Raw genomic sequence first — 121,896 nt, 5'->3', positions numbered from 1 at the left:
TATGTAATTTTCAGCTGAGTCCTTCAAGCTTAGTAACAGGGTAAAAAAGGATATGGACTTGGAACTGGAAGAGCTGTCTTTGTGTAACCTTTGATAATTAAATCAAAATGTCTAAGAATCAAGTTTATAATTTCTAAAGGTCGGCAACATTTCCTAACTATCAACTTCGCAGTGTTGCTGAAGCTCAAATGATATTCTATGTAGGAAAGTCTACGGTAGCAACGTCTATAGTTACTATGAGGCCGGGTAATTTAAACCGAACAAAAAATATGTTTCTAAGTCTTCCTAAAGACCTCAAATATGCTACTGTATCAATGAGCAGCTTTAAGACACAGGCAAACGAGATTGGAACAGAAACACGGCAGAAGAACCTTAAGTGGATGGAAAACATTCGTTCATTCATTCATCACGTTTATCCAGCATCTACATTTATAACACGCTGGGCGTGTGTGAAAAATAGTGATTAAATAAATTCAAGTCTTTCCTTCAGAGATTTAGTACTTTTGTGTATATTAATAAATAGCAAGCTGCCTCATTTCAGATCAAACTCTCTTCCGCATCAAAAAATAAGATGTCCTGGACCCGCTTCAAATTCGCGCGCGCTGTCTCTTTAACGCGTAATAGAATTCTGATTGCATCGATCACAGGTTCGTAACCCTCTCCCAACCATCGGTCTCCTACCTATCTCGGTTACTACCCTCCTTCAGGTTATCAAGCCGGGGGAAGCTCAGGTGTTAGCAAACGCTGGCTTTGCTGTGTGGCGACACCTGATGCCGGGGCGTCCGGCTTGCCAGGTGGCGGAGGTCCGGCTTTCCGCGGCGCGGGCGCAGCCTCGGAGCTCGGCTGGCCACGCCTGGAGCGCGGGGTTGGACTGGGGCGCCGTTGTTGTAGTGACCGGGAGGCGCTGCCGCTCCGGGCGGACAGTTCCGGGCACCGCACGGTCCCCCTTCCTACCCCGTCCCCTCCCTCCCCCCGGTTCCCCCTGCGGGCAGGAGCCGGGAGCTGAGCGCTCCCCCATGGCCTCCTCCCCGGTAAGGACTGGCTGCGGTGCGCCTCCCCGGAGCCGGTCCCGCGGGTCGGGGAGCCAGGTCGGGGCTACACCCGCACCTGGCGGGACATGGAGGCAGGAGTCCTCAGCCGAGTCCCGAGCCGAGAGCTCCGCGCCCCTCGCCCCGGGGCGCCCGCGACTCATCCCTTGCCTCCGGGGGGCACCGGCAGCGCCGAGCCCTGACGGAGCCCCGGGCGCTCCTCCCCGAGTCCCCGAGCTCCGACCGCCCCGGCGGCCCCATGGTCCCCCCAGAATTCTCTTAGGGTTTCCGTGGAGCGCCTGCGTCAGAATCACCTGGGAGGTTTTTGAAAAGTACAGAAGCCGGGGGGTCCCGCCTCGCACCTGTGACCGCAAGCCTGCGGGCGGGGCCCCGGAACGTGCATTTCAGTCGCTCTGCCCAGGTGGTCTGCGGCGGGCGCCCGCTTCTGGGCAGCGCTTGGCGGAGATTCCGCCGGCTCTGCGGGCGGAGGCTGGTGCTCGGCGTACACCCCAATATAGCTGCGGCCGCGCGTGCTTGCTCGGGGCGCTGCTGCTCCCCACAACCCTCCACCGATGTGGCGGTTCCCGGGCCGGCTCCCGCGGGCGGGGACCGAGCTCCTCTCCGACCCCCGCACATTCGAGGTCTGCACCTGCTTTCAAAACTTGACAACTTTCCTTCCCAGGAGGACCCGGTTCTGGAGCGTTACTTTAAGGGCCACAAAGCTGCGATCACCTCTGTGGACTTTAGCCCCAACGGCAAACAACTTGGTGAGTTTTCTCGTGTGTGTGTGTGTGTGTGTGTGTGTGTGTGTGTGTGTGTGTGTGTGATGAGACGCTCAATCGGTGGGAACCCTTGCCGCCCGTCCACGCTGGGTCCCCAGGAGAGCCACCTCTGAGGATCTATATGGGTGGAATCGTGTTGAGAACGGCCGAGATGCAGTCGGAGCCGGAGTGGACCCGAGCCCAGGGTCACCTTGGTGCTCCCGGGACCCCCAGGCCCCGCAGGGTCGCGCACAGGCCTGGGCCGGGCCCGGGCCTGGCCGGCCGCTGGCGCGAAGTCGCCGCCAGGGGGAGGAAGTGGGAAGGGGAGGGGTTTGCCCTCGGCCCGGGGAGGGTGGGGTGTTGCTGGCTGCAGAGTTTGTGAAAAGTTGTGAGGCAGGCGGGAGGAAGTGGGGAGAGAGGACTTGGGACTGCACCGGAGGCCGTGCCCCGCGGAGGTCCCAGGTGACCCCCAGGAAGCCCCCGCGGCTGCCGAGGAGCCGAACGCCTGCATGAAAGGAGGGACCTGCTCGGAAGTTCGCTGCTACCTGAGCCCGGAGCTCAAGCGTCGGGTCCCGCAGCCTTTCCCCGGCGCGCGGTGACTCTGGTGGCCGCGTCCGCGCCCCAGCCATGAGGATCCGGATGGCCGTGAGGTGGACGTGGGCAGGCAAAAGCTGCCTGCTGCTGGCGCTTCTCACAGGGGCCTACCTCCTAGTGGAACTCTCCGTCTCCACTTTCCATGTCTCCTTGCGAGTCGGCGGTGCCCGGGAGCCGGGGTCAAGACAGCTCTCCGAGCCGGGGAAGAAAGCAGTGGATTTGTCTCGGCCGCTATATGAGAAGCCCCCTGCAGATTCCCATGCCCTTGGGGAGTGGGGGAAAGCCAGCAAGCTCCAGCTCAGCGAGAGCGAGCTGAAGCAGCAAGAGGAACTCATTGAGAGATATGCCATTAACATTTACCTCAGTGACAGGATTTCCCTGCACCGCCACATAGAGGATAAGAGAATGTATGAGTGTAAGTCCAAGAAGTTTAACTATAGGAGACTTCCCACCACTTCTGTCATCATCGCTTTCTATAACGAAGCCTGGTCGACCTTACTTCGCACCATCCACAGTGTTTTGGAAACTTCTCCCGCAGTCCTTCTGAAGGAGATCATCTTAGTCGATGACTTGAGCGACAGAATCTATTTGAAGACACAGCTGGAGACTTATGTCAGCAATCTGGATAGAGTCCGCCTGATTAGAACAAACAAACGGGAAGGGCTGGTGAGGGCCCGTCTGATTGGGGCCACTTTTGCCACTGGCGACGTCCTCACTTTCCTGGATTGTCACTGTGAGTGCAATACTGGCTGGCTGGAGCCACTTTTGGAAAGGATTCATAAGGATGAAACAGTGATCATTTGTCCTGTTATAGACACCATCGACTGGAATACTTTTGAATTCTATATGCAGACTGGGGAGCCCATGATTGGTGGGTTCGACTGGCGTCTAACCTTCCAGTGGCATTCTGTCCCCAAACATGAGAAGGACAGGCGTAAATCGAGAATTGAACCATTCAGATCGCCCACCATGGCCGGAGGACTGTTTGCGGTCAGCAAGAAGTATTTCCAGTACCTCGGAACTTATGACACGGGGATGGAAGTGTGGGGAGGTGAAAACCTGGAGCTGTCTTTCAGGGTGTGGCAGTGTGGAGGTAAACTGGAGATCCACCCATGTTCCCACGTGGGCCACGTATTCCCTAAGCGGGCACCATATGCTCGGCCCAATTTCCTACAGAATACTGCTCGGGCAGCGGAAGTCTGGATGGACGAGTACAAGGAGCATTTCTACAATCGAAACCCTCCAGCAAGGAAAGAAGCTTATGGCGATATTTCTGAAAGAAAATTACTACGGGAAAGGCTGAGGTGCAAGAGCTTTGACTGGTATTTGAAAAATGTGTTTTCTACTTTGCACGTTCCAGAGGATAGGCCAGGCTGGCACGGAGCTATTCGCAGTATTGGGATCTCTTCTGAATGTTTAGATTATAATGCTCCTGACAACAACCCCACAAGTGCTAACCTTTCCCTATTTGGATGCCACGGTCAAGGAGGCAATCAATTCTTTGAATATACCTCCAACAAAGAAATAAGGTTTAATTCGGTGACGGAGTTATGTGCAGAAGTTGCCGAGCTAAGAAAGCATGTGGGAATGCAGAATTGTCCCAAAGATGGGTTTCCTATCCCAGCAAACATTATTTGGCATTTTAAAGAAGATGGAACTGTTTTTCATCCCCACTCAGGACTGTGTCTCAGTGCTTACCGGACACCCGAGGGCCGGCCCGATGTTCAGATGAGAACTTGTGATGCCCTAGATAAAAATCAAATCTGGAAGTTTGAGAAATAGATGAGCATAACAGCACTTTGGTCTGGAACTGACAATAGCTTCAGGGGAGTCAGCCTGCAGAGAGCCTCAGTGAAGATTTATTTCATCATCATTCACCCAGTGGTCATCTGCAAGAGCTCTGTAAAAGCGGTGGAGCGTTTTGGTTAAAACAAAACACGGAACCTGGGTGCGCAGAGAGCTGTTGTTTAATATTTCAAAGTGCCTTATTTGGGGTTGTTTTATTTAAGAGCTTTGTCAATATGTTCTCTTACTTCTTAAAGAAGTTGACTCGACTGTGACTTGAGATACACAAAACATTTAAGTGCCAGACTTAATATTAAAGAATATAAAAGTCCAAGCAAAATGAGGGATGATTTATGTTGATGGGTAAGTTCACTGCACATCTCATTAAAAAGAAAAAACAAAAAAACTCAGAAATGTGCAGTTCAAGCTGTTGCTATTTTTGTTGTACATAGAATTTGAATTTCCTTTAGTCAGCATGTGAAATTTTAGGTTTTGTTTAGTTTTTTAATTCTAATTTTCTGTTACTCAAATAGAAATCAAGGAAAGTTACTCTTCAGGAGAAAGGCCTGGTTTAGTTATATTGTCACTGGATGTGAATTGGAATTGAGTTTAAAGGTCTTCCTAACATACAGACATCTCAGAAAAATATACCCACATCTGAATGAAATGGAAGCCGTTTACATTCCACACTTTACCAGCTTGAGCTATTAGACTTAACTGCTCTTTGTTGATACCTCAAATCGCTCTGATTTCGTAAGCTGTCCTCCCTGTGAACTTGTGTGTGTGTATGGGGTATTTTCTGATTGCACTTCCTTCAACTTTGAATGTATCAGAGAGGGACTCATTCAGAATACTGTGCTTCTCTTTGTTAATGCTTAATCACTTTAAGTAAACGCTTAATAATCACTTAAAATAAACACAATAGAGGCCAACTGTGTTTACTGAAACGTGTGAAACTGAAAGTGGGCCCTGTTTGACAAAGTCAGTGCAACTCTCCTACAGAGTTCTTGCTGATGAGGACTTTTAAGGGTTGATCTTAAAGATTTTCCAAGGGGAAGGATAGCTCTCTGCAACGGTAGATGGGACCTTCCAGCTTCTTTTCTGCACGGAGCCCCAGGCCTGGTGCTTAGATAGCTGTCAGTAATTGTGGGTGAATGAATGACTGGCTGAATGAATGGCTTAGCCAAACAATGTGACTTTGGTAAGTCCTGTGATTAAATGACTCCTTTTGGGCCTCAGTTTCCTCATCTGTAGAATGTGGGTGCTGGAGCAGGTCTTGAAGATTCCCTCCAGCTCTGGAATGTCATGCTTGTACATTCAGCAACCTTGCAATCTCTACAACACATTTATCTCCTCCCTGCTAACGTAGATAATGTTGTTGAGCAATGGTCATTTCAGGTATGAAGCTGGAAAAAAGAAATGATTTTTGAAAATTAAGTGAGCTGAGCTCATTTGAAGTGGTTTATTTTGGATTGAGTGGAAAGTTGTGGCCAGTGTTTGTATTCATTTTATTTTGAGAATTGCTGAACCAATTTTGTTTTTTACTCTTTAATCTTTCAAACTCTGAAAGGAATCTTTTGGGTTAAGAATATTAATATTTTCCAAACTAATTTATGTGAGAAGTAAACATACTTTTAAAAAGTTACTTTTACTGTTTTTATTCCCATGTTATATCCAGAAATCAATCACAGGCTGAATTCAGAATTAAATCTTAATTAGTTCATTTTGGTGTAGATTTGTGAAAAAGACATGCTCCGTAAAGGTTCAGTCCACAGTACTCAGAAGTTGTTTTTGGTGTCTACTTGATTAGTTGGAGAGTAGGAACTTGGCAAAATCTAAATTTAAGAAAAGTTTTTAGAATAACCTTTTCAAACTGTAATATTGCTTTGTATATTTTGTTTCTCTTTTGTTTCTTAAAAATGTGTTAATAATTTTCATATGTTATGTAGCAAAGAATGGTTTAGATTCTATGTGCAATGTGCATGACCTTGGGTGTAATTTAGGAAGAATTAGTAATAGTGCTCTGAATTGGTTAATTGGCAGCAAATATTCTCCTAAACCCACCCTCACCCCTTACTCAATCTGCCTTTTGGTTTTTAAAAGTCACTTTTCTCTTTTTATTTATTTTTCTTGTTCTTCTTGCATGCTCAGTCGCTTAGTCATATCTGACTCTTTGTGACCCCATGGACTGTAGCCGTTCAGGCTCCTCTGCCCATGCGATTTCCCAGGCAAGAACACTGGAGTGGGTTGCCGTTTCCTTCTCCAGGGGATCTTCCCAACCCAGGGATCGAACCTGGATCTCCTGCATTGGCAGGTGGTTGTTCTTAGCCCCCTATCAGATGGGAGCGCTAAGATTGATATATTCTAGATGTATTTATTGGAATTATTTTTATCTTAGAATCTTTCTGCTCTCATCAAAAGAAAAAGGGAGCATTGAAAAGTAAAGCACTGAATTCTTTATTTACCTTTTGCCTAAATTGCAGGGTGTGACCCATTCATCTTTTTGGAAGAAATTTTAGGCTCGTGTTTTATTTATATCAGTAATTCAGAATAAGCGGGTGGTTCATTCTTCGTAATAATGTAGGTAATAGAAGAATGAGACTTTCACATTTTCATATGTTGACATTTCCAATTTAATTCCTAAAATACACTGTAAAACTACAAGGTATATATTGATTTCTTACTTCTAATTTATTGGTACCAAAGCTCTTTTGCTGTATATAATTAACAGATCTTTTAAGTTAATTTACATGCTTAAAAAGTTTTATAAAAATTTGGTAGACAAGAATTTCAACTTTAAATGGTCACTATGTTATTTAGTATTCAATTCTGTGAATAGGTTGACTCTAAATAGTCTTTTTTAGCAGCTGCTTAAAAACAATGATAATCTAGTCATCTACAGAGTCTGTATAACTCAAAATAACTTGTTTGTAAAAGAAAATTTGTCTGTGCACCCAGTAGTAGGCTCTTGAGTATTCATTATATGTTAGCAAATCAAATTTTTCTTGGTTGATGGAAGGTTATTTTTCAGTTGTGTAGTTGATTTAGGGTCTCAATTTTAGTTAATGAAATACTTAGTTTTGACTTGTTTGTCCTTTTGAATTGGTGTTTTAATAATGTTATGAAATGAGCACAAAGAATGTTGAAATTCAGATTAATCTCTTTTGAACAATGAATTTTTTGGTGTATGATGAGCAGTTTATGAGCTTTTTCCTTTTGTTAATGATATTTGCAATATCGATTAAGACATTTAAAATAAAACATATGCCTAACTATTTTTGCAAATGGATTCTGATGGTTTTAGTCTCTGGGATCACTCTTTCTATGTACACATTTATGGATGGTAATAGGAGTAAGTTAAACTTGTTATCATTTTACTTATTTGACAAATGCAGACAGTAGAATATTAAAAAAAGTTGAAATTCCATGTATTATTTTGCAAAGTGTCAATTAACCAGCAAGGATTCTGTAGTGGTTCTAACACCGTTCATGCATTAACTGTATAAACAAACTGGAAATGATCAGAAATCTCTGGCACAAATTGGGAGCACTGTAAAAGGAACCAAGTGGACACGTGTGCACATTAACACATCCGAAACCCTGGGCCGAAAAGAAATATGTCTGCCCTGTAAACTGCATAGCCTCACACCTCCCTCAACCTGTCTGTATTACCCCGTCCCTAAGCACAATTCCTGTCCACCAGTAGTATCTTTCTTCCTCTTTTAGTAATCCTTGCCAAACACCCTCCACTCCTGCTAATCCGTGGCATGACACGTTGCCTGAGCAGCACCAGTCTCAGGACTCTGCCTTATATTTCAGGTGTTTTGCAGCCTTATTTAAGGTATATGTAGTCAACTTGGCTTCCCAGGTGGCTCATGGTAAAGAGTTCACTCGTCAGCACAGGAGACGCAGTATACAAGGTTCAATCCCTGGGTCGGGAAGATCCCCTGGAGGAGGAAATGGCAACTTGCTCCAATATTCTTGCCTGGAGAATCCCATGGACCAAGGAGCCTGGTGGATTACAGTCCATAGGGTCACAAAGAATCAGACACAACTGAGCATGCATGCACGTAGTCAAGCTAAATATATTTTCACTGATCTTTTGGTTTTTTCTTTTATGTACAATTTAAAAACTTACCCTAAACATGTGTGTTGTGATCTTCCTAATAAGGAGTAATAATAATCTTGCTAGTAAGTTTCTAAGTGGCTGCAACCCGATGCAAATCATTTCATCTCTCTGTGTTTCAGTTTCATTAACATTAAAAAAAAAAAAAGACTGGAAAATCTTTAGAGTCAGAATATTAGTGGTTGCCAGGGCCTGGAGGAGGCAGGAATAGAGACTGATTACTCATGAAGGTGGATTTTTTGGAGAGTGTGATGATGGTGGTGAGAATGTTCTGCGATTAGATGGTGACCGTGGTTGTGCAACTTTGAACAAAACACTGCATTGGACACTTTAAAAGGATGAATTTGTGGTCTGTGAATTGTATCTCAGTTAGAAAAAAACCAAAAGGTTAGGGGAGAAAAAGTGGCTGGAGAATTTCACGTGTCTCAGAAAAGACTGCTCTTTTTCTCTGTTCTTCCGTGCATGGTGGTTTAGTTGCTAAATCGTGTCTGACTCTTGCAACCCCATGAACTGTAGCCTGCCAGGCTCCTCTGTCCATGGGATTCTCCAGGCAAGAATACTGGAGTGGGTTGCTATTTCCTTCTCCAGAGGATCTTCCTGACCCAGGAATCGAATCCAGGTCTCCTGCATTGCAGGCAGATTCTTTACCGACTGAGCTATGAGGGAAGCCCATCCATGCATACTAGACTTTAAACCAGCTCAGTGGTATTTGTTGTTAATGCTTGAGTCATGCTGTAATTCAGCATAATTAAGGAAGTTAGATAAATCTGTGCACCTCCTAGCTTAGAATTAGGCTAGAGGTAGAAATTAGTTTGTATTGGAGTTTTTCCCTAAACGTTCAGAAAAACCTCAGTCAATCGTTTTGAACAGGAGGTAGAGATTATTATAAAAAGTGAAATGAGTTCCAGAGAGACTATATAGCTGTCTGTGGCAGAACTGGAGACTAGAGAAGTCCTAACGCTATTAATCAGGTACAACTTTTCCTTTTGTTCCCAGCTTGAGCATTTCTAGGCTGTCTGGGCAAGGATGTCTCCTGCAGGCCAGCAGTGTCCTCCACTGCCTGATCATCATTCTAACTCATTTATTTATACTTATCTGATCCTCTTTCAAAAAGGAATAGGAGGTATTCTACTTACTTTTTTCTTTTTTCTTAATTTAGTTCTGCTGTTTGTCAGGTGCTCACCTGTGCTTGGGTGTACATGCTGAAGTGTACAAAACAGATGTGCTTCTTACAATGATGTGAAGAATTCATGATCCAGTGATAGACACAGATATTAACAAGTAAGCACAAATCATGTGCAGATACAACTTGTAGGAAGAAAAGGAACAGGGTTCTTTGAAGGATGGTAACTGGGGCAATATACGTAAGTTTATGGGGGTCAAAGAACACTTCTCTGCGTGTTAGATTCAACTCAAGACCTGAAGGAGGAGCTAGCTAGGCAAAGACTAGAGGCAGAATTATTTGTTGTTTAGTGATTAAGTTGTGTCCAACTCTTTTGCGACCCTGTGAACTGTAGCCTGCCCTCTACCCATAGGATTTCCCAGGCAAGAATACTGGAATGGGTTGCCATTTCCTTCTCCAGGGAATCTCCCCAACCCAGCTATCAAACCGGCATCTCCTGCATTGGCAGGCGGATTCTTTACCACTGAGCCACCAACGAAGCCTGGAGAGAGATTAGCATAAGCAAAAATTCAGAGTGGGAAAGAACTTGTGGTTGATCAAGGAGATAAAAGGCTTTGGGAGGTGAAGAAAGCTTTGGGAGGTGTAGTTGTGGGTGAGACAGAGGCAGCTCACTGAGTCTTTGGAGGCTGTAGCGGGTTAAATGGCAACCCTCCCAAAGATGTGTGTCCGTGTCTTAATGCCTGAAACCTGTAAGTGTGACTTCATTGGAAAGAAAAGGTCTTTGCAGGATTTGAACAGAGATCCTCCTGAGCTATCTGGGTGGGCCCTAAGTGAGACAAACAGAGATAAGAGGAGGTCACATGAAGCCAGAGGCAGAAATTGCAGTCATAGAGCCACCAGCCAAGGAGATCCTGAAGGCACCAGAGATTGGAAAATGAAATCTCTAGAGCCTTTAGAGGGAGTGTGGTCCTGCCAACACTTGAATTTTGGATTTCCGGCCTCCAGACCTGTGAGAATAAATATCTGTTGTTTGAAGGCTGCAAAGTTATGGTACTTGGTTACACCAGCCGCAGGAAACTAAGACAGAAGCAATGCTTTAGGCTTTTGTTCCGAGAGTCATGGAAATCTGCTGAAGGATTTTAAGGGAGAGAATGACACGTTCACACCTCAAAACGATCACTCTGGTTTCTATGTGGATTGAACTACTGTGAGTAGAAAAATCAGTTAGGAGCCATTATATTAATATCAGCAGATGATGGTGCTTCAAACTAGGATGGTGGTCTTCAAACTAGGGTTATAGCATATGAATGGTGTTTTAAGTCATGGAATAGATGAAGTCACCTGGGAAAAACAGAACAATGAGGGCAAATGGCCGGTTTCTAGGTGGCTCAGTGGTAAAGAATCTGCCTGCCACTGCAGGACTTGGTTGATTCCCTTCCCAGGAAGATCCCCTGCAGAAGGAAATGGCAACCTACTCCAGTATTCTTGTCTGGACAGAGGAGCCTGGCAGGTTATAGTCCATGGAGTCGCAAAGAGTCAGACACGATTTAGCGACTCAGTATGCACACATGCAAAGATCTCCAGCCTTTGGGTCAGAAGGGGAAATAGCAAAAGAATCCAAGAAGGAATGGTTAGAAAAATAGGAGGGAATGCCACTATAGCAGGGTATTGTGAAAGCCAAGGTGTAGATAGAGTAGGGTAAAAATGTTGGAAAGAGAGGATATGTTAGTCATTAGAGAGAGTGGGGGAGGGAATTATTGCAGAAGTAAGCACCATCGAGCAGTGGAGACAGGTCCCTATGAAATTAGCAGTCTTGAATTTATATTGTTCCTAGTCTTCCTTGGAGTGTGTCTAGCATTTCTGTCACAGATTCAGCCTCAGAAAAGGCAGAGTGACCGAGATTTTGCCAGAGGAATTTGAAGAGAGGAAGACAAGTCAAAGGACTGAATATATGTGCAAGAAAGGGTTTATAAACTGGGTAAGGAAAGAAACAAAGACTACAAATTGGATAGTGAAATGAAGACAGTGAAAGAGAGCCTCCGTGGAGAACGGAAGTCAGTGGATTGGTGTTCTGGATGAGATAGAAGCTGTGAGCAAGCCAGCTATAAGGAAAGCGTGTTGTTAAGGATGGTGGGTTTCGGTTAGTGATCAGAGAAATGTTGGTGCTGCTTGTGATAACATCCAGGGCGTGATCACCGGAACAGGATGCTGAGGACACATGGAAGAAAAGGTCTTCAGAGAGGCCTGGGTGAGCCCTTGATCAGAAATGTTCTTCACCACCTCCCTCTGCTTGGCTGGTTCCTCTGTGTCCTTCATGCCTCCACTTAAAATGCCACTGATCACTTCACCTGAATTAAGGATTCTGTGCCCACAAGAACTTCTCATATGACACCCTGCTTTATCTTTCATGCCTCTTAGCACAATTTAAATTTGATACGTTAGCCTGCTCCTTGACTTGTTGCTCTCTTCTCTGCTTAAACTAAAGCTCCCTGTTTAGAGATTTTTGTCTATCTTGTGACTCAGGACTCCCCCCGCCCCAGCCATCCTGCCCTTACATGTGGTAGGGCTGAGATATCTGTTGAGTGAACTTATAATACCAAGACTTGGAACAGAGAGAAAGACTGTGACCTCAGGTAGGTGAAGTGTGAAAATGCTTGCCGCTTGGGAGGGTTTCAGGGAGCTTGACGTCCCCAAGCGGAGTCAATGTGTAAGCAGGCAAGTAGGAGGAGGGACTTTCAGAGAGGAGGATGTGTGTGCAAGAGAGAGCCTGGAAATGGTGTTTCTCTGGCCAGGTGGTAGCTTTGGGGAAAGGACAGCAAGTGTGGGCACCAGGGTCAGCCCAGGGACCATCCCGAGCTTCATGGGAGCGAGAGTGAGGCATGACTGATGGCAGTGGGGCTGAAGGCATGACTGGAGAAACAGCAGGAGGTGTGGTGGATTTGTGTATACTCAGGAGGTATACGCTCTTGGGTTTCACAGGATGGGAGGCAATCAGAGAGGAGAGGATGGGAGCAAACGATAGCTTGTGAATGTCATCCCTGTTCATGGAGGTGGAAACGGGAAGCTGAGTAAGTTAGCTGAGGCGGTGTAGCTGGTAAGCAGCAGAGCCTGGCTGAGCCTGATCTCTCATCAGCTTCTGGAGCCACACTTTTCCCCCTCAACTCAATTTCCCAGAGGGCCGCACTCAAGTTTATACAAACATCAGAAGAGTTTCGGAGCATTTTCACATGACGTGCACAATCTAAGCCGCATGTTGGAAGTTTCCATTTAAAATGATGTATTTCAGCATTGACATTATCAGCCTTTCCTCTTTTTGTGTTCAGGGTTGCTCTGTCATCGACTCATTCCCTGTTTAATCCGTGGGATGTTTGTAGAATAAATGAGAGTGTAGAACAATTTTTTTTACCTCCTTTCTTACTGAATAGAGGCAGAATGAAATTGTGAATTTTTAAAGTTATTTTCCTGACCGTGAAACCATAATTGACGTTTGCCAAAAATTCTTCTTCTTTTCTGGTTCTTAGTTGCTGAGCTGTGTCTGACCCTGTGGAGACCTCATGGGTTGTAGCCACTAGGCTCCTCTGTCCATGGACTTCTCCAGGCAAGAACACTGGAGCAGGTTGCCACTTCCCACTCCAGGGTTTATTCCTGACCCGGGGATCAAACCCGTTTTCTCCAGCATTGGCAGGTGGCTTTTCTACCCCCGAGCCTCCAGGGAAGCCTGTTATTCTGGTTCCTGATGGCAGACCTGTGCAGCAGCTTTTACTGAAGCTCTTCCTCCTGTCACCGTTTCTAAACACCGCTCCCCAGTGCTAACGTGACCTCAGGTGTGCAGTGAGAGGCAGAAGCAGAGCGCGGTCTTTCTCGGATTTCCACGTCCGTCAGAATTAACTGAGGAGGTGGTCAAAAGTTCAGGTTCCTGGGTTTCACTCTGGAGAATGTAACTTCCTAGAAATACACGTCTTTAACAAGGTCCCCAGGAATTCCAGTGGGGACAGTCTGTAAATCCCCAGAGCCTGGGTTCTTGATGTGGAATGTGGAGTCTGATTGTTGTTGTTGTTGAGTCCCTAAGTTGTGTCCGACTCTTTTGAGACCCCAGTGGCTGGGCTGTAGACCACCAGGCTCCTCTGTCCATGGAATTTCCAAGACAAGGATACTGGAGTGGTTTGTCCTTTCCTTTTCCAGGAGATCTTCCCGCCCCAGGGATCGAACCCACATCTCATGCATCGGCAGGCAGATTCTCTACCACCTCACCACCGGGGAAGCCCTTGGAGTCTGATAGATATGGGTTAAACTCTGCTCCTTTCTACGTTTATGACCCTGGGCCAGTTACTTCACCTCACCAAGCTTCATTTCCTCATCCATACAAAAGGGATAATGATAGTCACCTGCCTCCTTGTGAGGATTAAGTAAAAGGATGTTTACCAAGTTCTGAAAACGATTTGGCCCTTAGTGACAACCCGGAAGGGTTTGTGTTGTTAAGCTCCTCAGCCCTCATAGAGAATTTGAATAAACTAAATTTCTCCACACTGTCATTACTAAAGATTATTTTTAAAGCAGCCACAGTTTCTTTGAGACTCTGCTTACACTACTAACAGGCTAATTACTTCATGTCAGCTAGCAGGAAAATTATTCCCTATTCATGGCAGAGGAATTTTGAGTTAGTGCCATCACTTAATTATATCAATACTATTACATAGTGCTTCGATTGGACAAGCTGATTCTGAAAGAATTAGATATTAAAGTTTATCTAGTTATGATTAGAATATTGCCTTTGTATTATGCAACCCTCTCTCTTACTTCTGTCTTGGTTTGTGGTGTGTTTGCCTGGGGATTACATTTTATTTTTCTTGTCTTGAAAAAAATATTTACAGTGAATTCCTCCTCTTGGATTTCCTTAGAAAATTTTCTTGTTTATATCTCCCTGAAGAAGGTGATCCAGTGTTTTCTGTTGTAACCCAAAACCAAAATGAACCTAGAAATGCAGCAGAAAGTACAAATCTTGGTGCCTTCACACCAGAGAGCTGAGTTTGGTCCCGGTAGGGAATTTTAAAGCAGACATGATGAAGGTAAGAAGTATACAGAGGAACTTCTGAAATAATTGAAAAATTCAAGTATTTCTGTATAGAGGTGATTGAGTTTTTCAGACCCTCTTGACTATGGAATGAAAAGGCCTGAGAGGAATATAATCCAAATTTTTTAAATTGTGAAGGATACTAGATGGTGAACATGGGCCTGCTAAAATATGTACTTTTTGACCCATCAATAATTATTCAGGGCATCTATCACAGTGATATTTTGTACATATCAGAAATGACACATGTTCATTACAATGCTGTTTGTAAACAACCTAAATATGGTCACCTGGTTGAAAAAATTAAGATATAGGTACATCATAGAGTGGCTTCCCTGGTGGTTCAGTGGCAAAGAATCTGTCTGCAATGCAGGAAATGTGGGTTCAGTCTCTGGGTTGGGAAGATCCCCTGGAGAAGGAAATGGCAGCCCATTCCAATATTCTTGCCTGGAGAATTCCATGGACATAGGAGCCTGGCGGGCTACAGTTCACGGGGTCGCAAAGAGTCAGACACGACTTAGCGACTAAACACCACCACCATAGAATACTATACAGCTATGAAAAAGACTGGGGCTGACTTCTTTCTCCAGTCAGGGTAGTTACCTAGGAACCAAACGTGCCCTCCAGCTGAAAGCAACTGTAAAACGAGACAGAATATACAAGGCAACTGTTTTCGGATGTTGAGCGACAGGGAACGTAAACCAGTGATCCTTGCAAGGGGGAGACACAAGGTGAGCCCCTCCCGTTTGCGCGTGGCCTTGGCTTTCTCGGGGGCGCACTCCCCGCTGCCCACGGGAGGGAGAGCCGAGCAGAGCGGGCCTGGCTGAGCCGGGCAGGAGAGGCCTTCACTCTGGCTGTGACCGGGGCAGGATTCCCGAGAAGCCGCTGCGGAGTGGGGTGGGCGGCCTCAGACTCCGTGGGGCTGCTGCATGCAGTTTTGGCTGAGGTGCACTTGAGAGAGTGTGAGGTCTCGGGGAGATCCCTTCCTGCCAGGCAGGAGGCGGGGGAGGATGAGGACGAGGCTGGTGATCCCTGGGATCATGCCGGTAGAGCTCGACCAAGCTGTGGCTCAGGCGGAGGGGAGATCTTTCCCAGGACCTCAGGCGAGACACCACGGAGGCCAGGCCGTAGGCATCAGGCCACATCTGAACTAAAGGGTATGCCCCAACACTCAGTTCACAACTGAAGGAGTCTCACTCTAACACAGAATAAAACCAAATCTGACAAGATCAAAAGGACTGAAACTGTACCCTGACTCTAGTTAGTAGGACTGCTTATGGCAGGGATGTGGCTTAGTGATTCTGAAACTGTTTGCATGCTCTAGACTTGAACAAAAATATATTGAGTGTAATGTGAGCCAGGTTTTTTTCTTTCTTTTTACTGTGGGAAAGGAGAGTTATAAATGTTAGAAGAGTAAGGACTGAAATGTACTCTATGCTGTTAGATTGAAATGGGAGTTACCAGTATATGAACACGTGGTTCTTAACACCTTTATCTTGATTTCTGCATATGGATAGATACTGCTTTCTATTTTCATCTGATTTCTTAGTTCTGACTTCTGAGATTTCTGTTTCTATCTCATTTCTTAGTTCTGTCAGCTGTCACAGCAGTTTGTGCATGGGTGCTAAGTCACTTCAGTCGTGTCTGACTCTTTCAGCCCTGTGGACTGGAGCCCTCCAGGCTCCTGTGTCCATGGGATTCTCCAGGCACGAATACTGGAGTGGGTTGGCATGCCCTCCTCCATGGGATCTTCCCGACCCAGGGATCAAACCCACATCTCTCGCATCTCCTGTGTTGGCAGGCGGGGTCTTTACCCCTAGCACCACCTGGTAAGCCCAGTAGCAGTGAGCAAACATAGTTGCCATATCTTGGTTTCTAAGTTTGCCATTCTCTATGAAAAGGAATCCGAACTTCCTGGGGGGAAAAAAAGACCTGCACCAGGGCTGGAGCAGGGAAAATACGTCTGCAATACCTTGTAAATATGGAAGTAAGGAAGTATTCAAAGAATGATGGACACATATCAGAAGGACACAGAGGCGAGCTTTAAGGGGCTTTATCCTAGCCAAATCTGGAACAGTATGAGAATCAGAATAATGATAAATCTGGATAATAGCCCATTGAGTAAAATAATCTGAGTCCATACTGATGTAAACGAGGTATTGAATAAGTAGATAGATGGAGAAAAAGAGAAGATTCATCCTTAAAATAGTAAATAGTTCATTAATTTAATTAATTAAACATTGATTAGTAAATTAAAGAGTAATGGGTTCAAAAATTATTGAAGGATGCTAAAATTAGTGGGTGACAGTTTATTGAGGAAGAGGATATTTACATAGTTTATCTCCCCCACAAAATACTTATTAATTACAAAGGGGAAAAATCACTGACTTTACAAGGCAAAAACTACCTACACCAAGTGATCATAGTTAGTCTCACCAATCCTGGGTCAAACAGATACCAAATGTACCCTAGTACAATGCACTGATAAGGGCACAGCATAACTTTTGTGGCATTCTTGTCAAAATATATGTATCCTAAATCTAATGACAAGGAAGCATCAGCAAAAATCAAACTCAAAAAAAAAAAAAAAAAAAAGACTGATTGGTGATTACCAGAGGCAGTGGTAGGAGAAGGAGGAATTGGATGAAAGTGGTCAAACGGTGCAAACCTCCAGTTGTAAGAGATGTACTACTAGGGATGTAGAAGTGTAATTAACACTGCTCTACGTCATATGTGGGCTTCCCAAGGGCGCAGTAGTAAAGAATCCACCTGCCGGTGTGGGAGAAGCAGGTTTGATCCGTGAATTGGGAAGATCCCCTAGAGGAGGAAAGGGCAACCCACTCCAGTTTTCTTGCCGGGAAACTCCCATGGACAGAAGAGCCTGATGTCCCAAAGGACAGGGTCGCAAAGAGACGGACATGACTGAGCAGCTGATCAACAAATCAACCAACCGACAATATAAATAAAAGTTAAGAGTAAATCCTAAGAGTTCTCATCATGGGGGAAATTATTTCCTTCCCTATTTCTTTGCTGTATCTTTATGAGATGATGGATGTTCACTAAACTTATCGTGGTAATCATTTGAGGTATGTAAGTCAAATCATTACGCTGTACACCTTAAACTTATACAGTGTAGTATGTCAGTTGTGTCTCAATAAAACTGGAGGGAAAAATTATAAATAATCTAGAAAGAAATGTGACTAGACACCCACATTTGTTTAAGCACAGAGGAGAGTATCTTCTCTCCGCTGTGCTTAAACAAATATGTTAAATATGCCTCCAGGAAGGGGAACCAGGTGGCCAAGGGCTGGAGGGAAATTCAGTAAATACTCCTGTAATATTGGAATTCTGTATCTTACACACTTACACAACAGAATAGATAAAGGAATTTAACAACAAATGTAGACAAGCAGAGGCAATACCATTCTTTCCAGAAAAGATATTCCTCACAAAGCAAGCCTCTAATTAACCGCAGTTGATTTTGGTTAAATCAGTGAGAGCGCTTGGGTTGATTAAAGAAAGTTATTGCTATTCAACACAACAACTGATGCCCTTTTGGACGTTATGGAGAGCAAACCATTAGTATGTTCTTTGTCGTCAGCTCCAGGGGAGTGTGAAGGATTTCTTGAAACAATGGACTACTGTTAAAGAATATAATTTAAAGATTTTTTTAATGGCTAGACTTATTAAACTTTTAGCTTCCTCCCTCTGATAGTTTATCTCAAACAGATGGCGATTAGGTACAAGCTTTGACATTTTAAATGACGGGGTAATGTTTATAGAGGGTGTGGTTCACTGGAAATGTATGAATACAAATTCCAAGTTGACACTCTACAGCACAGATGCCAATAATCAGATACCTTTTATTATGATGGTATTAGGGTTTGGTGGGCCAGGGTTAAGGAACTAAGGAGGGAAATTCAGGGTCGGTTTTCATAGTTTCCTGGAAGAATGCATTCATGAGTGTTTTGTAGATGGTTAGTCCTTTTTCTGTTTTCTTGAAATTTGGAAGACAATGTAGCATGTATCCTGAGCCACACAGTTGTAAGTGGGACATCTCTGCTGCCAGTGTTTCATAGTTAATAGGGCTCGGAAATGCCACCTGACTCTCAGGGTTAGCTGTCCACATCCTTTAAACTAAGCGTTCATCCAGCTTTCTGTCACTTCTTTTTAGCAGGCCTCATGCTGACAATAGCAAGTATTGCTGTAATATGGGTAAGTAGCCATCAACTCTAAAGCTAACAATTTTTGAGCATCCACTCTGGTTAAGGTAAGGGTTTCCATGGTGGCCCAGACAGTAAAGAATCTGCCTGCAATGCAGGAAATCCAGGTTCAGTCCCCGGGTCGGGAAGATCCCCTGGAGAAGGGAATGGCTACCCACTCCAGTGTTCTTGCCTGGAGATTCCCATGGACAGAGGAGCCTGGTGGGCTACCGTCCGTGGAATCACAAAGAGCTGGACACGACTGAGCAGCTAACACTAACTCTATTAAGGTGCCCTTTTCCTTTTCTGAGGAAATATGTAAAAGCTCAATTCCTATGTCCCCATCTCCGATGTGTCATATTCTTATACCTCTGGCTCTTTGTCTCTCCCACCCCGCCACCAGCCCTAATTAATTACCACTTCACACTGATCCTATAATAACATTTTTTCCTGGTCCTTGTCATATTGAATTTTAGGGACCCTGTAAACCTTCAATGAGTTCGTGGGTCAGTTGTGTATCTTAACTCTCTCTACTGCCTCCCTCCCATTTTCTCCTCAACCCACACCGTTCCAGCTTTGATCCCACCACTCCACTGAAACAATTCTGCTGCCAAAGCAGCCTTTGATCCTCAGGCCCACAGCTGGCTTCTTGGGCAATTGACCTGTATGGTCGCACAGGTCACACATTTAGTTTAAGGCCCTGCCATCCCAGTCTTGACATTTTCACTGATTTCCTACAAGAGACCCCACGTTTACATCTTATACTGGATCCCACAAATTATGCAGCTGGTCGTGTTCAGGCCTGATCTCACCAAGTCCCTTTGAAGCCTTTGACAACGGCTCCGTCACCCTCTGTGAGTACACACTCTGTTCCTGGACACCGCGGTCTCCTGGCCCTTCCTACTCCACCAATGGCTCCTTCCTTTGCCTTCCTTCTCTCCAGGGTAAGCACCTTCTTCCGCTTCTGTATCTAGACTTACTGCTTGAGTGACCCCGTCCGATTTCCAGTCTTTAATGTATTGTCTACACTGACGCTGCTGACAGTAGCAAAAACTAAAACTCCTGTAATAATAGCTACAGCTGAGTGTCTTCTGTGTGCCTGGCTTGGCTTATGAGTCTTATTTCACTTAATACTTTAAATGCCTTAATCTCATTAAGTATCTCTAGCATTCACCTGGGTGCCCAGGCCAGCAGCCAGGCACCTTTGTTTTCTTTTCTGTCTTTCCCCCTCACATCTAGTGCATTTGCAAACCTTGGTGGGCTCTGTCTTTACAATATACCTTGGTTTTGACTACTTCTCCCGCTTCCACAGTCTTCAGCCTGGTCCAGACCACCTCCTTCTGGCTGGACTACTGCAACAGCCTCCAGGCTGACTTCCTTCTTCCTTCTGTATGCACTCCAAACAACATCCAGACTGAAACTTTTTGTTTGTTTTGTCTAAATATTTTTTTGAAGTATAAGATATGTACCAACAGTGAACAGCTTGCTCAATCTCCACAATGTGACTTGCTTGTTTTTCCAGTACCCTTGATCTCCCTTCTAGCCACTGTCCTCCCTGCCTGCCACCCACATTATCTCTGTGCTGACTTCTAACTCCATAGATCAGTTTTGCGTCTTCTTGAACTTTGTAAATACATTTTGATTACACAGGTACACAGTATATATATACCACAATTTGTGTATCCGTTTTACTTCAATGGGCAGTGGGGTTTCTAGTTTTGGTCTTCTTTGAGTAGTAGTTCCATAAACATTACTGTATATATCTTCTGCTGAGCATGTGTAAGAATTTCTGTAGATATCTAACTACTAGAAGTCGAATTGCCGAGTCAAATGGTAAGTGTATATTCAGCTGCTTACTGTTGTTTAGTCGCTAAGTCGTGTCCGACTTTCCTGCTACCTCATGGACTGTAGCCCGCCAGGCTCCTCTGTCCATGGGATTTCCCAGGCAAGAAGACTGGAGTGGGTTGCCATTTCCTTCTCCAGGGGATCTTCCCAAACCAGAGATCAAACTCACTTCTCCTACATTGGCGGGAGGATTCTTTACCACGGAGCCACCAGGGAAGCCCAAATACAGTCATCTTGTGTGTGTGTGGGGGCATGTGTGTGTGCATGTGTGTGTGTGCATGTGTGTGTGCGTGTGCGTGTGTATGTGTGTGTGGTGTGTTTATGTGTTAGTCACTCAGTTGTGTCTGACTCTTTGAACACTATGGACTGTAGCCCTCTGGGTTTCTTTGTCCATGGAATTCTCCAGGCAAGAATACTGGAGTGGGTTGCCATTTCTTTCTCCTGGGGATCTTCCTGACCCAAAGATCCAACCCAGGTCTTCTGCACTGCAGGCGGATTCTGTACCATCTGAGTCACCAGGAAAGTCTTTCAGCTTAACGGATTTCAAAACAATTTTCCAAGGGTGCTTATAACCACCAACATTATCTGAGAGTTCCTTTGTTCCGCATACTCACCAAGATTTGGTGCTATTTATTTCTTCTGTTGTGTTTTTCATTCTGTCTGCCCTCTTTTAGAGAAGGATAAGAGGCTTATGGAAGCTTCCTAATGGGAAAGACTGACCGAGGGGGAAACTGAGTCTTGTTCCAGTGGGCGGGGCCATGCTCCGTAAATCTTTAATCCAGTTTTCTGTGGATGGGCAGGGCTGTGTTCCCTCCCTGTTGTCTGACCTGAGGCCAGACTGTGGTGGAGGTAATGAAGATAAGGTGACCTCCTTCCAAAGGTCCTGTGTGCGCACTGCCACACTCAGTGCCCCGGGCCCTGCAGCAGCCTCCGCCAGAGACTCCTGGACACTCTGGGACAAGTCTGGATTGGTCTCTTGTGGGGTCACTGCTCCTTTCTCCTAGGTCCTGGTGGGCACAAGGTTCTGTCTGTGCCCTCCACGAGTCTGTTTCCCCAGTCCTGTGTAAGTTCTGGAGGCTCTATGGTGGGGTTAGTGGCGACCTCCTCCAGGAGGGCTTATGCCACACCCAGGTCTGCTGCACCCAGAGCCCCTGCCCCTGCCGCAGATCACTGCTGACCCATACCTCTGCAGGAGACACTGAAACACTCAAAGGCAGGTCTGGCTCACCCTCTGATCACATGGAGCACAGCCTTGTCTAACTCAATGAAACTATGAGCCATGCCATGTAGGGCCACCCAAGGATAGGTCATGGTGGAGAGTTCTGACAAAACATGATCCACTGGAGAAGGGAATGGCAAAGCACTTCAGTATTCTTGCCTTGAGAACCCCATGAACAGTATGAAAAGGCAAAAAGATAGGACACCGAAAGATGAACCACCCAATATGGTACTGGAGATCAGTAGAGAAATAACTCCAGAAAGAATGAAGAGACAGAACCAAAGCAAAAACAACACCCAGTTGTGGATGTGACTGGTAATGGAAGTAAAGTCTGATGCTGTAAAGAACAATACTGCATAGGAACCTGGAACGTTAGGTCCAAACATCAAGGTAAATTGGAAGTGGTCAAACAGGAGACAGTGAGTGAATATCGACAGGAATCAGTAAACTAAAATGGATTGGAATGGGTGAATTTAACTCAGATGACCATTATATCTACTACCATGAGCAAGAATTCCTTAGAAGAAATGAAGTAGCCCTCGTAGGCAACAAAAGAGTCCGAAATGCAGTACTTGGATGCAATCTCAAAAACGACAAAATGATCTCTGTTCATTTCCAAGGCAAACCACTCAATATCACAGTAATCCAAGTCTATGCCCCAACCAGTAATGCTGAAGACGCTAAAGTTGAATGGTTCTATGAAGATCTACAAGACCTTCTAGAACCAACACCCAAAAAAATGTCATTTTCGTGTTAGGGGACTGGAATGCAAAAGTAGGAAGTCAAGAGATACCTGGAATAACAGGCAAATTTGGCCTTAGAGTACAAAATGAAGCAGGGCAAAGGCTAACAGAGTTTTGCCAGAGAACACACTGGTCATAGCAAACACCCTCTTCCAACAACACAAGAGAAAACTCTACACATGGACATCACCAGATGGTTGGACATTACCAAAGTCAGATTGATATATTCTTTGCAGCTGACGATGGAAAAGCTGTATATAGTCAGCAAAAACAACACCGGGAGTTTACTGTGGCTCAGATCATGAACTCCTTATTGCAAAATTCAGACTTAAGTTGAAGAAAGTACATTCAGGTATGACCTAAATCAAATCCCTTATGATTATACAATGGAAATGACAGATTGACCGGATTAGATCTGATAGAGTGCCTCAAGAACTATGGATGGAAGTTTGTAACGTTGTACAGAAGACAGGGATGAAGACCATCCCCAAGAAAAAGAAACACAAAAAGGCAAAATGGTTGTCTGAGGAGGCCTTACAAATAGCTGAGAAACGGAGTGAAGCTAAAGGCAAAGGAGAAAAGGAAAAATATACCCATTTGAATGCAGAGTTCCTAAGAATAGCAAGGAGAGATAAGAAAGCCTTCCTCAGTAATCAATGCAAAGAAGTAGAGGAAAACAATAGGATAGGAAAGACTAGAGATACTAAGAAATATTTCATGCAAATATGAGCTCCATAAAGGACAGAAATGGTATGGACCTAATAGAAGCACAAGATATTAAGAAGAGGTGGCAACAATACACAGAACTATACAAAAAACAATCTTAATGACCCAGATAACCACAATGGTGTGATCACTCAGCTAGAGCCAGACATCCTGGGATGCAAAGTCAATTGGACCGTAGGAAGTATCACTATGAACAAAGCCAGTGGAGGTGATGAATTCCAGTTGAGCTAGTTCAAATCCTCAAAGATGATGCTGCGAAAGTGCTGCACTCAATATGCCAACAAATTTGTAAAACTCAGTGGTGGCCACAGGACTGGAGAAGGTCAGTTTTCATTCCAATCCCAAAAGAAAGCCAATGCCAAAGAATGTTCTAGCTACTGCACAGTTGCACTTATCTCACACATTAGCAAAGTAATGCTCAAAATTCTCCAAGTGAGACTTCAACAGTACCTGAACTTCCAGATGTCCAAGCTGGTTTTAGAAAAGCCAGAGGAACCAGACATCAAATTGCCAACATCCATTGGATCATCGAAAAAAACAAGAGAGTTCCAGAAAAATTTCTACTTCTGCTTTATTGCCTTTGACTGTGTGGATCACAACAGATTGTGGAAAATCCTTAAAGAGATGGGAATACCAGACCACCTTACCTGCATCCTGAGAAATCTGTATACAGGTCAAGAAGCAACAGTTAGAACTGGACATGGAACAACAGACTGGTTCCAAATTGGGAAAGGAGTATGTCAAGGCTGTATATTGTCACCCTGCTTGTTTAACTTACAGGCAGAATACATCATGAGAAACACTAGACTGGATGAAGCACAAGCTGTAATTAAGATTGTTGGGAGAAATATCAATAACCTCAGATATGCAGATGACACCACCCTTATGGCAGAAAGTGAAGAACTAAAGAGCCTCTTATTGAAAGTGAAAGAGGAGAGTGAAAAAGTTGGCTTAAAGCTCAACATTCAGAAAACTAAGTTCATGGCATCTGGTCCCATCACTTCATGGCAAATAAATGGGGAAACAATGGAAACAGTGAGAAACTTTAATTTCTTGGGCTCCAAAATCACTGCAGATGGTGTCTTCAGCCATGAAATTAAAAGAAGCTTGCTCCTTGGAAGAAAAGTTATGACCAACCTAGGCAGCATATTAAAAAACAGAGACATTACTTTGCTGACAAAGGTCTGTCTAGTCAAAGCTATGGTTTTTCCCAGTAGTCATGTATGGATGTGAGAGTTGGACTACAAAGAAAGCTGAGCACTGACGAATTGATGCTTTTGAACTGTGGTGTTGGAGAGGACTCTTGGGAGTCCCTTGGACTGCATGGAGATCCAACCAGTCAATCCTGGAGGAAATCAGTCCTGAATATTCATTGAAAGGACTGATGCTGAAGCTGAAGCTCCAATACTTTGGCCACCTGATGTGAAGAACTGACTCATTAGAAAAACCCTGATGAATGGGAGGGATTGGGGGCAGGAGGAGAAGGGGGCAGCCTAGGATGAGATGGCTGGATGGCATCACCAACTCTATGGACTTGAGTTTGAGTAAGCCCAGGGAGTTGGTGATGGACAGGGAGGCCTGACATGCTGCAGTCCATGGGGTCGCAAAAAGTCGGACACGACTGAGCGGCTGAACTGAACAGATCTCTTCTATTGTAGCCATTCTAATGAGAGTGTAGTAATGTCTCGTTGTCGTTTTAATTTGCACTTTACTGGTGACTAATGGATTTGAGTACCTTTTTATACATTTATTAGCCATTTGTATATCTTCCCTTATGAAGTGCCTATTTAAGCCCTTTGCCTATTTGCCTACTGTGTTTTCTTGACTTTCCCTATTGATTTGTAGGGTTCTTTATATATTCTTTGTTATATGTTGGATAAATGTATTGTGAATATCTTTTTCCTCTCTGTGACTTGCCATTTTATTCTCTTAGTGGTGTCTTTCAGTGAATAAAATTTCTTAATTTTAGTGTAGTACAAATTATCATTCTTTTAGTATTTTAGTAATTTTCATGTGTTGTTTAAATAATCATGCCTACCCCAGTGGCCATGAATATATTCCCCCAAGTTCTCTTCTAAACGCTTATTGTTCTATCTATTGCATTTAGATCTGTAATCCATATGGAATTATTTTTGTGTATAGTATAAAATATAGGAGACATTGTTTTCCTCATTGTGAATACCCAGTTGATCCACCATTACTGTTGGCTAACCCATCCTTTTCTCACTGTCAAAATGGCAGTTTTCTTAAATCAGATCACAAGATACGCCTGTTCAGAATCCTTCAGTGGCTTAGGACTAAGTACACACCTCTCACACGGCTCCTTGCCGGCATCTGCTTCCTTCTGGACTGCCAGCCCTGGTTGTTTTTTCTGCCTGTCCTGGCGGACATGCTGGCCTCCTTGCTGTTCCTCAGGCTGCCAAGCTCACTGCTGTCTCAGGCCCTTCCAGGTGGCGTCCTTCTGCCTAAAGTGCTCTTTCTTCATGTCTTAGCCTGAATCACTCCTCATTTCACTCAAGTCTCCGCTCAGATGGGGATGTCCTTTCCTTAAACAGAGCCACTCACTACTCTGTATAACATTAAAAATGGGGGAAAAGGTATAAGCTTCCATTATAAGTACAAGAGACGTAATGTATAACATTAATTAACACTGCTGTATGCTATATTGCTGAGAGAGTAAGTCCTAAGAGTTCTTATCACATGGGAAAAGTTTTTTTTCTATTTCTTTAATAAGAATTATAAGATGATTGATGTTCGCTAAATCTATGGCATAATACCTTAGAACTCGAGTCCTAAATATAACATATATGATAATTCATGGTTTTCCCTGTTCTGTCACACTAGCCCCAAATAATTTGAACCTGATTTATTTAATAATTTGATGAATTGTGATGGAACATCAGTTTTTGTACTTTAAGGAAAAAAGGGGGGGTAGTATGCAGCTTATAAACTCTTAACTGTTTTACATGGAAACAATGCATAGATCAAGTTCAAATGAATTTTATCTATGGCTAAAAAACTTAGAAGCTTTTCAGAGCTTCAGAGACTTTATTTTTCTCTTCTAACAGTAATACTGTGTTTCAAGGTATTTTTTCCTAAACATTCTGTAATATAAGCTTAATGATTCTCACTGACCTGGTTTCTCTCACTGGGGTTATTTTGGGGGTACAGGCATATATAATGGGCTTCCTCGGTGGCTCAGTTGGTAAAGAATCCGCCTGCAAGGCAGGAGACCTGGGTTCAATCCCTGAGTTGGGAAGATTCCCCTGGAGAAGGGAATAGCTACCCACTCTAGTATTCTGAACTGGAGAATTCCATGGATTGTATAGTCCATGGGGTCGCAAAGAGTCAGGTATGACTGAGCAACTTTCACTTCACCTCATTTCAATGTGTATATAACATTTGGTTTTGTGGCAAGAGTTAGATCTGTCTTTCATTTGTTTACTTCTTGATCAAAGGCATTTATTTCCACTATTGATTGCATTTGTTTTCCTTTTCTTAAAGCTTTAAGGTAATGTCTGAAACATATGATTCTTTTATTAATTGTAGGATGTCATAGCAGAGCACAAAGTGGGTTTTAAGCTTACCTTATCTAGCTATAAAAGACATTACTGGTCAGCTAACAAAACTGGAAAACATTTGGTTGTTTAAAGTGCTGTCACTGATAAATTTTGTGAAGTTGATTGCAGTGTTATTGGTATGTAGAAGAAGAGCTTTATTGTTAGAAATATGCACTTAAGTATTTAGGAATACTTAGGTGCCATGGTGATGAATTTACTTACCCCAAAATGGCTTAAGAAAAAAATTGTGTGTTTGTGTGTGTGCATGCACATGCGTGCACATGCATGCTTGTGTACAGAAAAAGAGTGAGCACACAAGCAAATTATAAACCAAATGGGGCAAAATAGTAACAACAGGTGGATCTGGTAAAAAGTATATTAATGTTCGTTGTACTGTTAATATAACTGTTCTGCAACTGTGAAATTATCTCCACATGAACAGTTGAAAAAATCATCTTCTCCAGCCCTCTCGGGAGAAGCATGCAGTGCTTATGACACAGAGATTAAGTTACTTTCTCAGTAACTGACCCCCAGTCCTGTGTCTCTGTTGTACTGAGCTGCCTTCTTTTAATAAATAGTCATTGAGTTCTAACCAAATACAGGGGCCACTGATCCTGCTGTGTGGCTACATAGGACACAGCCACGCTTGCATACTAGTGACGTGGCTTTGGGTTTCTTTTTAAAATATTTTTGCCATTTCCCGGTCTGTCATGCCACCTCCGGCCTCTCTCTTACCTGAATGTCTTGTTATTAGACACCCCACCCATTATAATGAGACATGCCTATGTTTGCATTTTCACACACAATGGTTTTGTTCTTCTGTTTCTTAATAGCTACCGGTTCTTGGGATACATTTCTCATGCTGTGGAGTTTCAGGCCACAAGCTAGAGCTTTCAGATACGTGGGTCACAAGGACGTTGTCACCAGCGTGCAGTTTTCTCCACTTGGAAACTTACTGGCATCAGCTTCACGAGACAGGACCATTAGACTCTGGATCCCTGATAAGTAAGAGAAGAACACCTTCTTTGCTGTGGCTTTAGAAATGTAAACGGTAACTGGGGCTGAGCTGTGCGCTGTGCGCCTTGGATTGCCTCACCCCTCAGTTACCTGTACATCTTTAGTCTAAGTCACAGACGAGGCGTACTGCCTGGTAAAATTATTTCATGCCATTTTTTCCTCATCTTGAACTCATAATTTTTTCTTCTACTTGACAACTATTTCTAGCCATGGAAATATGCTTAATAATGTCTTAAGTGTTTTTGTGGGAGAGGCAGTTTGGGAGGGTGATGGTTATCAATCCCTTTATAAATCTCATGTAAGCTTTACATCATCTCTCCAGAGAGATACACATCAGACTGCCTAAGCAAGATTTTACAGCTTATTGTGACTCAGATGATAAAGAATCTGCCTGCAATACAGGAGACCCGGGTTCAATCCCTGGGTTGGGAAGATCCCCTGGAGAAGGGAATGGCTACCCGCTCCAGTATTCTTGCCTGGAGAATCCCATGGGCAGAGGAGCCTAGTGGGCTGCAGTCCACAGGGTTGTAAAGAATCTGACATGACTGAGCAATGAACACTTTCAGTTTCAACCTACTACCTTTTCAAACCCTAGTTGAAAGTCCATCTATTTTAAGCAGTTATTGAGCTTTGATTATTTTAAGTTTTTAAACTCTTAAATTATATAGATTTCAAACATACATGAAAGTAGAATAGATAGCATGACAGCTCCCCACCATAACCATCCACCACGTTCAGTAATTCTTCAGTGTTCTTATCAGTCTTGCTTCATCTGTCCACCCCCTTTTTTTCTGGAATATGTACATATCAGATCACTTCTCTTTAGATAATAAGAAATGTTTTCCATCACTCTGTAGGGGCGGGATTTGATCTGTGGTTCGTGCCTGAATGGGCTCAGGCATTCCCAAATAAATAAAGGTTCCTGAAGCATTTCCCTGTCAGTGGGCATTTTTTTCCCTGCCACGGCCCAAAGGAAACTCCAAACTGAGAAATCTGAACATTGTCCCAAGGCAGCAAACACTGCTGAGGAGAAGTAACGTGTTGACATGTTCTGACACTACAGATAGCAGTGTAAGAGGGAACTGTAAGGAAGAGAGACTGGCTCAGGGTCTAAAAGGGAGAACATTTTTAAAAGCCTTGACTTTGAGAATTTAGGACTAGTGGTTTGCTGTTTTTCAGCACAGCCTCCAACTCCCATTGCTACTTTGGGGAAAGCCCAGTGAGTAAACCACTGGGTAGATGAGCTAAAAGCACACAGAATCATTAATTTTCACGGCCTGATCTAAGCACCGCAATTAGGCTTGTGTAGATGTGTCTAGTTCCTCTTCCTAAATCATATCTCAGCAGGCCAGGGCAACAGTGGGTCATGGCAATGAGAAGGAAACTGATGAACCAGTTATCTGTTGCGGCATAACAGTCCCCAAACTTAGTAGCTTAAGACAGTAACTATCATTTCTCCCAGTTTGGGGGCTGTCTGGACGATCTTCCCACCGCCCCGTTAATGTGGGGGCAGCTTCATTGCGCTGGCAGCTGGGCTGGCAGGTCCAGTGCCTCCGTCAGAGGCCGGTGGCCTCGGTGTTGGCTCGAGGCTGGGCTCCTGTGTCCTCCACACGCCCTTTCTGCAGCAGCATAAAAGGACCTCCTTACAGCAAGGCCGCTGTAGGATCATCAGAGCCGAAGCTGCTAGGCTGCTTCGAGGCTGGCCTGGGACCTGCACGCTGTGCCTCCTGCCTCATCCTGTTGGCCACAGTCAGTCACAACAGTAGCCTGACTACGACTCGAGATTTGAAGGAGGAGAGATTGGTGGATTCTGCCACCGGTGGGGAAGAGGGGTGTGTGTGTGCACGGGGGAGAGAGGAGCTGTGGGCCGCCAGGTGAGCAGACCGAGCCCGCAGCTGGTGGTCGGAAGGCTGAGAAGGAATAGCAGGGGCGAGCTGGGAGGCGGGTCTGGCTGGCGTTGGTCGCGGTGGGCAGTCAGGAGAATTCGGGCAGAAAGGGCAGGTACCTGTGTGGGAGGTGGAAGGGCTCTTAAGGCAGGTGAGGAGCTGGAAACCAGCTAAGCACCAGCACAGCAAACACGAGGCACTCTTATCTCGGGTTCTCACAATACTTCTGTTGGGACCGGACCTGGATGCATCAGTTGGGCCTGCCTATTGCCAAGAGGAGGAGCTATTACAAAGAAGGCAGACAGGATAGACTTCCTGAAGCATGGTGGGCCCAATAAAGATCAAGGCAGATTCTGATGGTACCGACTATCCTTGGCTTTCTGGTCACATTAGATGCCGTCTCCGCTTTGCTTACTCTGGGCCTTATGCTGAGAATCAGCCCATGCTGTCCTCCTGACTTCTGCTCAGAACATTCCCTTGAAACCTCACTGGACTAGTCCCCGAATGCTCCCTCCTATGTTATTTTGATTATTCGTGGTGAAATACCACATATAAGGTGATGGAGATCTATGACAGAGTCACCTCTGCCTGCTACAGACCACTGGGAGGGAAAGCCAGGATGGATCTAAGAACCATTTAAGTATCGACTCCTCCCAGCAGAATTCAGCACAGCATACTGAGCTCTTTTTACATGACTGACGTTGTGCTCGATGCTGGTCTTTTTTACAGATAAGTAAGTCATGATTCCTGTCCTCAGAAAAATTACTGCCTAATAGAGAAGCAGGTCTATTTTATAACAAACATTACTGTATAATATGATAAGCAAAATAGACATGGCAGATAGGGAACAAGTAAGCCTATCTGGGTTGGTGAAAGGGGGGTGGTTAAGAGGAAGCAGTCAGGCTAAGAAAGCAGCTAGTACAAAGCCAGAGGCATATTTGAGGCAGTGTGGCTCTCTTAATGGTACAAAGGTCAGTGCAGTTGCAGGAGGTCTTGCCAAAGAGCTTGGGCATTGTACTTTTTCTTGGAGAGCAGCCTATGACAAATTTACACTGGGATTTATATGCCTAGAATCACACATTTAGCAAGTCTATAAACACAGTATGTAGGTGACTGGAGGGGGATAAAAGATTAGAGCAGGGAGACCAGTTAAGAGGCTTTTGCAGTAATCTAGGTGAAGGATACAGAGGGTGTGTATATCCACCTTAATATGAGCACAGCTGGGATGCAAAGAAGAGAAGGGATTCAGAAGATTTTTAGGAGGTGATGGCGATCTCACTGTCACTAAATAGGTCTGCTGACCCCTCTGATACTGGGGAAGAGGAGGAGCTGGGTGTAACTTCTAGGCTTCTGCCAGTTCTGCTGCCTAATCTTCTTAACACACTTGTGGCAGTTTTTCCCATAAGGCATCACCTGTATAAATGTGACTTTCTGAATGGAAAAACTTGCTAAGTCTAAACGTGGTATAAAGTGAAAGTACCTTGGGAAAGTGGAAACAATGACACAAAGTAGCATTTTTTGAATGTCACCGTTTAACTCCAGTTCCATCTACTAGCCTGCCTGAATCATTTCAATAGTTTTCCTGCTGCTGCTACTTAAATGCCACACATTATTTTCATCGTTTTTTTTTTCTTCCCTATTTTCTTTTCTGCACCCTAGCCAAGAAAAAGAAAGAAGGTATCTGAAATTTCAAGGTGTTGAGAATCGAAGTTTGTTATTACCATTTGTCTTTTGTTTTGCTTGTGAATGTAAGATTGGGCTCAGAGGTGAGCAAGGTCTTAGGTACACCCCAGGGGTCTCAGTTCCCATTGCTGGTGGGTCAAAACAGGAGAGTCAAATCACCCAGGGACATTCTTTGTCAAGGCATATGACACAGAGGACATTTCCTGCTTCCCAACCCAGATTGCCAGCCCACACAACTTCCATGTGAAAGTTTGAAAACACTGCCTTAGAGCTCGTTCTTTGAGCTCAATCTTAGCTTTGCTAGGTTGCAGTTTATTTAAATTGTATATTGTGACCTCTAGAGGAACAACAGGAACTTAAAATACATGGTAGAGATTTGTTCAAAATATTATTTCCTAGCTTCCCGTTAAAACAAAATCAGCAAATGAATTTCCGGGTCACTACCACCAGGGTCTCTGTCTTGTTAAGTATCAGGTGTGACTTCAGTGAACAAAACCGGCTTAAACAGTTCTGATGCAGAGTGCGGTACAAAACAGCCTTTCCACGCTTTTTGTCCGTTTTTATGAGTTAAACTATGGTATATGTTTCAAAGTCTGTATACTGATGAGATCTTGATTATAATTAAGTCACATGTTATAAATATTAAACTATTTATTTCCAGGAGAGGGAAATCCTCTGAATTCAAAGCTCACACAGCTCCAGTTCGAAGCGTGGACTTTTCAGCCGATGGCCAGTTTCTTGCTACAGCTTCTGAAGACAAATCTATCAAAGTATGGAACATGTATCGCCAGCGCTTCTTGTATTCCTTGTACCGACACACACACTGGGTTCGCTGTGCCAAGTAAGTGCAGGGTTTCACCGTAAGGTTTCCATATTTTTTTTCCTGCCGTAGTCTATATTTTACCCCCAATTCCCAGAAAAGGGGATTGAGGGCAAATTCACTCATTCATTTATTTATTTGTTCATCAAATGTTTATTGTGTGCCAGAAATAATAATAAACAAAATGGTCAAAAACTGCCGCTCTCACGAAGCTTCTGTTCTAGGGAGGGGAGAGAGAGAATAAAGCAAATAGGAAACTCGATATGGCGGGTCAGATGGTGGTAAGAGCTGTGGAGGAAAACGGAGCTGCTGGTTTAAACAGGGTGTTCAGTGATGCTCCCAGAGAGGGTGACCTTTGCGCAGAGGCCAAGGGGAGGGCAGGGAGTGAGGGTTGGAGATGTTTGGGAAAGGAATGTCCTGCATAGAAGAAACAAGAGTGAAAGCCCTCGGGCGGGAGCCGGGTGGCCGTGTGAGGAAGAGCAGGAAGGCAGGGGTGGTGGAGCGTGTGGGAGCGTGGAGGAATAGCCCTGATGGACAGGTGGAGCAGATGAGCCACTGGAGCCTGTTCCTCTCTCTGACTTACAGTTTAGTGGGATCTCCTGACCACCATGTGGAGAGTAGACCATCAAAAGTCAGGACAGGGCTGGGAAGTATGGGCGGTTGCACTTGTTCTCATCTCGGTTTGGTCCACGGTAGTGGCTGTGGAGATTTTGAGACGTGGTTGGATTTTTAGATCATTTATTCAGTTGACCCTTGAATAACGTAGGTTTGAGCTGCAGGGATGGTTGGTTAAATCCACAGATGCAGAACTGTGAATATGGAGGAACCTTGGATTCCTAGGGTAAACTAAATTCCACATGGATTTTCCACTGTGCAGAGGGTTGGTGCCCCTAACTACCATGTTGTTCAAGGGTCTACTGTAGTTAAGTTACAAGCAAAAGTACTTGCTGTCTTATTGGATGGGATGAGAAAAAGAGGAACCAAGAATGACTCCATAACCTTTGGCAACAGTCTACTGGGACAAGTGCTATCATAAGTGTTATTAGCATCTGCTAACAGCCAGGGAGCCCTCTATTTCTAAGACACACTGCTACAGTACTTAAAATATGTATCTCCTTTCCTTATCGAAATTGGCCTGGGAGGGAAGCACTTTTGTTTCAAATTCCTTATTTAAAGTGTGATCCGAGTTCTTTTTTGTTGATGGATCTGTTCTCCTGGCATGACTTTGCATTTAGAGGACTGGCACGAGACAGTCCAAGTCTTATTTGAGCTCTTACTGCTGCGGGACACCCTGTGCTCAAAATTCGGGTTTGAGAATGATGCTGATTCTTTAGAGGAGAGTGGGGCTGTGAGAGGAAGGCAGAAATTGCTGTCTAATCACATGGTGTGGTTTCGGGATAAAGCCGTATCTGGAATTGTTAGTAAGGGAAGGGGAGGAGAGGGGGAGGGAGACAGAGGTATGAGCCTTAAAACATTTCCTTTCACTCTTTTTTTAAAAGGCACTTTGCATAGGAAGTGATCGTGAAGCAGAGTTTGGAAAAGCAGGAGTGGTCCTTGCATACCGTCATGTGCACTCATAATATCTGTTGTGTCTCCAGCCCCAACACTGCCTTCATTTTCAGCATCATTATCCCTTATGGAGACTTTTGCAGTAAACCTCCATCATTTATTGAGGCTTTGTTCGTTTTCCCAAACTTATGTTCTCTTTGTGCTTCAATTTGCATTGTTTCTATTGGCCTCTTTTCAAGTTCAGTGGTACTTTTTCCTTGCTGTGTCCAGTGTACTACAAGCTTATCCATTTCTCTGAGATTTTCCATTTGTGTGCTCATTATGCTCATCGTTTCCATTAAATTCTTGAACATATTTATACTAGTTCTAAAGTGCTTGTCTGTTAATTCCAATATTTATGTCATATCCGAGTAAAAATTTTTGCTTGTTTATATTTTTAAAATTTTTTTGTTATATGCTCAAACATGGCTAAATGTTTGAGAGTATGAGTTACTCTATCATCTTCTAAAAAGTGTTGAGTTTTGTTTTGGTAAGCTGTTACGTTTCTGTTGGTCTAGCTAGATTGTGTTGGATATAGACTTTTTAGGGTGGATCTAGCGTGGCTTTACTCTTGTTTTTTTCCAGTCCTTCTTGTCCTGAGCCTTATCAGGTTTGTATTTGATCAAAGACTCAAGACTTGGGTAGATTTGGAGGTATTTCTGCTCTTCACAGGTCCTTTTATCAATCCTGCCCTCAAGATTCCAGCCCTTCAGCAGTTCTGAATTCTAACTGCTGTTTATCTGCCCAGTGAGACTGCAGCTGCTTCCATGGGCTTTGTGTCCTTAAGCCATGCCTGAGAAATGCTCCCAGGTAGAAATTTGGGACGCATCTGGTGCTTATCTCATTTGTTTTCTAGCTCTCAAGTTTCACAACCCTGTTTGTCTCTCATCAGTGCCTAAAAACAATAGCTTCATATATTTTGCTGAGTTGTATGATTTTTTATAGTAGGGGAGTAAGTCATTACTACCCTTATTCAGAATGGGAAGCTTTGCCAAAGGAATTTAGTGGAAACTTACAAGCGGATTTAAAAATTCATATGTATGAATTAAATGTCCAAGAATAACCAAGAAAAGAATGACCAGAAAAAATTGAAAGAAGCTTGTGTAACCGGCTCCTAGAACACAGTATAAACCTGTAGAAATTAAAATAAGACAGTCATGGTACCAGATTAGAAAAATGGGTCATAGAAAGTTCAGGTGCAGATCCGCATATGTTTTCTGATAAAGATGGTAATTCCAATCAGTGGTGAAGTAGATGAATAGTTGTTAAAATATTAAGATGATATTAAGTAGTTATTTAATATATTAAAATGTATGTATGTAGTTCAGATAATTAGATTTGGAAAAATTTAAAGTTAGATCTGTATTGCACACCACACATTTACAAAAATTACAGATGAATTAGCTTAACATTAGAAATAGCCTAAGTGATAACTGCTTTTCCTTCCAATGCATTGACAATGTATTTAAATGAATGTAGAGGGTCAACAGAACAATTATTTCTCCTCTAACTAACTGAATTTTAAGTGTGCCGTGGACTTAAGTAATTAAAATTCAGTGTCTTGTTTCTGGGCCCAGTTCTGACTATGAGTTTGTCCCTGGAGCCGAGACTCACTCCATGTGGCATAGATGCAGTGCCCATTAGTGTAAGAACAGCTGCTGTGTTTTCTAGGCTAACTGTTGTTTCAATCATACATCTTGATTCACAGAAATTTTTTTTTTAAGATATGTTATCTATTGGGAGATATATTCATGCTTTAAAAATAGAAATTAGTATAGTCATTTTAGAAATCCATTTGAAAATATATCAGGAGTCCTTGTTACAGTGAGTTCACAACTGGAAATCTATCCTAAATAGATTTATTCAAATTTCTTATTCAAAGAAAGAAATCTGTATTTAAAGATACTGTATAATTTATAATGATGAGAACTTGGAAATAATCAAGGTCTCCAAGTAGAGAAAGCTGGTTAAATAAACTTAAATGATTATATAGCTATTAAAAGAAGATATGTAAGTAGTGACTTGAAAATATGTTTGTGTTTGGGATAAGAGGGGCAATATTCAGAACTCGTGATTATAATATAAAAGATCTATACATGAACAAAAGATAAAGTTCCTGCATAGACACAATATTATATGATTTTGTTTGAGTGATGGTGCTATGGGCTGTTTTTACTTACTGTATTTCCCAGCTTTTTTAAACATGCAATTTGTCTTTAATGAGTAGTGAAGAAAACATGTATTGTTTGAAATATCTATATATGCAAGTGAGAAATACTTCTTTTTAGTGGCAGAAGAATTTTTCTAAAAATTCAATATTTAAAAATAATGTGTGCTGTGGGGTAACTTGTGTTTTTTTATGGTATCCTCAGTCAACTAGAGGCCAACAAAACAACTTTTCCAACATTGTTTCTCTAGCATTAATTTTCATGGGGAAAATCTGACCTTAATTTTCAGTTTTTGGTTGTGTTACAAGTGACTTTTGATCCTCTGAATTGCAAAGACTTTTCTGTATTTGGGTAAACTATATATAGTATAAAATTTGCCACTTAACCAATTTTCAAGTGTATAGTTCAGAGTCATTAAGTACATTCATGTTGTGCAAATAGTTAACAAAAGTTTTACGCATCAGCTTTCACTGACTGTGTGTATGCATGCTCAGTTGCTCAGTCATGTCATTGACCACAATATGAAGTTAGTCCCAATCCCATTGAAAAGTTTTTTAATGCTCTACCTATTTACTGAAAGGCATGCTCAGTACTAGGGGCTTCCCTTGTGGCTCAGCTGGTTAAGAATCCACCTGCAATGTGGGAGACCTGGGTTCAATCCCTGGGTTGGGAAGATCCCCTGGAGAAGGGAACGGCTGCCCACTCCAGTGTTCTGGCCTGGAGAATTCCATGGACTGTGTAGTCCATGGGGCTGCAAAGAGTCAGACATGACTGAGCGACTTTCACTGTCATACTCAGTACTGTGTACTCTGTCTGGGGATACAGCAGTGAATAGGACAGATGTAGTCTCTCTCCTCCCAAGGTTTACATTCTGTTAGGGAAGCAAATGGAATAACTGGCTGTGTGGGGAGCAAACCTACTGGGGGAGGATCCTGAGCAGAGACTTGAAGGATTTAAATTGATTTAAATCCTCTTAGGTATTTAAAGGGCTTCCTTGGTGGCTCAGATGATAAAGAATCTGCCTGCAATGTGGGAGACTTGGGTTTGATCCCTGGGTTGGGAAGATCCCCTGGAGAAGGGAACGGCTGCCCACTCCAGTTTTCTTGCCTGGAGAATCCCGTGGACTGTATAGTCCATGGGGTCACAAAGAACCAGTATTTGAAACAAGATAAAGAGGAGGGAGCAGTGTTTGAAGCAAAGCGAACGGCATATGAGGGACCACCTGGGACAGGAACAGAGAGAAGAGGGGTGCAGCGCCAGGAGTGTAAGGTGATGATGAAGAGACAGGAGGATCCTCGAGGCAGTTTTTCCCGTGAAAAATGTGAAACCACCAAAGGGTTTTAATAAAAAAAAAAAAAAAGATTTACAGATGGTTCTTGATTGTGGATAGTGGAACGTCAGCAGGGCCTGTTAGGATCTGAAGAGGCAGGGTCTGGTGATGGACTGGAATGTGACAGTGAGTGGAGGACACAGGAATCGCGCTTGACTCCTAGGTTTCTGGCTCGAGAAATCATTTATTGAGAAAAAGAACACTGGAGTTTGGGGAGGAAGATGAGTTCAGACTGGGACAAGTACAGAGTCAGAGTGCCTGCAGGGTATCCAAGAGGAAGCGCTTACTAGGCAGTTCTTATGGGTGGAACTCCCAGGAGAGAAGTCTGGGCGTGTAGATGGTAAATGATCCAACAATAATTAGCACATTTCACAGTATACCTAAATCTTTTTACATCTCTTTCATCTGCTTTTTGTCTCTCAGCAGTTATAGGAATGAATTCTATCACTGTAACCAACAGATGGTTTCTCTTCTAATGCTGACCAACACTTAAAAAACATAAATATTTTGCTTATTGCCTGAACTCCACCTTCAGTATGTAAACCCCAAATCCCATCAAAGCAAACTTTGAGGCTGCCAATTTTTTTTTTTTTTTTAAATGAGCCTATGAAAGTTTTGCAAGAGTCGAGCCGACTTAGCAAGTAAACCACCACATGAAAGTTTCAGGCTTGAATGCAGTTTAGACTCTCTCATTATCCAGGCAGAAAACAGTGGCGGGTGGTTAGGAGCTTCATGAGGTTACATAGCTGGGCAGCTGCAGAAATGGCCTAAAATTCAGGACTCTGTACTGACCGAGCATTCTTCTTTTCACTGCTTTCCCCTCCTATTGAGTAGCTGCTGGCTTCAGAGTACCACTTACTAATGATTTGTTTCTTAAGGGACATGGAACAATGCCTACTTTGGTCTCAGAACCCTGAGGGCCAGAAATGTAAGTTTGGTTTTTGAGAATATATTTCTTTCTATGTTTTCTTCATTCTCTCCTTCTCTTCCACTATTTCCTTTCTATTCTCCCTTATTTTAAATTCTTTTTTTTTTTAACCCCCCAGGCAGTTGGAGCCTTGGGTGTGGCTGATAACTAATTCCTAAATGTTGCTTATCTAACTTTCAAATTAAACTATTTCCTTCTCCTACGTGGAGGGCTGATAGTTGAGTCACAAGCTCTCACCTCAGAAGGCTTAGCCCTTCCTCCATGCAGCTAAGTGTCTGGCAGGGGTGGAGATGTGTGCCCTTGTTTTTTTTCCCCTCAGCTTTATATAACCTTGTGTAAGGGTAAGGTGTACAGTGTGGTAATTTGGTACATGTATGTATATAGTGATTTTTTATAGAATGTTTAGTCTAGTGATAAGAATTATCCAAATGAGAATTTTGATTTCTTATAAATGCACTTTAAAACTTCTCAGGGTTCACGGATCTGTTTGAGTCACTAATGAAGAAATAATCACTGTGCTTATGGACTACAGTTTTACATATAGTTTTAGGAACCCCATAGATTCAAAGTTAAAGAACTCCTGTTATATAACTTGGACTACTCTCAAGGACATATGAACCAGTTTTTCTAGAAAAACGCTTGAGAATCTCCTCCTTTTCTCCACAGTGCATTTTAAGGGATTGAATAAGAAGTAGTTAACTTCTCAAATGCCTTACAGACAGTTCACATCTGCTGATCCATTAGTCACCATTGACTAATATCCATCTTGGTGACACGCTTGCTGGAACTTTTTTTTTTTTTTCTTTTTTTTCTTCCCATTTACTTTTATTAGTTGGAGGTTAATTACTTTACAATATTGTAGTGGTTTTTGCCGTACATTGATATGAATCAGCCATGGATTTACATGTGTTCCTCATCCCGATCCCCCCTCCCTGGAAGTTTTAAAAGGTGGTTGGGTGGTACTGAATTAGAGAGTTAGAAATTTGTTAATGTCTTGGTAGAAATTTTATATCCTCTTAATATTCTTAAAATTAATAACCCTGTTAGGTATTGTTTGAGCCCTCAAAAAAAAAAAAGGACTGTCATTTTGTGGTCAAAGTCAGGGCAAAGAGTAGCCTCTTTTATTGGTGCTAAACTATCTCTGATGTATCTAGTTAAAAATAAAAGGGAGGAGAAGGCCAAATTGCCATTGTCACTTTCAACCCTTCCAAAGACAAAAAAGCTTCCCAGGTGGCACTGGTGGTAAAGAATCCGCCTGCCAATGCAGATGATGCACGAGATCCTGAGGTTGGGAAGATGCCCTGGAGGAGGAAATGGCACCCCATTCCCCCATTCCAGTATTCTTGCCTGGAAAATTCCATGGGCAGAGGAGCCTGGTGGGCTGTAGTCCATGGGGCTGCAAAGAATTGGACGTGGCTGAGGGACAGCATGCACACAAGAGACAAAAAGAACCTGCAGACAGTCCATGCAGGGCTTGGATACAGTGTCCAGCGCAGGCTCCTGAGCCCCACCTCCCCGAGCTGGAGATAGAAGCATCCTCTCTGCACCGGCTCCTTTCATCCCAGCCAGCTCCTCCACTCCCCCACTTATCTGAAGTTCACATTCTCTTCATTTCATTTCTCCATCTCTGGGGAAATTTCACCCAGGCTATAATTCCGGCTGCTCAGGATGAATTTCTGGCTAGTCAAGATAAAATTCTTTTCCTAATTCACAAGTTTCTTCTGGGGAGCTTCTAGTGACTAACGGGTACCTTTTTGTTAAAAACTTTTTTCTTACCGTGACCTAGAATTACATGATTTGTGTGCCTCCCCTGCCACCTGGAATGAGAGCCTGCTGAAAGCAGGGGTCTCCTCGGTCTCACTGACCGCGATGTTCCTGTAACCAGGTCAGCGCCCAGTGCCTGCTTCCTGCAGGTGCTCAGTAGATATCTGAATGAATCAATGAATGAACATCTTTCCCACAGACTCCTCAAGGGCACTGATGGGGCACGGCGGCAGACACACACGGAATTTTATTAAAAGTGGTCAGCCTGTCAAGCAGAACCCAGGCACTTAGCCTCCTAAGAGCGTGGCCTTGCGGTTTGCTTCCACTTTAGAACTTTCTGTGGTCACAGAGAAGCCACACAGAACTTCCTGTGCGCCCCTCCGGCCAGTAAGAGAAACGTTCCTTTCTGCCCGAGTCTTCAGCAGAGCGGCAGAGCCGTTTGGCCCTGGAGCCAGGCTTCCTCGGTCACATCTTCCTGGCTGTGTGACCGGCAACTTCCGGTGCCTTTACACGCCCTGGTTGATTCATCTGCAAAGTGAGGCCAGCAGTAGCCCTAGTTTGGTAGGGTTATTTTGAGAATTAAATGAGTTGTCATAAGTAGTGTTAAGAACCATTCTAGCACATAGATGCTCAGTTAATGTTGGCAGGATAAATGAGGATGGTAGTAGTTGTGGCGGGGGCAGTGGTTGTATTTGGCCAATAATGTCATAGCGTGAGTTTGTACTTTGTACTCGGCTTTCACCTAATCCTTCTGTTTCATTACATTTTTCATCATTGCTTTCTTAAAATGTAAGAACTGAGTCATCTCTTAGAAATAAAATTTTAAATGTTCACATTAAGTAATTTTTTAAAAAGATAGCATTTTAAGAAGCACACTTTGATTTCTTGTATTAATTATTTATACTTTTATGCAAAGGTTATTGTCACGGGGATGCTGAATAGGTTTTTCTGCTCCAGAATCTATACAAAATAGGTTTCGTCTCTTTGGAGTGTTTCTGTAATACTGTCATTCATATCTGAATCTTCCTCACATATTTTCTGAAGGAAAAGATTAATACGTTATTACAAAATCAAGCTGAACTGCCCAGTGTGGGAGATGTTTCCTTTCAAGTTTATTTCTTTGAATTTTTAAAGACTATTTCACATAGAATTTAATTATGCATCTCTGTCCTTTTTAAAATATGGTGAATTCATAAACTCTACATTGAAAGTTTCTGTTAGGAAGAATTATTTTTAGGCCAGCCTTAAGAACAGGAGTTGGGAGGAGGGGATGGTGAGAGAACAAAAAGAAAAGCTTTCAATTATAATCCACACCCTTACTTAGTTGAAGACTTTCATAGTAATCTGGGCCGAGAGGGAAACTACAAATAAAATTGAAACATAATTGGTCTGTGACCTAAATCTGTCTTTTTTGGGTTTTGTTATTGCTAAAGTATTAATGGCAGAATTAGTATTCATAGTTTCCTGATAATTTTCACTTTCTTTTTGATCTTCTGCTCTTCTGTCTCCATTTTTAAAAGGCACTTAAGGCAGAAAAGCAACCTTGGAAAGGATCTTAAAGGGAGAGAGAGTATAAAAGCAGTAGACAAGATGAGAATTTTCTCGTTTTGTTTTTTAATGGGGTGTGTGGATGGTAGGTGTGTCCATGAAGGAACTTCAGTTTTGTATCAGTGAGTTGTCCTATTTTCAGTCCATTGAAGCTCTCTGGCCTCCCCTCATCCAGGAAGTTACAGATTTGGGGAATCTGTTCTCCTGTTGATGATATAGTCACTCAGTCGTGTCCGACATTTTGTGACCCCATGGGCACATTTTGTAGCCTACCAGGCTCCTCTATACACGGAATTCTCCAGGCAAGAATACTAGAGTTGGTTGTTATTTCCTTCTCCAGGGGGTCTTCCCGACCCGGGGATCGAACCCAGGTCTCTCACACTGCAGGCAGATTCTTTACGGACTGAGCCACCAGTGAAGCCCCTATTGATGATAGCATTCAATTTTAATTCTTAAGATACCAGTCCTTTTCTTACAAAGAGCTTCACTGCAGGGTTGGTAAGATGAGTAATAGAGACTGTCTTGGGTCATATGGATAACACCGGAAAATGACAGAAATAGAGAATACTTTAAAAAAAAAGCATAAGATATTTGACTTTGGAAGCAGTGCAGACCTAGAACAGGTACCATAAAAGTAAATCATTTAAATAAAAGAATAAAAGGTTGAGAAACTTGGTTAGTCTATATAGTATATTGTGATCTTTTTTAATGGTTTATTAATGTCATTCATTGTGTTATTTTCAGTTGGAAAGATGTTGGTAGCAGAACGTGATTCTGCTGCATGCTGTGGTATCATTTAATGAGCATAGCCTGAGTTGTGTGTCATGGTAGAGTTGATTGTGATTCTCAGGAGCCTTCCACAAGAATGATCTTTCTTATGCTCTCCAGGTTTTCACCTGATGGCAGGCTAATTGTATCATGCAGTGAGGATAAAACTATTAAAATCTGGGATACCACAAATAAGCAGTGTGTCAACAACTTCTCAGATTTCGTAGGGTAAGTCCATTTCTCCTTTTGAATTTTTATGGGTTAGTATGCTAAGGAGACATTTAATTGTTTACAATTCAAATAAAGAAAGAGAAATTGAAATATTAGACCATCTTATTCCTCCCTCCCAGGTTTGCAAATTTTGTGGCTTTTAACCCTAATGGTACATGCATAGCTTCAGCAGGTTCTGACCATACTGTGAAAATCTGGGATATAAGAGTGAACAAGCTACTCCAGCATTATCAAGGTAAGGATTCCCATAACAGAATTGAATTGTACAGTGAGCTTCTCTTTACACTGGCAGAGACTGTTCTCAGTGTGGCTTGGCCCTATTACTAAGTGTGATGCACTGACCAGAGAAAAGTTAGCCACCATCAGCAGCGTGGTCCAAGGAGCTGGGGTAGGTGCCAGCCTGCAGAGGGAGGTGGATAGACCTTGAAAATGATGCCAGAGCTGTTAAAAAAAAAAAAGGAAAAGAAAAGAAAAAAAGTTACTATAAGATTTTCAGACTTTGGTAATCTGCTTTGTATAAAAATCCAGGATTAAAATTGACTCAGAAGGAGATACCTGAGCACAAATAGGTGTTATAAGTGGCAGAAAACAACATCCTAATGTGCCTGTCTATTGAAGTTAAAAGAGAAATGAATTGATTTCTTAATGTGTATTAGATTTATATTAAATCCAAATTTCCGTTCCTTAATAAGCATAATGTAGCAGACACTGTGCTAAATTCTCACATCAGCCCTCAGAGGTCTTACTGTTACCTCCACTTTAAAGACAAGGAAATTGAGGCTGAAAGAGCCCATGTAACTTGCTAAAATATTGCTCGACTGACATGGGTCTTTCTGTTTACAAAGTATGCTTCTACAAAGTACCGTGATTAACAAACTTTTGATCACTGTGTTATACTGCCTCCTGTTGGAAGGATGGTGTCCAGAAATGAATTCTCAAACGGGCACGGCTGCCCTTCTCCAAAGACATCTCCATACTCTTTGCCTTGTCCCAAGCAACTAACTGGTTATTAAATTTAGCTTAAGGCTAGAATGTATACCTTACGTGCACTGCTGGTAGACAATGGTTGTTTATATTGGCAATATATCCAAAGATTTTATAGTTAGGTAGTTAATAAGACCATCTTTCCATGACAGATTCTCATTTGTAAAGTTTTTCTGTCTCGTGAACTGGAAGCTTAAGCTGTTTGATGCCACACTACTTATTTGTCTTAGTGAGCTATGTAGAGTTTTGGTGCTATGGAGACAGACATTACCTCTAATTGATTCTTGCTTTCAACCTCATATTGCTAGAAGGGTAAAGGGGCATCTTTAGAATTAAGAATTATTCTCTGAACTTTTTGCTTTTATTTTCCACAAATCAGTTCACAGCGGTGGAGTTAATTGTCTGTCGTTCCATCCTTCGGGTAACTATCTCATCACTGCTTCTTCAGATGGTACGCTGAAGATCCTGGACCTCTTAGAAGGAAGGCTTATATACACACTTCAAGGACATACGGTGTGAACCCTAAGATATTTGCTTTAGCTCTGATCCACCTTATTATATGGCTGTATTACTTTCCCAAGTGTGCTACACATGGCTGCTATTACACTTTTTTTTTGGTTTTTTTTTTGCTTGCAAGGATGTGTTTTCATCCTCTGGAAGCAGCTCTTCGAAATATTGTTTATTGTAGTTCTTGTCAAAATCAATGTGTATCTTTCAATGGCCAGTAACGTAACCCTCCACGGCTGTCTTCCTCGGTATGTAGTATGGGTCTGACTGGTTAAATGGTGACAGATACGTGTTTTTCTGACTTCTGCTCTTTCCCCTCACGTGCCAGCTCTGACCCTCTCAGCCTCCCCACCCTTTCACTCTCGTCTTCCACTAAACTGATGGGTGAGTTTAGAAGGAGAAACTTGACAAGTCGAGCCTAATGCCCTCAGCTCTTAGGAGCCTGTGCTCATGGCTTTCCTCTGGCATTTCTTGTGGGGAGGCCAGCCCTTGTCCAGTCTTGCCTGTGGCTGGGTACTCAAGTGTGACTCATTCTGGGTTTCAGGTCTAGAAAGCCTGTTTGCCCACAGATGAAGCCATGTTCTCTCTTTACAAACCCTCATCAGTAAGAAAGATAGTATTTCTTTGTCTTATTTTTTAATTAGTTTAGGAATTCAGTGGGGAAATGGGGTGCTGCTTATGGAGCCTGTTCACTCAGACACACATGCACATACTGATATGTAATATTCCAAAGGAAAACTTTTTTAAGTGTAAAAACTATTCTTCCTTTCTGGGTAAATGTTCAAACTTCTCTAAATTTTTTAGAATACATCCCCCCCTTCTTTTAAAAATAAGATGTACTAGGTACTTCCTTTTAACCAAGTATAAGTGATTTATATCCAGAAATAGAATGGGCTTTGTGGTCTAGGGGAGAAGTTTTCTTTTTCTGTCTTCATGTATCCTGCTGGACTTCCTGCTTGCTTTATCATTTGTTTCACAGCTGTGTTAGAGGGAAGCAGAAATAGACAATTAACCAGCTCAGATATATGTGTACCCATGGATTTGGGCTGGATTAGCAACCAACAAAAGTGGCCATGGATTAAAATATCCTTGGAAGAAGAACTGAGTACTGGGAAAAAAGGTAAATAAAATAATTTAGGAGAAAAGCACTATACACGAAGATGGAAATTTTCAGTCTGGACATGAAGGTATTTATGAGGTGTTAACCTGAGACTGTGGGCTGGTCTACGTGAAAGATATGAGGCTTTTCCCCATAAATTTTCATGTATAGATTCCGTTCAGTTCAGTTGCTCAGTTGTGTTTGGCTCTTTGCAACCCCATGGACTGCAACACCCCAGGCTTCCTTGTCCATCACCAACTCCTGGAGCTTACTCAAATTCATGTCCATTGAGTCAATGATGCCATCCAACCGTTTCATCCTCTGTCATCCCCTTCTCCTCCTGCCCTCAATCTTTCCCAGCATCAGAATCTTTTCCAGTGAGTCACATCTTCGCATCAGGTGGTCAAAGTATTGGAGTTCAGCTTCAGCATCAGTCCTTCCAATGAACACCCAGGACTGATCTCCTTTAGGATGGACTGGTTGGATCTCCTTGCAGTCCAAGGGACCCTCAAGAGTCTTCTCCAACACCACAGTTCAAAAGCATCAGTTCTTCGGTGCTCAGCTTTCTTTATAGTCCAACTCTCACATCCATACATGACTAGTGGAAAAGCCATAGCTTTGACTAGACGGACCTATGTTGGCAAAGTAATGTCTCTGCTTTTTAAGAAACTGTCTAGGTTGGACATAGCTTTTCTTCCAAAGAGCAAGCGTCTTTTAATTTCATGGCTGCAGTCACCATCTGCAGTGATTTTGGAGCCCCCCCAAAATAAAGTTTCTCACTGTTTCCATTGTATGGAATGGAACTTATTACTGACTTATTAAAAAAACAAACAGTATACTAGCATTTCTGAGATGAGAAATGAATCCTCTTGACTAAAAGCTGACCCAGAGGTCATTCTGTGACTGTGCCAAGAGCCGTCCAGCGCCGCAGCCGTTGCTTACCGCACTCACTTTCCTGTTACCTCCCACCCTGATAACTGCAGTAACTTCCTAAGTGGCTTCCAACTGTTCGTTCAGACTCCAGCTCATCATTCTCACAGTCGTGTATCAGTTGTCATCAGTCACAGCTCTTCTCCTATCTGTGTCCTGCTCTCAGAACTTTAAGTGGCTCACTGTTGCCCACGTGAAGAACTCGGTGAAGCATGTTGGGGTTCTGGAAGTGACTTCTCTTCGTATAGCCTCGTTCCCATCACCTCCAGGGTTATCATTCAGCTTCTGCTAGTGATTTGTTGAATAAGATTCCAAAGCCAGAAAATTTTAATGGAAGAAATTCTTACTCACTGACCTATGCACAAACTTCTTTAAAGGGAAGAAAAGTGTATTTTCTCATTTTTATGAGTATCTCTTTTTCAGTTAGTATTGTTTATAGATGTCTTCAGATAACTGAGTTGATGCTTTGATTCTCTTTGCCTGCCTTGGTTGCTAGCAGCTGAATATGTCCTCAGACTTATTGCATAAATAGTCTGCACAAATTAGGGTGAAAAATTAATACTCACAGCCTTCTTGGCCACGGAAACACATTATCAAATGCTTTTTTTCCTTTTATCTCCCTTTATTTCTTAGGGGCCTGTCTTCACTGTTTCATTTTCAAAAGGTGGAGAGCTGTTTACCTCAGGAGGTGCAGATGCACAGGTTTGTGAAGCTCTCTGCTCCCTCTTTGATTTGATTAGGGGAAATGGAATCTGAGACCTCAGCTGAGATTTTTACAACCAGCTAGTTTGTCTATTTCAGATGATTATGAATGAATTTATATTTTAGTTAGTGCCAGGGAATCTGCTCTCTTGTAGCTGAAATGGTACCAGTTCTGATCATTTCTGGAACTCAAATAGCAGTTATTTTCTTTTGCTCATCTTTATACTTACTTATACATAAAACTAACACTGAGTGCCTAATATTGGTGTGGGCCTTTTCACTTGAATTGTTGCCTAATCTATTGTCTGTGTGTTTTATTTTTCAAATGTTGATTAAACTTCTTGAGTATGGTATATTTAAATTGTAACAAGTCTGTATTTATTTGAAATGACCAAAAGTCATTCAGAGCCACATTTATTGAATAAGGTGGACATAAAGAAAATTCAGAATATGAAATCTCTCCCTATTACCCTTTTAAAAAGTATTGAGATATAATGTTGTGGGAATATGTATCTAGCCTTCCTAACTATTTTGACAGCCTATTCTATATGTTCATTTTTTAAAAATTTCCTTCTACTACTTGTACTTGCAAATCAGTAACTGCCAACTTGATTAATTTTTATAGGTCTTATTATGGAGGACTAACTTTGATGAACTGAATTATAAAGATATTAGTAAAAGAAACCTCAAAAGACTGCACTTTGATTCACCGCCGCATCTTCTCGATATCTTCCCAAGGACACCACATCCGCATGAGGGAAGAATTGAAACTGTTGAAGTGAGTACTTAATGAGTATTTGCCCTGCCATTTGTAAGGGTTCACTTTGGGACTGTTGGTGAACTATATGCTTGGAATTATACTTAATTATATAAAGCCTAATCCTCCTTTAAAACAATAGCACTTTAAGAAACAATTATATTCACTAATAAAACTATAAATAGAGTAGTATGTAAAGTGCTAAAGCCTCATATTTGCAGCTTGAAGATTTAGAAATAAAACTTAAAAACTGTGATAATAATAATGAGAAATGAAGAATCAAATCTAAGGCCTCTGGCTGTAAAGTCTGAGCTAGTTCATGTTCTAGATGTGTTTAGGAAAGTCATGTGATAGCTGTCATGAGAACAGCTGAAAGGCAAGAATTTTTAGAGCAATTATTGAAATGGGTATCTTGAAGCAAGTCTTATGAACAGTAAGAAGAGGTTTAAGCATTACATCTAGTAATTTGAGACCATTTTACTGTTTGCCAACATATATTTTCAAGTATATAATTGTCTATTTAGCTGTAAATTTGTCTTTGTTGGATACTTAGCTGATATTAGTCTATTTCTTTCCATTTTGCATGATTCTTCTTAAGTTCGTTTTTCTCTCAGCAAGAGCTGAAATCAGGAATCACTATTGTCTGTTCATCTGAATTTTTTCCCCCAATCATTGGCAGAATCTTTCTTTGTTTTTAGAGTAGATGTTTTGAATTTTTAAGATGTTATTCCAGAATGGCAGTTCCCAGCCACTTCGTGATTGTTGTTCATGCTGTGGTTCGACTCCCTTCCATGTGGTTCCTGGGCCCCTCACCCGCCGTCAGTCCTTTAATTTTGGTTTCGTAGCCCTTGGTCTTTTGTCTTACCTCAGCTGTTTCTGTTAGTCTCGGGGTGTGTGTGTGTGTGTGTACACTCAGGAGTAAGTTTCCAGAAAAAATTGATATCTTTGGACAGCTTTCTAGATTTTGTTTAATTTGGCCACATCATTGGGATTTCTTTCCTTGTTTTTCCATGGTAGTGTTTATTTTCAGTTCTTTGCTATAATTTTTGTCCTTTTCAACTTGCCACCATTTTTCCAGACCTTCTAAATAAAGTATTTTACCATTGTGTTTTACTTCATCTTTGTGCCATTTATTGTATTATCATTTCCTCACTTTTCTTTCTTTTTTTTTTAATCAATTATTTCAACATTTATTGTAAAATGTAATAATAGGATAATGTGTTGAAAATAAGAACATTCAGTTCAGTTCAGTTGCTTAGTTGTGTCCCGACTCTTTGCAACCCCATGAACTGCAGCACACCAGGCCTCCCTGTCCATCACCAACTCCCAAAATTTACTCAAACTTATGTCCATTGAGTCAGTGTTGCCATCTAACTATCTCATCCTCTGTCGTCTCCTTCTCCTCCTACCTTCAATCTTTTCCAGAATCAGGGTCTTTACCAGTGAGTAAGTACTTCACATCAGGTGGCCAAAGGATTGGAGTTTCAGCTTCAGTATCAGTCCTTCCAATGAATATTCAGGACTGATTTCCTTTAGGATGGACTGGTTGGATCTCCTTGCAGTCCAAGAGACTCTCAAGAGTCTTCTCCAGCACCACAGTTCAAAAGCATCAATTCTTCAGCACTCAGCTTTCTTTATAGTCCAACTCTTATATCCATACATGACTACTGGAAAAACCATAACTTTGACTAGACAGACCTATGTTGGCAAAGTAATGTCTTTTCTTTTTAATATGTTGTCTAGGTTGGTCGTAAGTTTTCTTCCAAGAAGCAAGTGTCTTTTAATTTCATGGCTGCAGTCACCATCTACAGTGATTTCGGAGCCCCCCAAAATAAAGTCTATCACTGTTTCCATTGTTTTCCCATCTAATTTGCTATGAAGTGATGGGACCAGAAGCCATGATCTTAGTTATCTGAATGTTGAGCTTTACGGTAACTTTTTCACTCTACTCTTTCACTTTCATCAAGAGGCTGTTTAGTTCTTCTTCACTTTCTTCCATAAGTGGTGTCATCTGCATATCTGAGGTTATTGATATTTCTCCCGGCAATCTTGATTCCAGCTTGTGCTTCATTCAGTCCAGCATTTCTCATGATGTACTCTGCATATAAGTTAATCAAGCAGGGTGACAATATACAGCCTTGACATACTCCTTTCCCAGTTTGGAACCAGTGTGTTGTTCCATGTCCAGTTCTAACTGTTGGTTCTAAACCTGCATACAGATTTCTCAGGCGGCAGCTCAGAACATTAAGTGAATGTAATATCATTTGCTTTATTATTATTATTATTATTATTATAATATATTCCTAGACTCTACAAATATTTATTAAGTTCATACTATGTGTAAATACATGGTGGTATATGTTTTAGATCTTCAAAATGGATTGTAAGAAATTCCATTTTCACCAGTATGATTAAATGGATACCTCCCACTAAAAACAACTACGAATGCTTGATAAACTGTAGTCATCTCTGTATTTACATGAGGTTGGCTCATGGAATTTTATTCTACGCAATAGATTGTATTCCATTGAAATCATCATTCATTTTTAAAATAAATTTTTATACATTTCTAACTGGAGGATAATTGCTTTACAGTGTTGTGTTGGTTTCTGCGATACAGCAGTGTGACTCAGCCTCCCTCCTTCCCTCATCCCACCCCTCCAGGTTGTGACAGAGCACCAAGCTGAACTTCCCACTGGCTGTTTTGCACATGGTACTGTGTATATGTCAATGCTGCTCTTATCTGTGCACCTCCTCTTCTCCTTCCCCACCTATATCCGCCAGTCTGTTCTCTATGTCAGCATCTCTATTTTTTCCCTGAAAATAAGTTCATCAGTACCACTTTCCTAGATTCCATTTATGTATGTTAACGTATGATATTTGTTTTTCTCTTGCTGAGTGACTTTACTCTGTACAACAGGCGCTAGGTTCATCCACCTCACTCAGTTCATCCCTTTCATGGCTGAATAATATTCCATTGTTGATATGTACCACAGCTTCTTTGTTGATTCATCTGCTGATGGACATCTAGCTTGCTTCGGTGTCCTGGCTATTGCAAATAGTGCTGCCATGAACACTGGGGTACATGTGTCTTTTTGAAATATGGTTTTCTCAGCGTATATGCCCAGCAGTAGAACTGCTGGGTCATATGGTAGTTTTATTCCTTGTTTTTTAAGGAATCTTCATACTGCTCTCCATAGTGGCTGTATCAATTTACATACCCATCAACATTGCAGGAGGGTTCCCTTTTCTCCACATCCTCTCTAGCATTTACTGTTTGTAGATTTTTTGATGATGGCCATTCTGACCATCATGAGGTAATATACCTCATTGTAGTTTTGATTTGCATTTCTCTAATAATGGGCAATGTTGAACATCTTTTCATGTGTTTGTTGGCCATCTTTGGAGAAATGGCTTCTTTGGAGAAATGTCTGTTTAGGTGTTCCACCCGTTTTTTGACTGGGTTGTTTTTCTGATATTGAGCTGCTATAACTGTTATTTTGGAGATTAATCTTTTGTCGGTTGCTTTGTTTGCAATTATTTTCTCTTTTGAAGGTTGTCTTTTCAGGATTGTTTCCTTAATTTCTCTTTCTGACTTTTTGTTGTTTATGTATAGGAATGCAAGGGATTTCTGTGTATTAATTTTGTATCCTGAGACTTTACTAAATTCATTGATTAGTTCTAGTAATTTTCTGGTGGCATCTTTAGAGTGTTCTGTGTATTGTATCATGTCATTTGCAAACAGTGGGAGTTTTACTTCTTTACTAGTCTGAATTCCTTTTATTTATTTATTTATTTTTCTGTGATTGCCATGGCTAGGACTTCCAAAACAATACTTAATAATAGTGGCAAGAGTGGGCATCCTTGTCTTGTTCTTGATCTTAGAAGAACTGCTTTCAGTCTTTCACCATTAAGAATGTTTGCTCTGGGTTTGTCATATATGGCCTTTATTATGTTGAGGTAGGTTCCTTCTATGGCTACTTTCTGGAGACTTTTTATCATAAATGGGTATTGAATCTTGTTGAGAACTTTACCTACATCTATTGAGATGATCATATTGTTTTTATATTTCAGTTTTTCAATATGGTGTATCACATTAATTGATTTGTATATGTTAAAGAACCCTTGCAACCCTGGGATAAACCTCACTTGATCATGGTGTATGATCCTTTTAATATGTTATTGGATTCTGTTTGCTAGTATTTTGTTGAGGCTGGTTGTTCATCAGAGATATTGGCCCATAATTTTCTTTTTGTGAGATATCTTCAGTATTGATATCAGGGTGATGATGGCTTCTTATAATAAGTTTGGGAGTTTTCCTCCCTCTTTTGGAAGAGTTTGAGAAGGATAGATGTTAGCACTTCTCTAATATTTGACAGAATTTGCTTGTGAAGACATCTGGCCCTAGGCTTCTGTTTGTTGGAAGATTTTTTTTATCACAGTTTCAATTTCAGTGCTTGTGATTGGTCTCTTCATATTTTCCATTTCTTCCTGGTTGAGTCTTGGAAGGTTTTACTTTTTTGAGAATTTGTCCGTTTCTTCCAGGTTGTCCGTTTTATTGGCATATAGCCACTTCTAGTAGTCTCTTGTCTGTTATGATCCTTTGTATTTCTGGTTGTCTGTTGTATCTTCTCTGTTTTCATTTCTAATTTTATTGAATTAAGTCATCTTTTTTTCTTGATGAGTCTGGTTAAAGATTTATCAGTTTATTTTTTATTTAAAGTTTATCTTTTCAAAGGATGAACTTTTAGTTTTACTGATCCTTGCATTTGTTTTATTGTCTCTATTTCATTTATTTCTACTGTGATCTTTGTGTTTCTGTCCTTCTACTAACTTTGGAGTTTTTGTTTTTCTTTTTCTAGTTACTTTAGGTGTAAGGTTAGGTTGTTTATTTGATATTTTTCTTGATTTTTGAGGTAGGTTCATATTGCTATGAACGTCCCTCTTAGCACTGCTTTTTACTGCATCCCATAGGTTTTGAGTTGTTGTGTTTTCATTTTCATTTGTTTCTAGGTATTTTTTTTATTTCCTCTTTGATTTCTTCACTGACTGACTACTTAAAAATTTACTGTTTAGCCCCTGTGTGTTTTTTACAGTTCTTTTTCTTCCTGTGATGGATATCTAATCTTACTGCATTGAGGTCAGAAAAAAGTGCAATTTTCTTAAATCTACCAAGCCTTAATTTGTGACCCAAGATGTGAATTATTCTGGAGAATGTTCCATGTGCACTTGAGAAAAAAGTGTATTCTACAGCTTGGGGATAGAACGTCCTCTAGATATCAGTTAGGTCTATCTGGTCCAATGTGTCATTTAAGACTTGTTTCCTTACTAATTTTCTTTCTGGATGATATGTCCATTGGTGTGAGTGAGGGGTTTAAGTCCCCCACTATTATTGTGTTACTGTTTCCACTATTATAGTTAGCATTTGCCTTGTGTACTGAGATGCTCCTGTGTTGGGAGCATATATATTTATAATTGTTATATTTCCTTCTTGGATTGATCCCTTGATCATTATGTAGTGTCCTTCCTTGTCTCTTGTAATGGTCTTTATTTTAAAGTCTATTTTATCTGATATGAGAATTGCTATACCTGCTTTATTTTTATTTCCATTTGCATGGAATATCTTTTTCCAGCCCCTCACTCTCAGTCTGTATGTGTCTCCAGGTCTGAAGTGGGTCTCTTGTAGACAGTATATATAGAGGTCTTATTTTTGTATCCATTCAGCCAACCTGTGTCTTTTGGTTGGATTGTTTAATCCATTTACACTTAAGGTAATTATTGACATCTGTGATCCTACGGTTGTTGTTGTTTAGTCACTAAGTCATGTCCAGTTCATTTGTGACCCCATGGACTCCAGCCCACTGGGCTCCCATCCATGGGATTTCCCAGGTAAGAATACTGGAGTGGATTGCCATACCTCCTCCAGCGGATCACCCAACCCAGGGATCAAATCTGCATCTCATGCATTGACAGACGAATTCTTTACCACTGAGCCACCAAGTCCATAGTCCTATTACCATTTATTGTTTGGAGTTTGTTTTTGTAGATCTTTTCTTTCTCTTGCATTTCCTGTCTAGAGAAGTTCCTTTAGCATTTGTTATAGAGCTGGTTTGGTGGTGCTGAATTCTTTTAACGTTTGCTTAGCTGTAAAGATTTGATTTCCTGAATCTGAATGAGATCCTTGCTGGAAAGAGTAATCTTGGTTGTAGGGCTTTTCTCCTTTTATCACTTTAAGTATATCCTGCCACTCCTTTCTGGCCTGCAGAGCTTCTGCTGAAAGATCAGCTGTTAACCTTATGGAGATTCCCTTGTATGTTGTTTGTTGCTTTTTGCTTGCTACTTTTAACATTTTTCTTTGTGATTAATTTTTGTTAGTTTGATGAATATGTCTTGTCACGATTCTCCTTGGGTTTATCCTGTATGGGACTCTGCACTTCTTGGACTTGATGATTTCTTTTCCTCTCAGGGAAATTTTCACTTATAATCACTTCAAAAATTTTCTCAGACCCTTTCTTTTTCTTTTCTTTAACTAGGCCCCCTATAATTCAAATGTTGGTGAGTTTAATATTGTCCCAGAGGTCTCTTGAGACTATTCTCAATTCTTTTCATTCTTTTTTCTTTATTCTGCTGTTCAGTAGACCATTCTATCTTCCAGCTCACTTACTTATCTGTTCTTCTGCCTCAGTTATTCTATTAATAATTTCTTCCAGAGTATTTTTGGGCTTTCCAGGTAGCATTAGTGGTAAAGAACCTGCTTGCCAATGCAGGAGAGAAAAGAGATGCGAGTTCAGTCCTTGAGTTGGGAAGATCTCCTGGAGGAGGGCATGGCAACCCACTCCAGTATTCTTGTCTGAAAAATCCCATTGACAGAGAAGCCTGGTTGGCTATAATCCATAGGGTTGCAAAGAGTCAGACATGACTGAAGCAACTTAACACACACAGTATTTTTAATTTCAGTAATTATGTTGTTCATCACTATTTATTCTTTATTTCTTCTAGGTCCTTGCTAAATGTGTTAAAAGAATCTTGTATTTTCTCCATTCCATTTTTGAGATTTTTGGATCATGTTTACTATCATTACTCTGAATTCTTTTTCAGGTAGTTTGTTTATTATTTCCTCTTTGTTTTTTGCAGCTCCATGGTCTGTCGGTCCTGTGGGTTTTTACCTTGTTCCTTCAGCTGTGCAATAGTTCTCTGTCTTTTCATTTTGTCTTATTGTGTTTGAGGTCTCCTATCCTCAGGCTACCCTGGTGGCTCAGATGGTAAAGCGTCTGCCTGCCATGCAGGAGACCTGGGTTCCATCCCTGGGTCAGGAAGATCTCCTGGAGAAGGAAATGGTAACCCACTCCAGTATTGTTGCCTGGAAAATCCCATGAACGGAGAAGCCTGGTAGGCTACAAGCCATGGGGTCGCAAAGAGTCGGACACGACTGAGCGACTTCACTTTCCCTTTCAGTTTATCCCCGGGCTCTAGGGTCATAGTTCTTGCCTCCCGTCTCTGCCCCTGGTGGGTGGGGTTGGTCCAGCGGCTTGTGTAAGCTTCGTGTTGGGAGGGGCATGTGCCTGCATTCTGGCCAGTGGAGGTGAGTTTTTTCCTGCTGATGGGCAGGGCCGTGTAAGGTGGTGTGTGTTGGGGTATCTATGGGCAGCCTGCCTGCTGCTGCTTGGGACTGTGTTCCTGTCTTGCTTATTCTTTGGGTGAGGCACCCAGCACTGGGTGCTTCAGACAGTTGGGTGGTGCTGGGTCTTGGATTTGGATGGAGGCTTTTGTGGGAGTTCTCACTGATAATACTGCTTGGAGTCAGGAGTACTCTTGTGGTCCAGTGTCCTGGACTCAGCACTCCCACCCAGAGGCTAAGGCCCAACTTCTGGTTAGTGAACCAAGACCCCATAAGCCGTTTGTCATGGCCATAAAGGGGACTTAAAAAAAAAAAAAATGAAATCCAGACGAATGGTAAAAGCAAAATTAGACAAGCAGAAACAAAAACAAAAGAACACATACACACACACATGAAGCTAAAACAGAAAGCAGATTACAGGAGAGCGGCCTGACAAACAAAAGAAAGCAAAAATGAAATCAACCAGTTAAAAACAAAACTAAAATACAAACCAGAAAGCAGAACCAAAGCAGAGTGCCAGCTGAGGAATAAAGCAAAGAAAAAAAAAAAAGGCAGAAATGGTAAAAGGAAAAAAAAATTTCAGAAAAGCAAATTTGAAATGGAAGTACAATATAAAAAATATCTGTATATATTAAAACAACATCAACAAAGATCCAAAAAAGAGCCAAACAAACCCCAAAAAGAAAACAAAAAACAACACAAAATTTTAAAAAGACAGTGTAGCAGAAAGCCAAAGTAGAAGTAGAATATATATAAAAGAAATAAAAAGTATGATTAAAAAATATATATATCCCCAAAGCCTAAATATAAATAATAATAATAAAAACAACAACCACAACATCAGAGAAAAAGGAAGGGAAAGAAACCCTAAAAACCCGGAACCAACAGCAGGAGTCCCTCCCCTACTTCAGGTCCCCCACCCCCAGGTGCAGGTCTGGTCCTGCGTGCTCCCCTCCTGCTCCTCCTTCCTTTCATCCTCCCCAGTCACGCACAGATCTGTACAGTCCTTTCCTGTGGCCACGGACTCCTACTAGTGCTCAGCCAGTGTTCTGTGAGAACTGTTGTATCTCTAGATGTACTCCTGATCTAGCTGTGGAGAGAGATGCACTCCACGTCCACCTGCTTTTCCACCATCTTGCTTCTCCCACTTTTATTTCTTTGAAAGAAAGAATATATTGTAATTTCTGGTTTATCACATTTTGTTTCAGTTTCTACAATTATATATGCATTTGTTGACCCCCTGTGATCAAATGCATTCACATCAAGTATATGTGAAATATATTTTAACTTGAGTTTCCTTTTCTTGCTTTACCTATGCTGATTTTATTGACTCTTGGTGTTTTTCATGCTAGTATTTCTGTAGCTTGGCTGGGCCTGATCAGCAGCATTGCTGTTGTCCTGTTATCCATTCAGCCACCTACCTTTCCAGAGTGGTAGGTGACAGAGCTACAGGCTGAGCCAAGGTCTCCTTGCTCCTAACCTAGTGATACTTCCATAATATCACACTGCCTCGGCTCTGGGGACTCAAGCCGTTTTCTCTGTGATTTACTCTCAGCCCTTAGCCCACTTAAGAGTGCTAGACTTTCTTTAAGATGTCAACAAGTTCTCTCAGTAGCTCTGCTCTGGCAGTCCAGCCAGAAAGCAGTAAAACTAGCTGGGTTGCTTCGTATGGCTAGGTCAGGATGACCCAGGCCATGCAGAACCATTCTATACCCATATTTTTCACATAGGCACTTAAAAATCTATTAAAAACTGGCTTTTCGTCTTGGAGTTACAGCTCAGTTACTTGGTGCAGAATCCTAAACATTGGGGCTGAATGATTATGTTTGTTGCCTTGAGAAAGTCAGCCTTCGTGTACAGTTTAAATCTGCTGTAAATACCTGTTGCTCTTGTTTAGTCGCAAAGTCGTGTCCGACTCTTTGGTGACCCCGTGGTCTATAGCCCACCAGGCTCTTCTGTCCATGGGATTTCCCAGGCAAGAATACTGGAGTGGGTTGCCATTTCCTTCTCCAGGGCATCTTCCCAACCCAGGGATCAAACCCATGTCTCTTGCTTGGCAGGTGGATGCTTTACCACTAAGCCGCCAGGGAAGCCTGTAAGCACTCATACATATTTACTAAATGGGGATTAAATAAAGTTTCAGTAGCAATTGTCATCTATCATTTATTTACCAAGAAAATTTTTGAAAATGGCACTTCTGAGAAAGTGAATGTCTGGATACGTAATTTAGTTTCCAATACTAGGGGATCAGAGGCCAATTTATAGAGTTGTTATCCATTTCTTTCCCTTAGTTATGAAAGATAATTGGGGGAACTAATATTCTGTTTCCCCAAATGTAACAAGTAATTGTGATTTAATACTCTTAAGTATGGCTTGTATATAGGACAGTGACAGGAGCCATGTCCTGAGAGAGTATATAGATTGTACAAAAATATATTCTTTACAACTCCAGTTTGTTTTTATTTTTTATATTTAGCAAAAGGCTTCATTCTTACCAGATGCCCAGTAATAGTGAGTATTGAACATTTACTAAATATCAGTTACTACCTGAGCACTTTACATTTATTACCTGCTTAAACTAAATATATAGTATGGCCTACATTTGTCAAAATTCAGATTTCATGACAGAAAATGCCAGAGACTTTGTGATATAGGATTCTGCATAAGAACAACCAACATTCTGTTCATATTTTTCCCATAAAATCTCTTACAGTAAAGCAAAGGTATAAATTTTTCTGGGCAGAGAACATCTTTAACATTATGAATAAATAATTGTTAAATATCAAATTATTTTTTAAAGGCTTCAAAACTAATGTCTGTGAATCTCTCAAGAGCTAAAAGGCTGTTAATTTTTAGATGTCACTTAGAATAATGTGAATCAGAATAGAAGTTGTACTGTGTGTTATTTAAGATAAGCAAATTTTACTTTGAAATACTAAATTTGATGGATTAAACTTTTTTTTTCAAAGCTTTAGGCAAAATCAGTTTCAAAGCTTTAGGCAAAGTAATATGTTACTTTGGAAATAATTGAAAACTAGCAACCCCCTTTTAATTCCTAATTAAAAGAATAAAAATATATTATTAGAAAATGTGAAATAAATCACATCTAAATGATCTAATTTCCCCTGCTTCCTCTGTTTTTAGTAACCTAGAAGTGTTTGATTTCTGAGTTTGAAACAACACCGTATTCCTGTGACTTGTATTTTATTGTGTTTTCTGTTAGGCTGATTTGAATCACATAATCTCAATCTTCTGAGTGAAATTATTTGACATTTTACAAAAGTCATCCATTTGCCAGTCTTTTTAAAGGCACCACTTGTTTGAAGGTGTGGAATCTTAGGGAGTCTTAGACCTTGGGTACCAGCTGGCTATACATAAAAGTTACTAGTTCCTACATGGATAGAGACGGTGGTGGCCAGATTGCTTTTAGAGTAAATGAGAGATGAAGGTCACATGAAAGAAGGCAGAAAGCATAAAATCTTCTTCACTGTGTCAGACAGACCCCTCTGTCCTTTCTGCTCATCTAACTGCAGAGCCTTTGTTAACGCTCCTGGCCTGGACACACTGTCTTAATTAAAACGTAAGAACAGCTTCTTTCTTTTCTTGGTGGGAAAGCAGCTCATTTTCAATACAAGGTATTTTAACCCTGTCCGCATTGTGCAGTGGCGCTTCACTAATTCACGCTGACTTCGTCTTTATCTGCCTGGCACGAGCTGGGCTACACAGTCCACACCCCCGGACAAAACCCAACTCTCCTTCTTGAAGGAGGAACTGACTTCAAGTGTGTGCCTGACACTTTTCTTCCCCACCTTTTTGCACATTTTGATGGGAAGACGTAGAGCCATTCTAAAGGACGGCGGTAGATCTTGGAGACAGAAAGTCTTCAAAATAGCTGTTGGGAGAGTTGCAGGATATTCTAAGAAGGGCTGGTAGTGGTGGTGTTCAGTCTCTAAGTTGCATCCAACTCTTTGCAGCCCTGTGGACTGCAGCACTCCAGGCTCCTCTGTCCTCTGCTGTCTCCCAGAGTTTGCTGAAATCGATGTCCAGTAAGAAGGGGTAGTAGTTAATTAAAAAGATGTTGTCAATAATTGTTTTTTTGGTTTGTGATTTCATAATGACCATTTGAGGTTACCTTAGTCACCACATTCATTGCATAGGAAATTCTGTATGATATTGGGCAGGAAGAAAAACTTCCTTTAACTTAACCAAATATTTACATAAAGATACTGTGTGGTAGTCTGGCCACGATTCGTAGTTGAAAACTGCAAGTGGACTTGGAGTCTGAGTTTTTATCTCAACCTTCTATTAAGGTTGAAACATTGTGTCATTAATCTATGGTTAATAAAACTGACCACTCCTCTACCAGTTTTGTATTTCAGTTCTAGCTGTGGTATATATATTGTTTTGTATCTCTGAAAATGTTCTTTAGAGATTATATAATAATAGCAGCAATAATAATAATATCTAACGCATACATTATTCTAATTGCCTTACATAAACTGTCCTTGTCTTCCTAAAAGCTAAAATAAGCACTATTTCCATTCCGTGAGAAATTGAGGTCTGTGTAAGTTAAATCTTAGAGCTAGAAAGCAGCAGCCTGAGAATTGCAACCAGTCACCCTGGTTCCATTCTGTACCTTTAACTATTTTCATACAGTGCTTCAATAGAATCAAAATTTAATTTCATCCTGTTAATAAATACTGGACATCATAGTATGCAACAGTGGACAGGATGGGCATGTTTCTTACTCTTCAGAATTTGTTAGCTCATGAATGCCTCACTGTGGTGGATATACCAGAACCTCGGCATGGGATGGAATCTGTGAGGGCACCTGTATTAATCCTGCATCATGCATGAATCCCTTGTTAGGTGATGGAGAACTCAGCCTCTCATAAGGCAGGTGGTTCCCATTTCAAGGCAACTGTAGTTATTGAAGCATTATTTCCTTCAATAAAAATGGAGAGCTAGAAGGTACTGTTAATATTCGTGGAGATTAGCTTGCAAAGAACTTAACTGTAAGTGTCACTGTCTCAGCATATTTTCTTTGTGGAGAAGACTATAAACTTTTACTTAGTGAGACTTTCCTGCTTCATTTAATGAATGTGGCAGCAACTTGTAGCACAATACAGTAAAATGTTGTTACAGCAAGAATTTCCCAGCCCGTAGAAGCTCAAGGATTTCTCTACGAGAGACGCTGATGGTTTCCATATGATTTCATCATTTGGAGCAGTTCTTGTTTCAGATGGCAAAAGCAGATTGAATTTTTCATTGGTTAACAATTTCATATCTACACTAGATGGCAGTAGATAAAAGAAAATAAGATGTCTGCAAGCACTTTCTGGACAGCTAGCTCACCATTGAAAGGAAAGCAAGTCAGCCTCAGGTTTCTTACCTTTGCCTCAACTCTGGACCCAGAGCTGATGGGAAGGAGGCTGTGCGTTCTGCTCTGCAGAATGGCCAGAAAAAAACTTAGGCGGCCAAACAGACAGCCTTGTGTGGTTCTGATTCCTTCTTTATTGGAGTATGGGGATTATTGGGTGTGTACGCCTCTGCCTGTAACGCAAGTGGCTGGATAAATGTAAATACTTCATAATGTTTCCAAAGCCACAGCTGTACCGATCAAACATGGTATGTGCTTTTAAAATCATTCCACTCCTCTTACCGCAGATTCGCTGTTAAAATCATTCCACTCCTCTTACACGGGTTCAGCCCCTGTTACCACCGGGATAAATGCAGTGTTGTGCTCACTGTCACATCCCTACTTTATTCCGGGTACTCTACGTGTTCCCGTCAGCACAATCTTCCTAAAGCTCATTTTAGCCTCCAGTTTTCCTGTGCCTTACCCAATGCCCTCACCCCTCACGGTTTGACCCTTGCCACCACCTTGTGCAACAGGCTGTGCCAGCATTCTCCTCTGGGCTCAGGGAGGCTCGGGACCTCCTCTCCGTCTCTCTTTGCTTTTGTTTTCTTCACTTTTCTAAAGAAGTCATCTTAAGCTCTCTTTTCTCCATGGGAAGCCTGTCGCGGCCCACAGTCCCTTCCTGAGGCTCGCCAGTACGCTTGTTGTTGGGAGCCCTTATTTGACACCAACTTCTGCTGTCTTTGTTGCCCTTTGTTTGCTGCTTTGTATTCATAACGTTTAGTGTAAATAATTAGTGACCTTGTGGTTTCTTTCCTTTTTCCCCCCCCAATTCTGAAATAACCTCCCTCAGAAGTAGTCACCACTCTATTATTCCCTTGCTTTTCTTTTAAATTTTACTGTATATGTTTGAATCAATAATTAAATATTATTTCATTTTGGATAGTTCTAAACTTTATATAATAGAATCATACCATGTATATTTTCATATAACTTGGTTTTTTATTTAACATTAAAATCCTGAGATTTTGTATGTATGGATTCTGAATTCATGTTTTCATATGTTGTTGTACATAGTTGTATTTCATTCATTTTCACTGCTGTATAGGATTCCAGTGAATTTAAGACAGTAATTCCCATGATTATGTATCTGTTCTACTGTTGATAAACATTTGGGGATTTCTGATTGTGGTTTGTTTCTTGAATTTATTTATTTTATTGGCATTGGGTTTACAATGTAGTGTTAGTTTCTGCAAGATTGTGGTTTTTGTTTTTGCCATTAGAAAAAATGTTCTATAAACAGTGTCAGCACATCACTGAACTTTCCAGCTTTTGTAATCTGATCGGTATTAAGTGGGATTTTGCTTTACGCTTCCCTTTTCTAATTACTACTAATGTTTCTGAAAATCTCTTCATATTCTAGATAACTGTTAGGTTTCCTGTGATGTTTTCTTAGGACTTCTGTTCTTTTCACATTGATTTGTAGGTTTTTCTTATATATTTTAGATATTTGTACTTTTCCAGTTCCAAACATAATATCTCCTTCTGTTCCATTATCTGATTGTTAACTTTATGGTGTCCACTGTGAAACAGAAATCCTTAGTATTGGTGTAAACAAGATGGATCAGTTTTTAATTTTTTTGGCCTTATGGCTTTACTTTTGCCGCTTCAGTTTAAGATATCCTTCTCTACCCCAGGTCGGAAAGCTATTTTTACACATTTACTTCTATTAGCTTTATAGTTTTAACATACCATTTAGGTTTATAATTTATCTGCTGTCCATCTTTTATGTAGTGTTAGGGATCTATTTAGTGAGCCTGTTTTCTCAGGTACAAGTCATCCTTCCTCTATTGATTTGTGGCACCATTTTTATTTTGTATTTGGTTTTCATATATACAGGGCTTTGCTTCTGAGCTCTTTATGGTATAACTTGCTTTTTTTTTTCATTTATTTTTATTAGTTGGAGGCTAATTACTTTACAGTATTGTAGTGGTTTTGTCATACATCGACATGAACCAGCCATGGATTTTCATGCACTCCCCCTCCCGATCCCCCCTCCCACCTCCCTCTCCATCCCATCCCTCTGGGTCTTCCCAGTGCACCAGGCCCGAGCACTCGTATCATGCATCCAGCCTGGGCTGGTGATCTGCTTCAGATAATATACATGTTTTGATGCTGTTCTCTCAAAACATCCCACCCTCGCCTTCTCCCACAGAGTCCAAAAGTCTGTTCTGTACATCTGTCTCTCTTTTTCTGCTTTGCATATAGGGTTATCATTACCATCTTTCTAAATTCCATATATATGCATTAGTATACTGTATTGGTCTTTATCTTTCTGGCTTACTTCACTCTGTATAATGGGCTCCAGTTTCATCCATCTCATTAGAACTGATTCAAATGAATTCTTTTTAATGGCTGAGTAATATTCCATGCTGTATATGTACCACAGCTTCCTTATCCATTCGTCTGCTGATGGGCATCTAGGTTGCTTCCATGTCCTGGCTATTATAAACAGTGCTGTGATGAACATTGGGGTGCACGTATCTCTTTCAGATCTGGTTTCCTCGGTGTGTATGCCCAGAAGTGGGATTGCTGGGTCATATGGCAGTTCTAATTCCAGTTTTTTAAGAAATCTCCACACTGTTCTCCATAGCGGCTGTACTAGTTTGCATTCCCACCAACAGTGTAAGAGGGTTCCCTTTTCTCCACACCCTCTCCAGCATTTATTGCTTGTAGACTTTTGGATAGCAGCCATCCTGACTGGCGTGTAATGGTACCTCATTGTGGTTTTGATTTGCATTTCTCTGATAATGAGTGATGTGGAGCATCTTTTCATGTGTTTGTTAGCCATCTGTATGTCTTCTTTGGAGAAATGTCTGTTTAGTTCTTTGACCCATTTTTTGATTGGGTCATTTATTTTTCTGGAATTGAGCTGCAGGAGTTGCTTGTATATTTTTGAGATTAATCCTTTGTCTGTTGCTTCGTTTGCTATTATTTTCTCCCAATCTGAGGGCTGTCTTTTCACCTTGCTTATAGTTTCCTTTGTTGTGCAAAAGCTTTTAAGTTTCATTAGGTCCTATTTGTTTATTTTTGCTTTTATTTCCAATATTCTGGGAGGTGGGTCATAGAGGATCCTGCTGTGATTTATGTCAGAGAGTGTTTTGCCCATGTTCTCCTCTAGGAGTTTTATAGTTTCTGGTCTTACATTTAGATCTTTAATCCATTTTGAGTTTATTTTTGTGTATGGTGTTAGAAAGTGTTCTAGTTTCATTCTTTTACAAGTGGTTGACCACTTGTGGGTTGACCCAGCACCACTTGTTAAAGAGGTTGTCTTTTTTCCATTGTATATTCTTGCCTCCTTTGTCAAAGATAAGGTGTCCATAGGTTTGTGGATTTATCTCTGGGCTTTCTATTCTGTTCCATTGATCTATATTTCTGTCTTTGTGCCAGTAGATGGTATAACTTTCAATAAACTTCTTTAATATCTTTAATGAGTTTTATTTTTCCATAAAGGTCTTATGCATCTTTGTTTTTCTTTGATGTATTTTTAAATTTTTATAGTATTGTAAATTATGATTTTTAAAAATTTACATTTTCTGTGTACTAAAGTGCAGACATGTAATTGATTTTGTGTATCAATTTTGGATCTAGTAAACTCCCTTGTTAGTTTCAATGATTTAGTGGTAGATTGTTTTGTGATTTCTTTGTAGATAATTATATATAAATAACAATTTTTATTTCTTCTGTTTCAATTCTTACATCTTAATGCTTTTATTTCCTTATCTTGTCTTACTGAACTGGCTAGGATTTTTTTCTGCATCTTTTAAGGTGGGTCATTTATTTTATTTTTAATAGCCCTTTATAGGTGAATCCCATTGATTTTCAAATGTAAAAACAACTTTTTATTCCTGGGATAAATTCAACATGGTCACAATGATCTTTTCTTACATACTGATAGATTTAGTAGGCTAATATTTAAAAATTTTGTATCCATGCTAGTATACAAATATATTTTAATTTTAGAATATATTAGGAAATACCCTCTAGATTGTTACAAATGGCATCCAATTTCTTATGGTATAAAAATCTAATATTAGCCTTTTTAATGTATATATGCAGATTAATCCAAAGCTTGATGTAATCGATTTGCAGACCTCTACTCCCCCTGTTGTGGACATCCTTTCTTTTGATTCTACCACAGTAAGTTTCCTTTGGCATTTAAGTGGTATTTAATTGTTTGGCATAGTCCATTTTCCTTAAAAAGTGTGTGGGAGAAAAGATTATAAAATTGACTGGGTAGCCTAACAGTTTAGGAAAAACCTTATATGAAAAGTCAGCTTACAATGTGTCTGAACTGCCACCAGGGGGAGCAGTACCAATTTCCAGAGAAGCAGTTTGAGGACCTTGAGGGCCGGAGAATCCATGCTGTCTCCTCTCCTGTTAAGGTAGTCCACGTGACATTTCAGGTGCCGTTAGAGAAGAGATTTCCTTCTTTGCTAATTACCTTTCAGAGTGTGCTAAACTTACTTCTGTTCTTAGAAGCTGTAAGAAAAGTAGTCATTTTCCTTTGTTGATCTCTCTTGATGGATAATCCAAAAATTAAGGTGTATTTGCATACATACAATTTATTTACTCAGTGTATCTGAAGTCTTAAAAAATTGAGAGTTTTAGCCTTTCAATTTGAGTGTGCTTAATCTTTGCAAGGCAGATCATTTATGCCATCAATTCTGTTAGAGCAAAACTCATCCTATAAACACATGGGAGGAATGGCATGGTCTTTGGCAACACTGCTGAAATAGTCAGTATAGTTAAACACTTGGGGTAAATTATTCACATGTGGCCAAAAAGAAAACAAGCAAGAAAAGCCCTTGACATTACGATATTATAAACTTTCCAGTAGATCTCAAGAATTGTATTTATTGTAGAGGAATTCTGCAGAGAACTAGTCTATCCTGAGTCTATCCTGTGTCAGAAAGAAGTCTGCTTATTAAAGGGTATTTTTAGGGTGAATACCATGCAGAAAAGACTCCCAGATCAGTCATAAGAAGTCCCAGAGACAGGAAATCAGCTGGAGGGTCAGCCTAGGGGCTGGTTGTCAAAGAGAATCCCAAGAATTGTTGGTGACTTTCCAGGTAGCGCTAGTGGTAAAGAACCCACCTGCCAGGGCGGGTCACAGAAGAGACGTGGGTTCAATCCCTGGGTTGGGAAGATCCCCCGGAGGGGGAAATGACAGCCCACTCCAGTACTCTTGCCTGGAGAATTCCATGGACAGAGGAGCCTGATGGGCTCTATAAGGTCATAGGGTCACAAAGACTGGGACACGACTGAAGTGCCTTAGCACGCATGCACTAGGACCTCAAGCAGGTCTGTGGTCTTATCTCTTACAACATTCATGTTTATAAAATAACCCTATGAGCATTCCTGCATTAATAAGTTATTTATGAGATTAAAGATTAACTAGACATCAAATTCTTGCCACAGTGCTTAGCTTATAGTAGGTGCTCAATACATTTATGTTCAACGAGTTACTCAAAGGGCCCGCTGTTGAAATTTATAAATTCTGATGAGTTGAGTTTTTGCCTCTGTAGTGAGAGGAGCAAAAGATAGGTGGCTTTTGAGATGTGCTGCCTTCTTGTGAGGTAGTTGGTAGACTAAAATTGGATATTTCTGCCCTAGAAGATACAAGAGATCATCAAAAGTCTTTGGTCTGAACTTTGAGACTCACTCTCCCTGCCAGTACCCTTCAAACTTTGCAAAGCCTCATGAACTGAGGAGTCCAGGTGTTCTCGATAGTATGCTATGGAGGTGAGCATAAATGCCAGCTCGCAAGTGATAGCAGGCTGTCTGTCCCTGGGTGGTGTTGCAGAAGCATCAAAGTCAGGTGTCTACATTATGGGGCCCTAAATCAGGAATGCCAGGGCTTCACTGGTGGCTCAGATGGATAAAGAATCTGCCTGCATTGCAGACCTGGGTTTGTCCCTGGGTCAGGAAGATGCCCTGGAGAAGGGAATGGCTACCCTCCAGCATTCTTGCCTGGAGAATCCCACGGACAGAGGAGCCTGGTGGGCTACAGTCCATGGGATCACAAAGAGTCAGACACGGCTGAGCAACCGACTCAGGAATACAGAGTAGGTAGGACCTCAAGAAGACAATTTTTTTTTCCCCCAAATTAAAGTGTAGTTGATTTACGATGTTGTGTTAATTTCTGCTGTACAGCAAGGTGATTCAGCTATACACATATATACATTTTTAAAATATTCTTTTCCATCATGGTTTATCACAGGGAATATAGTTTCTGTGTTACACAAAAAACCTGTGTTTTTATCTTGTTATTTTATCCACCCTATACACAATAGTTTGCATCTGCTAACCAGCGTCCCAATCTATCTTCCTGCCTTGGCCATCACAAGTCTGTTCTCTATGGGCAAGATAATTTTTATAATAAACATGTAGCGGTGTTTGTAGTTGTGTTACAAAACAGTATAATAAGACTGAAGACTATATTTATTATCCACATAAGGGGTAATATTAGATTGAATCATATGATGTTGCCATTTGTAGGCAAAAACAATCTAATATCTGTGATTTCCCATGGTTCAGCCCAACATAACAAGTCTTAAAAGGAAGATTCCACTGTTACTTTGAGTTGTGTGCTCAATGCTACGTAAAAATAAAATAAATAAGAAAACAGAAAACAAAAACTCATTTGTTATGAATTAGGTTGGAATTAGGCTAATGAGATCCTACCTATAATCTGGAAGATAGCTGCTTTTCTCCCAGCAAGACATAAAGAATCCTGATTGTATTTCTCTTACTAACACATTTTCTGAAGGCGTAGATGCTCATGAAGCATTTAGATTTTTATATGGAGTATCTTTAAAGAGCTTTCCTTTAAATTTTCAGTGTTATCTTTCTTTTAGCTTATTGATAGATAAGCGGTTAGAAAACTAAAGTGAAATCACTGTGATTGTTTGCCTTTCCATTAATTTCGTGATATGTTTTAGTTGCTCAGTTGTATCCAACTCTTTGCAATCCCATGAACTCTATACAATCCCATGGACTGTAGCCCACCAGGCTCTTCTGTCCATCCATGGAATTCTCCAGGCAAGAATACTGGAGTGGGTTGCCATTCCCTTCTCCACGGGATCTTCCCAATTCAGGGATTGAACCCAGATCTCCTGCATTGCTGGCAGATTCTTTACCAATCTGAGTTCCCAGGGAAGCCCGCTAATTTCATGGTATTTCTTAATCTGTCATCTCCTCTACATATTGGCTGCTTTTCTTTAGCTTCTGCACAACAAGTCAAGCATAATTGTAAAGGATATTTGTTTCTATTCTGGCATATAGCACTAGTATGGTGTGAAATTTGCATATGATTATAATTAAAAATCCAGAGAAATGTTGGAAGCCAAAAAAAGCAGCATTTAAAGGTGATTTTTGTTTTTATTATTGTGGTTACTATTTATTTGGGGGATTTGTTTGGTTTTTGCAGACTGGAAGAGTATTTCTTTAGAAATTCATTTTCATCAAGATGAGATATAAAAAGATTACTCTTTAAAACTTATTTTGTGAAATTTATTAATAGGATAAAAGCAGATTTTTTTATGATATAAGAAATAATTGGCTTCTGTTCCTGTTTTGACTTGATTTAATATTACATTCAGGCAGCTTTCTAGATCTTAGTGTATTGATATCTGTGCTCTGATGCCTTCTTACAACAGAGAAGAAATTATGGGATACAGTGTAACAGCTGGTATCTTTGTGGCTTGCACTTGTGTCTCTAATGCCAGGCAGGAAACTTGATACAACATTTCAGGATCAAAATAAGCTGTTCCCAATCTGCATTTTAAAGCTTTGTTGTTAAGAAAAAAAAATGTTTCTGTAAAGGCTGTCATACAGACATAGTTTTAAAATGATCTCAAACTTCTGAATCTTATTCCAATTACATTGTCACTTGTTAAATACTGATCTTCTGAAGATTATTTAGTTCAAGATTCTCATTGAGTATTTTAATGTTTTCGTTTATTTGTTTAGAAATAGACCAAGGTTTTATCATCAAAATTGTACGGAGACATTTAACATTAGATTGACGTGGTGTGGCTACATCCTCAGCCCCTCTCACCAGGCAAGCAAGACAGGAATTCCTCTGTTGTTGTTCACTTGCTCATTTATGTCCAACTCTGTGATCCGTTTGACTGCAGGACACCAGATTTCCCTGTCCTTTACCATCTCCTGGAGTTTGCTCAAACTTATGTCCACTGAGTTGGTGATGCCATCCATCCGTCTCATCCTCTGTCACCCCCTTCTCTTGCCTTCAATCTTTCCCAGCATCAGGGTCTTTTCCAATGAGTCAGCTCTTGCATCAGGTTGCCAAAGTACTGGAGCTTCAGCATCAGTCCCTGCAATGAATATTCAAAGTTGATTTCCTTTAGGATTGACTGATTTGTTCTCCTTGCAGTCCAAGGGACTCTCGAGTCTTTTCCAGCACCACAATTTGAAAGCATCAATTCTTCGGTGCTCAACCTTCTTTATGGTCCAGCTCTCACATCTGTACATGACTACTGGAAAAACCATAGCTTTGACTATATGGACCTTTGTGCCAAAGTAATGTCTTGCTTTAAAAAAAAAAAAAAAAAAAAAAAAAACTACATTTTTATTTTACTTTATTTATTTGGTTGTGCAATGCAACATACGGGATCCTAGTTCCCTAACCAGGGATTGAACTCACACCCCCTGCATTGGAAGCTCAGAGTCCCAACCCTGTCCTGCCAGGGAAGCCCGATGTCTCTGCTTTTTAATATGCTGTTTAGGTTTGTCATAGCTTTTCTTTCAAAGAGCAATTGTCTATATAAAGTGGAATTTCTTAAAAATACTGACTAAGCAAAATTTACTTAAAATACTAAGATTACTAAAATTGTTATTTTTAGATAAACTATATTCCTAGATTTTGATGTATTTTATTATTACTTTTCCAACAAATGACCACAATGGAATTGTCAGTCTTGCTCATGTTCAATTGATTGACCGTCAAAACAATGGACTCTTCTCAGAGAACTGCGTTTCTCGTTTTCACTCTGGGAACTATATAGAGTATGAACATAATATATATGCCATTCTTTAGAATTAGGGACAGTTTCCAGATTAAATTTACTTAAATAACTGAGAGTCGACAGTTGCATTACAAGAGAAAATCAAAGTTTACAATCTCTTTATTTTGCTCCATCAGTCAAAATATTTAAAGCCACACTGCATGGAGGCATCACATGACATCTTGAAGACAGGATGTCAGGGTGTCTGCCTGACCTCAGGAAACTTATAACCTAGGTAGAGAGAAAACACAGTATAAATGTCAGTTTCAAAATACTGGCTGCCAAGAGTGCATGCTAAGTTGCTTTAGTTGTGTCCGACTCTTTGTGACCTATGGACTGTAGCCTACTAGGCTCCTCTGTCCTTGGTATTCTTCAGGCAAGAATACTGGATTGGCTTGCCGTGCCCTCCTCCAGAGGATCTTCCCGACCCAGGGATTGAACCCGCATCTCTTACATCTCCTACATTGTCAGGCAGGTTCTTTACTAGTGCCACCTGGGAAGTCCAGATGCCGGGGTATATGATTGTCAGATGAAAGATTATTAACAGAAGGATTCAGAAAAACGTCATGAATGGGTTAGTGGAAGTACGAAGATATCTCTTAAAGAAAAAAAAAAAAAACCTTTGACCAGGTCTTGACCTGACTGGAGATGGGTAGAATTTTGATAGGGACATTCCAGGTGGGGAAAGCAAGGTATAAGTAGATGCCTCAGAAGTGACTGAAAATGTGATATGTACTGAAGTAAGGCAGGTGCATCCGTCTCATCTGGAGTCTCTGACGTCGCCTGACTCACGGGCTAGCAGATGTGGCAGAATGCCAAGAGCATAGCTGCCCGCACACAGTGTTAGCGCTCAATCCATACTTCGTGAGTAACAAGGTGCCTGTACCTGGGAAGCCTGCATTATATTCTAGAAGGGGAGACAAGCAATTCACAGATTTAAAAAATAGACCGTAGAGTATAGCAGACAGAAACAATGCAGAGGTGTAGCTAGCACTGAACTCGGGGAGGTGGAGGGGCGCGTTTAGAGAGAGTGGGCAGGACAGGAGTCGCCTGAAAGGTGATGTTTGTGGAAGGAACTGAAGGAATGAAGTGAACAAATCAGATGAGTACGTGGGGAGGCCCTCCAGGCCAGCGGGAGCAGTGATAGAAAGCCAGACTGGGAGTAAGGAGGACCCACTGCCCGGGGGGTGGGGTTCCTTCAGAGGAAGAGGCACGATCTGACAAGTGTTGTAATAGGTTCGCTCTGGCCACTGTGTTGAGAAACAGCCGGCGAAGGTGGTGGTGGTGGTGTTTCGTTGCTCAGTCGGGTCTGACTCTTTGCGAGCCCGTGGACGGCAGCACGCCAGGCTTCCCTGTCCTTCCCTGTCTCCTGGAGTTTGCTTGAACTCATGTCCATTGAGTCGGTGATGCCATCCACCACCCAACCATCTCATCCTCTGCCACCCCCTTCTCCTCTTGCCCTCAATCTTTCCCAGCATTAGGGTCTTTTTCAGTGAGTCAGCTCTTCACATCAGATGGCCAAAGTATTGGGAAAAGGCGGTGGAGGAGAGCAAAGAGACCAGTTTGGAAGCTAATGAAATCATCAGGCAGGAGGCAGTAGTCGCTTGATCCAGGGTGCAGAGGAGATGGTTTTAAGTGATCTGATTCTGGATGTATTGATATTTTGAAGGCAGAGCCAAGAGGATTTCCTGACAGATTGGATGTCAGCTGTGAGATTCCCTATCTCCTGTCTCCGGGGATAGTAAGGTGCAGCCCTGGGTAATCTCCGGGTGGCCGAGATTATCTCCCGGTTCAGCATCATTTTACCAGAGGAGTTGCTGAGAGAAAAAAGACCTTTGATTTTCCTATATTCTTTCCTGGGATCAAGAAAGTGGTCAGCTGAATCAAAGCAAGAAATACTGTACTGTTTCTTTGACTTGGAGAAGGACAATGGTGAAACATTCTCTTCCTTCCAAGATGTCCTTTAGATTTGCATTTTTTAGCAAAGTTCATTGATTTCCCCTTCTGGAAAGATGGTCACATCAGTCGGTTTTTAGGAAGAAAAAGGTTAAAGTTAATCCAATTTCATGGAGGTTGTCATATGATACGTGCTATCTGAAAAATACTGATGTATTGATAAAATAAAAAGACAGACAGAGAGTAAACTTGCCAATGCAGAGAGGATATCTCCATGGATGTTGTGGCAACAGTTCATCCTGGTTACTGGACAACATTGCATAACTAGTTCAGAGTTATTCCAGTTCCTAACTGCTTATGTAAGCAAAGATTTGGAAAGACTTATTTGAAAGAATAGTGTATTCAAACCTAAAAGTCTCAAAACTAAAATTTGTAATTTGGAAAGTGTAAATAGGCAATATGCAATGGTTTGTCCCCAGATACCCCATTTACCTTTCCAGGAACACCAGTAAAAATCATGTTGCACAAAGCTTCTGCTTACACTGCTTTTCTGTATGATAACAGAAAAGTTATCATATAAACAGCATCTAAAGTTGGGGGTAGGTGAAGTTCTTTTTTAAGTGTTTAAACTTTGCAATAGTTTATAAGGTAGCATTTGACTTGTTAGTTTAGTGCATATGATTTCCAAAACTAGATATGTTTGTATTTTTGTTGTTGCTTACTAAGCTTTAGGAAAAGGCATTTTTATGGGCTCTTTAGGCATTGGTTCAGTGGCCCTCGATATTTTTCTCCTGCCCCTACTCTTAAGTGTTTGAAAGAAAATAAGCATAGGCATTTGTAAAACCCAGCTCTGGACTTGACACAGAGGTGCTTTCCACAATTTATCCTCATGTTATTAAGACATTTAGTCTTAATTTCCAATGATAGTGAATATGTCAAGTGAGATACAGTAATACTTTTTTTTTAATTCAGTGTCTCAAAAAGTTGTGTAACTGTTAGATATTAGGAGTAAAAGTTGAATTCTTATCAGAGTTTGAGAAATAATTTTAAAACCTCACTCTTTGAAACTAAAAGAAATAAAGTAATTAAATTGTCAGAGCATTTTAAAAAAAAAGTCACACATGATAACTAACAGAAGTAAATAAGAAAAAATACAGTTCCATAAATCTCTTACCCTTTAGAATAGAAAACACATTTCTTTTTTTTTTTTTTCAGATACAAGTTATTTTAGAGAAAACATTAGAGAGAATGAGACTGTTTTCAAGTTAGTTGCATCCTTGCTTGGGTACATCATGACCCATATGTTATAAGAACTACCAACAGTTGTAAATGTGATAACTGACCTTTAAAAAAAAAATGCGTTTTGGGATTATGGAAAAAAGCAACCAACTAAAACTTTTTAGTCTGTTAAAGGAACGTGGCTTTTTCAAAAAGCTGATTTACTAAGTACCACTGTAAAGGGAGATTAATAGTGTTGGTCAGAGGCTTTCTTTTTTTTCCTCCAAATAAAATATACTTTTTGATAAAAATCATAATAATCAAAGTCCCTAAGTGTTTGACTCAGCTGTCATTAAGGATTTACTAATTTGAGCTTCACTCCCTTCAAGTTTCAAGGTCACAGAGAAAGAAAGCTTACATTGTGAGTGATTCCTTTTACCAAAAATTTTATACTAACTAAAATTTTAGGCTTAGTCCTAGTTAAAAACTTGTGCAATAAAACTGGTCTTTATAACCTGTTGACAAAAGTGGTTTAGGACTTAAACTTTTCTATATGAAATGTAGAGACTGAGAATTTACAGAAGGATTTTATAAAACATGCTCTCTGGGACCCAACGGAGTAAATACCTATTTGAATTTCCTTTAGAAAATGAGCAGGTTGCTGGGAACTGGAGGTGTTAAAATTCCAGGTATCTTTCTGGCTTCCAACTTCCTGAGCCCCTGGGTTTCTGAACTGCTGCGACTCCCCCGGGCCGTCCCAGGCCTGGGAATCTAAGCCGCATCCCCAGTTCCCACAGCTGAGACTGAGGCATGCTGAAAATGCCCGACAGCCTCAGCCCACACAGCCAGCAACAGCTGGTTCCTTCCTCTTCCTGTGGAAGAGCAACATCCTCTGAGAGGAGCAGAAAGGCACCCTGAGGAATGCAGGCACAGCAGTGAGCTTTTCACACAGGACAGGACTGCCAAGGGCCTGTCTCCTGACGGTCGGCCCTGAACCAGCTTCCTGCTGACCCGGGGGAGGGTTTGCTCTGGAGCTAAACGCCGCTCGGGGCTCTGTTAGAGCCTGTGGAAAACTGTGAGCCTCACCCGCAGCTGTCCCAGATCGGACACCCGTCTGGTTTTCAGTTATCCGGTGCTGCTTATGCGGTGAAGCTAGCTGCCTCTGCTCCTTTCTTTATTTAGCCACCTGGCAGCTAATGATTTGGTGGAAGTAGTCCACAGGTCTGCTGAAATCAATTTTTCTGTCAGTTCTTTGTGCCTTATGACGTCAGGTGATGTAAACTATTGATACATTAGGTCCTAAGAGAGATTAAAACCCTCGTGACCCGAGGGAACTGGCAACTGAAGCTCTCTGCTGCCTCTTGCCTATTCTGTGTCTTTCGGGCTCCTTGCTTTTCCTTTCTGAGACAGTCAGGCATCAGTAGAAGATACCATTCTGTGTGCACCATCATCCATCCTCGAGCATGCAGAAGGCTGCTTCAAACCAACCAACCATCAGCCCCTATGATTTAAACATTACGATTGACTTGAAATGACTTTTACAACTGAGGAATGTTCCGGTATAATTTGACTTCCTTTTTTTTTTTTCCCCCTAATTCCTACAGTATTTTCTTTTTTCTTTGGTTGAAACAATGATGGTCACTATAAAACCCAACTTTAATATCATATGTGCTTTTTAAACTGCTTTCCAGATAGATCACTACAGAATTTTGGTGGGTTTCAGCATTTATGGTGGCAAAATTCTTTTAACTTTTCGTGTATTTGTTTGGATTGTTTTACTGAAGCACATAAGAGTTACTTGTTTGTTTTAAGTTGAAGGAGAGATGCAGAAGGAATGCCAGGCATTTCCTCTTCCTCTCAGAATGTCTTTTTAATGAACATTCCTCTTCCCTCCTATGAACAAACCATCTCAGCTCAGCAAGGGGCCTCTGAGTGTCTAACTTTCTTTAACAAACCAGCTTCTTTCCTTTGTTCCTTCAGCCCCAAGTGGGGCTTGCTTCATGCATTTACTATTTCTTCTCACCTCTGTGCTTCCTTTTAGCCTTTGCAGACTTCCAAACCTGTCTAACTGGGTTCCCTATATTAAATTCTCTCTATTAAAACAACTTGTGGTTTCTGTTTTCCTGCTGGGTTGATCATACTAAAGATCCTAAATAAATAAGATGTACAGAAAAAAACTTAAAGGGTATTTATTTCAGCGTTACTTAAAACAACAGCAACAATAAATGAACACAAATCAAACAAATATCCTTTAAGAGAGTTGAATAAAATATATTATGTCAAGTGATAGAATATTATATTTTCATACCATGTTTAACAACAGTAAATGAGTGTGAATGACTGGATTTGATTCTGGGATGATGGAAAAAATACTGTATAGAACATCATTATGACAGTTGACAAAAATTGAGTTTGGGCTTTCCCTCCTTGGCAGGATTTTGTAGTTACTTTTCTTTTACTTCAGGGACCTTCTGAGGTCCTCAACCTCACCCTGTAACTTATTTTAATTTTTTAATTTTTTTTGTTTATCTTTTTTTAAGGCAGAGTATTCTTTGTGGCAAGAATTGTGTGTGCGTAAGGTTTCTTTGGTGTTACTGCTCTTCTTTCTGGTGCATACAGATATAATTTCCTGTGTGGAATAGATGATAATGTCAGTGTCCATCAGATTTGGTTACAGTGTGAATTTTATAAAGTGAATATCATTTTCCATTGACTTTTTTTTTTTTTAACTGAGCTATGTTTTCTTGGTAAATATTCTGTTCATTGGTCTGGAAATCTTATGAACAAGGCTCAAATGCTTGCTCAAGCCCGTAATATTTGGGGTTTCTTTCTAGTGATTCGAGGCACTTGTCCAGCTGTGCACCTACTTGTAGAACCCAGACTGTCTCCTCCAACCTTCCTCTCTCTCTTGCCGCTATTATTGCTCAGATTAGGGATCCAGTCCTACCAAGCTCACGGCTCCTTAGACTCAGTTCCCATCTCGTCTTTGGGAGTAATTATGTCCTGTTAGTGTTACCCCTTGTCCCCACAGGTGAAATGTGAAAAGACATCTCAGAAGTCACTTGGAAATTTCCTGTTTGATGCTACAGGTTCAGTACAATGAATCTGTGCCCTATTTTGCCCATTCTTTAAGGTTGATATGTGAAATAAATTCATGTTAAAGGACATCTAGCATTAGACAAAGTACCAGAGTAAATGTTATGCTAAACTCAGAAAAATACATTTTAGGGATAATAATCGTTTAATGAAATTTCAGGATGAAAAACATTGCTCATTGCTCATTTTAAGCATTCTTTTAAGATAAAGTGAAGACCGCTGTGTGCTTTGGAAAATCAGTTGAAACTTTTGAAGAATTTGACTAAGAAATTCAGTCTTTCACATTTGTACTTTTAGAAAATTCTGTGTACTCTCTATAAAATTCAGTACACAATAAAATTACTGAAAAAAATTCAAGCTGTTAAAACTATTTAAGAACTTCATTTTCTCTTTTTCAAGAAATAGCTTATATATATTCTGTGATTTTTAAATGCCATCAGGCTGTAGCTGTTTTACATTTTGGCCACTCATCTATCAGAGAGTCACACCTTCTTCCTCCCAACTCAGGGAAAACAGCCTCTGTCTGACATACAATTAAATGACATGAAAAATTTTAAGCAAATAATATGTTTTTAAAAAATCACCATTTTAAAAATTGAGTATACTTATAGGTTCATCAAACAGAACTGGGAAAAAACAATTTCTATTTAAAGATAAATTATCTCTTCCCTGAAGTATACTTGAAGCATTTTATTTAAAAAGCAACAGTCTTTCCTAAGGTATTATATGATTAATATTTTAATCAAGCATTAAGGTCTTATTATTTCTGTTACTATGTGCAATAACTATTTTTATGTACTTATTAGTTGAGAGAAATGACATTCCTGGGATTTATCTCAAACTATGTTTTATTTGTTTATTTTTAGTTTTGCTTTGACACTTTTTCCAGGCAGTTCTCTTGGCAACAGTGGGAATGCTTCTGGTTGCCATGCTTTATGCAATTAAACTCCTCCATTATATTCCACCTCAAAACTTATTTCATGTAAATGTTCTAGCTGTTGTATCCAGCTATTAACCTATATAATTTTTTTCTACAGTATCTTTAATCAAAATTATTTTCCTAAATGTAAAAAAAAATGAATTTTTTGAGAATCTAACAATGAATTTTGAATGGAAAAAATTCAGAATGTACTGAAAGTTTTTGTCAGTGCAAAAGAGAGAGGAGGGGGATTTGGATCTGACCACATTAACCAGGATTTACTTTTTTTCCTCTGCTTCTTATATACCTAGCACCAGAAAATCTGGAGCACTAATAGACTGTGTATACGGAGGACATGGCCAACCAGCTTGTCAGAGTAGAAAAACCAGTACATATGGAATTACTCTCCTGCCATGGCTCTGCAGCCCCTAGATGAGTGAATCTTGGCAGGAATAGAAAATCTTCCAGGCTACTAACCACAGATGAGCTGTATTTCTGTAGGAGCTGAGCTCAGTCTGGTGAACCTTGTGGTGTGTAGCATCCTGAAGGGAATGACTCAGCCTAAGTCAGGGGCTGGCTCAGCAGACATTGTTCATTCATTTTTCAAAAAAATGAACATGCCAGGAACTAAATAGGAATAGGGGGTGGAGGGGGAGGAGGATGGATGTAGGTTATGATGATGAGCCAAAGCTATCATGGAAAGTTACATGATACAGCGAAAGTAGGAATTGTGCATTTGATTGAGTCAGGAGTGTAAGTGAGGTAGAATCAGAGAAAGTTTCCCTGAAAAAGTTGTTGGAGCTGAGATATAAAGCCTTGCTATTCAAAATGTGGTCCATGGTTTATTTGATCATCACCTGGGAGCATCTTAGATCTATGCAGAGTCTTGGGTTCCATCCCAGGCCTATTGAGTCAGACTCTGCATGTTACAATCCCCAGGTTACTTATGTGTACATTGAAATTTGAGAAGTGCTGGTCTAAAGCTTCAGTAAGAGTTGACGTGAGGACATTAAAGACTACAGGCATGTTCTAGGCTGAGGGTATTGTACATGCAGAGATTTTGGGGGACCTTGGTATGCTCTAGGGACTGAAAAGATGGCTGGAGCGAAGGGATGGGTAGGAGAATGTGGTGTTCGGGCAACCAAGAGAGGAGTGTTTCCAAGAAGATGGGAGTGTCAACATTGCTGAAAACTAAGAGAAGAATTTTTTAAATGATGAATTTAGCAAAAGTCTTTGGTTACCTTTTGGAAAATACAGTGGACTAATACAGGTGTAAGTCAGTATGAAGTGGGTTGAACAGTGAGTAGAGGGGGCAGGGTGAGCAAAGAAACAACTCAGTTCAGTTGCTCAGTCCTGGACAGGCTTCCCTGTCCATCACCAACTCCCAAAGCTTACTCAAACTCATGTCTATTGAGTCAGTGATGCCATCCAACCCTCTCATCCTGTGTCATCCCCTTCTCCTCCCACCTTCAGTCCTTCCCAGCATCAGGGTCTTTTCCAATGAGTAAGTTCTTCACATCAGGTGGCCAAAGTACTGGAGTTTCAACTTCAGCATCAGTCCTTCCAATGGATATTCAGGACTGATTTCCTTTAGCATGGACTAGTTGGATCTCCTTGCTGTCCAAGGGGCTCTCAAGAGTCTTCTCCAACACCACAGTTCAAAACCATCAATTCTGTGGCATTCAGCTTTCTTTATAGTTCAACTCTTACATTCATACATGACTACTGGAAAAACCATACCTTTGACTAGATGGACCTTTGTTGGCAAAGTAATGTCTCTGCTTTTTAATAAGCTGTTTAGGTTGGTCATAACTTTTCTTCCAAGGAGCAAGTGTCTTTTAATTTCATGGCTGCAGTCACCATCTGCAGTGATTTTGGAGCCCAAAAAAATAAAGTCTGTCACTGTTTCCATTGTTTCTCCATCTATTTCCCATGAAGTGATGGAACCAGATGCCATGATCTTAGTTTTCTGAGTGTTCAAAAAACATTCAGAGAGAGACAGCTAGAATATATTAATCTTTTATTCATTATATGTGCTGTGCATCTATTATATACCAAGCAATGAGAATACACAGATGAAAGACAGTCCAATAATAGTGATAAATACCTAAGTTGCTATGGGAGTACATCAATAGAGTGGTTAAATAAGAAGTTTGAGCGTGTGCATGTGTGTAAGTGCTAGAAAATTAGAGTGTGCATGCTCAGTTGTGTCTGACTTTATGAGGCCCCATGGACTGTAGCCCACCAGTCTCTGTCCATGTGACTTCCCAGGCAAGAATACTGGAATAGGTTGCCATTTCCTTCTCTGAGGGTCTTCCTGACCCAGGGATCGAACCCATGTCTCCTGCATTGGCAAGTGGATTCTTTACCATTGATATACCAGAGAAGCCCAGAAAATGAGGGTGGGGGACAGAAAACTTAATCAGAGATAACTTGAAGGGGTTGAAATTTGAGCTGATTCTTTAAGGATTTGCCTGCCATTGTGGAAAACACACAGTTCAGTGAGAAGGGTGAGAAGGCTTGAGAGGGGATGGCGAATTCAGGGAACCATGAACATTCCTGGTTGTCTGCGGGGAACAGTAGCCGACTCTTGGGGCTGAGGAATAGCAAGAGATGAGTCAGGAGAGAAAAGATGAGGGTGGATCATGAATGATCTTGAAGGTATTTGGATTCACCCTAATAATTTTTGGCAGACCACTGAAAGATTTTAAGCAGGAGAGTGGCAAGAGCAAATTTGGGTTTTAGGACAGTTACTCTAGAGACATGATAAAGGAGAGGTTAGAGGGAAGTGAGACTGGAGGCATGAACATTAGGAGGCAAGTGCAATGGTGATCCAGATACAGGGTGGGAGGCGTTTGATCTCCAGCAGTAACGTGGAGGGGAACAAAGAAGAAAAGACCGAGCCATGAGATCCTGAAGAGGAAGAGTTAAAATTCTGTTTACTGATTAGATGAGGAGGAGAGGGAGGAGTATAGAGCATTTCCCAAGTGTGAAGCTCTTAGGTAGATAATGGCAGTGAGAGCCAGGGCTTGGGTGTGGAGCATCCAGGCAGAAGTACAGATCTAAGAATCTTTAACTGAGTAAGATGTAAGGTCCCACGGGATGATCCCCAAACTGGGTCTCCGCACCAGATACGGTAACGATTTTGATAGATGATCGGCAGTAATCTCACCTCATTCATCCGAACAAATTATTAGACAACTGTCTGAATAATGCTGATTATCTGGTAAATACTGTAACAGAAACATAAAGCAGATAAAGTGGGTTGCATTTAATGGCTATAAGTAGCAGTGTGCTCTAGTGGTGTCGTGGCTTCCTCTTTAAGAACTTCCTGCTTACTCATCTGGGTATGTGTTTAATGCAAATAAATTTTCATGATTCTTAACCACTCTTTTTATAAAGTTATGAATCTAGTTCATATTCTCTTTGACTCATGATGGCGTGAGAAATATTTTTGAACTTTATGATATAGTCGAACATGAATTCTCCTGGACCATGTTCCCCATGGTAATTTGTTAAAAATACAGTCATTTTCAAAATTAATGTTTTAAATTGAGGTATAGTTTATTTATGATATTGTGTTAGTTTCTGATGTACAGCAAAGTGATATATTTACATATTATTTTTTTTTCAGTTTCTTTTCCCTTATAGGTTATTTAAAAATATTGAGTATAGTTCTCTGTACTATACAGTAGGTCCTTCTTAGTTATCAAGTCATGGTTGTTATCCTTTGGTTTCTGAGTTTCTTCTACCAGCAAAATTAGAAGCAAAACACCCATACCTTTCTACACTATAAACATATAAAAATGTAGGAAAGAAAAATATAGTATGTTTATCAAACAGTAAAACATGGCATCTTCAGTTATTTATAATGAAGTGTTTGTTATTGATTTTCTACTTATAAGTTCTCTGTCCTAAATGCCAGAGACATAGGTTAAATCCCTGGGTCAGGAGGATCCTCTGGAGTAGGAAGTGTCAACCCGCTCCAATATTCTTGCCTGGAAAAGTCCATGGACAGAAAAGCCTGGTGGGCTACAGTCCATGGGGTCACAAAGAATTGGACACGACTGAATGACTGAGCACACACACATTTATTTATTCAACTGCCACCAGCCCTTAAATAGCCTATTAATTAGAGAAACCAGACATGGGAGAATTTTTTAGACTTTGAATATAATGGATAGAAAATTATCTTTAATTCAACAGATTATATTAATTATTTTATGCATGCCTTATACAGGCAGTACTCACCATATTGTCAAGTATCTAAAAGAAGATGAGGTGTGACTTCTGTCTTCTAGAAAGGTGCAATTTAGATTTTGGTGGAATCAGGGGAGGACACAATATGATAATATTGATAATGATAGGTCATTGATTACAGACTATAGATTAAACTCTTTACCAGTATTCTCACAGCCACCTTATAATATATCCCAATAAAATTTCTTCATTTTACAGGTGAGGAAACTAAGGCTTGAAGAGGCCAAGGAATTTGTCCAAGGTCACACAGTCCGCACACAGACAAGGCTAAACCCGAGTCTGTGTGACTTGATGCCTCATTCATATAGTGCCATATTTTATGTCAGCATGGGTAATTACACAGTATTACAAACAGCAGAAATGGAAGGAAAGATGACAACTGCCTTGAAGAAACAAAATTTGAATTTTTATAGAGATTTAAAACAGGGACAAATTGCATCTATTTGGGGAAGATGAGGAATGGCTTCATTATTTTGCAAATGCAAATTAAAATCAACTAATATAAAGTGCACTGTGTATACCAAGATCACATAGAAAGCTCTCACTCTCTGTTTTTTGAATGATATAATGAATAATAAATAAAACAGTGGTTCTCAGTACCCAGCTGTGAATATACATTCCTGTTCTAATCACAGTTGTCATTAATCATACTAGAATGTTCACATTATGCTAGCTGGTGAGCAGAACCATAAATAAATATAATATTTGCCCTCTAAAAGATGTTCTGTAAAGCTTGCCAGTTTTCTGAATGTAGCTTTGTTAAATGATTGGATGAATTCCTGCCTTAAGATTGCTTCTTTATAGTATTAAAACACAGTGAGGAAGCTAGTCTTATTCAAGTGAGCAAAGCATGAAACATGGGTTATTTTATGTGTACAATTAAAACATGACTTTTCACACACAGCTTACTTCTCCTGAACTTGGCACTTGAAGAGTTTTAAGGAATAGTAGGCAAGCTTGTAAAAAATGTCAAGGGATGGCATTATTTATCTCAGGGAGTCAGTAAGCCCAGGAAATAATTTTTCAGAAATTTATTCTAAATAATCCTTTTGATTCTGTGGTAATTTTATGTTTCATAAAAACAATGAGGATAGTTATTTGAGGAGTACATTTGGCTTGTTGGTTTGGTTGGTCCTCTGTGTACATTACCATGATACTAAAGTGGTGGTGGTGTATTTGCTTTTGCAGCACATATACTGAAATTGAAAAGATACAGAAAATACTAGAGTGCCCTCCACAAGAGGATAACATGAATTTATTAAAGGTGCCATGTGTTTTGGAATATTTTATTTGTAGATAGGGAAGCTCAAGGTCATAAAGATATTAGATTTCCCCAAATAAATCTACAAATTCAAGATAATTCCAATAAACATCCCAGTAAGATTTTTAATGAAACCTAGAAAGTTGATTTCATGGTCTATATGGAAGAGCAAAGGGCCAAAAATACCCAGGGCAATTTTGAAGCTCTTTGAAGGTTGCAGACTCATTAAGCTCTAAGTATGAGCTTCCCTGGTGGCTCAGATGGTAAAGAATCTGCCTGTGATACAAGAGACCCAGATTTGATCCCTGGGTCAGGAAGATTCACTTGTAGAAGGGAATGGCTACCCACTCCAGCATTCTTGCCTGGAGAAATTTTTGGACAGAGGAACCTAACGGGCTCCAGTCCACAGGGTTGCAAAGTCGGACACAACTGAGTGACTCTCTCTCTCTCTCACACACACACACACACACACCACACACACACGGTTTTGTTACCAGAGTTCACAGTGGAGAACGTATAGACAGAACCACACAAATGTGGATGCTTGGTATATGAAAGGCCTGACTCTGTGGACCCATGAAGATGAGGTGGACACTAAATTGACTGTTCAATAAATGTTGCTGGAACGGCTAGCTATTTGGAAAAAAATAAAATTATGTTCTTACTTTTAACCACAAACAAAATTAATAGCAGATGGGTTAAAGCCTTAAGTGTGGAAAAACCATACCTCAAAACTTCTAAAAGAAAATAGAGGAATATATTTGTATGTTGGGTAGGCAAGGATTACTTAAGCAAAATATAAAATGTACAAATCATAAAAGAAAAAGTTTAATAAATTTGACTACATTTAAAACAAAAACATCTGTAAAAAAATATCCCATAAAATAAAAGTGAACCCAATCCACAGAGTACGGGATGTATTACACATTTACATCCATAATATACCAGGAGCACTTTTTTGTTTATCGAAGTATAGTTGAATTAAAATGTTGTGTTAATTACTGCTGTATAGCAAAGTGATTCAGTTATAAAGTCCATTCTCTCTGTCCCTAATTCTGTTTCTGTTTCATAGGTAGCTTCATTTGTGTCATATTTCAGATTCCACATGTAAGTGATATCATGGTATTTGTCTTTCTCTTTCTGACTTAGTTAGTATGATATTCTTTACTCACATCCATACTGCTGCCAATGGCATTGTTTCATTCTCTTTTATGACTGAATCGTGTTGTGTACAGGTACCACATCTTCTTTTTCCATTCATCTGTGAAAGGACATTTAGGTTGTTTCCGTGTCTTAGCTGTTGTGAATCCTGCTGCTGTGAACATAAATGTGCACGTATCTTTTGAATAATAGCAGTTTTGTCTGGATATATGCCCAGGAGTGGGATTGCTATGTCACATGGTAATTCTATTTTCTTTTTTTTTTTAATGATGGCCATTCTGACCAGCGTGAAGTGGTACCTCACTGTAGTTCTGATTTGCACTTCTCTACATGAGGCACTCTTAAATATTAATCAGAAAAAAGAGAAGTAGACCAACTAAAAAGTGGACAGAAGACTTAAATAGGCAATTTGCAGAAGAATGATCTCTATACACGTAAAATATGCTCGTCACCAATAATCAAAGAAATGCACAATAAAATTAAAACCTTGAGAAATCATTTCCTGTCCATTACTTTGTTAAAATTTAAAATGTCTATCAAATATTTTTGACTTTGTAGAAAAAGGGGAGATTTTCTTCTGCTCAGGAAAGAGTAGGTTGATCCCACCATTTGGGCGAATATCTGGTAAAACTATGACTGTAGAGAAACTCACCTTCCTGTGTACGGACACATTTATGAGAGTGCTTACTATGGAATTCAATGCTAGTTACCAGTACAAAGGATACATAAACTACGGAATAATCCATCAGTGGAATGCTATTTGGCAATGAAAATAAGTGAAGCAGACTTATCTGTAGCACATCCCACGGTGAACAGAAACTACTAAAGAGACCTAATATAATACTATTTTATGTGAAGCTTGAGTATATGCAAAAGCGATACTGCTACTTAGGGATGTCAGCTTGTGTGATCAAAGTAAAGGTACATAGCTTGGGGTGACAGACACCATATTCAAGATGGTGGCATCCTTTAAGAGGGAGAGGTAGAGTATACTTTATTTCTTAGGTGGGGGAGAGGGTTGCTTTATTATTCCTATACCTTTTCACTGAATTTTTTAGCAAGTTTATTACAGTTGTTTTACAATGTTAATTTGTGCTGTACATCATAGTGATTCAGTTATACATATGTATACATTCCTTTTGCTGTTGTTTCCGTTATGGTTTATCATAGGACACTGAATATAGTTGCCTGTGGTATTCAGTAGGAGCTTGTTTATCCATTCCATATATGAGTTTGTTTCTGCTGATCCCAAACTCCTGAGCAATTCCTCCCCTACCTCCTCAATGTTTGTGGTGAGTCTGTTTCACAGATAAGTTCATTTATGTCATATTTCAGATTCCACATATAAGTGATATCATGGTATTTGTCTTTCTCTTTCTGACTTACCTTCACTTGGTATTTTCATTGAATTTTAAGAGCAAAATTGGAACTTAAAAACATCAGTTATTATGAGATGAAAAGAGGATTCCAGATTCATTCAGAAATGTTAGTGTTGCAGTGAGGTTGCGTCTCTTATTCAAGCCTATATTAATTTCACTGGATGGTTGATGTGCATTCAGAGAAGGGGCAGCTTTCTGAAAGATGAACAGATGGGTTTTGGTTTTTTTTTTGAGACATGATGTGGGTGAAACGAAACCAAATGTGGTCTTCCAAATCAAACTTCAGTTTTTGCAAGATGTGATCCTTACTTAAATGTAAAACATCTTTTAAAGCAGTACATCATTGTACAATATAAGCTACTACCTGCCTCAGAATTTAGATGTGCGTGCGTGCACACACACACACACACTCACACACACACCTTTTTTTGAACAGAGTGAGGTATTGCTATAAATAATGGTTGATTTCTACCCTAGTCATTTCAGCAGTTTGCATTAAATGTTCTTGTTGATTCTACAGGAAAGAGATAATAAGAATGAATCCCTTAGTCTGTAGGCCTTTCGGGTATAACAGCAGGATTTACAAGAGATGTAATAACTACGCTTTTTCTCTAGAATTTACAGAAAGTTTTATTGGTTTTATATTCATCTAGGATACTGGGAATAGCATTTTTAGTTTTATATTAACTTAGAAGAGAGACCACTAATTCTAGTTCATGGACTACCGGTGTTCTTTCTCCATCTCCCCTAGATAATTCTGGGTAGTGCTTTATCATTAATTAAGATTTATCTGATAGTGCACAATTGGAGACTCAGCACAGGGCATTTGAAGACAAATATTCCTTTAAGGGATTCATAGCTTATGTTTGGCTAATCATGAAACATGGAAGGATATTTTTGCACAGATTTATTTGTCCTAGCTCTATCCCACCTATTCATGGCTTCAAAATTAATAAGCTTCTCTGGAGATGATAGTAAAGATTAAAAGCAAAGACAGACAGGTTTATGGCCTTGACTGTCATTTCCAAGGGCACCGAATTAATCATTCAGATATTCTAGTTGATAGCTGCATTGAGGCAGGGGTGTTTTTCAAGTCTTCTGACAAAAATGAAATTTTCAATTTGGTTTGAAGAGAGAAATCAAAGCCCTCAGTAAAACGTTATCCCCAAAGCTTCTTTTTTCTCTCTCTGAGAAAAAAGATGTATGATTTTTCCCAAGGGATAAACAGAAGGCTTTCTCAGCTCAGCAAATTTAGTCTGGGAGACACAAATTTTGCATGACATTCTCCAATTCTATCCTAGAAATATTTTTAAATCAATCTGACTGGATCAGATAAGTAGGTTCTTATAAGGATGTACAATACACTGTGTGGATATAAGATGGATGTGGTTTCCTCTTTCAGGACAAACAGCCTTTTCTTCCTAAGAGTGTTAGAAATTGAGAATGAACCCTGCCTGTGTCGCGGCCCCGTGACAAGCCCGCACGGGTGACTCCATAGCTCTGTGTTCTGCCTCTGATTAATCCATGCGCACCTTGGTTAACATGGCTTTTGATCTCACGACAAGAACCAAAGACAGAGCAACACTCTGACTCACTTCTGAAATGCATCCGTCCTCTCCTGGTCAGGATTCTCAGATGAACTCAGTAACCGTATGAATCCTTTGTGTTGATGGTAAACTCAGTGTAAAGCCTCCCACTCACTGGCCACCACTTCCTCTAGCCCTGCAGTTTTGATAACTCATCAGCCCCAGGAGGAACGCCAGTCCACCGAGCCTCTGCCTTTTCATTGCTCACATTCTGTGTCTGTGTGCACATCTCTTCTTCATGGGCTTAGATTCTATAGTCATCATCCTAGCCATGCCCTTGCCCCCTTTCTCTCTCCATTGTAGTCACCCCAAAAACTTCAGCCTGGTTAAATTTTTCTGCCCACTCTGTACACCCAAGCAACTGAACTTGACTAGCCAGCCATGCTGACTGACTTCTCCTTAAATTTATTCATACAAAACTCTGGGAGTGCTCAGTACTGCCTAGCAATCCATTTACTAAGTAGTTACCTCCTCCCTGTCCTGTGACAGCAGCGCTCTCTTTCTGTCTGATCTTTTTCACCAGCACACGTTTGTAATGTAGTTCTCATCTTTTCACAAGGAAAACTTCATTTGACCCCTCATCTGTTTCCAACTCCTGTCACATTGCTCTGCTCTCCTTTTTGGCAAAACTCCTTAAAAGAAAGGCATACATTCAGTCTTCCCGTTTTCATTTTCCTTTTTTCACTCTTCTGAATTCACTCCAGCTCAGCTTTTGCCCCACCATTCCACTCTTGTCCAGGTTCCAGTGATTCAGTCACATCAGTCTTTCTACAGGACTTGGTCTTGGTGACCACTCCCTTCTCCTTACTTGGCTTCTAGTCCAGTACCTCTCCTTCCACATGAGCCACTAGTCACCTTTCCTGCTCCTTTCTTCCTGCCTTATAAAGTCTTTGCAGTTATTCTGTTTGGTTCCTAGACTCATAGCTATAAAGAGTTACATGCCTCGCACCCCAACTCCAAGGGAACAGAGGCTTCTCCAAGTGGTACCCTTCCAGGTACCCTGCCTTAGGTACCTCTTCACCTGGCTGTTCATTTGTATCCATTGTGAAAACTGGTCAATCCATGTATGTTCTATGCTGTGTGCTAAGCCACTTCAGTTGTGCCCAACTCTTTGCAACCCCATCGACTGTAGCCTGCCAGTCTCCTCTGTCCATGGGATTTCCCAGGCAAGAATACTGGAGTGGGTTGCTGTTCCTTTCTCCAGGGAATCTTCCTGACCCAGGGGTCAAACCTGGGTCTCCTGTATTGTAGGCAGATTCTTTGTGACTAGCACCAGCCGGGAAGCTCATACATATTCTGATAATTCCCAAATTTATATGTTTAGCCCCAGCCTCTCCACAGAAATCTAGATTCATGTGTTTCTAGTTATATCCATGATTTTTCCCTTTGAAAATTACCTAAGCATCTCAAACTTAACATGCCCAAAATTTATTCTCTACCTTCCTTCCCATTAAAAAATTCACCAGTGGAGCTAAATCATAATGTAACACCTTACCCAGCTTTATTTTTCTTTATAACCCTTGTTACTACCTGAGATTACATCACATATCTGTATATTTACTGGAATATAACCCCATGTCAACAGGATCTCTTTTGTTTATTCACTTCTTGTATTAGGCAGAGTAATGGTCCAAAAAGATGTCCATGTCCTCATCCCCAGCATCTGTGAATATGTTTCTTTACATGGCAAAGGTGCTTCCCAGGTGTTGCTAATGGTAAAGAACTTGCCTGCCAATTCAAGAGACAGAAGAGACACCAGTTCGATCACTGGGTAGGGAAGTTTCCCTGGAGGAGGGCATGGCAACCACTCCAGTATTCTTGTGTGGAGAATCCCATGGACAGAGGAGTCTGGCAGCCTATGGTCCATGGAGTTGCTAAGAGTCAGACACAGCTGAAGCCACTGAGCATGCAAGCAGGCATGCACATGGCAAAGGGACTTTGAAAATATGATCAAGTTAAGGATCTTGGGATGGGGAGATTACCCTAGATTATGGTCTGGTGCAATCACAGTGGTCCTTAGAGGGCATCGAGGGAAGCAAGGGAAGTAGAGAAGTGGAGATCAGAGTGATGGAGCCTAAAGCTACAAATGTCAGCCTCCTCAAGGAGCTGGAAAAGGCAAGGATAGACTCCCCCCAGGACCACCAGAAGGAACTCTGTGGGGAACTCTGCTGACACCTTGACTTTAGCCCCATAAAATCTATCTGGACCTTCAGAACTTTAAGAGAGTAAATCTGTGTTGTTTTAAGCCACTAAACTTGTGGGTAATTTGTTAAGTCATGGTAGGAAACTAATATACTCCTATATCTCTGGCATCTAAAATTTTCCAGACCCATAAGTGCTAAAATAAAACAATCTTGTTTGAATAAATGGTATATCTTCATTGTTTTAGATACCATATAAAGATAATTGGAGTTTCTAATCTTGATTCTGAATGTTCTCATTGAAAATAAATGATCCATTCTTTCTTTGAGTCTTTGCTTTTATTTTTGTCCAGGCAAAAGATATTTTTTGTTATCCTAGTCTATTTCAGGCAGGCATTTTATAAGAGAGAGAGTAGTATGCATGTAGTGACTTAAAAACTCTCAGAATGTCAGGAATGGAAAGGACTCTTAAAGGGCATTCAGTTTGAATTTCCTGATCTGATGTTTGTGTATTTCTCACAATATCCCTGACAAGTGGCCATCCCAAGTCTATTTTAGAACCTTCAATGATGGGAAACTCACTTTAACTGCAGGGGTCAAGACCACTTTTGGATAGACTGTTCTCACTTTGTTTTATTTTCTACTTTATAGAATTAAAGCAAAACTAGAAATGTTAATTATAAGCCCAAACTGACTTATTTTAGAGCTTCCCAGGTGGCACAGGGGAAAAGAATCTGCCTGCCATGGGGGAGACTTGGGTTCAATCCCTGGGTTGGGAAGATCCCCTGGAGAAGGGAAAGGCTACCCACTCCAGTATTCTGGCCTAGAGAATTCCATGGACTGTATAGTCCATGGGGTTACCAAGAGTTGGACATGAGCTGAGCTGCTTTCACTTTCACTTTACATGTGAAGTGCCTCCTTTGGTGTTCATGCTTGTCAGAAAATCCTTATGCTATTTCACCAGAAATCAGATATACTTTTAGGGGATAAAAATCAAGAAGTGATTTTCAGGTAAGTGATAAATGCTTATATTGCTCTCTCATTGTGCCTTTGTGTGTACATGTGTGTGTGCTCATGTCCGACTCCTTATGGCCCCATGAACTGTAGCCCACCAAGCTCCTGTGTCCATGGAATTTTCCAGAAAAGAATACTGGAGTGGGTTGCTATTTCCTTCTCCAGCAGATCTTCCAGACCCAGGGATCAAACCCACATCTCTTGTATCTCCTGCACTGGCAGCTGGATTCTTGACCAACTGTGTCACCTGGGAAGAGACCACACCTTTAGGAGGCATTTAAGATTAATTTTTAGCAGAGAGTGGTATTATCTTAAGTTTATATTTCTCTCCAAGTACTGTCAAATTATCAATATTTACATTTTGTTGATGGCTCATCAGATGCAGGACAGTCAGTTGAATTTAGTTTAACAAATGTTGAGCCCAGTCTGTGTCCCATATTCTATGCTAGGCACCTTAGGAAGAAAAATGACCAAGTTATGGCTCCTACCCTCAAGAAAGTAACCCTCATAATCTGCTAGGGAGTGTAGACATGAAAACACAAACAGAACAAGAAGTGATAAGTGCTCTACTGATGGCACAAAGACTTATGAGAGTATATGGTGTTAGAAATGTTCTAATTTCATTCTTTTATTTGTAGCTATCTAGTTTCCCCAGCACCACTTATTGAAGAGACTATCTTTTCTCCATTGTATATTCTTGCCTCCTTTGTCATAGATTAATTGACCATAGGCTATAAGTTTATTTATGGGCATCTATCCTGTTCCATTGATCTATATTTCTGTTTCTGTGCCAGTACCATACTGTCTTGACTACTATAGCTTTGTAGTATAATCTGAAGTCAGGGAACCTGATTCCTCCAGCTCCATTTTTCTTTCCCCAGATTGCTTTGACTATTTTTTTTTTTTGCTCTAGTTCTGTGAAAAATGCTATTGGTAGTTTCATAGGGATTATATTAAATCTATAGATTCCTTTGGGTAGTATGACCATTTTAACAATATTGATTCTTCTAGTCCAAGAACATAAGATATCTTTCCATCTGTTTTTGTCATCTTCAATTTCTTTTATCAGCATCCTAAAGTTTTTGGAGTACGGTACAGGTCTTTTGCCTCATTTAGTTCAGTTCAGTTGCTCAGTCGTGTCTGACTCTTTGCGACCCCATGAATCGCAGCACGCCAGGCCTCCCTGTCCATCACCAACTCCCAGAGTTTACCCAAACCCATGTCCATTGAGTCGGTGATGCCATCCAGCCATCTCATCCTCTGTCATCCCCTTCTTCTTCTGCCCCCAATCCTTCCCAGCATTAGGGTCTTTTCCAATGAGTCAGCTCTTCCCATGAGGTGGCCAAAGTATTGGAGTTTCAGTTTCAGCATCAGTCCTTCCAATGAACACCCAGGACTGATCTCCTTTAGGATAGCCTGGTTGGATCTCCTTGCAGTCCAAGGAACTCTCAAGAGTTGTCTCCAACACCACAGTTCAAAAGCATCAATTTTTCAGTGCTCAGCTTTCTTCACCGTTCAACTCTACATCCATACATGACTACTGGAAAAACCATAGCCTTGACTAGACAGAGCTTTGTTGGCAAAGTAATATCTCTGCTTTTTAATATGCTATCTAGGTTGGTCGTAACTTTCCTTCCAAGGAGTAAGCGTCTTTTAATTTCATGGCTGCAATCACCATCTGCAGTGATTTTGGAGCCCAGAAAAATAAAGTCTGACACTGTTTCCACTGTTTCCCCATCTATTTCCCATGAAGTGATGGGACCAGATGCCATGATCCTAGTTTTCTGAATGTTGAGCTTTAAGACAATGTTTTCACTCTCCTCCTTCACTTTCATCAAGAGACTTTTTAGTTCCTCTTCACTTTCTGCCATAAGGGTGGTGTCGTCTGCATATCTGAGGTTACTGATATTTCTCCCGGCAATCCTGATTCCAGCTTGTGCTTCTTCCAGTCCAGCATTTCTCATGATGTACTCTGCATATAAGTTAAATAAGCAGGGTGACAGTATACAGCCTTGACGTACTCCTTTTCCTATTTGCCTCATTAGGTAGGTTTATTTTTAGGTATTTTATACTTTTTGAAGTAATGGTAAGTGGGATTGTTTCCTTAATTTCTCTTTCTGATCTTTCCTTTTAGTGTATAGAAAGGGAAGAGATATCTGTATGTTAAGTTTTTATCCTGAAACTTTACCAAATTCACTGATGAACTCTAGTAGGTTTCTGGTAGCATCTTTAGGATTTTATAGAATCATGTTGGGCTTCCCTGGTGGCTCAGACAGTAAAGAATCTTCCTGCAATGAAGCAGACCCGGGTTCAATCCCTGGATTGAGAAGATCCCCTGGAGAAGGGAATGGCTACCCACTCCAGTATTCTTGCCTGGAGAATCTCACGGACAAAGGAGCCTGGTGGGCTACAGCCCACGGGGTCGCAAAGAGTCAGACATGACTGAGTGACTAACACTTCACACACAGTATCATGTCACCTGCAAACTGTGACTGTTTTATTTCTTTTTGAATTTAGATTCCTTCTATTTCCTTTTCTCCCTGATTGGCATGGCTAGATCTTCTAAAACTATGTTGAATAAAATTGGCAAGAGTGGACATCTTCATCTTGTTCTTGATTTTAGAGGAAATGCTTTCAGGTTTTCACCATTGAGTATGATGTCAGTTGTAGGTTTGTCATATATGGCCTTTATTATGTTGAGGTAGGTTCCTTCTAGGCCCACATCCTGGAGAGTTTGTTAATTTTTTTTTTAATCATAAATGGGTGTTGGATTTTGTCAAAAGATTTTTCTACATCTATTGAGAGGATCACGTGGTTTTTATTCAATTTGTTAATGTAGTATATCACACTGATTGACTTGCAGACATGGAAAAGTCCTTGCATCCCTAGGATAAAGCCCACTTGATCATGGTATATGATCCTTTAAACCTATTGTTGGATTTGCGTTGCTATCATTTTGTTGAGAATTTTTGCATCTGTGTTCAGTGATACTGCCCTGTAATTTTCTTTATTTGTGGTATCTTTGTCTGGTTTTGCTTCCCTGGTGGCTCAGGTGCTAAAGAATCTGCCTGCAGTGAGGAAGACCTGGGTTCAATCACTGGGTTGGGAAAGTCCCCTCGAGAAGAGAACAGCTACCCACTCCTGTATTCTGGTCAGGAGAATTCCATGAATTGAATAGTCCATGGGGTCGCAAAGAGTTGGACATGACTGAGCGACTTTCACTTCAACAATTTGTCTGGTTTTGGAATCAGGGTGATTGTGGCCTCATAGAATACGTGTGGGAGTGTTTCTTCTTTTGCAGTTTTTTGGAATAGTTTCAGAAGGATAGATGTTTCCTGTTTTCCAAATATTTGATAGACTTTAGCTGTGAAGCCGTCTGGTCCTGGACTTTTGTTAGGATTTTTTAAAACCACAGTTTCACTTTTAGTACTTGTGATTTGTCTGTTCATACTTTCTATTTCTTCCTAATTCAGTCTTGGAAGATTGTACCTTTCTAAGAATTTGTCCATTTCTTCTAGGTTGTCCATTTTATTGGCATATAGTTGTTTGTAGTAGTCTCTTATGGTTCTTTGTATTTCTATGGTGTCAATTGTATTTTTGTCAGTTTGATTAACATGTATTAGTCTTGGCGTGTTCCTCCTTGGGTTTATCTATTAATATATGGGACTCTTTGCACTTTCTGAATTTGTGTGACTGTTTCCTTTCCCAAGTTAGTTAAATTTTTGCCTATTATCTCTTCAAATATTTTCAGACCCTTTCTCTCTTCCTCTAGGACCCCTATAAGGGGAATGCTGGTGCATTTAATGTTGTTTTAGAGGTTCTGAGAGAATCCTCATTTCTTTTCATTCTTTATTCTGTTCCATGACAGTGATTTCCACCCCTCTGTCTTTCAGCTCACTTATTTGTTCTTCTGCTTCATTTATTGTGCTATTGATTCCTTGTAGTGTATTTTTCATTTCAGTTATAGTCCAGCTGTTTGTTGTTTATATTTTCTAGCTCTTTATATTTTCTTGTATCTTCTTGGTCAGTGCCCCCATTCTTTTTCTGATATCATGGATCATCTTTACTATCATTATTCTGAGTTCTTTTTTCAGTAGATTGCCTATCTCCACTCTGCGTAATTGTTCTTCCGAGGTTTTATCTTGTTCCTTCATCTGGAACACATTTCCCTGTCATCTTACTTGGTCTAACTTTCTGTGGTTGCAGTTTCTGTTTCACAAACTGAAGGATTGTAGTTCCTCTTGCTTCTGGTGTCTGCCTCCTGCTGGATGTGTCTGGTCTAAGAGGTTTGTGCAGGTTTCCCAGTGGGAGGGCTGTGTCAAGGTGTGTGTTTAGAGGCGACTGTACATTCAGGACAACTTTAGGCAGCGCGCCTACTGATGGATGGGGCGCCCACTGTTTGGGAGGTGTTCCCGAGGCCTTCCCACCTTCTTGGTTGGTTGTCATGAGGTGTTCTGGCACTGGAGCCTGTTGGCTGTTGGGTGGGGCCCTGTCTCAGTGCGAAAATGGCCACCTCAAGGAGAGCTCCTGTCAGTGAACATTCCCCAGTATCTCTGCCATTGGTGTCCTTGACGATAGAGCGGGCCGCAGCCCCACCTCCCCTGAAGACCCTCTGAGACCCTTAGGCAGGCCTGGCCCAGGCTTCTGTGGAGCCACTCCCTCACCCTGGCTTGCAGTGCATCTGAAATCTTCTGTGTGCCCTCCAAGAGTGTGGAGCTCCTGTTCTCAAGCTCTTCAAAGTCAGAGGCTCTGGGGGCTCCTGATGCCAGACCCCCCAGGTTCAGGAACCTCAACTGAGGCTCAGAACGCTCCCTCCTATGGGAATACCTCTGTGGTTTAATTATTTAATTATTGCCCACCCTAGGTGCCTCGTTAGCGCAGTAGGTAGCGCGTCAGTTTCATAATTATTGCCCACCCAGTGGTTACAGGACTTGATTATATTGGGAAAGCACCCCCTTCTACCATCTTGCTGTGTTTTCTTTTTCATCTTTGAGTGTAGAATATCTTTTTTGATAGGTTTCAGTCTTTTTTGTCAACGGTTCTTCAGCAGTTGGTTGTAATTTTGGTGTTTCAGGAGAAGACTCAAGCCCAACTCCTCGTCTACCATCTTGTCTCCTCCCCAGAGAAATCAAATGATAGTCATCTCACTGGATGTGACTTTTTAAAATCAAGAATTAGACAGCACTTAACAACCTGTTTAAATGTATAACACCTCATCCTTCAGACAGATACATACAACATACAAACTATATTTCACTGAAAAAAAAAATCAAGGAAAATTGTGAATTTCCTCCATTCTTTTTTAGCCTTTTTTTCCTCTTGTAATTGTAATCTGCAGTAGTTGAAGATGAAAATTAAATGAAAGTTGGGCTTTTAAAAGAGAAATATTGAAACTATATATAATTTTAAAGTTTAGAAAATATAACTCTTCCCGTCTTTTCTATGGTGTCAAAGACAACAGAAACCACTGTTAGAACTCTACCAGACAAGGGTGAAGAGATCTGCGGATATTTCTTGAATCCGTCTTTAATGTCATCAGAATGTTCACCTACAGTCTTGAAAAAGAAAACAGAAGACATAAACGACCTCCCTTCTGAGAGTCAAAGAAGCATACCGCTTGCTGTAACCGACGCGTTAGAGCATATTATGGAACAGCTCAATGTTTTGACACAGGTGGGTTGGCATGTTTCACGCTTAGAGGTAAGATGTACAAAATCCTGGTTACAGCAGGCTGCAGAACTAGCAGACCAGGGGGGGTACTTTCCTTCTTAGCAAGCTCAAAGGTGGTAGTTAACAGAGCAACACATGCTCTGCTGAGATGCTCTAGATCTTGTGGAGGCAGAGTCTGAGCCCATGCGCATGTAAACGTGTGCGTACACACACTCTACTATATCTGGTATCTGAGGACCAGAAGGGAGAGGAGGAGACAGTGAAGAACCATTGTGGTACTTCATCCTATAAATTTGATTCTGGACAGTAATTTTTGCCTTAAGAATTTTCTAATGCAGTGTATTCAGATTTGGATATCATCAAAGAAATATTTAAGGCCAAAAGAAAAAATGTATTGGGATTAATCATTTCAGTTAGAATGAAATATTGGCAATGCTTTTAGTTTTCACTCTGAGGATATTTCCCTCTGTCCAATGTATAACTTCCCTCATTCCAAAGCTTCTTACAGGACATTCTGTTCTGGAGATGAGATTTTCGCATTCCCCTTTTAGAATATTACCCAGTCTTTTTTTTTTTTTTTTTCATTGATGCTAAATTTCAGTTTATTTTTTACTGCACAGGATGACTTTCAGCATTCATTTTTTTTTCTTTTACCAGACTGTATACATTCTTTTATTAACTTTCATTATATCGTCATGCAGGTAGTGAATAATTAATTTTACAGTGAAAAGGAAAGACGTAATGGCTTAATCCCTTTTAATTACATTTAAGCAATTTTTTTAATTTATTTTTTTATTGAAGGCTAATTGCTTTAAAGAATGCCAGTTTACCTCTGAAAGAAGGAATACCATGAATCTTAATATACCAAAGGTCTTCCAACTCTTGGTCAGGAAATTTAGATGTCATTTAATGGAAGCAGTGTATTAAAATGGATACATCAAAGGTTGTCCTTCCAGCTCTCCTTGGTGTTTCTTTTGAATAAGTCTTATCATTCTTTGATAAACAGGATGAGGATACTAATATTTGTCAGAGCAGATGCCGTCCCAAGTTGTACAGAAAGAAGCTATGACGTGAACTAGAGATGTCAATTACTTTCCCAGAATAAATATTTCGAGTTGAAATAGCTCTTGTATAGAAGTTATCTAATTCTTGTTTTTAACCCTAGCTATACATTATCATCGCCCAGGCAATTAAGAATCATTCAGATGTCCATTCTCATCTCCAGAGAATTCAAGGCCTTGGCATGGGTCTTTTAACGTTCCCTTCTGGGTTTAGAGCCAGTAATTAAAAATTTTACCCTTTAGATAACATCTCCGAACCTTGGAGTTAAGGCACATGGATATGGGTCGTAACAGGTTGTGAGAACAAGTCTTGTGAGACCTTGGAGTCATAAGGTTTGTTCCGTGAAAATCATAGGAAAATCACCAGTTTTTGCTTTTGCGGTATGTGCTGGAGGTGACTTTGTGTTTATCAGACGTCTCTAGCCTTTAAAAGGCAGTTTTTCTCTCAACCTCCTGCCAGCTTTAGTTTTGATGGGCCTGTTTCCCAGGGCCCTGGCTCCTCACTTGCACTGTCACATTGAGTGGCAGGTCCTCTTGAGGGTCTTTCCATCCTCTGCTCTATCAGCTTCGTGACCCATTTCACCTTTTTCCCTGATTCAGGGTTAAATGGACCACTTTAAACTTTACTGGAAGTCTCTACTTTTTTAACTTTGAAGGACTGACTACCCTTCAAATACGAAAGAAGTGAAAAGCAGGCACAGCGCACTTGCAAAATGGGAACAGTGTGAATCTGTGGGCGAATAGCAAGTGAAATAAACACATTCTGATTCACTTCAATTACAGATGACTGAATATCTCCTAACCCTGTGGCTATGTTTATAATTCAGTACAGATTGTATCGGGTTGGCCAAAATGTTCAGGCTTTTCTGTAAGTTGTAAGATGTTACAGCAAAACTCAAGCATTTGGGCCAAACCAACAATATCACTTTCTCATTATAATTTTTCAGACAGTAGGTAACTGGAGTTAACCAGTGTTATAGGTGTTGATAATATACGCATCAAAAGCTTTTGCTTTTTGCATTGTGATAATGTAGGTAAATATCAGGCAAAATGCTTGGAGCATAGTTGGCACCCAAGAAATATTAGAAAGTATTTTGAGCATTGCTGTTAATTTTGATCATATTAACTGCAGTATTGTGCTAGAGGTGACTTTGTGTTTATCAGACATCTCTTTCCTCTAAGAGGCAGTTTTTCTCTCAACCTCATGCCAGTTTTAGTTTTGATTGACCTGTTTCCCAGGCCAATCATAACGAATCGTGATCTATAGTATGGAATATGAGAGAAAAAAAACTATTAGACAATAGAACAACAAAACTATTAGACAATAGAACAACAAAAAAGAACAACTGATTACTGTCAGAAACTGATAGGGAATCAATTCATTATCTTGAAACTTATGGACTAAAGTAATCATGCATTTGTGCTGCTTTTCCTGTATGAACTGTACTTCCAGGTAACCAAATAATACATGGAAGTGTATTTTATAAATCATCCCAACTAATAAATGGAAATAGAATGTCATTGCCCTCTAGAGAAAGAATAGATATACCGAGGGATCTAGCCTGGGTCTTAGCAAGCCTTTGAATCCCGTTTCCAGTTTATATAAAATACAGAGAGTAAAAGAGCAGATTTAACTGTGCCTGTACCTGGAGCACATGGTCCCTGAAATCCAGTCTGGGAGGGAATCTACAGGTCAGATGGCCTGAGCCTGTAAACAGACAAGTTATAAAGAAAATAAAGCAAGGAAGTGGGGAATCTGCAGATGAAATGGGTAAGATAAAGCTTTAGTTTCTAGGGATGCATATTTGAAAGGTAAAACCATAAAAACATGCAGATTATTATTATAGTGGTCAGGATAGTGGCTGTTACGGGGGAGGGTGCATGCAAGGTTCTTGACCTGGTGCAGGTCACAAGGGTGTTTTTCTCATGAGAATTCATTGACACTTTTTAGTGTGTAATTTCCTAAATCTAGTTTATAGTGAAGTTAAAAAAAAAGACTGAAGTGATCAATAATCACAATTTAAAAGTAGTTGTGTGTGTGTGTTTAGTCATATACTCACTTACTAGCTGAAGGAGTTGGAATAGCTAAGATTCAGAAGGTCCTGTTGTGCCAGGCACTAGCTTAAGCATTTTACATGCCTGATTTCATTCAGTCTTCCTACTAACCCTATGAGGTGCTGTTGTCATCTTCTGGGTGCAGAAATGAGTGGCAGTTATTATATTTTCAAAGTAAGCTAGGTATCCAGCTGTCTAGGGTAATAGATATGGCCCATCATGGATTGATTGTGGCTGAATGACCGGTGATGCCATTTAAGTAGTAGTGGGGCATGTGGCATTCCGTCCCACCTCCCCTATTCCTCATTACCTGGGATACTATTTAACATGCCTCTTGTGGTCTCTTCTCTGGCATTGATGCTTTAGAAGACCAGACTTTAGAATTGTCCATAGAGGCTTGATCATTTACTCCTTTTTCCTTAAATGCTTCCTCTTTTTCCCCTTTCCTCAAATGGCTTGGCCGTGCTTTGCCCTGTGGTGGGGTGCAGAAATGGAGCAAGTTCTGGAGCTCATTTCTGAGCCAACCTCTTGGCAAAAGGGTAGGCATTACAGTTCTGAAAAAGATCAGTGCAAAGATTATCACCATCATCCTCACCACCAGATCACCAGGCACTGATGACTTTGTCCTCCTTTTTTGCAGACTGTTTCAATTTTGGAGCAGCGACTGACTTTGACAGAGGATAAGCTGAAAGACTGCCTTGAAAATCAGCAAAAGCTTTTCAATGCGATCCAACAGAAAATTTGAACAGAAAAATATGAGCAGGGGCATGAGAAATAAACACATGTACATATACTCAGGAAGGTAGTACCAGATGCTTCATGCAATGCAACCATGTGCTAATTGTCATGGCGTTTCTTAAAAGGGTGAGCAACAGAACAAGGCAGAAAAGGCATAATTAAGGACCAGTTTAAACATACCAGTCAATGTCTAGGACCAACTCAAATCATCACTATTTATGGTTCCAGTAATAAAGTGATAAGCATTCAAGTGGCTCTATATCCCCCCCCCCCATATTATTTTTTAAATGTCAGTTTTCATTAATAGCTCAAATCCTGCCAGGAAAATAACCAAATCTATGGATTTCATTGTTATTTCAAATTGACCATATTCAGGCAATTCCTTCAACAGTTAGTGTACTTCTTTAGTGAACAGTACCCTTAGGGTGAAATAATTCACTTACCTCTAAAATGGCATTTTATGTGCAAAGAATGAATTAATGATCTGACTTGTATTTCTCAGTTAAAAAAATTTACTCTTTCTTACCTATGCCATTTGATGAAAAGATGATCTCACAAACTCTCAAACCACAGAATTTCCACAGCAAGAATACACTTATTTTAATTAGCAACAGCACATATAGGACATATGGCAGGGATTTTGATTTAATTTATGGCATACATTGCTTATTCTTTGACCAACCTGGAAGAAAATGAAGAGTTAGAAATATGTGAAGTACATGTATCTTCTTCCATAGATGAAGGCACTGAATGTTTTCAGTTATATCCAAACCTGTGATATCAGTTTATGAAGATTAAATTAGTGCAGAATCCTCAAAACCCAGAACCATGCAACAGCAACACTTAAAAATATACACACATGTGTGTTCACATGCTTCAGAAATGTTTAGGGTGATTTTGGTACCTGGATATAAGGACTTTAAAGGAACATTTATTTGCATCATTGTCTACCTCCTTTGTGATTTGAAACAAAATGAAAATGAGTAAAACATTCTAAATGATCTTGGTTATAATTTAAGGATTTTATCTTAAACAAAATAAGAGATTAAATTGGGGGGGAAAAAATGAATTTAGCTTGCATTTCTGTTAACCTGTATCAAAACCAGAAGGTGGGAGAAGACAGTCCACATTTATGATGCCTGCAGGCATACCATGGGGAAAATACTATGTTTTGGGAAAAAAACTGTCCTATTTATGTACGGGTCTATATTGAGAAATTTCTCAAAGTGATTTCAATTGTATTTATGAGGTGGTTTTGTTTTATCATCTCATGTGTTTTAAGTGCCTTTTTATACAATACTAAGTAGGAACTTCTAGAGTTTGTAAGAGTTTGTAAGACTAAGTGGCATTGTATTTTTTATAACCTTGTTGAGAAGACTAAGAAATGAAATGTCATACTAATTTTTGTTTACTTTTTTATTCTTCAAACAATAAAGACATTTTGCCTTTAAAAAAAGTTGTTTCCTTTTAAATGATTAAAATCTAGAAATAATACTAAATTTCTTATCTAGCTCACTCAACTTTAACCTTCATAACAACCTCCTGGAGAACTTGTCAAAACAGTTCTGGTGCTTTTCCCCGGGTTTATGATTCACTAGGTCTGGTCTGGCAGGGCCCAATAATTTGCATCTCTAACAAGCTCACAGGAGATTTGGTGCTATTGGCCTCAGGCCAACAGTTTAGAAACTATTGACCAGTTATAACCACTTCCTGCAACATGGTGTTGCCACATACTTTTATAGTCATAGACCTTTATTATAAGTGATATAAAAACAGTGATGACAGAAGTTTAAAAGCCTTAAAACTTTTTCAGGAGGGATATTTTATAATCCTCCTTCCCTCCCCCGCACCTTTGTTTATGCTTTTGAGGATTCTTTCCTTCAGATTCCAGCCTCTCATTTGTCCTAGCTGCCTATTTGCTGCATGAGCAGCATCTCCACTTGGAAGACCTGGCAGGCCATCTCTGAATGTGCCCAAAACCAGTCCCTATGTACCCTCAACCACCAGCCAGCTCCTCTGTCCCCTAGTGTCCAGACCTCCAACTCTCCTTCAAGGCACTCGGGTTGGAGTTATCCTTGAATCCTTGATCCTACACTCCACTCCCATTCCTTCAGCAAATCTTATGAGAACGCATGAAAGACCTGATCATTTCTCACCCCTCCATGAGCCACCAAAACAGGCCACCGTTGTCTCTTCCCTGAATTACTGCGGTACCTTTTAACTGTCTCCACCATCATCTTTGCACAGCAGGCCAGAGTGGTTCTTGAAAAGCCGGAGTTCAAACATGTGGCTCTTTTGGCTCCAAACCCTTCAGGGCTTCCCATCTTGGAGTAAAAGCCTAAGGCTTGACAGTGGTGATGTGCTCCCCACCCCTTCATCTTAGACCTTCCCCTTTCCCTCGGGGGCCACACTTACTCACTGCCCTTGGTCACAGTGGCTTCTTTGCTTCCCTTTGTAGAAGCAAAACGCCTCCCACCTGAGAGCACTGGCCTTACCATTTCCTCTGCCTGGAGCCCTGTCCCCAGGCTTCGCTCATAACATTCCAGCCCAGCTCACTTGTTGCCTTTTCAGAGGTGCCCTTCCTAATCAGCCTATGTGAAATAGTAACCCTCCATTCACTCCCTGCCTAGCCCTGGTACAACAAGATTGCAACACCGTTCCAGTTCTGCCTCTTCCACGGTGAACTGACCTTCTCAAAAAGTAAGCACTGTCACCTTTAGATTCCCAAACTAGCACAGTTCATAGGAGGAGCTCAACAGATAGGTATCCCAAAAAATGCTCAACCCAAAAGTTGAGAATATTTTTTTCAGTGCACTTACTGAGGATTTAAGCCCGAGATACAGCCTCTCAGATAACTCTAAGGGACTTTTTCTAAAGAGGTAAGACAGGAACCAGGATAAATAGAAGTTTTGCAAATAACAAAACAAAGACAAACTAGGTAGTCAGAACATTAAAAGATTACCATTAAAGAAAACCAGGTATCTCAAGCTAATGAATTTTAGCACTTTTCTATGTATAAGAAGATGCAAGAGTCTGGGCTTATTGATATTATTCCTTTGATATGCATCTTCACTATCTAGTACCGGTATCCTGTTTTTTCTCCATTCTGAATTCAGGGTGCCCAATCGAGGGTGGGTGTAGTGACTACAACATTCTCTGTTTAGTGAAATGCTAGGAACATTCTATGTCTCTAATATTCTATGTCTCTCAATCATAAATTCAAGCATTTGGAAGGCATTTAATGATCAATTTTGTCCCATAGCACTAGGAAGTTTCACTCCTAGATCGGCTGGAGACTGTGTGATAGGCTATTCAGTCTACACAGACATACTTTGAAATCTCATAGCTTCACTGTAACAGTTATGAATCCAGTGTTACAATATACTTAGATATAAACTTATAAAGTAAGTTTATAAACAATATAAACTTACAGTATAAACTTGTGTGCTGAGTCGCTTTAGTCGTGTCCGACTCTTTGGGACCCCATATAGCCCACCAGGCTCCTCTGTGGGCTTCTCCTGGCAAGAATACTGGAGTTGGTTGTCAGGCCCTCCTCCAGGGGATCCTCCCAACCCAGGGATCAAAACTGTGTCTCCTGCACTGCAGACAGATTCTTTGCTGCTGAGACACCGGTGAAGCCCATAAACAGTATAAACAGTTTATAAATAATAGCTGGAATAAGTTAAATTTGCTTGCCCAGAGGACTAGGGCTTCACTCCTTTTGGAAAAGACATAAGATTTCTACTTGCCCTTGATAAACCCTTACGGAGGCTATGAATTAGATTCCAGGCAAAGGAGCCTTTCCAACTGTTGGAGTTTTTAAAGGTTGCTTTTCCACTTTTTCTCTCCTTGTTGTCAGTTTCTATCTGATTAATTAGGCTCAGTCTCAGGTCATTGTGGGCTATAGCTAAGTTTCTGATTTGCAGAGATATGCAAGAAGGCTTCCCTGGTGGCTCAGACGGTAAAGAATCTGCCCTCATTACGGGAGACCTGGGTTTGATCCCTGGTTTGGGAAGATCTGGAGGAGGGCATGGCAACTTCCAGTATTCTTGCCTGGGGAGAGAAAGATAGTTGCTTTTAATTCTCCAAAGAACCGGAGTGCCTCCCAAATGATATTAAAAGATGGATTTTGCCCAACTCTATTTTCTTTCATTTGATCTTTTAACATAAGTGAGAAGATTTCCAACTAAACTGAAATTCAAGAGTTCTATGTTCTAGAATTTCAGGGTTAATGTATCAGGCCTTCAGGAGCTTGCACAAGGCATTCAACAAAGGCCCTCTTTCGGAGTGCAAGGCTAGACCCAGAGTAAAGTTTCTCTTTTTTTAAGTTAGCCCCTAAATATTAGCTCCCAGTTTTTACTTTATATTGCAGAGTTTCAGATAACCCCACTGGTTTCCTTCAGTATGTTAATTAGTGTATCTCCTGAGGGACAGATTCATATGCCCTGCCTTGTAATACCAAGCAAGGGAAGCATTCTGGAGGAGGGCATGACAACCCACTCCAGTATTCTTGCCTGGAGAATCCCATGGACAGAGGAGCCTGGTGGGCTACAGTCCATGGGGTCACAAACAGTCGGACACGACTGAGTGTCTAAGCACAGCACGGGGAAGCGTTCCCCAGCAAGACCAAGTGTTTTTTTGACAATTTACTTAGGCAAACCAGCTTCAATAAAACCTATTTAAATATACCAATTTTTATAAAATTTCATCTCAGTTCTGCCAACTTTTACGCCTTTAACTTTTAGTCTCCATTGTTGTTCCGTCGCTAAGTCGTGTCTGACTCTTTTATGACCCCGTGGATTGTGGTCCACCAGGCTCCTCTGTCCATGGGCTTTCCCAGACAAGAATACTGGAGTGCCATTTCCTGCTCCAGAGGATCTTCCTGAGCCAGGAATTGAACCTTTGTCTCCTAACTGGCAGGAAGATTCTTTACTGCTGAACCACCAGGGAAGCCCCTTTTAGTCTACATTAGGACTGAATAAAAAAGACTTGCTTTTACAAGGAGTCCTAGAAGCTTTCTTTTCATCTCTGACCATTCATCTGTTTTTGTAGAAAAGGTTCTGGGGCCCCCAGTGAGGGGTTGAGCTAAGAGACTCAGGCCCTTTTATCAATCATTTAACTTGATTTTGACTAGTCCTAACTGTTGCACCAGGTAACTATTCATCAAGTATCTCAGTGTAATTTTCTCTCAAACTTTGATCTGGGATAAATAGAGCAAACTTGTTGGGGTGCTTTAATGTCGGGAACTGAAAAGGAGGGTCTCTTGGGCCCATCCAACCTTGGAAAATACTTTCAAAGCAGCTAATAAAGGAATCTCATCTAAAATAGCATAAAACAATTGAAGCCCAACAGTATAAAAACAAAAACCCAGGACTTCCCTGGTGGTCCAGTGGTTGAGAATCTGCCTGCCAATGCAGGGGACATGGGTCTGATCCCTGATCCGGGAAGATCCCACATGCCTCGGAGCAATGAAGCCCACGCACCACAACTGCTGAGCCTGAGCTCTAGGGCCCGTGCTCTGCAACAAAGAAGCCACCGCAAGGAGAAGCCCACAGGCTCCAACTGAAGAGTAGCCCCTGCTCGCTGCAACTAGGGGAAGACTGTGCAGCAAAAAAGATCCCGTGAAACAAAAATAAAGAAAGAAAGCAACTGAAAACACCAAAGATAAATTCAGGCTCAATAAGCATATAACAGGATCTTTAACATCATAGGTCACTAGAAAGTTGCAAATTAAAACAAGGAGAGATGACTACATACCTGTTAGAAGGACTAAAATGCAAACACTGTGGACACCAAAGCTGGTAACCATGTGAAGCAACAGGAGCTCCCTGATAAGAATGCAGAACGGTGCAGCCACTTTGCAAGACAGTTGGACAGTTTGTTACAAAAATAAACATACAAATTACCCTGCTATCCAACAATCTTTGGTCCTTTAACTAAATAGATTGAAAATGTGCTCACACAATAACCTGCACATGAATGATTATAGCATCTTTAGTCATAATTGCCAGAACTTGGAAGCCAACAAGATGTCTTTCAGGGATGATTTGTTTAATAAAACTGTGATCCATCCAGACAATGGAATATTATTCACTGTTAAAAACAAATGAGCTATCCAGTCATAAAAAGATATGGAGGAATCTAAAATGTATATCACTAAGGGAAAGATGACCATCTGAAAAGGCCCCTAAGTTGTTTGCAACACTGGTATTAATTTCTTTAAGTGCAAGAAATACTGAAAATACAATCATATACTATAATGGAAACATATAAACATGAGGTTCTAGACACTTAAGCACCTGGACAGAAACCATATCTACCATGTAGCTTTCATAACTGATTCAAAAGACTTCTGGGAGATAAGGAGGGAGGAGAAAAGGGGGAGAGAAGATGAGACAGAAATGCACAGATGCTAAGAACATATTAAACCTGGGAAAACCAAAGTGGAATAAGCCCACTCAAGTGATACGTGTTCTTCTTACTCTCACAGAGGTAGGCAAACTTGATATCATTATTCACTCAACACTTGATTTCCTGGTAAAATACACAGTCAGCAAGAATGCTAAAGTCAGGACTCCCACATGCTGGATGCCTTTTGGTACTTTACCAGACCAAACCCTGCAGAGTTAAAGGGCTGTGGTGTCAGGGACACCAAGACAAAATGAATACACATGTTTATGGTTTACAGTGAAGGGAACACACAGGGGGACCCACCTCTCTGCACTCTGGGTCAGGACCCTAGAAGGGGAGCTATAGGGAAAGGCAGTCATGATTGAAGAGCAGACTTCTTAGAAATGATGTGGTTTTTGTTCCACACATGCCTAGAAGAATCCAGTATGTCTCCATCTCATACACAAATGAATTAATCTTCCAAGGCATGCTTCTCTGTGATACACATGGGTGGTGTCACCCAAATGAACTCTGAAGTGGGAAATTTGAACCCAAAATCATAAGTTGCCATTCATGAACACATCAACTCCATTCCAAAACCTGTCATTTTACAGCAAGAATTAAAACAATGTCTCCAACATGGATTCATAACTCAGTTCAGTTACTCAGTCATATGCAACTCTTTGCGACCCCATGGACTGCAGCATGCCAGGCTTCCCTATCCATCACTATCTCCCAGAGTTTTGTCAAACTCATGTCCATAGATTCAGCGATGCCATCCAACCACTTCATCCTCTGTCATCCCCTTCTCCTCCTGCCTTCAATGTTTCCCAACATCAGGGTCTTTTCCAATGAATCAGTTCTTCACATCAGGTGGCCAAAGTATTAGAGCTTCAGCTTCAGCATCAGTCCTTCCAATGAATATTCAGGACTGATTTCCTTTAGGATGGACTGGTTGGATCTCCTTGCAGTCCAAAGGACTCTCAAGAATCTTCTCCAACACCACAGTTCAAGAGCATTAATTCTTCAGTGCTCAGCTTTCTTTATGGTCCAACTCTCACATCCATACATGACTACTAGAAAAACCATAACTTTGACTAGACAGATCTTTGTCAGCAAAGTAATGTCTCTGCTTTTTAATAAGCTGTCTAGGATGGTCAAAGCTTTCCTTCCAAGGAGCAAGTGTCTTTTAATTTCATGGCCGCAGTCACCATCTGCAGTGATTTTAGAGCCCCCCAAAATAAAGTCAGCCACTGTTTCCACTGTTTCCCCATCTATTTGCCATGAAGTGATGGGACTGGATGTCATGATCTTTGTTTTTTGAATGTTGAGTTTTAAGACAGCATTTTCACTCTCCTTTTTCACCATCAAGAGGCTCTTCAGTTCCTCTTTGACTTTCTGCCATAAGGGTGGTGTTATCTGCATATCTGAGGTTATTGATATTTCTCCGGGCAATCTTGATTCCAGTTTGTGCTTCATCCAACCCAGCATTTCACAAGATGTACTCTAAATAGAAGTTAAATAAGCAGGGTGACAATATACAGTCTTGACCTACTCCTTTCCCAATTAGGAATCAATCCGTTGTTCCATGTCTGGTTCTAACTGTTGCTTCTTGACCTGCATACAGCTTTCTCGGGAGGCAGGTAAGGTGGTCTGGTATTCCCATCTCTTTAAGGATTTTCCATAGTTATTTTGTGATACACCCAGTCAAAGGTTTTGGCATAGTCAATAAAGCAGAAGTAGATGTTTCTCTGGAATTCTTGCTTTTTTGATGATCCAAATCCAAATCCAGCTCGAACATCTGGAATTTCACGGTTCAGGTACTGTTGAAGCCGGGTTTGGAGAATTTTGAGCATTACTTTGCTAGCATGTGAGACAAGTGCAATTGTGCAATAATTTGAACATTCTTTGGCATTGCTCTTGTTTGGAATTGGAATGAAAACTGACCTTTTCCAATCCTGTAGCCACTGCTGAGTTTTCCAAATTTGCTAGCATATTGAGTGCAGCACTTTCACAGTGTCATCTTTTAGGATTTAAAACAGCTCAGCTGGAATTCCATCACCTCCACTAGCTTTGTTCATAATGATGCTTCCTAAGGCCCACTTGACTTCGGACTCTAGGATGTCTGGCTCTAGGTGAGTGATCACACCATTATGGTCATCTGGGTTGTTAAGGTCTTTTTAGTATAGTTCTTCTGTGTATTCTTGCCACCTTTTCTTAATATCTTCTGCTTCTCTTAGGTATATACTGTTTCTGTCCTCATTCAAAGTCACCCAATTTTGGAGAATGCAACTTAGAGGAAATGGCAAGTTGTTGAATTAACATCATCCATTCAGAGGGGAATCCGCACTGGCTCAGTGGTAAAGAATCCTCCTCCAATGCAGGAGATGCAGGTTTGATTCCTGAGTGGAGAAGACCCTCTGCAGAAGGAAATGGTAACCCACTCCAGTATTCTTGCCTGGGAAATACCATAGACAGAGGAGCCTGGCGGGCTACAATGCATGGGGTCCTGAGAGTCAGATGTGATTAAACCACCACCACCACCATTCTGAAGGGGCTTGTTTCCAGGTACTCAGGGTCCTTACTGTGGTCACCAAGAAGCTCAGTCCCTGATATCTAATCCTTAACAAGACAATCAGATATAGAGGGTCCTGGACCCGAAGACCAGAACAAAAGGACAAATAGCTGAACCAGGCCTCTCCCCCAGGCACGGAGAAACTCAGCAGCCGAGACTTTCCTATTGACTCCAAAATCCCGCCAGTGGGACTTCCAACTACGATCTACTCAGGACTGTGGAACAAACCCAGCCAACATGCATGCTAAGCCACTTCAGTCCTGTCGGATCCTTTGCAACCCCATGGCTTGTAGCCCTCCAGGCTCATCTGTCCATGAGAGTCTCCAGGCAAGAATACCGGAGAGGGCTGCCATGCCCTCCTCCAGGGGATCTTCCCAACCCAGGGATCAAACCAGTGTCCCTTCTGTCTCCTGTGATGCAGGCAGATTCTTTACCACTAGCGCCATCTGGGAAGCTCCATGGAACAACCTAGAGCCAGGTACATTTCCATAATGAGGTTACTCACCGAAAGGTATGTTCTACCCAAACCCCAAACCAAGCTCAAGTGATGGGTGGTGCCTGGGGGATTCCGGGGTGGTGCTGGGACCCAAGGCCACGGGTGCTCATACACCGGCTCTGGGTGCCCCCAGGGACCATGATCCTCGGGCAAAGGTCCCTCTGGGTGCCCTCCCGCTGGCTTCCAAGCTGGTCACCAAACCAAGTTCGTCTTGCCAGATACACAGCCAGCCCAGATGCAGACGGTAGAACTGGGGAGAGGGTTTCTTTGGAGAAAGCCAGGCGAGGAGACAGGACAGGCTTCAGCTCTGCCTCAGAGAAGGCACTGATGGATCAGGATAAAGCCGCTGGCCGGGCTGGGGCGTGGGCCGCGTGCGGAGGGCCGGCAAAGGTAATCGGCCAAAGGTGCGGGGGACGTGCCCTTCTGCGCAGGCTCCAGGTCCCTAAACGTTCACGATAGACCGGCCCGCAAAGGGCGCAGGCCCGGTGCAGGGGTCCGGGGTTCTATTCAGTCTCGCCTGCTGAACCCCAGCTAGACACAGCTGAGACTCCAAGTTCCTGGAAAGTAATTCCTCCGGGAAACAGCTCATTGGTTAGGCTCTGTGCTGATTGGAGAACCCGAACTCTTCACGACTTTAATTCCTCAGGGCAAGTGGAGTGGGTCTAACCCTTGGGTTCAGCCCCTCATCTTTGGATGTTCTTTCCTCGGGAGGGAAAATGGCTAGGTCAGCTGTGGGAACTTCCTGCGGATAAGAGGTGGACTGGATGGGGCTGGAGGAATGCCCTGGTTAGCGCTCCTTTGAGACTATTTTTGGATTTCTGGTTTCAAATTCACCTTTGGATCCCAAGAAATAAATCCTACCCATGTGCCAGATGTCAGAGCAGCTGTAGGCCCAAGATCTGAAGCTATAACATGTACCCTTGAGGGCACACAGAATGCCAGCCATGGTGAACGCTTGGGATTTTTAGGGGGTGTACCCTGTGATCAAGAGGGGTGTGTACATGATCAAGGGGGAACGGTGCATGTGACCCAAGATGGGGCACGTGAACAAAAGGGGGTGTGCAGGTGAACATGGGGGATGTGCGTATGATCGAGGGGAGCCACCCCCCTGATCCATGCACGCGAGGCTTTGTAGGTGAGGCTGGGGTTGGTGGAGCAGGTGATGTAGAAAGTCAAGAGAACAGTCATCCAAGTGGCCTGACCACAGTCCACCCCTACTCGTACTACGCATAACTCATGATCTCGGTCTGCCCCTCGTCCTTGATAGCCCTGGAATCAGGTATGGAGAAGTGCCCTTCAGCCAAACACCACAACTGTAGTACAGACAACAGCAGCGAGAGCATCAAGAGTCCAACAGGTGGGTAGACTTTGGAGACAGGTGCTTTATTGGATCACCCTTTCATGGAAGTCCAAAGGATGACAGCAGTACCTTGCTGTCAACCCAGCAATCAAGCCCATTTCTCAGTGAGGCCATGGTTGTCGCCCAGGCCACAAGCAGATTCCCTCTGTTCAGACTAAGGAAGAAACATAAAATGTTGAACAGGCACAGTACAGGGAAGATCATCACCGCTAGGCAAAATGCAAGCAGTAACAGCATTCTGAGATCATGGCGCCCTTGCCTGTGACTTCCCTCCTGGCCTTCAGGACCATTCCGCCTGTCCACCATCCATCCCCCCACCGGAGCCCAGTGCTGGGAAGGTGGTTTAACAACAGCCCGCAGGATTCATGTGATGGTGCCTTTCTCCAGTAGGGGGCCCAGATTAATTACCTTAGTGGTCTTAGGAGGGGCCAGGTAAAAGCCCTGGTGAAATCTGCAAGTCCTTCTCTAATTCTGTTCCCCATGGGGCAGCAAACTCAAACCGCTGGGGACCTACTTTCCAGTCCCATCTTATTGTGTAGATAAGGGGTAGATCCTGTGACAAGGGCAAAAGTGAGTTATTCTCCTGACCAGTAGTGGTCAACAGTTGAAATCAGGTTGGTTGACTAGTTGCCTTTGGGTTCATGTGGCATAGGGTTAGAGATGACTGTTCCTGGGATGTTCAGTTATATAGTTCATAGGGCTTAAGTTAGTCCCCGTGTGGAGAAAGCAGGTTTCCATCTCAATTGTTAAGTCATCCACTCATCCTTTCAATTAGCCCAGCAGTAGTAGGGATATAGGGCAGGTGAAAAGGCCGATGTATGTTGTTTTTGTCCGTCAATTCCTGAACTTCACAGCAAATGGCTTTTTGGTGTGTTGCTCAAGGACTCAGGAAATAGCAACCCACACCAGTGATCTTGCCTGGAGAATTCCAGGGACGGGGGAGCCTGGTGGGCTGCCATCTATGGGGTTGCACAGAGTCAGACACAACTGAAGCGACTTAGCAGCAGCAGCAAGGACTCAGGCAGGCTTTTTGGAAAGTCTTCCACATGGTGGAAAGCATCATAGACTGCATATAGCCGCTGTTCCATCTGCTCCATCACTCTGTGTCATTGCTCTGCACCCTTCCACAACTGGGACTAGAGCCCCAAGGGTATTCTTTTTATTTCGCTGTTGCCTCGGGCCCCTATCAAACCCTTCCGGGTAACTGCTGCTGCTGCTGCTAAGTCGCTTCAGTCATGTCCAACTCTGTGTGACCCCATAGACGGCAGTCCATCAGCCTCCCCCGTCCCTGGGATTCTCCAGGCAAGAACACTGGAGTGGGTTGTCATTTCCTTCTCCAATGTGTGAAAGTGAAAAGTGAAAGTGAAGTTGCTCAGTCATGACCCCATGGACTGCAGCCTACCAGGCTCTTTGTGACCCCATGGACTGCAGCCTACCAGGCTCCTCCATCCATGGGATTTTCCAGGCAAGAGTACTGGAGTGGGTTGCCATTGCCTTCTCCGGGTAACTGGCAACACTCAATTCACAAGCCTGTTCCTGAGTTAATATCCGTAAAGCCTGTGTCTGTAATTGTCTAGGGGTGGTGGGTGGGGATAATCATTTTATTCTGTAGGTAATCCAGGTCCTTGCAATCATCTGTATTCACCAGCCATCCTCATGCAGTCAGGAGCACGGGGCTGTTACTGTATCCTGGAAACAGACTGAGGTTAGCAGGAATATCAATACAATGGAAGAGAAAGACTTCTCTCATGGTACTCAGCTGTCACTGGGCCGCACATGCCAGTGGATAGATGGTTCGAAGTTATCTCCTCAACTATCAGGTCCCAGATACCAGGGGATGGCTACCCTGGGGTTACCTCCACAACATTCCATTCCCTGTCCTTACTTGCCGACATCATGCACTCAGAGGAGTGTCTGAGGCTCAGCAGTTGGGCTGCACCCTGCCTGCAAGCCTTGTACTTGCCCAGCCTGGAGACTAAAGAAAGAGTCCAGAGACAGCCATGGAGACATCAGTGATTTATCGGACAGGGGAGCCTGCACATCCAAGGCAAGGGGTCCTGGAGCAGTCAGGACGTGGCAGAAGGAGGCTACCATTTCTAGGGGGAATGATTCCCCCTTATTGGCTTATCGGTTACCAGGGAAACCAGCAGCTGAGCCACATCCTCATCAGGAGGGCTGATGTTTCCTTTTAATAAACTAGTGGGTGGAGACGTTCTGGCCTAAGGATTAGAACATGTGCTGGCTAGGGCGGAGGAAAGACGTTCATGTGCATGGGGCGTTGGGGAGGCAGGGACTGATGAAACAGGGGGTATACAGAGAGCAAGAGAACAGCCATCTTGAGTATCCTGACCATAAAACAGGGTTGGAAGATAAACCGTCTGCCCCTGGGTAGAAATATTTAGCTGCTAAGGAAAAAATTTAAATATTTGGAGGTTACTGACAAATAATTGTGCTCAACTCATGAGCAAATTTAATGATAAAAACAGATAGGTCTGTAGTAGATAAGTGGAATTACATCAATGCACTGTATGCTTCATTTTCCCTCATGGCTTATATAACATGCTGCCTTAGCAAGTCACAAGATCTTAGACTTCATGCACCAGAGGATTTATGAATGTACATTGAATCTAGGAACACAGTGTAATTGCCAGGCTGTCCTCTATAAGCCCCAGCTGTGACTCAGCCAGATAACACAATGGCAACCTGGCCTTACTAGGAAAATAGGTCAATGGCTTGCCAAGAGGCAGAGGTTAATGGGGGGTGGAAAGGGTGTTTACAACTACGTTTTTGTTTGCAAAGTCCATCAGTTGCATTTTCTTTTGGGCCAAATCTCAAGCATGTTTCTTTTAATATTAAAAAATAAAGCCTCTGATGTGAAATTCTTCTCATAATAAGGTAGATTTCACAACCAAAAGCAGTAGAAGAAATAACTCACTCACCTTATACTTCTAAGTTTATAAAGTACATGAATAGAAAAAATTGACAGAAATGCAATACATAATGTAATTATGAATATCAACTGTTCATAAGTAGAACTTGGTTAATCCACATGACACAAAGTGATACAAAATTAATACAGCAGATTTAACATATGTGTGAAAAACTATATGGAAATATAAGTTTGCTTTTTTTGCCCAAGTGTATTTTATACAAATATTGACCACATACTGTAACACATAAGTAAGTCACACCTGTGTATTCTATATATCCAGAGAGTAAATCATAAAATTAGATTTACTAATCAAAAAATATGAAAATGAAAACTTTACTGAGTAATATTCAGGCCAGACAGTAAACTCCCAAATGTAGCGAAGAATATTTTTAAATGCAAGTAGATATGCAATATGTCAAATTAGGTGAGATATAGTCAAAATAATGAAAGTATGAACCAAGCATCTCCCTAAAAATGTAAAGAGTGATCATAACAAGTAAAAGGAAAATATAACAAAGTTACATAAGGAAATGTGAAAAAAAAAATAGTTGGCACTTAGAAAATGCTGAGGTTAATCATTAACCAAAAGAGAATAAAACTTGTTTTACTTCAAAAGTAATTAATAAAAACACAGTTACTTTAGGACTTCAAGAGTAATGAATAAAAACGCGGTTACTTTAAAATTTGTTCATTCAGGTTACCACTACTGAACATTTTTAAAGTAAATGTCAGGCATCAATCAGAATGTAAAATTTTGAGAGATCTGAATGAAATGTGATATATGTTGTTTATTTCAAGGTTTCTTCAGTGGCTCTTGAGTAGCAGCTACATATGTACTTTTTATCTAGCTTTGTGTTGGCAGGAGACGGATATGTCAGGCTAGCATTAGTAGCTGCTTTGACACAAATCCCTTTCTTTTACTGTCATATCCTAATCCTTCTGCAGACTCCGGGCTTGGAATAAGAAGTGTGAGGAGGAGCAGTCTGTAGAGTAGCGCCCTGGCCTTCTGTGAACAGGAAACTCACACTTGCCTGTCATTCTTTGAACAGAAGCTTCTCAGGTCTGTCATTAAGAAAATAAATCATCCGTCTTAGTCTTCCACCTCCGATCCTTTCAGTGACTCAAAACCAGGACATGGCAGGATGAGAATAGTACCTATCCATTGTGTGTGTGTGTGTGTGTTTAAAATTTTATTCTAAGTTATCTTTTTTTTTTAATGCTCTTCCATTTCCTTTTATTTTTTTATTGGAATAAACTTGCTTTACGTTGTTCCTTTAGTTTCTGCTGTGGTGGTGGTTTAGTCCCTAAGTCGTGTCCGACTCTTCTTCAAGCCCATGGACTATAGCCCACCAGGCTCCTCTGTCCATGGGATTCTCCAGGCAAGAGTACTGGAGTGGGTTGCCATTTTCTCCTCCAAGGGCTCTTCCTGACCCAGGGGTCGAACCCAGGTCTCGTGCATTGCAGGCTGATTCTTTTTTTTTTTTTTTTTAATACTTATTTATTTGGCTGCACTGGGCCCTAGTTGCAGCATGCAGGATCTTTAGTTGTGGCATGTGGGATCTAGTTCCCTGAGCAGGGATCGAACCTGGGCCCCCAGCACTGGGAGTGAGGAGTCTTAGCCACTGGACCACCAGGGAAATCCCTGCAGGCTGATTCTTTACCGATTGAGCCACCAGGGAAGCCCCAGTTTCTGCTGTTCAACAACATAAATCAGCCATATTGCAAAATGACTTCGTGTTAGTAAAATAAAATGGGTAAAAAGTTTTAAAAAGAAAAAGTAAAAAAAAAAAAAATGGCATGTATCACATTCAGATGAGACACCTCTCTGCCTTACTCAAAAAACCAAGATTGTCTGTCCAAGATATTGGTGAGGCCAGATCAGAGGACAAGAAGCCTTACTGAGGCAAGGGATTGTGATCCTCTCTGCTGGATAGACAGGGGGAACCTTCCAAGATCGGGGCCAAGAGTTGCTTGTTGAATTGACTTCAGGATATTTTTGCATCTCATAATGCTAATGAAACACTATCGCTACCTTAGGTTGTTTCCTCAGCTTAATCCCCAAAGGAAATCCCTCTGCTTTTCAGAGATAAAAAGTTGGTAGAACAAAGAAAGTCAGGGGAAGCACAGGGGCCTTTAGCTATAGAATTTCACTGAAGCCTTTCCAAGCCCCGAGGAGAGAACCCAAGGGTTATACTGTTTATTCCTACACCTGGATTAAATATCAGGGTCTGTGAGAAGATGAATCATTCAGAAACTCGACGTTCTTGTAGGGAACTGTTGCTTTTTTAGAACTCTAATAACAGCTGTGGCGAAGGCAAAAATCACATAGAAAGTTCAAAGTTTGTCAAATCTTCTCTCTGTCCTGCTCTCAGCTACTGAGAGTCTCAATCACGGAGCAGGAAGGCCCGCAGTGACTGGTGATGTTGATCATTCATTGTCTCTCTGAAAAGGAGAGATTAAAGATGCAATATCAGGGCAAGAAGAGAGCAAGCTGCTTGCGGTGGTGGTTCTTTCTCAAGGGAACTCCTGTCTAAGACTTTCATCGTTTTTCATTTTCATTTTGTCCTTACCCTGAATGATTGAGACAAAAGACGCAGGCCTTGATTTTTAATCACAAAAGTCATGAACATGAAACACACATATGAAAGGAGTCGTGGCCTAGCAGGGTCCTGACTCAGATGTTTCCCGTACAGCCCACATGTGTTCAAAAGAGCATTTCAAAGCTCAGCTCCTACCCTGGGGTGTTTCGGAAACAGCAGTGGGAAGTAATTATCAATTACCATCAATGTAAAACACTAGAGATGATAAAATCGTAGGCTGTATTTATTCACCATTAATATACACGTTCTATATTTTAGATGGATTGTAATAACCCAGTAGCGGTGTAGCCAAAATGCCTTATAAGCACCTCTTCTTACCACTCCTCTGTGATATACCTGTACATCTTTTTATCTGGTGTTGCTCAAGTTGGCTACTAGTTTAGCCAGAGTTGCAGACTGCATTTCGCAGACATGCTTTGTTTGGCTTCTAAAGTATTTTGTTTTTCAACTTAGGTGCCCATGTTTTGTTGTTCTTGGGTCGCTAAGTCGTGTCTGACTTTGCAAGCCCATGGGCTGTAGCATGCTCGGCTTCCCTGACCTCCACTATCCCCTGGATTTTGCCCAAATTCATGTCCATTGAGTCAGTGATATCATCCAATCATCTCGTTCTCTGCTGCCCCCTTCTCCTTTTGGCTTCAAACTTTCCCAGCACCAAGGTCTTTTCCAATGACTCTGCAGATTCAGCTTCAGCATCAGACCTTCAGCATCAGCCCATGTTTAAAAAGTGAATAACTTCACATTAACATGCAGGTTTCTGACTTCCACTGAAAAATAAGAAGAACTGGTATTATATTAATGTCGTGTGGTACATATTGTGTTTTGTATCTTACGTTATTATGTATCAGGCATTCAGTTCATTCGGAGGTAGCCTCCAGTTCACGGGCCTGCTTGTCTTTGTGGCCCTGACCTTCTGTGTTGAGTCAGCATCTGGACAGTGTGCTTGGGTGTCTCAAAGGTACAGCTCTCATGAGCTTGAAGACTTGGAAATGCGGGAACGAAGGAAACCCAGTTCTCTGTTTTGAGGAAATAGGAATCCAGTGAAGGATTAGTACCAGAGCCTGGGCCCCAAGCACGGTCATTTCACTCCTGAGCCAGCCCTCTTTCCGCTGCCCCATGTTGCTTCCTTTGCCTTCTATAATATTTTATTTCAAAATGATAGCTGTATTTCAGAAACCATAGAGCTTTAAAATAACCATGTTAAATGAAAAAAGCAGGAAAAAATGCACACTGTACAGTATGATTAGAACAGTGTTAAAATAGTACATTGAAAAACGACTTTGGACAATGGCATTAGGAACAGTTTTTCCTCACAAAGTTACTTAATAATTATGTATTAACTTTTAGAATAAAATAAAGCTCTATTTAAAAAAAATATTCTAAACACAACGAAGCAGACACTTTCCCTGGTCTTGACATCCACCTCCCTTGCCAGAAACTCACTTTCTTGCTTCTCTATAGCACAGATTGGCCTGGTGCCTCCACCCTGACTAACGAGATGGGAGGGGAAGTCTGCTGGTGGCTCCATTATTTTCAGAACTTTCCGTCTTGAACACAGTTATGTGAAAATGCCAAGCAGAATTCTGGAGGCAGAGTTACAGATTCTAAACTTGAGTGGAAAACAAAAACAAAAGCATAGACCTTTTGAATGCATCCAGCTTTAGATGCAACATTCAGTAATATCCTACAGTTTATGCAGTTATTAGGTTTTCTATTGCTGTGGTTTAACTGATAAGTCACATCCGGCTCTTTTGTGACCCCTTGGACTGTGGCCTGCCAGGCAAGAATGCTGGAGTGGGTTTCCATTTCCTTCTTCAGGGGATCTTCCTGACCCAGGGGTTGGACCACCATCTCCTGCATTGGCAGGCAGACTCTTTACCACTGAACCATCTGGACTTGCAGTCAAAAACTGAATATACATAAAAACATTGACATATTTTTTCAGATACTTATTTTCCAAGTACTAGCTAAGTAAATTGAAATGAATCAATACCTTTGTTTATTTTACCCAATGAAGATGGGTGGTCAGGAGATCAAAAGAAGACTCATCATGTTCCCCTCAAGACCATAATCATCCTTTTGAGTTCATTCTTCATGAGCTTGGTTCTAACAATCCTTGGGAGCCATGGTACTGATTAGGAAGAAAAATCTCCACTCTGATCATTCAAAGGAATGAAAAGAAGGCACGTGTTTGATTTCATAAAAGCCTTCTGCTTATGCTGGAGATACAGAGCACACGCTTAGAATGGGCGACTGTCTGATGTGCTTCGTTTGTGATGTTGGTTGTTGGGGGTGAGGAGGTAGGACTGAGAACTTTAGAGAGGATAGATGAGGGGGGCAGGCAGAGAAGCTGCAGCAACTGGAAGTCATTTCAGAAGGAGGGTTTAAACATTTGCAGATGGTTAAACATTTGCAGAGAAGAGAAGGCTTGGAAAATACGAGAACTCTGAGCTAAATTATTGTGGGTTCAGAGATTAGACATTCATTTGATTTGTTTCGGGTAATGCAGGGATTTTTAGAAGGATATATGTCAGCATAAAGAAGGTAAGAATCTCGATGACTCTTCCAGGCAGAAGATAGCTTAGGGGAGGTTAGCTTACCAATTGGCGAGAAAATTGTAGCTTAGAATAGACCATGGAACATTCAAGCCCAGCTCCTCCCTTGAGACGCTATGATCCTGTGTTACATCTGCTGAGTTGGTCAATGCAGAAGTCATTCTCTGACTAAAGGAGAGTCACACATCTATGGTGGCCTTGTGGGGTTATCAAGAAACTCTCATAATTATTTGGCTGCCACTCTTCTCTGAGGCAGGTATTTGACAAGCAGCAGGTTTTAAGGAGTTACTTGTAACCCAAAGAGACCCTAAAAATTTAAACCAAATTCACTGCTAAGGTTGACTTGAGTAGCAAGTACTTGATGGTGAGGAGAAGGCTTAAGTGTCTCAGCTCCCAGCACTTTTTTGAATTGAAGTGTTTTGGTTCTCACATTAAAATGTGTGAATGGAATAGTACTCAGCCATAAAAAGAATGAAATAATAACATCTACAGCAACGTGGATGGATCCAAAGATGATCAAACTAAGTGAAGTAAGTCAGAGAAAGACAAATATCATATGGTATCATTTATAAGTGGAATAATCTAAAATATGACACACATGAACTTATTTATAAAACAGAAACAGACTCACAGATATAGAAAGCAATCTTATGGTTACTAAAGCGGAAAGGAGAGGGGAGGAATAAATTAGGAGTCTAGAATTAACAGATACAAACCATTGTTAATAAAATAAACAACAGGGGAATTATATTCAACATCTTATAATAAACCATAATGGAAAAGAATATGAGAAAGAATATATATATATATATAGAGAGAGAAATAGATAGATAGATACATAACTGAATCACTTTACTGTATACCAGGAACTAACACAGCATTCATTTTATGAAATAATAATATTTATACTTATTTTATCAATTAACTATACTTCAAATTTAGAAACGTATGTGTGCATGTGTGTGTGATAACACACCTCATCACACAGTAACTTATCAGATGAATTAGGCAGTGATCTAATAACAAAGGGCTGATAATACCAGGAATGGCAGCCAGAAAGTAGTGTAGGAGTAACTAGTTACATTAATTTTCAGTAATTTCTTGGGTCTTTTCCTTTGGGGCAGTGACTGGGGCACAGAAGAGAAAGAAGGAGAGACCCCTGCTCTGGGACAGGCTCAGGCACTTTCTGAGGCTTCCTAGGGTAGGCAGCTAAGCCCTAGAATCCTTCATCACTTGGGTGATGAATGAGTGATGGCCAGTCTTCAAAGCTAGATGTAGTCTTCTGAAAGCACTGTATTTGTGGCATTAACTATTTCACAGGAAAGGCGGAAAAATCCAACCTGTGTTGATTTCTCTTCATTGTTTGCATTAGATCAAACTAAAGCTACATCATTAACCTCAGCATGGAGTCTCCTTGGCTGCAGCTGACTGACCCACGCCAAGTTACAAATATTTGAATTCACTGATGCTGTTTGGGAATTACTGCAAGTATAACAATGACACATTGTTCAGTTCTAAGCACTTTGTGAGGAACTGTCTTGAGAAGGGTTTTACTTCAAAATTATGAGGCAAAAGGTGGAGATTAAGGCTTAAAGAAAATAACCTTTGGAATTCAGCCTCCTGTAGGGGAACTGGCAAGCAATCTGTGTTCAGCACTTTCAGAAGTGTTCTGAACATAGCTGTGTTCCTAGAGACCAGGCTTGCCCGGTGGGGCTAAAGATAAAGAAAACTCCAATCGTGGGAAAGAACGTGAAAAAAGGAAGCAAGGAAAAATATGGAAAAGGCAACTCAATTCACTGGCGTGCTTATCTGTTCCTCAGTGAGCAGCCACTGGGTCAGCCTCTGCCTCTGCCCCCTACCCTCAACTCTCGGGGGGCCCCTTCCTCACCCCAGGACAGGTTAACCTGGTCAAGAACTGCATGAGGAGTGGGTGATTGTCTGGGGAGCCTTGTGTGGCAAGAGCAAGCAGTTACAAGATTACAGTCCTCTATTGGCTTAAGTTCCACATTGTGGAGGACATTCTGATAATGCCACCCCAACATCGATCCCACCCCGCTCCCCACGGTGTAGCCGCCAGGTGTGGATGGGTGAGCCCTGGCTGGTCCAGGCTAACAGGGCAATCCCATTTCCCTGGGTCTGGGGACTGGTTAGGGTCCATCTGCACAGGACGAGCACAATACGCTCTTTGTCTGTCTGTAAAGGCAGAAGTATTAGACCCAGTTGCTATTTACAGCATCTTGAAATCTCCAGAGGGGAGTCACCTTGCATATAAGCATATAGGCAAGAAGGCAGAGCTGTGAGAATAAGAAGAAATGGCCTGCGCCAGGTTCTCAGTGAGCCGTCACTCATCACGAGTACCTTCACGCTTTTCCCATCAGCATCCTTCATAGTTCACACAGGCTTTGGGACTAAGCGCCTGAAGAAACACAAATGTCACTGGCTGCTATGTGATCGGTGTTAACTGGGAGGGAAAGCATTACCGTGGCCGAAAGCATCTGCGAAATACTGAATTACGCAAAATGCAGCCGTTTGCAAGCCATTTATAAGTGAATACATTTTATAAATGTCCAGGAGGGAGCTCGTCTGTGAAGGGGTATGTAGACTTATTCACCTTAGAATCAAATGGATTCTTTGTTTTTGTTGTCATTTGTTTTCTGAGAACATATTAGACTTTCGAGAAACTCGGTTTGGGAAGATTTGCTGAGTCATCGTCAGGCATTTATACTCTAGGGAAGTAGCAAAAGGGCTTGGAATGTGAGACAGAAGCCAGGACGAGAGGCAGAAGTACTCCTTCCTTCCCAGACCCACCCAAGATCTCCCGAAAGTGAGAGGACTTGCTCAGAGGGTGACCCGCTGCGCTGCTTGTGTGCGGTTGTCCCCTCTGGGCTTTCTCGGAGCACTCCACCCCCACCCATACATTAATTCAGTAGACCCTCAGGGTCCCAGGCAAATTATGTGCATGTGCACATATGTGCATGTGCTCAGCCGTGTCTGACTCTTTTCAGCCCTGTGGACTGTAGTCTGCCAGCCTCCTCTGTCCATGGGATTTCCCAGGCAAGAATACTGGAGTGGGTTGCCATTCCCTTCTCCAGGGGATCTTCCTGACCCAGAGATTGAACCCACGTCTCCTGTGTCTCCTGCATTGCAGGCAGATTCTTTACCCACTGAGCCATCAAGGAAGCCCATAGATATAAAAAGATCAATGGATATTGTCTATTTGTATCTTATATATAATAATAACTGTCTATAGCTACAGATGTTTGTTTTATGATGATAGTGAACTTTCTCACTTTAAGAGGAATAAGTAACATAATGTCTCTTGCTATAAGACACAGAGAACAATTAATACAAATAACTGCCGTACACATTTTACCCAAAGTCTCTAGTTCCTAACATTTTGATACTTCTGTTTTATCATTATCTATGTGTGTTTCTATCTCTATCTATCTATCTTTATCTATTGTCTACCTAGTGAGCTATTTCCCTGAAATAATTGAAAGTTGCAGACACAATGCCCTAGTTTCACTAGATATGATCGTGTGAATTTATTAAAAAGACAAGGACGTTCTCCCACATAATAACCACAACTCAACCATCAAAAACACAAAGCTGACACTTACACAGTATCACCATGTAATCCATTCATGCCACTCAAATTTTACTTATTATTCTAGTATGTACCACAATCACTCCCCCTCCCCCCAATTTTTTCTCTTGTTTCTGGTTCCAATCCCGGGTAATATGTCACCTTTATTTTGATGTCTCTTTTATCGTCAATCTGGACTTGTCTTTCATGACTGCTATATTTTTGAAGATTTCCACCAGCTGTTTTGTAGAATCTCCCTCAGTTTGGGTTACTATTTGCATTTTGCCAGAAATATCATGAAAGTGGGGGCTTCTCTCGTGACTCAGACGCAAAGAACCTGCCTGCCATGCAGGAGACCTGGGTTCGATCCCTGGGTTGGGAAGATCCCCTGGAGAAGGTCATGGCAACCCACTCCAGTATTCTTGCCTGGT

The 121,896-nt window shown here is 41.2% G+C and overlaps 2 protein-coding genes, 1 long non-coding RNA gene and 1 other non-coding gene across 7 annotated transcripts; 3 read left to right on the top strand and 1 right to left on the bottom strand.

The window, feature by feature from the left end:
- The first annotated feature begins 907 nt into the window (after positions 1-907).
- On the top strand, positions 908-100,229 carry POC1B (POC1 centriolar protein B). 4 transcript variants are annotated; one of them, XM_065934182.1, is made up of 13 exons: positions 908-1,031; positions 1,711-1,795; positions 27,617-27,788; positions 32,031-32,210; positions 42,364-42,471; positions 42,594-42,709; positions 43,838-43,971; positions 46,628-46,696; positions 47,322-47,474; positions 64,550-64,630; positions 64,795-64,875; positions 94,905-95,123; positions 98,877-100,229. In XM_065934182.1, exons 1-13 carry the CDS (start codon positions 1,017-1,019, stop codon positions 98,979-98,981), a joined length of 1,518 nt encoding a protein of 505 aa, XP_065790254.1. In that variant the 5' UTR covers positions 908-1,016; the 3' UTR covers positions 98,982-100,229. The 4 variants fall into 4 exon arrangements, with proteins under 4 accessions (XP_065790254.1, XP_065790255.1, XP_065790256.1 ...); XM_065934183.1 differs by lacking the exon at positions 64,795-64,875; XM_065934185.1 differs by lacking the exons at positions 908-1,031; positions 1,711-1,795 and adding an exon at positions 13,116-13,241.
- On the top strand, positions 2,178-7,441 carry GALNT4 (polypeptide N-acetylgalactosaminyltransferase 4). The gene has a single exon (XM_065934186.1). It carries the CDS (start codon positions 2,417-2,419, stop codon positions 4,163-4,165), a length of 1,749 nt encoding a protein of 582 aa, XP_065790258.1. The 5' UTR covers positions 2,178-2,416; the 3' UTR covers positions 4,166-7,441.
- On the bottom strand, positions 67,991-73,492 carry LOC136167040 (uncharacterized). Its single transcript, XR_010663046.1, has 3 exons — positions 73,261-73,492; positions 70,256-70,426; positions 67,991-68,829 (listed from the first exon to the last, which is right to left on the bottom strand). It is a non-coding gene; the product is annotated as an uncharacterized lncRNA (long non-coding RNA).
- Positions 82,085-82,187, top strand: LOC136168077 (U6 spliceosomal RNA). The gene has a single exon (XR_010663231.1). It is a non-coding gene; the product is annotated as a U6 spliceosomal RNA (small nuclear RNA).
- Positions 100,230-121,896: the final 21,667 nt, after the last annotated feature.

Source organism: Muntiacus reevesi, chromosome 4 (assembly GCF_963930625.1).
Source record: "Muntiacus reevesi chromosome 4, mMunRee1.1, whole genome shotgun sequence".
Lineage (NCBI taxonomy): Eukaryota > Metazoa > Chordata > Mammalia > Artiodactyla > Cervidae > Muntiacus > Muntiacus reevesi.
The sequence above is the reverse complement of the archived record's forward strand: the minus strand, read 5'-3'. Positions and strand labels throughout refer to the sequence as shown.

Coding starts and splice junctions, on each gene's coding strand:
- GALNT4 (XM_065934186.1), top strand. CDS start 2,417: ATGAGGATCCGGATGGCCGTGAGGTGGACGTGGGCAGGCAAAAGCTGC.
- POC1B (XM_065934182.1), top strand. Junction 32,211..42,363: donor CACTGGGTTCGCTGTGCCAA/GTAAGTGCAGGG, acceptor TATGCTCTCCAG/GTTTTCACCTGATGGCAGGC. Junction 64,631..64,794: donor TTTCTTTTGATTCTACCACA/GTAAGTTTCCTT, acceptor AACTGCCACCAG/GGGGAGCAGTACCAATTTCC.